Source organism: Strigops habroptila, chromosome 2 (assembly GCF_004027225.2).
Source record: "Strigops habroptila isolate Jane chromosome 2, bStrHab1.2.pri, whole genome shotgun sequence".
NCBI classification, from domain to species: domain Eukaryota; kingdom Metazoa; phylum Chordata; class Aves; order Psittaciformes; family Psittacidae; genus Strigops; species Strigops habroptila.
In genome coordinates this window covers 107,149,475-107,263,627 of record NC_044278.2, presented here as the reverse complement: position 1 = coordinate 107,263,627, position 114,153 = coordinate 107,149,475, and the positions used below count along the sequence as shown (strand labels likewise).

The following is a 114,153-nucleotide window of genomic DNA, read 5'->3' as shown; positions in this document are numbered from 1 at the left end:
GGAAGGTTGCACTTTTGTTTAAGCATTCCAACTCAGATCACATCATCTTCACAACAGCAAGACATGTTGTCTCACACTCAGGTCATGATCTGCTACACTCAGAATTGCTACAGAGGATCCATACCCTTTTCCTTCATACTAAATTGATTTCTGAATTAGTTGCTGTCCATCATGCCCACACAAGAACAGAAAACACATAAAGGATCCACTTGTCATTAAGATCTCATTGTGATTTCCACCTGCATGGGATGGTCAGCAAGTAAATCAAATATCATTAAGAAACCTGTCAAGCTGAAAGAAAGCAGAAACCACTGCCAGTAACAAAGAGATTGTTTTGCTCCTGTCTCATGGTTGTTTACACTCTGTGAATTGAGCCATTCACTTCTTTTCTGTTAAGGGCCAGAATCAGCAGGAGAGGAGGTTCACAAGTCAGGACTAGAGACCAGTAGCTAAAAAAGTAGGAGTACCTGCTCCAGCAGGATTGGACAACGGCAGCCAGGGACGGAGAGAGGTGCTGTCTGGCTGCAGCCTAGGTGTGCTGGAAGGAGGAGATGGAGGGAAGCTGCAAATAGAACAGCTGGGACTTGCAGATAAAGGCAGAGCAGATAGCTCAGTCCATTTCTACTCAGAGTACAGGACAGCTGTCACAGCTGGTCACACCTGTTTTGAACAGCAGTTCAACAGAGACCTTAGCATTGCAGCACGATACTTGAAAGGTGGAAGTTTTCTACTTGCTCAGTAAAAATAACTTAGTTAATTTAGTTACTTACAGCCAGTATTTGCTATTTTACTGTTTATCGGCTGGGGGGCCTGGGCTAAGGTTATTGTTTCACAGTACTTCATGATAATGACTTGTAATACAATAGACTCATTGATCATGAAACTGGTATGGCTTGCGTTCCCAGGGTGGTCATCACCTCTACACTTTGAGAGGTATATAATGAAATTTTTTGGCAATTACATATCTTTTTTTTTCTCTTCGGGGTGTCATCCTACGAAGGAGACATTTTTTTCCATTTGCAGGTGCTGGATAGTGTTGAGCAGGGCTCTGTAGGTGTGGGCCAAGGATGCATGGAGCCCCTGGACCAGTCACAATGGGGTGCTTTTGCCACTTCCTCCCAGCTAGGTAGCAAGGGTGGGATCAGCACCTCTCTTCCTGTATAACTGCTGCCTCACCAGTCACTCTCTCTCAACTCTTTCAAGGTGGCTATTCTGATGTCAGTGTAACACTTTGCTTATTTTGAATTCTATCCCCATCCTCTAGTGTCTTCAGCATCTCCCATGCTGATGCCATCTATAAATTTAATAAGCAAACTCTCTTCTACTGTGAAGTCATTAGTAAAAGCATCGAGTAATTCCAGACCCAGAACAGTCTCCTGTGGAACATGGCTCAATATATGTTTCTACATTTGGGTCCAGCTTTGGAGATTTTTTACCATTGATTCAAATTGCTAATTATAAAAAATAAATAAAGGAAGAGACAGACCCTCCTGTCGTGCAGATTTACTGACAGCCAGAGACTAGATGTCAATTTACACCTACCGCATATCCATGACTATATCTTCAACTAAAGATCACTTCACATATGAAAACTTTAGCAACTTATTCTGAAAATACATTGGGAAAAGCTCTCAGGATTAGCGTTAACCTCAAAGCCTTATCTCAAAGGCAGGTGCCAGGAGGATGGTGCCAGACTTTTTTCAGTGGTGCCCAGTGACAGGAGGAGGAGCAATGGCCATAAACTAAAACACAAGAAGTTTCACCTCAACATGAGGAAGAACTTCTTTACATTGAGGGTGGCAGAGCACTGGAATAGGCTGCCCAGGGGGATTGTGGAGTCTCCCTCTCCGGCGACATTCAAAACCCGCCTGGACACGTTCCTGTGTAACCTGTTTTAGGTGGCCCTGCCTTGGCAGGGGGGTCAGACTAGATGATCTCCAGAGGTCCCTTCCAACCCTAATGATTCTGTGTTTCTGTGATCCTAACATGAAGACTCATGGAAAAGAGTTCATGTTCTTACAGGAAACCCACAGGTGGAATTACAATCCTCTTCCATTCTGGAGTGGGGCAAAAATGCTTCATGGTTATTAGGAATTACCATGGGCAGTTACTGCTGGCCTCTGCACTCTGAACATTTGCACTGATGGGACAACTCAAGCAAAAGTCTTCTCTCTCTCAAGGGCTCTTCACAGGCAGTCATGCTGATCCAGAGTATTTGCTGTGAAACAGACCCTGTCATCTACAGTTAGCCATCCACCTCTGGAATTGATGCTGCAAGGTATATCGATCCAGCAAAGCCTTTAAGCACAAAATTAATCTTCTGGACTTCATTTATATTCTTAAAGTTCAGCAAGTGCTAAAGGGCTTTGCTGTACTTGAGCTTGCAGCACCTTAAAAGCTCATACCTTTAGTTAGCAGCCTTCAAATCAAGGTCCCAAAGCCCTCACTGCACACCAGTGGACCACTGACGTAGGAGGCAGCCCTGACCCTGACACTGCGTCAGTTCTCCTTTGTCATGAAATGGTGTGAACAACAACAGGCTGGACCCAACAGCTTAGCTTGGGATCTGGACTCACACCATGCGGGAGGCTCTGGACTAACCAGAAGATAAATCATGCAGGATTAGCAACTTCCCTGGTGAGTTACTCTGGGGTTTCTGTCAGGAGCAGATAACAGGGGAAATGCTGATCAGGCACAGATTAACCAGATATCTTATACCTGGGTCTAGTTCGGAGTGAAAACATGAAGGTATTGCTTCTGAGTTACGAATAGGCATTTCTTCCATGGTTTTAAACCTATCTGGTTGGCTTCACCTCCTGCAAACACATAGACCCAAATTTCCATCTCTTGCCTCACCTCTGTCATAAATATCAAGAGCAAGAACTGGCCATAACCTGCAAACAATCGTAGCTGTTTGGGGCATGATCTATTTATTATTTAGACTCTATTAAAACCCTAATCTGGCAAGGTCCAGTTATTTGCTTTGGGAGTTTCCATAGTGTTCTTCACTGAGAAGGGCTCCACAAATATTAGTTTCTCTTGTGAAATGACGGAATGACATTTCTCCATGTATTAGTCTAAGCACCAAAGTGCAGGGACTAAAGACAAAAGAACCCATTCACTCTGAGTGCTATATTACCTTGACTAGATTTCAAGGTTTCAGGTATTACGTATATAATATATATACGTAAAATAAATCCAAGGCAGAGCTACAACTGCTTATAGAAAACTCCATTCCACAGTTGAGACCATCATGCCTCAAAACAAACAACTCAGAAAACAACAAATAATTAGGAAGCCATCTATGAGTGACTGAAGTGATCTTCCTTGAACCACCAGAGACAGGACAGAGGTGTCCTAGGCAGAATCTACATTCACCCAGGCTTCAGTCCCCAGGCCCTGTTTTGCTGCCCAGTCATCCCAGACCGATCGTATCCAGATTCTTGCTCCCTGCATGTGCCATGATCCAGCCCCCCTTGTAACATTTTCTGCTTTTTCCCTTGCCCAAATACTTGGAAAGAAAAGGAAAAGAGGAATAATTGCATCATTAAAAGTGTAGCACTAAATGGGGGCATATGTGCCACTTCCCAGAGCATAATTTTCATATCTAGAGTTCTCCCTGAATGTCCAGTTTTTCAGTAATTTTATGCAGCTGAAATATGGATTTTATCCATGGATATTCCCCCAGAAAATCTTTCATAAAAATAGGGTAATCCTATCCATGAAGGCATGAACCCTCTGAACTTCCCGTACAAATGCCCTAGCTGTATGGGCATTTGTATGCCCATACATAGAACTTCCCGGCTTCTCAAATGCTCTGTTCCCCTCATCCTTACCTACTCCTCAAAGTAGGATTGCACTTGGCCTTGGAAGTGCTTTGAATACTACAAATGGTAACTACACACATCACTTGAGTAACACTTGCTTTAGGGAATTTCCTCAGTGTTTTGATCCTTTTGCCCCTTCCTCATCCATTGCCAGGTATAGAAGGACAAAGCCCCTGAGTTTCTTGAAATACAGGTCCAAACATATTGGCCATAATAGGCTGAGGTCTTCATTTCAACTGTGTGCCTACATGAGATACAGTTATACGAGGCAAAAAGATATAGCAAAAAAAATAATTTAAAAAAAAAATTAAAATGAGACCTTTTTTCCGCTCCAAACTGGGACAAGCCACTGTGGTAAAATACTCTATTAACAGCGTGTGTCTCTTCTAAGGCCACATCTGCACAATTTTATCATGTAATTAGACCTTGGCTCCTGCCAATGAGGGACCTATTAGCTAAAAGCTCCTCAGACAAAGGCAAAGCTTAGTGCACAAATTAATGCAAATCAAGCCTGGGCTCTCCCCTTCCATGCTGCATGGAGCTGTTATGATCTCTGTGTTGCTGAAAGAAATGAATGTACTGCTGGCAGCTGGGGAGAACAAGCTGATGAGAGGGGAGACAAGGGCAAGGCAGCCCCCTTGTTTTTTTCCAGATGAGGTTCAAGACCTTAGCTTTGCAGCCTGGATGAAAAGGAAATGCTCTGGAAACCGTTGGCTTTGTGGATCAGTACTAAAACCATGTGGTGTGACAATTTCAGTTTTAATGGATTTTTTAAGAGAAACGTGTAAATCAAAACATACAGAATTTTATTGAATCCCTGAATAACACTGAGGTGACTTTTTCCTTTTCTTCAGTCTCCTTTCCTGTCACTACATCTTTGCTTCCTCCCAGGTGGAGTCTGCCAAAAGTAGAGGAGTGACACAGCCCTGAAGAGCACTCATCTTTACAGTACAGGTATCAAAGTCATTGAGCCATTGCTGTGAGTTGCAATTTGTTTTCTTCCCTCCTGCCATGCAGCTGCTCAAGCACAGTCACAATCGCGTACATCTGAGTGGTGCATCTCCTCTGCAAAGTGGACAACCCTCACCTCTTCAGGGGAGGAACAGGGGCTGACTTCTTCAGGGAAGCGATAGGAGGAAAAGCAAAAGAAGAGTTTGCACCAGCAAAGAAGCAGGCTGGGTTACCAGGAGGACAAGAAAAGCTCTTGGGGAGGGTGCTGTAGGAGTGCAAGAGAGAGGAAAATGGAAAAATGTACATACTGTGGTTCTGTGCCCCTGGGCTAAGTGGTGTTTGCAAGGCAGTGCTGCCTCTCCTCTCTTGTTTTCACCTCCAGCCCAAGAGATATTGCTCATACCACCAGGATTTGTCCATGGAGGAGGTGGTTGTCTCAACACAGCTGCCAATGCAGAGCTATCAATGCACCTGGCATTGGATGGGCCTCAGGGAAAATGATGGCTGCAAAGGCTCCACAGAACAAAGGCTCCACAGATCATCTCTCCTAGGAGGTGAGTAATGGTTGGCTGAGACCCTCTCAGGACGGCTGCAATGCAGGTCCCTATGGGATGGCTGAGGGGGAAAGGGATGGGGACAGGCAGGCGCAGGAGGAAAATCTGAGCCTTCAGCATCAACCAGACTATACCCTGTGCAGGGTATTTCAAGGCATTCAGTTTCACTTGGAGATAACACAGAACTCAAATGTTAGTCCCTGAAAATGCCTTCTTCAGATGTGTCAGGAATAATGAAAAATGGAGAAGGGGGAAAGAAAGAAAGGACAAGCATGGTCACAGACACTTCTGATGTGGTGCTTGGTCTGATCCATCAAAGAACTTGGCTTTAGAAATCTTCCGCCAGATGTTGGAAATATCTTTCCAAGGTGGGTTGTGAGTTTAATAATAATTATGCTTGGGTTTTATCCTTTTTCAGGAAACCAGCATGCATTGATAAAATGCAGAAAATGCAGAAAATGCAACATATCAGAGATGGCTCAAATCTCCATAGCAGCATAGCAAAGTTCAACTCTGAGAGGAAGGAGTTGAGGATATAGGAGGATCCCAAGGAGGAGGATATAGTGTGCTTTGATGTTTACCATAGGAAAAGAAGAATAGCAGGAAGAGGCAGAGCTGGGAGAGAGAGAAATAGATGAAGGCTTGTTGTTCTTGCTGGTGCTAGGGCGGATGGACACTTGGAAGCATTGACCAGGGCCACACTTCTCCCCACAGTAATTGTCACTTCCCCGTACTTTGCTGCTGGCAAAACACGACAGGATGGGACAGGCATGGGGCAGTACAGTTCTCTGTTTGCTGCCAGAGGAGATGGGAAAGATGGAGGCAGTGACTGCAGAAAGACTTTCCCCCAGCAGCAGCCAGCATCCAGCCATCCTATTCTTCCCTCTGCAACAACCGCAGTGCTCCCAGGCTGGGACCACAGCCATCTTGCCCATCATGGCTCTTGATAATGACTTATTCTACTTTTACCTGGCATGTCCAACAACCAGTTCCTGTGCAGGCAGCTGTGGGTGGCAAACTATCCTAGTGTTCAAAGTACTAGCAGACCCCTTGTTCTTCCCTACAAGGTCTGAAGAAGCCTTCCCCCACTAGCTCTCTGGGTTTAGAGCAGCCTCACAAAAAAAGAGGTACAAGTCCTTGCAGTTGGTGGCAGCAGAAGGATTTCCCAGGAGGCTCATTATTACTTGGCACTTACAGTCCTAACTGGAAAATCCGCCACCTCATCAGAGGAGAGCAGCGGAGATGAGCTGCCACAACACTGGCTGCTACTGCTGCATTGCAGATTTGCTGCCTCTGCTCCCGCATTGGTTTTCACTGCTGCTGCACCACTAGGCACACAGATTGAGGAGGCCTTCCAGTCCCACAGAAGCATTGCACAAAAGTGAACATTCTCCAGGACACACAAACAGTGCAAGTCCTGCCCCTTCGTCTAATTACTCCAGGTCTGGCAATGGCAGAGAAAGTCAGCCCAAGTAAACCACTGTTTCTACTCTCTTTCCTTCTCCTGTTTGACCTCTAAATATCATTTCACCTCCTATCCCCACCTTAGAAAAGAGCTGATGCCAGTCATGAGGGTGTTTCCTAATCACAGCCCAGGCCAGACCTGTGCCAGAGCTCAGGCAGGCACACTTGGGCTCACCCAGCTCCACAAGCAATGCAGTAGCTAGAGGGAAGTGCCAAATTTTCCTAGAAAATTTGCTCTGTGGTACTTCCTGCGTGCCAGTACTAGGCCAGATTTATTTCCTTGTTTGTTTTCTTCACTGCTGCTTGGGGGATATTTACCCTTTGCTAGGCTCACATCATTGGTCAGGAAAAGGACTCCCCAGGCAGCAGGAATTTGATGTCCAACAGTTTCTTATCTGCAACTCTTGTCCAGCTTGTATTAATAAAGGTTCAAGATTATTTAGTACTTCCATTCTGCTGGCCAGAGGAGCTGGGAAATATGATTCAGTACAGGCTTACTGTAACAGTAAAACATAAGGCATGTAATAATACATGATCTAATAAATATTTTCATATCCTTAATCTAACAAATGCTGTAGTGTATATATGACCCTAGTTACTTACATTCCCCATCAACAGTTTGTGTAAACAGTTAGATCCCAGCTGTCCAACAGCCTTTGCTCATATTCTCCTTTTTTTCCCCACTTTTTACCCTGCAACTACAAAGAAAATAAACACATTATAATGATGCTTTTGGCAGCAGCCTTCACCCATTTGCTGGTGTGAAGCTCCCATAAACGCCTGTCACTTGCCATTTCACACTCCTCTTTGTGGCACCAGTGGAGGCTGCGCTGCCTGGGAGCACAGCACCACAGGGACTGAGGCAGGCAGCCAGGCAAGGCCCCAGGGAAAGCTGTCCCCAGCAAGCTTACAGACAAATATGACTTGATCATGCATGGCTGAGGGGGAGAACTGGCAGCTCCCTCCCACCTCAGTCCATTCACTCACACCTCCAAAAACCGATGATTCAGCAAAGCGCCTCTCACTGCAGAGTCCCTGCGGTGAGCATGGACACTGGGTCAGGGGGCAGAGCCATGTCCAGGATAGCTGCACTGCTCTCCACAAGGCTCTTCCCTCATGCTGTTCCCTTCTGGGCCCCCATCAGCCTCAGGTGCAGTCTGCAGAGGAGAAAGCAGCTCCTGGGGCTCTGTTACCAGCTGAAGGTCAGGGTGGGCTCCTTGTTCGGATTCACTTGCACAAAGAATCAATTAGAGCAAATGGGTCTGGAAAGATGTTCAGGAGGTCTTGTAGTGCATTCCTACCCTGAAGCAGTCATCACACACTAATCACCCCCGACGCACATTTGCTCAAATATTGCCAAAAATCCTCCAGTGATGGAGATCTCACAACCTCTCTAGGCATAACCATTGTTATCAAGTGCACCCCAGTGTCCAATCTCAGCCTGCTTCAATGTTCACCCATTGATCTTTGTCTCGGCCAGATAGAGACCAGGTCATTTCCTTCCTCTGTGCATCAATATTTTGTACTGTTGCAGGTTCTTGTCCTGTCCTTCCCCCCACAGTGGCCATGAGTTGTTTGTAATGACAGGCACAGGGACTTGCTGCTCTTCTCATGCCCTGCAGACCCCAAGTGACAGCATTCGTACTGTGACATGGTTTCTCAGTTCCTGAAACAATGCCTACCTCCCCAACACACGCCTTACATCTGCCTCTTGACCAGGGGTTCCCATACAGCCACCAGAACCCCCCATCCCCATGCTGACTCTCCTCACAGCCCACCTTGGCTCCTTACAGCTGGCACCCAATCTGGCTCTACATGGCAGGGAGGCAGCCCAGTAAGGAAGAAGACAGGAAAACCTGGGGTATATTTTCTCCGATTGCTCCCTGCACTGCCCTTCACACATCCTCCCATAGCAACACTAGCTGCAGACCCCTAACTGAACTGCTCTTCCCATGACTCCCTTTCCCCAGTCCTCCTGCCTCTCAGTTACATGGTCTCAGCTCTCACGCTCGTTCCTCATGTTTTCCAGACCACTGACCATTTTTGTTGCTTTCTGTTGGACGCTGTCCAACTGGGCCATATTCTTCTGGAAGTTCAGTGCCCTCAGCTGAGCAAAGCACCCCTGCTGGGGGCTCACACATGCTGAGAACAAAAATCACTCCATTTGTCTTGCAGGCTGTAATTCAGTTCATATATTTTGGCATGGAGACGACCTGACGCTGCTGACTCATGCTTTGCCTTTGATCCGTTATGACCCCCAGGCCCTGCTCTGCAGAACGATGTTAATGCAGGCATGTTTTCCTCATGCAGCTGCTAATTTCTGTGTAAGGTGGGAGCTCACACGTGTCCCTGCAGAACTGTATCCTATTTTTCTCAAATTACTTCTCCAATTTGACGAGATCATTTGTCAAGCTCAGGCTATATGTCCTCCAAAGTACTTGCAGCCTATTCCAGCTCGATGTGGCCTGCAAAGTTAATAAGCTTGTTATTTATTTTATAGGCAACCATTAATAATGACCTGGCCTGGCATTTCCCTGCTACTGACTTTCTCTCCAGAAGCTACCTTAGTCATTCTTCATCAAGCTTTTCTGTGGAAATTTGATTTGGTCAGGGCAAGAGAATTCATGATAAGAACAGAACAATAAATGAGACAAAGCAAGAGATACGAGGAAACAAAGCTAAACTCTGATTTTTACTTGTTTCCCATGTGAGGACAAAAAAACAGTAACACGTCGTCTGCTTCATCTTAGTGGTCCTAGCCAGCTGCAAGTCAGAAATTAGTGTCCTTATGCCATAGGCATTTCACATATCCACCAAATCAAGATCACCTTTCATACACCAGTATGTCCCAGAAAGATGATGAAAGATGGAAGAAATTGGTGCATACAGTGGCTGGGGCACAGATTATTAGGGAGCCTGGTGGAGCCCACACAAAAGGGATTACTGCTGACATCGGGGGTCAGGAGGAAAGAGCCATCAGTCCAGAAAATGGGACTGTAAAAAGAGAAAAGCTCTCTGGCCACACCTTTGCTTGGCCAAGTGAGGACCTACTTTACACTCAGCCTAATCTCCCGTTCTCCTACCAGTGAAACTTCAAGAAGGCGCCCAATTGTCCCAGTTCATTATCAGTAAACATGGCCAGTTTTCCTGTCTTGCTGCTGTACTGAGCAGTGGCTCTTGTAACCCTGACAGCTGCTGTCAGATAGCACAGGAGCAGAAAGCAGTGATGGTTATAATGGTTGTATCACCCTATGTTGCTAGAGTATGAATTCTCCCATTTCCAAAGCTGGGAACTACCCAGCAACTGCCCTTTCTGTAGGCTCAAGATGAACAATCATGCAACCCTGCTGCAGCTGCCTCTGCTTGCTGTCCTCCTGCTCTGCTCAGGACAAAGGGGCTCAACAGCATGGCTCTGTCCCTGCTGTGCCCATGGAGGCTCCTGGGGCACAATACCCCTCGTCAAGAGGGATTATGCATTGTTTCTTCTGTGGCTATACCAAGGGATTCGTATTGACAGTAAAAAAGTTCTCCTTTTCCATGATCTTACTTCTGACCTTGTACTTTCAATATCCAGTCTCACAAGAAGAATTCCTTTGTGCTTCATGTATTTTCATTGTTGGTTTTCTTTTCTTTCTCTTGGTTTGCAATCAGCAAACAGGCCCTTGTATATTAGCTTAAAGAATACCTAAAACTCGGATTGAGACTGGAGGAATGTTATCAAAGAATTTAGAGACTGCAGACAATACTTACGGGGCGTTAATTCTTCAAATGTCCAAAGTTCCCAGACAGCACAGAAAATATCAGAAGGAGGTGCAAATGAAGAGCTCAAAAGGATAAATCTGTGTAGTTTAGAGAAGAGAAGGGATGAGATAGCGTCTGGAAACTGATGGAAGTAGAGAAGTCACTGCATAAACTGGAAGGAAGAGCATAAATCAGGAGAGAAATGTGTTCAGAATTAACTCAAAGGACAAGTCTAGAGAAGAGTTTTGCCATCACAGTTAGGTCAGTAACGCTGCAGTATGTCTAGCTTTATACCAGTTCAGTCCCAGACGACATCTCAGCAGACGGCTTTTTCACAGAACTGGAGCACCCTGCTCAAAGCAGAGCCAGCTCCAAAGAAAGATCAAGTTTCTCATGGTCATATCCACGAAAGATTTTAAGGACTTTTTCTGCAGGAAAAATTCTTTTGACAAATTTGTTTGTTTTCACTCTTCAAAGTGAGCAAGAGCTGGCAGCAACACACAGTGCCAGCATAGCTATGGCTTTGCTTGGTATGAAATACCAGCAAAACTCTGCTAGTCATAAAGTCCCCAGGGCTCACCACCTGCAAGGCATTTCTTAGCAGATTTCATACACAAAGAGAAGCACTTAATTCTCAGTTAATTTCAATTCACTTTGGCACCCTCTCCTCTCTTCTGATCTTCAGCTTTTCATGGAGGCTGTGGGACAGCATCAGCCCCTTGCTCCCTGACCAGCTGCAGTCAGGATCTCTGCTCATGGATCGGGTGGGAACAGTTGCGTAAGAGGCAGACAAGTCCCTGGGAAAGCTGTTGACCTGTCTTCCTGCTTCCTCGGGCAGCAGCTGCAACTGTGTTGTGATGTTCCTCAGCAGCATGTTATTTCTTACAGATATTCTGAGTAATCTAATAAAAGGTAGTAGAGACGTTTGTTGGCCTGAGGCAGGCTCACAGCTGCAGGATGCCCATCTCTCTCTGCCACCTCAGGGCTGAGGCGATGCTGCAGGTCTCTGCCACCAAGTCCTCAGGAGCGCTCAGAATAGCTCCTGGCTCTCTCTGCCACTTGCCCACAGACAAACCATGGACACAGACCCTGCAGGGGCTCCTTCTCCATTCTTCCTGCAGAAAGGCAGTCTGCAAAGGAAACGCAAGAGTACAGGACCACACAACTTATGAACAAGAACTTGAGGAAGGGTAAAAGGAAATAGGCAGTGTTAAACCACAAGGTAAGGGAGTCTACAGGAACCAGCGAAAGCTGAAGTTGTGGCCAAATGGGAGAAATAGAAGTAACATATCTGGTGGCAGATTGCATGTAAAAACACAGCAGGAAAAAAGCACTTTGAGGAACAAATGGCAAAGGGAATTAACATTAATAATGTTTCTTCACATCAAAGATTCAGAAGCCTGTCAAAAAATCTGTAAGGCCAGCTGACTGTATAAAAGAATATCATAGCAGATGTGGCCATTTTTAAATTATTTATTTGCATCGATGTTCATAGTGGAAGAAAATTTGTGCTCAGATGGTTCCAACCACTCTTGGGGGTTGGGGATCTTAGAAAAGACTAGGTAAAAATTAAACTACTTTAGAAGATACATGAAAAAAATCAGAGTGTATAGCAACAAATAACTAGAACTGATAATAAGTACTCAAGAGGTCTAAGATGTTTGTAAACTGGAAGTGCAGAGGTCATAGCAGCAATGGATAACATGTCATTTAAAATTACTGGAAGACCAGATTTCTGATTATTTTGAGCACCTGCACTCTTTTCAAAGGCTTTTTTTTTTTCATTGTAACTTGCAGTTCTTTTTTATCATAGTGAGGAGGATTCAGTTGTCAAAAAATTAAGACATAATTCTTTTTGGTTTATATGTTTGCAAAAATACAGAACTGGTCTTTGTTCTACCCTGGCCATCATGTCTTCATTTCTATTGCTGAGTCTAATGCTATCCTACCTTCCAATAAAGGATATGCCACGTAACATGACCACAAAACTAGCTGTCAAAGCCAACCAGCTAAGAAGTTGCCAGACTCACTGAGAAGTTCAAACTCCAACTTTCCAATCTAACATAATGAAAAACCCATTCTGGACTTGCAGGCTGGTACCTTCCCCTGCCATGACTGGAGGACTGCAGGTTAACAGAAGAGAAAAAGAAGCAGGGGGTGAAGAGAAAGAGCTTTCCCAGATGAGAAAATGCTCATTAGCAAGGATGCTGGAGACATCACTGGATACTCAGGGAAGTGCAGTGTATGAGTAGATTTATCCAAAAGTACTCATTGGCCTTGCACCCCAGCAATACAAATTGAACTGCTGGTACTGATCCCAGCATTTTCATTCCAGTCCATGCCTTACTCCTAGAGCTGGGAAGGTTTTCTTTGACTCAAGAAGGAGGTTCATCGCTCTAGAAGGGTTAAAAGTTAATAAGAGACAAGAGAAGGAACCATAAAGCTGAGATTAGTTCCTTGTTTGTTTTCTAGCTCCCTGCTCTGAAGTTACAGAAACACATAAGGTGTCCGCTTCCTCCCCCAGGCAGAGTTAATTACTAGTGTGAATTGTTTCCACTGCTTCCTGCTAGAACATCGCCAAACCACTGACCTGGTGCCACTGCCTCTGCTGTCTCATTCTCAGGCAGCCAAAAGTGAGCAACAAAAAAATCAGCTGAACAGGATCTTTTTGCAGCCAGGATCCACCTTCTCCTGCCTGCAGTGGCAAGACTTTTGGGCCTGGAGCTCAGACTGATCGTCAGAAAGGAAACAGGAGAAGCTGTGAAAGTTCAAGACAGAAAACAGATCCTCTCAGTCAAAGGGACTCAACTGAGCCAGGATTCAGCTCTGAGGATATAACTACACCCTACAAAGCATCAGCCAGTTCAGTGCCTCCTCCCTCACCTACCTCCTCTTCATTTCTATGGTTGCTGCCACTCTTATGAGGAAATCCAGTTGACACCTCCAGCTTAGAAAGTCCTGTCTCACCAGGAGTGGCCAATTATCCATGAGCTATTCACTCTCCAGACCAGGAGATCACACAGCCCTTCATCCCTGTTGTCTTCTTTCTACCAGGTTCCTGCTGCCTATGAGATACAATGACATCTTTATCCTCATTGCCTCCTGTTGGGTGCTGCGAGTGACTGAAGATCTTTACAATTTTACCCAAGAGGTAAAAAAAATCCGAGGATTCCAGTTGACACAATGTTTCCTCCTTCACCTGCACCTGAAGTGCCAACGGAGTCACCTGAAGTCAGAGAAGTGCCAATGGAGTTACACTGCAGTGCAGAAGTGCAACAGGGGATATCCTCAAGCCAAAATCTTTGTCGAGGGAACAGGTAGTAAAGGCAATTCCATGGTGCCAAATACAATGCAGTGAGTGAAGTACAAACCATGAAGGTCTCCACACAGCTTAGGCATGCACCAAGTGGAAACATTTCCTTGAGTGTACTGGCACGTTTTCCATAGACAGCCAGCCATGAGCTCTGCTGTTAACAGGGCATTGAACCTGCAGCCATCACCTCCCAGCAGTGTTACAAGTCCAGCACCACGCTCATCACAGCTATCCACTACCAGTCCAGAGCAGAGGCAGCACTATCTGTTCAGAGCAAGACTGCAAAGACATAGACCTACTTTTGTCCTCAGCCCTCACTCGCCAGTCTCAGCACCCCTTTCCCACTGCTCCCACACTTCTACACTAGATTTTTGTGCAGGACTTTCTACTTGATCCTCTTTCTGTGCTAGATGCAGTATAATGCCTGCTTTCTCTCAAAGCTCTCTCCTCATCCACAAAGTGCAGGGCCACATGGAGAACAAGGGTATTGCTGTGACAGCTGCTTAGAGCAGCATTTACATTTTATTATTTGGGTCTGATAGCACATGTACTATTAGAGGAGCTCTGTCTCCTTTTAACTGTCTATTCTACTGACAGAAACCCACTAATGGACCAGGATCCTTGTGCCCTTGTGGCACTTGACACTGTGCAACCAAGGAGCAGAAGGATGTTCCACGATCTAATCTGTTGCAATTCAAGCACACACATTTGCAGCCATCCTTTTCACATGCTAAGTGAGGTGACAGTGCACTTAGAAGTCATAGGCCTGACCTCCAGCTGGGTATCACAACACCTGGGATACCCTTCCTGGAGTGAGAGAATAAATACAAGTCATAAAATAAAGCAGGATGGAAAACACCTTGGAAATTTTCCTAGTGCTTCTCCAGAGAGTACTGAAGCAAAACACAGATCATTTTAATCTTCCCCATTTTCACTACAAAGTTTGGTTCCACTGCTGCATTAGCAGCCTTGGACATCGCTGCCACATAATATACACGGTACGAGCCACCCTGCAGACTCTGAAATGACTGGCTTTAAATCTGCCTATAGATCATATAACCTGAAATAATTAATACTAATCTGGAAAATAGCAGTCTTCAAAGCTTTGCAAAATGTGCATGTCAGATAGCATGAACTCACCTCTAGGCACTGGGCATTTCAAACTACCTCCCTCCCTCCATGACAGCAGTCAGCCCCAAAACTGCCTCGTAAGGTTTCTTGCTTCCTCCTTAAAAGTAGGAATGGTTGGACTTCAGATTAAACTGGAAAATAAGCTGCACTGGGAGACATTCAGTCTAGAAGCTCTCTCATGCTTATCAGCATTCTCATCCTCTGAGCCCACCACATTCCCTTCAGAAAAACCATAATGCATTGCCAGCGGTGAAAGTTTGAGCTTGGCTCCACATTGAGTAAATGTCCCTGAAGTTCAGAGCTCTTCCAAGCCTGCTTAATTCCTCTGAGACAGCTTTAATGAAGTACTTATTTGTATTTTCCTTGAAGTAGAAATACTGTATCTGATGTTATCTGTTTTTTTTTATTTTGGTAAGAGATTCGTTTTTGCTTCCATCATTGTGTCTTTGACCTGTAATAAAATCCGTACTGAAGTAATGGCTAATCTGAATAACCAAGTAATTATTCTAGTAAATCCAAGGGAGGGTGCAAACAGCTACATCTGTCTGACTTTTCTGTGTCCCTTTGCAAAAACCAACATGTACTTTGAGCAATAGAACAAAATTTCTTGTGTTGTGGTTCTATGGGGTCATAGCAGAGTGCTGCCGATATCCACATAATTAGAAGGGAGGTTAATGAATTGCTAAAGCACATTTCCAGTGGCTAAGCAGATAGAAAGCATATTTAAGTGGGCTGAACAGGCAGCCAAAAGGGAGCAACAAAAAAATCAGCTGAACAGGATCTTTTTGCAGCCAGGATCCACCTTTTTTGCAGCCAGATCCAGTTTATTAAATGAGATTCTAATAGCCACTTTGCCCCTTGTCAAGTGTCATTTCCAAACAAATTGATGTAATTCTTTACCTCAGGAATGTTCATTAGTCAAAACAGGGCTGTAATCTCTACTGATGCAAACCAGTGTTGTCCCTCATTTCTTTTGGCCTAAATATTTTCTCTGTTTTTCTTTTTTATTCCTTAGCCTTTCATACCTTACCTTTGATTTTCTAGCAAAAGTAGAGATCAGCCTCAGCTGTGACTTCAGATCCATGCTTTCTAGCACTCATTGCTGTATTGGAGGTTTCCTTCTGCTTCACCAACCACAGTGTTTGCAGGGATATTTCCATGGAGTGCAGCTGCCTTCCCTGCACAGGATTCAGAAGCTGATTTAGGGATAATCAGTCTCTCACGTAGCTTTCAATTGCTGCTGTCCTTAGGAAAGAAGAGCGGAGGGACATCACACCATCCATGCCAGTCTGCCAACACCTAGAGGAGGTTCCTTTTTATGCCTGCGAAGGAGCTGATCCCACGCCAAGGTCTGGAGGTGGCCTTGCTGAAGGAGATGAGAGGACATGTTTCTAGGGAGGCTACCCACTTGCTGGCCTGTGGAGGGACCATCTTCAGTGCTGCTGCTCTTTACAGCCACTCAGTAACACATTTTAACCAGAACATTTTAGCAAAGGAGTTTTTCTGTCTAAGAGTTTTTCTATCTATCTAAGCTGTGATGTCCATGTATCTGGAGTTGTTGGGGGAGGATGGGGTTTCCTTTTGCCATTTCAGGGGATAAGGATACCTTTAGAAAGCTTCCCAGTACCAAGTTGCAATAGCAATGTTGGAGGAGAGTCTTATGGAAGGACAAAACATCACAAGGCTCATTCTTCTTCTCTCTGACATGATTTTGAAGTACATTAAAAAAAAAAAAGAAATTGATTGTATCAAGAAAGCAGACAGCACCATTTGCTGTTATCACTGTGCTTCCAAGCCCCACGTTTGTGGAAGTAACATCTGGTTTTACAAGAACAAGGCACCAAGAAAGTGCTACAATTTCATCCTCTTACTAAAATCTGTGTCTTGATTGCAGTTGTAGTACATATTCCAAAGTCTCATTATGCAGCTATTTTTTTTCCCAGTTCACTGCAAAGGCCTGTCAAAAAACAACTACTGTCTAAGAACCCGATTCACCGCCTTCTCTAAATATTTCTTGTCTGCTCATACAGATTTGTCTAAATGCACCTCTGTCATTTCTAATAAGGTAATAGGCCTAAAAATTACTTAGTGTCATCTTGCGTCTTCCACTTAGGTATGGAAGATGTTTTAAACCTAAACTGATGCCTTTATTACACCTCTTTCTGCTCCTTGTAGCAGTTTCGGATATCATCTCCCAATAACTGCAACAGGGAGAAAGAACATAAAACCATTCTGATGCTAGTGTTATTGTCTTGGGCTGAAAAATCCCCATGCAAAGTTCAGGTTCAATATCTCCACCTAATTTGTCATTTGTATTTCCTGTACTAATTAAACAGCCCATAGAAATTCCACATGATGCAGTCTGGTAGGAGGTGGTGTCCAGGCTGGATTGCCTGGAGCCGAGATAATGAAGCAGCCCTGCTGGCATGACACGTTCATTAGTAGCTTGTGTGCTGAAGCTAAGAGAAAAAAAAAGCAATAAAAACCATGGCCTGACAGGAAAGAAAAGCAGGACAAATTACCGGAATATGTGTCACTGATGTAATCCATTGCCCTGAGCAAGACAGCAAGCTACCCTGCGCTGCTCTGGTGGGGCCAGCCAGACTCCTCTCACAGCTGCCCAGCGCTGGCATGCCTCTCCAGCGCTCTTCCTCCTCTGCTCATATGCATTTGAATATGATATCCCTGGAGACATGCCCTTTTGCTTATCTACAGCAAATTCCCAGCAAACTGTCAGGTTCTAATTCTAATGCGCTTATCTGGCCCACCTTACGCTGTACTGCCTGGCTGGTTTTTGTGTAAACGGACTTTGACCTAGGTCAGTTTTATATACATCCTAAAAGAACCAGAATGCAGACTGATTTTGCTGTCCAGTAAGCATGAAACCCCCAGTCAGCTTACTGAGCACATTTCTTATGGAGAAACTCAGTTTAAGACAAAAATAAACCCAAACTGTTCACTATTCACTTACCTCAAACTGTGCTAGTACTGCTTATACCTGTTAGGACCACTTATATCAAGCCTTTCTTGTAATAGGGATTAAGGATTATTACTTCACTATTTGTACATCAACAGAATGATGGCAAAAAGATATAAGCACCTGGAATTGCTCCAGGTTATGAAGAACAATTCTGCAGTTGACCAAAGAGGGTTTGGCCTGGTACCCACAAAACTCAAATTTCCCCTACCTCTTTCATCAGTTTATGCCGCTCTTTCTTTGGGCTGTAAACTGTTCAGGCCAGCCATAATCTTACTATGTGTCTAGTGTAGGAAGTTACCTAGACACACAAACTACATCAAACAGCTGTGGGGTTTCTGATCTTGCCTCCTTCCCCAAGGCTTTTCATGTGAATTCCAATAGCTCTGAGAAGAAGAAATGTTATGTCTCAGGAGAGCTTACCTTTGACTAAAGCATCTGCATCTTTTTTGACTCCTGGATAATTTTTCTAACCAACATCCTGAATGTTGACTATCAGAGGTTGATGCAATTTTCAACAAGTTAGTTGGAAATACCTCCAAAATACAAGATTTATAATAGCAGTGAGCCAGCGACCACAAAATGGCCACAGAGCAACCATTACAGAGTCATGGGCATCCAGCGTTAATTTTCATGCAAAGTGAGTAATACATTTTAAGCAGCCACAACAGCTACAAGAACCTGAGTCAATCCTTTGCACAGGAGGAATAAATTATGTTAGGGATCAAAATGTGCTGAGGCTTCTTAATATAAAAACATAATTGATAGATTAGCAGAAGTCCTTGTTAGGTGATGCTGTCCTGAACAGCACAGAAAAAGTAAATTGAGAGCTAGTCTTGTCTATGGACTTGCCAGGAAATCTTTATTGCTGGGCTGCAGCCTCTGTGTTGGGAAACCTACAGCAGCTTGGTTAAAAGGCTGGCAGAAAACAGTCACCTCCAGCTCCTTGGGCTGAATGTGTCAGTTATTTCTTTATGCAGTCTTCAGTTAAGGGTCTAAAGAAACTCCTCTTAGTTCAGTTTCACAAAGAACGGTTGTCCAAATGAAGATTTTCAAAAAGAAAATGAGATTTGATTTGCTTTCAGAAAATCACATTAAAAGAAGCTAAAGTGTATTCCCTGCCAGGGAAAGGCAGCCTTTGTTGTACCTAACCCCACTGTTAAAATCACTAATTGGTGGAGAAAAAGTACTTCAGAGACTATGACCTGTAGGTCCAGATTAATTAGGATAACACTTTAATTATTCAATGCTAATACATGCCACCTTTGAAACCAAAAGCATCAAAAATGGGTGCTTGCAAGCTCAGCAACTACCCCAAACACGTCCTTCTGCTTGTAGTAAGGCAGCAAGTAGACTTAATGCAATAGCAATTTTCTCTGCAAAACCTAAAGCCACCTCAGTTATGCACACTGATTCCCAGAAGCATACCCTGAAGAGGAGAGAGGACTCTGCAGAAGAATATTTCACCTCAAATTAGAAGAGATGACAGGCCTGTTCAAAACTCTTTTGTCTCTCCTAATTTTCATGCAGACCAGGGATGAAACTAAGAGGGAAAGCGTTCACCTTCGGCTTCTTCTCTGAATTGCTCGTCCAGTTTTCCCATTTCCTTCTTATTTCCACACACCATTTTTGTACTTTCTCTGTACAAGCTCACCCAGCATGTTTTCAGAGCCTTCAGAGGTGCTCCTTTGTCCTCTCTGATTAGCTTTCCCAGCACTGTGAGAGCAGTTTCATCTTTTTGCCATGCCTCTCTTTTGGGATTAACTTCCCTTTTGGGTTGGCAGCACCTCCTATCACAGAAGTAATATCACCACCAAAACTATTCATCTTGGCTCTGCCACAGGTAGGAGCACACATTAGGCTGTAACTAGAGGCAGTCAGAAAAACAAGGTTATTTTACTAAGCAGGTTTCAGCTAAAGGCTGGACATTACGTGGCTGGATAATTACAACAATTCTTTATGGCTTTCAAGTTACATGTTGTAAACCAGCATAATTTCCAAGAGTCTGGTCCAGCAGCACTTGGGAAGGGCATGATAATGGAACGTACCTGAAAGTGGTGGTCTTTCGCTTTTTGTGGTTCTGGCTGTATCACCATACATCACTCAGTTCTGCCTTAAACCTTACAGGGTTATTGCTTCTCCTGCTTGGCATATATAGCAGTTTCCCCAGAACTTTCCACTCATTTCTCCTTGACTGTGAGTCAGGAGGTGCTGAAGCTGTGGATACCAGAAGTTTCAATCACTGGAAACCCCATGGTACATTTTGCCCTCAGCCTAATCCCATGCCATGGAGCAGAACCATTATGAAAGTGATGGCAATGAGATCTGTTGTCATAAAATTGAGACCCCCACATAGGAGGTTTGTAATTAAGGAATAAACAGAGGCAATGAGTCATTACATGTGGTGCTGTGGGAGCTTTAGGAAAGCATGTTTTCTGAAACTCAGGGAAATAACACACGACCTTTGACATGACTTTGTTTTTTTTGTTTTATTGTTAGCAGATGTCATTGCAGTCAAGGGAATCAGGATACCATATGGCCACTGTTTTAAGAGAGTCATTTAATTAAGTCCATGCCTTTGATACCCTATACTTGGAGCCTTCAGGAATGCCAGTCAACTACAAAGTAGTCTTCAAATACCTCAGATGCTTGAAGGTTTGGCCAGTAGCAGGGCTGAGAGTGTATCCCAGACACACACAGAGGACACTGACACAGGCTGTCATGCAGACTGCCACAGACAACATGGCCTTTGCCAGCATCCCCACAAACACCAACAGTGTGCACACACAGGCATGGATTGCTCAATCCCATCCCTCCTCTCCCACTCATCAGGATTGAAGCCTGCTAGTGAGAACACACATGCCTTTGCTGTCCGGGTTTACAAGCACAGACACATTCACAGACTCCTCGATGTCAGCAGAGCACCTGAGTCCACCTGATGCCCATGCCTGAGCCTGGCCTCCCTTATCCCATACACAGGACTTCCTACCCACCAGCTCACCTGGACTGATGCTACTAGCAAAACAGACCCACACACTCACTCATCTCACAGGCATCCTACACCCACTGGCCCCTCAAGAATCAGCACAGGCTCTCAGCCCACCTGACACCCAAGCCCAGACCCCAGGACCCTTACCCAGCCCCGAACTCAGACCTTGAGTCTCCTCCAGCTAGTCCAGTTCAAGGTTTGCTGGCAAACATATGCACGTAAGAACGCAGGATTAAATTCACCACAGCAGTATTAACACACTCAGGCTTTTCCAGTTGCTAGCATGTAGGTCTCTCATACACAAGCTGGTCTCTCCAGTTGCTGACAGCTAGACCCCCAGGCCCTGGGATCCACAGTCCCTTCTCCAGCTGCTGACACTTGGAACTTGCAGCTGTCATACATGGCATGATGAGGTGGTTCAGGAACGGATTTAATAAGAAGATAGAATAGATATGGTGGTCAGGCACAGGGCTCAGCCCAGCCTCTGATCGGGGAAAAAAACCCAAAGCCACAAAAGGGTATGTTGCTTTTCCCATGTTCTTTTCATTAAGGGCAGGGGGATGAGAAGAAGGATGTGACTGTTTCTGGCCAATATTTCATTCTTTTCTATCACCTCTGCTATGTCACCATGGTTTTATGTGAAAGGCAGCAGAACTACATTCCAGTAGCATCACATATTGCTACCCACAGTGCCCCATCCCATCTTGAGCAAAATGGTCCTCTGAGGTCCTTCATCTTGACTGGGGATTTGAACACAAGCTCAAAACAATTTCCTTTCTGCCAAAGTTACCTCCTTGCTGTTCTTCACATTTTCAGGCTTGTGCTAAGGCTTTACACATCACGTATCCTAAACCAAACAACCATGTGACATTTAATAGCATTATAGGAATCATCTGTATCCCAGTGCTATATGAGACCAAAGAGTGGAATGAATCAACATTTTCAGGCTTTCATTATCCTCCTAGGTTGCATATGGGAGTATCACACACGAGTTACAGAATCATTCTAATTCCACATGTCTATTGCTTTCTCTGTAGGCCATTAAAAAAAAAAAATAGTCTTGAGAAATTTTCAAAATCCTTCGGGTTTTTCATTCCTTACCCATGTATATCACCCTTAGATGTTTACTTGCTTTCTTCCCAGCCCCAAGGTACAGGTTAAGAGCACAGGTCACTGGGTTCTCTTTAGTCTGTGTTTTGAAACATGTTTTCTTCTTCAAGTCCTCTGGGATGTTGCCCAATGCCTTTGACTTCTGAAATATAACCACTGCTTTATATGAAAACTCACCCCCCAAGTTAGAAGAGGCTGGCCTCAGCTAAGATCCTGTGCCTTCAGAAAGAGGAGCCCCCTGTTCTCCCCGCAGTCCCCATCTCTCATAAGAACATTAAACTATACTAACAAACATTAAACATTCAACACATAAAACATTAAACTTTCCCATCTTTAATAAGACACAATTTGGCCAGTATCTTAGAACAAGAAAATTCAATACTACTCTGATGGCTGTTTCAAGACTCATGGTAAAAAAGGTTAAATTCTACAGGATATAACTCCTATATAGCAGAACAAAATCATGATGATAATTTTCTGCATGGAAATACAGGCTACAATCCAGCCTTCGTGGATTTGAGTTTCTACAGTGCAGGTGTCTACATGTAAGGAAGGTTTCATTACAAGCTCTCATTCCAGACCATGGAGAGCCAGTCAGGACACACCTTAGAGTCCACTGGCTCATCCCAAAAATACCATGTGCACTCAGTGGGCTGAATCACTCTCCTGACTCTGCTCACTGTACTGATTGTAACAGGAGTTCAGACATATTCTCTATACTAGTGCTAAATCACCCCCCTAAATTTAAGGTGACATATATTCTACTCCTTGCACCTCACCACTGAGCAGTGAAAAGCCTACACTTTTTGCTACCTTCCTTAGGGAAACTGCAGAATTCATTTCCAAGAAAATTCTGGAAGTTCTAGAAGAAACAAAGGCTGAAGGTTACTTGCCAGCACAGGTAACATGGTCTTCAGTGGCTTTACAAAGGAGGAAAGGTTAATTGTTTGACACAAGAACTGAGCTCAAGAGGTGTCTTGTCTGAAATGCACCTATCATCCACAATTGCATATCAGGTTCTCTTCCAGAGGATGCTGATGGACATTTGAAAGAAGCTTCTTTCCACGCATGTACAGTGCATGTACAAAGTTTCAAGCAGTTCTGTCATTTAGTTGGGAACAAACATAGACAACTACTGAGTTATTCAGACCTGCACTACCTGTCACTGATTCCTACCTTGGAATACATACATTATTTCAGTACTGAAGCAACTTCTGCTCTCAGAGGGCTTGTCCCAGCAGAAGGAAGATGTTTGAAGATGCAGACACAGAACTGCAGCATACTTAATTCCCAAGGACCATTCTTCTGTGATACTACACAGCATGTCAAAGGTGACAAGGCAGTCCCGTAGGACTCCTGTCTGCCTACGGGAGCTGTTCAGCATAAACTGTCACAGCTGAGATTTATGTGGGAGCATTCTGGAAGGAAAGAGAACAAAAATCATAAAAGCACAAAATTATTTGAATTTATCATTTTGGAAACTGATGTGGATTACTTGATTATAGGGAGAGGACACACAGATGACTTTCAGGATCTGAGCGTTTTGCTTCATGCAAGGATGTGTTTTATCTACTTCAGGGAATTTAGGACTAAAAAAGAAGGCTCATGGCCACAAGAGGGTGCAAAGTTACCCAGCACAAAGAGCACGTTTTGTGCACTTCAGAACAACCTTTCTGCTGCCCAAATCACCAGGGGGACAGTGAAAATTACACTCCTTTTCTTGGCAGTAAAGCTCCATCTGAAAGAACCTTTTCATCGATTAATTTTATTTGGACTGCATAATGACAGCAAACTCAGAAATACTGCAAGCTTTGCTCAGAGGGAAAGGTAACTTTAAGGAAGTGTGAAGATTCCCATGGAGAGAATGTAAAATAATTTATTCTTTTTGAAAGTTTGCTTGATTTTTTTGTTATTGTTGATTTTTTTTTGGTTTTAAAGATCTTTGCTAAAGGAACAAAGCTATGGACCATACGTCTAGGCAACTTTACACATACGGTAACATTATACTATACTTGAAAGTCCCTGTCAATATTTATTGGGCTGTGGTAACAGCATTTTCACATCTCCCCCCGTACTCCAAACCATCCCGACAGTTTCTTGCTCATTTTTCAGACTGGCGTGCATGCAAGTTATCAAAGTTTCTACCTCTTCTTTCCTTATTCCTGACAACTGTTTTCTCCTTTGAAAACTTAATTGTGTTTATCATCTGGACAAATTAATCTTTTTTACAAAGTCAGAAGCCAAAATTACTTCATCTGTCTTTTGCATCATCAATTATTCTCCATTCTTCCTAACTCAGCACTGATGCCACGGTTTTATTGCCTTCCTCTTAGTGTAGATGGTGAAGCTTCTCTCCCTGTCTTTCATGATCCTACAAGTCACTAGATCCACTTCACACCTCAGCCCTTCTGATTTTATCCCTACACATTCCCGTTACATCCTTACAGACATCTCTAGCAATTTTCCTTTCCATAATGTAGAAGTGGATCATCATCCCTCCCATTAAATGTTGCCTTGTACTGACCACACCTGAGCGGGAAGGACTGCACAGTGTCCAGCAGAAAACCCCCACAGGCTCTAATGATTGCAAGATGGGAGTGGAAAGTATGAATTTTCCTCTGCTCTGGGTTGTTTGGGGTTTTTTTGGCTAGAGCTTGAACTCTTCATGACAGGGGTGGCCCAGTTACGTGACTGGGCAATAGCCAGCACAACAGCCAGTTTGGTCTGCAGCGTGCTGATAGCAATACAATACTCATAAATTCTAAATCATAATGTATTTGTTGTATTTGAGAAACAGTTTCAAAATGCCTGTGCTAATACTATTCCTTTCCCATTGTAGAGTAGAAAAACATATCAAACAGAGAGAGACCTTGTGACAGTATTTTTCTGTTAACACTTTTCAGTCTTCACTATAGGCTGCAGATATCAAACTTTTCTAAGCAACCAAATATTCTGAAGTTCAAACACTATGAATATTTGCTAACTTCAAAATTCAAGACCAACTTGATCAAATCTAAAAGGTTCTTTCCCATCTCTAAGCTCTGTCGCACAACTTTGCATTCCCCGTTTTAAATAACAGGCCATCAGGAAGACATCCTTCATAAGAATCAAACCCCTCTTTATGACAACTTCTGTCATTGGCCATTCATGGCTGCTAGAGAGAAATACAGTCAACTTTGGCCAGTACAAGCGATAAGGTGGGAGTAGGTCTTCAAACACAGGGAGACCCGGGATCTGCACCCCAGCATGGCAGTAAGAAGGATTTTGCCCAGAAGCATGACTGCTCATTACCTCACCACAAAAGAGGTATCTCCACCTTCAAAGGGCTGGAGAGAGACTGAATCCCACACCAGTGACTATGAGTGGGGACTATGAGTCAGTGGGAGAGTCAGACCTTGATATCTCCAAACAAAATAAAACTCTGAATTAATTTCTTTAATCAAAGAATTGAAAGGAATCGAAATTTTCTGCCAGGCATGCTGCCAAACTGACAAAGTGACTCAGTGAGCAAAATAATTGGTCTGTAATGTGATTATATTTGGGGATTCAGGTTGGGGTTTAGACATGCTGTTAAAGGCTGAACTGAAATAACAGATTTAACACAAAGTTGTCAGGCCTGAAGTTTTAAAAGGTCCTGCTGTCACTAAACAAGCAGAAACTCAGTACAAAAAATAATTGGCTGCTGTGTCACCACACTAGGCCTTCATTAGTAAATATCCTTAATAAGCTGATCCAGATGTGGAACACGCTCCCTGAGAAGGTGAGTGATCATGTTTAGATTATTCCCAAGACCTGTCCTCTTCCATAATGCTCTTCTTTGAGAAGAGGAAGATGATCAATAACCACAAACCCCATCTCCAATAAGCAGGCCCTGGCCCTAAGACCCCCACCTATTAGGAAAGGGAACAGCACAAGATCCCCAAGGATTCCCCAGGATCAGGCACTGCCGGTCTACTTCACTAAGAGGAATTCACATACAGACGCTAAGCATCGTGCCAGGCAGTAGCGTTCTCAGTGGCACCCTCAAATTAGCAGACATACTGCAGGTGACGTGTTACAGGCAAAAAAGAAACCAACCACGCAACAAAAACTGCACAGCCAGAAGTCTTCTGTGACTCTAAAACACATTAACCAGAAGTTGCACAGAGATGACTGTTATTCAAGTAACACATATAGGACAATTTAAGAAAATGAAACATCATAATTGCCTTAAATAATGCAGCCATGTGTGCAAAACACCACAGGACTGGTAGCAACAGAACTGAGGAATCACCTGATTATAAAACCCAAAGAAACTATATGAGCAGTGGAGAATTGAATATTTAACTAAAGCATTTATTACAAAAAGTCATATTATTATTAGCAGTATTCTTGTTAATGGGATGGTCTTTCATGTGGGAGACCTTAAGGTAGAATTTTCCATTTAAAAGAAATTCAACTGGATGCTTAAGGTTGCCAACAATCTTTTCCCCAAAGTAATCATACTGAATTTGTTCTTTGGTGTAAATCTGATTCCTGGATCATATCTTCACTCTCCTGTGAAACACAACAGCAAGGCTACAGGAAGAGATGGAACATTCTGCACCTGTGACACTGGAAACCTTACAGATGCTTTTTTGCCCCCACATTCATGGCTAGCTGTTGTTTGACTTCTTGACTTTTTGTACCATGAGTCACACTCCACTCCCAAGAAGCATCAGTTCCTGATACTGTAAAAAGTAAAATTAAAAAAAACCTACGCCACTTTTATTTTCTCTTGCTTGCTTCCTTTACAATTGCAATTGTTCAAAGCCTTTCTGGATCTCTGCTAACCACCTGTGGCTTAGACTTACAAATCTGTAGAAGTGGCTTGTAATATTGACAGTCAAGACCAAAGACCAATGCTTGTGGATCAGTCCCCTGGAATCGGTGACAAAAATACCCCTTTTCTAATCCTATGCTCCTGTGACAAAATAACTGTCAAGCAAAAGAGGTGCACAAATTCCCTAAAAACCATAGGGTATGGGCAGTGGGGGACTCAGAGTGACTTAGTGCACTTCACTGCTCCAGAACAGAGTCGCCCCACCCATGCCAGTCCTAGTGTCCTTCAGCCTGTTCTGAAAGCCTCCAGATCCCAGAGCTGTGGAGCCCAGAGCAGGGTATGCTCCTCCAGCTCAGGCTCTGCCACTGCTGGCTGGAGAAGATGTCACACACATTCACATAAGCCAGTAGAACACACACTAAGCAAATGAAGGAAGCTGCTACTATTGTCAGCATTACCTGTCTGGGTTATAACAGGCCATGTTTTTGCAGCATGGATGTGTGCTGTTCATCTTTCAGCATCTTGCTTCCAGCCCTTCTGAGGTTTTTCTGAGAAAAAACAAGAATCTCTTTCTCAGAGTCCCCACTCTCCTTGCATGTGAACGTGTCCCATACTATTTCAAATCTATTTCTGTCGAGCTCTGCAGACTAAGGTTGCAGCTACCAGTAGCAAGGCAATGCTGCCACTGATGTCTGGTTTCTGATGCAAATAAAGCCAGGATTCTGCCAGCAGCCAGCCAAACACCTCGAAAACTAGCCTCTTCCTTCTAGTTTAGAAGAAACCCTTATATTTTAACATCTCTGATGCCTTAAAATAAGTTTTAATGTTTAAGCCACAGCACTTCACAGAAACCAAATATGATAAAAGAGGCTTGAAGACGGGTGGGAGAAGCGAGCATCCTCACTGCACAGCAAACTCACATCCTATGAATGCTGCACAACTCTTCTGTGAATTAAGAGGAAGAAAATGTCCTCACAACCCACTTGCATGTCCTCTTCCCATCACTAAAAGACAGTCCAGGCTTTCTAGCACTGCTGTTTTGTTAGGTAGGCACTCACTGACCTTTTAAAAGTTAATTAATACACCAGAATCACATTACTGTTCTCATCTACCTGTATTCCTGTTTGATTTGTATAAAAATGTACCCAGGAAGACAACCGCACTGTTTAACTACAAGACTGAACTTGTTTTTCGTTAGTGGAGAGGAAGACAACAAAATTATCACAGACTGCAGTTCCCACCAAGATTCAATCTGGAAGCTTTGCACAGAAGCTAAACATAAAAAGACTTTGCAGCCATAAATCATTTAAAACAGTGTTTGTGGACAAGGAGCACTTCAAAGAGGATGTGCTCAGCTAAAGTGAATGGGATCTCAGGGATGCTCATGGAGCTGGGATCCGAGAGGACCTTCTGGGCACTCTCAGCAACCCAAAGCCCAATCAGCGGGTTGGGGCAGGGGATGAGCCCAGGTTTGAGGACAAATTCACTTGGTCCGAAGCGACAGCAGTTTCGCAGCTGTCAGAGGGAGCTGTGTTGGTCAAAGCCTTCAGACATAAGAAGTTAATGTTTGTAAAGAGCTGTGAAGATGAAAGTCCTGGGGATTAAGATTTCCTTGGAGGGCTTCACGCTTTTTCAGCTTTAAACAAAAGCTTTAAAAGGTTTCGCATTCAGTAGGAAATGTAAAATGCTATTTATCCACACAGCCTTCCAGACAGCTACATAGAGAGACAAGAACTATTCACACAGATGTGAGGTGAATTTCATATCATCTGTTTCTGGCTTGCTTTAAAAAGAAAATAACCCAAAAGCTTCCCACAAAAGACTACACATCAGGAAAAGTGGAGAGCTGGTTCACAGAAATCTCTCGAGAAGCATGTGCTGTTTGTAAAAGAGATAACAGCCAAATTCTCTGTCTACTCTCTGCTTTCACAAGTGTAGTAACTTGTTTAGGGCTTTTAAAATACTGAATCTATGTTGTAATCACAGATAACATCCGCCCTCCCCTCCAAGTTCTCAGGAACAGCCACCAGTATATAGTTTTAAATTCAACCAACCTGATTGGAAACCACTGCAAGTACTCACAGCGCATAATTTCAACCAAGTCTCTCAAAACTGTTGCTGGGTGGTGGCCCTCTTGCTGTCTGCCAAGAGCAAGGGGCAGAGAAAGCAGGTAATTTGCCCCAAGACCAGTATGGGCTAGAACCCAACCTCAAGCATTCCAGATCTGCTTTACATGGGCAGTTGTTTACCACTCACTCTAAATGCAATTGGTTAAAATACTAAATATGGGAATACCACATTAATTTTCAACTCATAATAAGCAAAGAGAAAGAACTGCTAAGAATATGAGCCACGAAATTTAATTCAGTAAGTTGTTTCAATAAAGCTGAGCCATTTCACTGAAATACATTGATTTTGACCAAGTTTTCTTTGCTGGCAGACTAAGGTTCAGTGCTCTGATCACTTCTGATTAGAAATGAAAACCCAAGCAAAAGAAACCTCTGATTTCTGACTGTAAAATCACTATTCAACACAAAGGTACCTTGCAACATTTGAAAGATTCCTTGCATCCACATGGAACAAAGACAAATACTGTATAGGGATACCCATCGTTGATGGCTAAACCAGGCTACACCTGGGTCGGGGCAATCCCAGGCACTGCTACAGGCTGGGCAGAGAAGAGATTCAGAGCAGCCCTGTAGAGAAGGACTTGGGGGTGTTGGTTGACGAGAAGCTTAACATGAGCCAGCAGTGTGCGCTTGCAGCCCAGAAAGCCAACCATATCCTGGGCTGCATCAAAAGAAGCGTGACCAGCAGGTCGAAGGAGGTGATCCTGCCCCTCTACTCTGCTCTTGTGAGACCCCACTTGGAGTACTGCATACAGTTCTGGTGTCCTCAACATAAAAAGGACATGGAGCTGTTGGAGCGAGTCCAGAGGAGGGCCACGAGGATGATAAGAGGGCTGGAGCACCTCCCATATGAAGACAGGCTGAGAGAGTTGGGGCTGTTCAGCCTGGAGAAGAGAAGGCTGCGTGGTGACCTCATAGCAGCCTTCCAGTATCTGAAGGGGGTCTACAAGGATGCTGGGGAGGGACTCTTCCTTAGGGACTGTAGTGGCAGGACAAGGGGTAATGGGTTCAAACTTAAACAGGGGAAGTTTAGACTAGATATAAGGAAGAAGTTCTTTACAGTGAGGGTGGTGAAGCACTGGAATGGGTTGCCCAGGGAGGTTGTGGATGCTCCATCCCTGGCGGTGTTCAAGGCCAGGTTGGACAGAGCCTTGAGCCACGTGGTTTAGGGCAAGGTGTCCCTGCCCATGGCAGGGGGGTTGGAACTAGATGATTTTAAGGTCCTTTCCAACCCTTACGATTCTATGATTCTATGATTCTATGATTCTAACTTCCGTCAAGCACTTCCCTCAGCCAAAGTTAGACTGCTTTTACGTACTCAAATCAATAATAGTAGGTATTGGTCTCCAACCAACAGAGTCACTAGACCCTAGTGAATTATTCAGTTAACCCATCAGGTTACGTACTGTTGCATAAAAGGAATCACTATCTAAAGCTCCATTTACTTTCTTGAATAGGCCAACACAGAATATTATGTGAATATTATGCATTGGAGCCATTTCAGGCCACCAGAGCACACGTACAAAGGCACATACAGCCTGGGCACTGGAGAATGAATGTTTTACATCTACCCACACATCAAGAGCTCAGACTGTGCTTTCTCTAACATAACCAACATACTCATTCTGTGCTGTGTGATGTGCCTCTGAGCTCTCTGTGTACAGTGCTTAGGTCACACCTAGGAGGCAGGACACCAAGGAAGGTGAAGATGCTTGTAGTTGAAGATGTCCTGCAATCACGCAGTCCTTTTAAATTATAATTCTAGTACTTTACAGACACTTTATCATAAGTCTCAGAATAAGCAGAGGTAGCAGGGACATTGTGCAAGATTGATCACCAAGCAGAATAGCAGGATACAGTGTTCAAGCTACAAATTCATCAGCTTCTACAATGACAGACAACTCTTTTCCAAAGATTTCTCTTGGACAATCCTGGGATTGTATTATTGGCTTTGCAATCTGGGACACAAGGAAAGCTTAAATGTTCTTTTAGAACCAACTTCCCTGTAAAGGATGTAGCAGCGACTTTCCCGAAGGAAGCATGTTACCCTTCCTTCTCACTTCTAACAACATTAACAAATGCAATGTCTAGAAAAGTAATGTTACCACACAGCTACATCAATATGCACATGAGAATCATGATGTTAGCAAGCTTGGATTTCAAGTATGTTCCTCCATATTGGATTAGACTGTCTCGATTTGTGAGGGTTAAAAATGGCACTTTTAGCTAGGATACTAAGGATCTTGCTTTCAAAACAGCTATACTTAAAGTAAGACTATAGCAGCCTGTGTCTCCACATCTTTTCATCCAGTAATCCAGCTGGAATTAGAAAGAGAAAACATGCCTTAATGATAAAAATACAGATGTAGAAGACAGGAAATGCTGAAGAAATTTCAACCGAAGACAGAAACCTTAAGGGACCCATCAAAATATTTCTTCTTTCATAGATTGCAAGACATGTGTGATCTCTTGCCATGAGAGTTACTGTTTATTTTAACATGTTATTTTCCAATAAAAACTTGTATGAAATTTAAAACAAGTTGCTTTAATCAATATGTAAAATCCCAGTAAATCACATTTGATTATGACTCTGGGAATAATGCATTGTTTAGATTCATGAACAAACTGAAAATAAACAGCCCAAATAGACCTAAGATTGAATGTTGCTATTTTCATTTTCTAGCAAAGCAACAAAAATCCACATTGTTCTCTTCTGGGTATTTTAACAAGTACAAAGCAACAATCCAACATTGTTACACCAAAACTGCACTAAATGCAGCACCTCAGAGTCTTATGTCAAAGGAAAACACAAAAGAAGGGAAAAGCAGGTGGAATATGTACAAAGGGTAAGAGCTTTAAACTAGAAGAGGGTAGATTTATATTAGATATTAGGAAGTTCTTTACTGTGAGTGTGGTGAGACCCTGGCACAGGTTGCCCAGAGAAGCTGTGGCTGCCCCATCCCTGGCAGTGTTCAAGGCCAGGCTGGATGGGCCTTTAAGCAACCTGGTCTAGTGGAAGGTGTCCCTGCCCATGGCAGGAGGGTTGGAACTAGATGATCTTTAAGGTCCCTTCCAACCCAAACCAATCTATGACTACAATAAATGAGAACTACCTGTCTGGACAAACACCGGTAACTAGCAGAAAGCCTTACTTTAAGAATATAAGAATAATGATATGGTGGCAGCTTTCACACTTACTTCATTTTTTAGCTAATGTAGTGGTACAAATTCACGGTGCTTTCCTTCAATTTGAGCAAAAATAACAACCCCAAAATGTGGGTCCTTAATATGAAAACAACTGCCTCATGCTTCAGGCAGCTTTTTACAGCAACCACATGAGCCTGGGGAATATCAGGTTGAACAGTACAGCCTGAGAAAAAGCAAACAAGAAAGTGAACATCTCACAGGAGCCTCTTTAGCTCATTTTCACCAAGACAGACCGAGGCTGGGAATCTTCAAGATATCAGGGCCTGAGGCAGATGATCCACTTGACTATAGCATCCACCCTGGTTCTCTCTAGAGAACCTGGTGGCAAACATAATTGACTAAAATGCTCTGGAGTCTAAGTTCCTCCTCAGACCTCACCCAGGCCTTGATGGAGCAGCAGCACACCCTCCCTGAAACCACTGACAGACTCAGCAGCTACTATTTCATGTCCTATTTGCTCTGTAATTTCCCCAGTAGCCTAAGGAAGATCAAAACTTACTGGAGAACAGTAGAACTGGCCCTTTTATCCATGGCTTGCTGGTGAAAAACAGTATAAATCAGATATTAAATCACTGAAATTATCATGACAGCTTATTTTTAAGTTATTTCTCTTGCAGTGACACAAATTTACAAAGATGCTACAGAAAATAATTCACAACATGGTAGATTTCTATCTCTACCAGACTTATTTGCCAAAAATGGAGAGAAAAAAGAAGAAAAAAGTACTGTCTCTTCAGGAAAGTTGTAAAAAAGCACCAAGGGACTAGAAACACTTATTCAACCCCGTAATATTTAGTGATCCACTTCTTAATCTGAGCAGTTCACAGTAGTTAACAGAGCTGTCCAGGGCAATGGTTCAGCAGGAAAAGAACAGGAAGCATGTTGAGACGCTCACACAATGCCTTAACCTCTCCTATGCTCAGGGCCTTCCACTTGCCTTCTGGAGCCTTCCCTGCACCACTGCAGTGTTTTGTTTGCAAGTCTGCACCCCTTCCCTTGTGCACTGGGAGAACACTGTGGTAATGTTTTCATCTGTGTCCTCCTGTCCTCGTGTTCTCCCAGCTATACACCTGCAAAGCCTGAACCTGCTATGTCAAGGTTTCCCACAGAAGTGAAAGTGATTAACACTGATGCGAGAACCATTCTTTTTTGCCCTCATGCTTCCCTACCCCCATTTCCTAACTTTTACACAGAAGAAAAAGAAAAGCCTAGTGAATAACATGGTAGACAGTAGTTCCATAAACAGTGGACAAGCATTTCCCAGTGACATCCATGCACAAAGCTTAACAATCAATTAACGGGCAACTCTTGCCTCTGATGAGAGAGTGCTCCAATCAGTGCTAAGAGCATCACAAGCAGGAACAATCAGCAGGGAGTTTGACCAGGTCCTGATGAAAACTAGTTAGTTATTATTGGAAAAGTATTATGGTGGACCACCTGCCACACTGGAGGGGATGCCTGGGGGAGAAGAGTCACCTGGGGAAATCCCTGTGATTATTTTCTTTGCAGGATATCAGAGAGTTTTCCGTTAAGGTTCTTCCACTCTCCTCTCTTTTTTTGTTTTTTTATTGTCATCAAAAATAACTGTTACCATTAAAGCTGTCATTTGCAACTAACTGTGGACTGTCTCATCATTCTTTGAGCAACAGATGAGCTTGAAAAATACTACTTCATATTGAAAGTACAAAATATTGCACTCATTCTTGTCCAGGGGGGCAGCAGCAGGTATATCAACCGCATTCTATGTGAATGTATTACTCCAATGACCTCAACTTAAAGAACACAGGACTCAAAATCAGAAAAGTATTTCTGTTCAGCTTCATTCTGCAACAATGTATTTGTATTAATCAAAATGTTTGTAAAATATACACCATTTTCTACAAAAGGACACTGTGATAATTAAGCACCATCTCTATGCTAAATACAATATAGAAAAAATCAGTTGCCTCAAAGATTATAAAACTCCAAAACCAGAAGCTTCCTTCTTAAAACTCCAATGGTCACATGGATTTTATTCTATAAAAAATGAGAAACTAAACCCACTGTATACTTCTGTTTTGTCAGGCTTGCAAGTTCATGTGACCCACAGTGTCCAAACCAGAAACAGGTAATCAGCAATTAAACAATATCCTGAGTTTTAAAATATATTAGCAATACATAACACACTGGTGTTATTCTTAACTTATGAAATATCCTTTAATATCATTTATGGCTTATATATAGTCCTTGACTGCAAGAATGTATTCAATCCTTCTTTTTGGTAAAGTCGTATGGTTTCCACCACTGTGCAAACTGCAACACCTTCTTGCTCTGATCCTCAAAGGTCTGTCTGACTCCTTTTCTCCAGAGCCGTGGTTCCAAGTCCAGCATGCCACCAATAATTTCCTTCACAAGTAGAAGAAAGAGAATGATAAATGCAAAATTGTCACATTACTTAATACTATTTTACCTTTGAATAAGGAAATACAAATTTTCAAATTATGAGATTGTCACTGTTTTCTTCATGTGCTGCTTATTAGAAATTGAAGTTCTGAAAAATATACCTATTAAAATATTAGAACTGTAGTTGGATGGTTGGCTCAGCAAAATTCTTGTAAGTAGAGCAGAGCAATGCACTACATAAATATCCTAACATTGCAAGACTGTTAATGTATTAGTACGCTTCTGAGTAAGAAAAGCTCAGAAAAAAGCTGCCCAATTTGCTCTTAACTCCTGAAGTTATATTTCTCCCCAATCACTCTTAATGTTTTTGCAATATTAACTCTGTCAATAAATTATTGCTGTGAGGTAATAAAGAAAGGAAGAATTTATTGCAGTATATACTATACTCTCTTGTATATACTATACTCTCTATACCACATGGAGTAATTTAACCACACAAGTATTTTACTAGGAGTTGTCCATGAGTCTATGTCTGTAGGCACCCTTATTCAGAGAAGCAGGAGCTAGTTCACCTATATGAGAATACTATGGCCATGAAAACTTTTAAACAGATGCAAGTATTTTCCATTTATTAGATTACTCTTTTACTCATCAATGAGTAAAGTTATAATGACTTAACAAGAAAATCCAGCTAACGAACTAGGATAAGATACATCAAAGCGACTGTTCTGGCAGCATCTCCTTTAATTAAAGTTAACAAAACAGAGTATAATTGGTATATTGATCTTCTACATGACAATACCTTTCCAAAGTAATGAGGGAAACTATGTTGATCTTCAATGACATGAGCAAATCCTCCTTGAAGACCAAAGTCCACAGAGAAGTATGGCAAACCTTTAGGAACCTATACACGCAAAAACACATTTTTAGATGTTTAACAGACTGTAGACATTCAGTTAATCTCCCCACAACTTAATGAATTTGAAAGTGGTATTACAGTATCACATTTTCTTTTAAAACACCTCTCAAACAAAGTATGTGTAGTATAAAATTGCAACAGAGAAACAGAAAACAAGCAGGTAAGGGGGAATAACAAAACAAAGAAACTAGACGAAGACACCGTAAACTGAAAAGATGATTACAAGGTGGCAGAACCTCCAGCAGCCACCACTGCAGCACCAGGTAAGAGACAGGGAAGGACCAGGCAGCAGCATGCACACCAAGCAAATGCCTTCCTGACTCCACACCTCTGTACTGAATGGGTTGAATAGAAATTTTAAGACTACCACCAGCAAGTTGCATTTATTAAAGATCAGGTGGTGTGTGATAACAGGAAATATTTACCCAGGGGAAGCACTGACACTCAGGGAAGGGAAAACACCACTACATGACTCGAAGTTATTACTGGAAGTTATTATTAACTTGCTAAATAGGATAATCTAATAATTCAGTCGGCCTACAGAAGAGATGCTGGTTATCCTGCCACAACAAAAGACCCTTCAGTCTGACAGAGTGAGAAGTGGATTCGTTTATTGCTACATATTGTAAGTAATTCCTGCTGTTTCCCTGCAACAAGTTATTTTCCACTCTTTTAATTGTTAAGGATGCTCCAGTACAGATAAGATTTACAAAGTCTCAAATTCATAACCATTTCCTCTGCTACAGTCCAATTTTCACAAGACATGTTCCATATACTGCTGAAAAATCACTCTAAAAATAATTCAGATTTAATACAGAGAGGCAACATAGCATAGCAAGAAACATAAAACATTTTAAATGAACTAAAAAAGAATCATAAATAAGGAAAAATGGGTCAGCAGTTGACACCTTAAGAAATATGTCAGCTTTATCTGTGTCTAGCAGTGTCAGGTCTGGCTGGGATAGAGTTCATTTTCGTCATAGCAGCCCATATGGTGCTGAGTTTTGGACTGGTGACTAAACCAGTGTTGATAACTTGCCAGTGTTGTGGCTGTCACTGAACGGTGCTTGCTGCCAGGTCAGCTCTCCTGGCTGTGTCCTCTCTCCCAGCCCACTGCCCAGTTCCCTTGCTGCAGGGAGCAGAGGGAGAAGCAGAGAAGGCCTTGATGCTGTGCAAGGGCTAGATGCTTAGGTTCTGCTTCTGGACATCACAGTCTCAATTTCTGCACACAATCCACCCATTAAATGACATCTCAGCCATGTCTGACCCTCCTCCTAGGCACCACCATACCCTAATACAACTACCCAAACCTCAGTTCAGTCTCTTAAGCTATACTCCTATCTTCCTGAAGGCTACAGGGTTTTCTTTTACCCGAAAATATTGTTAAAATCACACAAGTGTATAACAATTTACACTCAGATGCATTTAAAGATGCAATTTAAAGAAGTGTTGTATCTTAATCTTCATGTGGTTTACCTTCAAATGGCAATATAGTAGTCACATTATGTGTAGCTAAGAAGACACTTAAATCAAATGTCCTGATGCCCTGCCATGTGTGAAAAAATTATTTTGTGACAGATGTTGGCTTTCCCTGTTTGGAAACACCAATGAGAAAAAGATGTCCAAAACATGCCTATTTTGTTTTATGTTTACACCCACCTTAAGTTTCAAGTGTTCCCTAAGTCCTTGCCACAAATTAACTGAATTCCTTGTCTGCACCCAATAGCGCTAGTGAACAACTAAGTACTATCTTCTTTAAAACAATCTCCCATATACAGACAGCTACCATCACATCACATTTCAGTCCTTTCCTTCCTAGTCTGCACTAACCCCTAAACTAGTTTCTTTAGTTCAGTTTTCTAACCTCTGCTCTCCTTCTGTAACCATCTTAAAATACTGCGCCCAAAACCACACCTGAATTTTCCAGCTGAAGCCTCACCACTTTGCATAACGTGACCCATAACTGACTCCCATTACATTTATATGACATTTCAGCTTATGTGGCAAAATAAATTGTCTTTTTGCAACATTTGCTACTGCTGTCAGTTTAGTTCAAGACTCATCACAATATGCAAAACCTCTCCTACTATACAGCCACTATGTAGTAATTCTATACAGCCATCCAATCCCTTACTCTTTGGCATTTAGTCTTCCTCTTTGTCCTATCAAGTTACGTGTCTCATAATTAAACTCATCTCCTCTTTCTTCTAAGCTAGGATTTCTTAGTGCAAAGGTGCTGTATTTACTAAAAGACTCTTTCAGAAATTAAATATTATCGCTACATAGTAGTAAACTACTTGTGGTAAAGTCTATATACCACACATCTTTCACTTTAGTGTTAAAAATATGGAACAATCAGTTTCAGCATTAGACCTTTAACATTTGTATACACACAGACATTTCAGTTTAGTATCCAGGAGACAGACAGAGTTCTGTTCTCTTGTTTTAGAAAAAAAAAGACTTATAATGCTATTTGTATTTTTGCTTCATAGACTTAGCAACATGAAAGGCTGTTTTAGGTCAATGAAGAAGACGTATCATGTTTTTTTCCAGGAAAGTAATTTGCAGATCTTTGATCTACCTTAATTCTTAAAGTTAATCAAGAAAATTATGCTGGTAGAAGTCCTCAAAATGCCAGCTTTGTTCTTAACCGATGCTTGCAGCTCAGTCCATCAACTGTTGAAATGAATGCGATTATTTCCCTAATGTCAGTTAGGAGTTCAGCCAGACTCCTAATTCTCATCATACCTATGCTACCTCCTGATGCACTAATCTAATTGTGTTCCCTTTCTTCTCTCTTTGAAACAGTTAACAATGAAAAAAGATGAAAAGAATTTGCTGAGAAATTCAGTGTTCAATACATTTCTTTACTTACAGATTTCCGAATGTCTTTTGAAGAAAGATCAATTAACTTCTTGTTCATGGACCACTCTTCATCAGATTCCATTATAGCTTTCTGTAAAATCATTTTATCTAAATGTGAAAATAGTCCTTCACACAGCAAGCAAAGAACTAACTTTTTGATGTAGTCAAGTACTTTGCACTGCAAGTACCAATTATTTCTTAACAAAGTAACTTTATTTTTGGAAACCTTTCTGATTTCCATAGCTTACTTACTTAAAAAGGCATCATATAATATCTTCAAACTCACTTAATTCTGTTCCTCTTTTTTTTTCCTGAAAATTAACTTTTGCCTGACATAAATTATTTCCAACAAGTTCCAACTGAAAGGTCACATTCTCTTTTTTCTAAGCTCATACAAATCCTCCTGTGAATTCATTACACAATATTAGCCTTTTTTCTTTATTTTCCTTTTAAATACCAAAAGGAGAATCCAGCTTAGAAGGCTGCACTGAAAAACCTTCAAAGTCTGCCTCTGTATTCTCCATAGTATGGGAAGTGGGTATAGTGTAGGTATCTTTTACATTTCATTTCCTGTGTATTTTAATGGTGGAAACTTCTGAAACCAAGTTTTATGCAAATGGCATTGCATTAAGTCTTGTACTTTGTCCTTCCTTTAGGAAAACAAAAGTTTTACCAGCACTTGAAGCATAGCAATGACATCTACCAGGTGGAGAGTTTCAAATATGGTAAAAGTTACTGCATTGCTGTTCATACTGACTGCTCCACTTCATCAAAAACCAATCACATCATTTACAGAAAACAAAGATAATATTTCAAGGAACCAGTAAAATAATTTACTTATAAAAGGCAAAACATGATCCAGTTGCTGAAAGCCAAAAGGCCTCAGGTTCACGCAAAAGCTTCCCTGCAGCTTTTCCCTACAGAGTCAGGGCAAAAAGACCAGAAAAGCTTTAGAAAAGATATCTACCATGCTGTCTAATAGTCACTGGAGACCTAAGACACATGTAACATTTGGGCTTACTGAAATAAAATGAGGATGGAACATTATATATTGGTATTTCTTAAAACACTTGACATTATTTTCTCATTTTATGCTTGCCAAGGCACACACATGGTGCTTTTAGTTTATTCTACAGGACTCAAGTGAGAAGTATTGCAATGTTTACAGCACCTCAAGAAACTACAATCCTCTCATCTTCTTCAAGTATTTGTCTTGAGTGCAGTCAGACTTGAGACAACCGCACAATGACACACAGCTCTTCCACGGACTACGTGAAAAACTTGGGAAACAGAATTACCTCACAGGGCTTGTTTGAAGATCAAGGAATATCATCATAGAATGGATCAAGAAATAGGATCAAAGAATCCATCATTTCAAAAATAGTATTTGAATTTCAAAAAGTTTTCCAGAAATAGATGCATTATGATACATACATTCAAATGACCTAAGAAAAAAACATTTTCATGTACCTTGAAATAGATTGGAGCCATATCTCCTACTTCTTTTGGAAGAGGAATGCATTCATATACCATGTGATACCGTTTCTTCAGACTCAGGTTTGTTTCTAGGAACACACAGTCCAAGTCTTTAGCTTCAAACATCTTCACCAATGCATCTCGGAACATCTGTTTAAAGAAAAAAAGAAACGTATAATTTGAATTAATTTTTCAAAGCTTTCAGATATAATATTTTATATTAATTCATAGACTCATAGACTGGTTTGGGATGGGAGTGACCTTAAAGATCATCTAGCTCTAACCTTCCTGCCACGGGCAGGGACACCTTCCACTAGAGCAGGTTGCTCCAAGCCCCTGTGTCCAACCTGGCCTTGAACACTGCCAGGGATGGGGCAGCCACAGCTTCTCTGGGAAACTAGGAAACTTTCTCTGCAAAATTCTTAAGTAAAGAACTTCTTAATATCTAAATATACCCTCTCCCAGTTTAAAGCCATTCCCCCTTGTCCTATCACTACATGCCTTTGTAGAAGCTCCCCTTAGGTACTGGAAGGCTGCTCTAAGATCTCCCTGAAGCCTTCTCTACTCCAGGCTGAATAACCTCAGCTCTCTCAGCCTGTCTCCATAGCAGAGAGGTCATTTAAGCTCTCCAAAGCTCCTGTGCCCTGAATTCTTCCTCACAAATAAGGTGCTCCACGCTGTGACAAGAAAACACTACCATTACCCCCCTAACACAACTGATGAAACATAGCTAGAAGATACTGCCCAGTGAATAGATCACTGTACCACAACTGATGTAGGACTTGACTGTGCAGAGTGACAGGCAATTCTGAATTAATAGCTTGCGGTCTTCTCCCCCTCACACCTAGCCCCCAGACCTCTACTTCTGAAATACACCAAAGCAAACAACTGTGGTGAGGTAAGAGAAACATTAAACCAAAGGTTGGGAAAGAAAGTTGCTACCTTGCAATATCAACTGAAATTCAAAGTCACTGAAAAGCCTAGAATATCTGCAGATGTTAGCTAACGTTTCCCAGACTGCATTTTCTTGTTTCTAAATCAATGGCACTTTTCCTCCAAATTCTAAGTGGGCCAAAATATCACGGATAATTAGCACTGGAAAGGACAAAACCATTCATAGGAACAAATAAGAGGGTTTGGATTACGCTCAGATGCACACATTGATACATGTAACAGTTCAGTCAATACAGAACATGTAAAGATTTATCTTTTCATATTAAAAAAATTACATGCATATTTACTTTGGCAAGTGAGCACATCAGTCTAAACCACACAAATGTTAAATTCAAGTGCTTGAAGGCACACAGTATAAAGGAACCCTTCTTGCTTTATTCCAACATATCTTCAAAAAAATCCCAGCAAAAATAGTTAGCTAAAACATCTGCGCAATACAACATTTTATATTTGAAGTGTGATAATTTTTTCCCCTCAACAGCAATATCAAATAGGGCTCTGGCATCAGAACGTTAGTTTAGTCACGGAATAACTGTATGCTTATAGTCCTTCTGTATGCTAAAGCCTTCCAGACTCCTCCTACTGAATTACATACAAGCTGAAAAGAAAATAAAATGTGTCCATCAGCTTCCAAATTATTTTGTTGCAAAGAAATGTTTAAACTCTCTATGAATATATTCACAGCGTCAATGGATACTGGTTTTACCAACTAGCTGAATTTTCTAGCAAGGAAAAGTCTAGCGTTGAATACAAGAACTGCATTTGCTTATCTTTTCTTTATGCTATTTTCCTTCTCATACAGATTTAGAAAAATTATAATTTATTTACTTAAAAGACGTTGGGATAAATAGAAGATCTAGAATAAACATATTTATCACTTTTTCCCGTGCTCTGTTCTTCCTCCCGATCCCACTTGTTGAACTTACTTGCTTCTTATCCAACTTTCTCAGGCATTTCTATCATATACAAAAGAACTCCTTTCACCTCCTGCTTGGGAGAAGCATAATTTACTAGGAAACACTGTATAAAAATTACATCTGCCATGAGAATCAATATGGGGAACAAATCTGGAAAGTCAGAGAATCCATCTGCCAGGCTTGAGGCAAGACCAACGTCACTTATACCATTTCAAACTCATGAATTAACCTCTTTTTTAATCTAAGCAACTGCAACCAACAACATCTTTCTGTAGTCTGAAATAGTCTCCAATATTTTGATATAAGAGGTTGCAAGTTGTTTTCCCGTTGAATAATTCTGACTGGGGGCAAAGACGATTGACAATCACAGTCAATCTCCTAGCAGAATTTTGCTACATTCCTCCCCTGATTTTCCTTTTCCGAAGAAAACAGAACTCAATAACTCCAAACTGCCTTCATAAGAGAGTTGGAAAGCATGACCCAACATTCTTGGCACTTTATTCTAACAATTCTTTTCAAAAAAGTTAAGACATTGGATCTCACTGATTTAAAGAAGAATGAGAGAGTTTTTTCTCAATTGACATCCAGCCAAACCCAAGATTAGCTTAAAAAACCTGAAGCTACATAAACAACAGACCTCCAGCTTGTGTTTCATTATAAGCCATCTTTCTGCCCTGACAATCCTTTTCTTTTCCCAAAGAAATCTTAACTGTGAAGCCAGTTATTCCACTTTCTGTATGGAAACAGCTCTATCTACATAATCTCTGACAGATATTCCTCTAACCTGGTTTCAAAGGCCTCCAACGACAGAGGTTCTGCGGCATTCCAGGCAAATTTTTATAGTGTTTATAAATGGGAACTTCTGTGTTTACCCTGTATCTTCCCTTTTCAGTATTTGACCACTAATTTCCATCCATAATGCAAGAACGTTCTGCCTCTCAGTGGAATTCAAGAAGAGCTGCCAGGCTGGAAATTATGAAAATAGACACTTATGACAAGTGTATTATTATTTAAAATAACATTATTTTACAAAACTGTTAGAACATGAGATAGTTTCTGAGCTGACCTGGATTTCTTCCCAGATGTCTTCATCCAAAAGAGTGGCTGCAGTATGGTGCTGTAGAGGAGCTATCAGGCAGTGACCTTCAGTAAGGGACTGGTTGCTTGGTAGAGACAAGTATACCTATGAAAAGTGAGCAAAAACTGAAGTGCCCATTTCTCTAGTGTAAAAACCTTCCCATTGCTGAGGTACACCATTTGCTAAATTCAAACAAGTAGAAGTTATTACCTTCTAATTATAACAAGGTATTAGTAATTTCAGTGTTTTTAAAAAGATCCCATTATCCATCAGTAGCTCCAGTGAACTAGTAGCATCCAGAGGCAACACCAACAAGGCAGTAATATCAGCCTTACAGACCAACTGGTATCCTAACTATTATGAAATCAGACTGTTTAATCCACTACAATAATTGCTGAATTTAGATATACATCCGATGCATTTTTAATGAAAGATATACACACAGATATAGCTCTGTGTCGTGGTTTAACCTGGCAGCCACCTGAACACCACATAGCTACCATTTACTCACTCTCGCCACAACCAGAGGGATAGGGGATAGAGCCTAGAAAAAAGTAAAATTTATGGGATGAAATAAAGGCAGTTTGATGGGACAGAAAAGGAAGGGAATATAAATTAAGGACGATGATAATAATAGTATTAGAATATACAAAACAAGTGATGCACAATGCAGCTGCTCACCACCTGCTGACCGATGCCCAGCCAGCTCCTGAGCAGTGGCCTTTGGCCAGTTCTCCCCCCAGATTTTATACTGAGCATGAAGTCATGAGATATGGGATATCCCTTTGGGCACTTGAGGTCAGCTGTCCTGGCTGTGCTCCCTCCCAACTTCTTCTGCCCCTCCAGCCTGCTCATTGGCAGGGCAGTGTGAGAAGCTGAAGTGTCCCTGATCACACTGCTTAGCAACAACGAACACATTGGTGTGTTATCAACATAATTCTCACCCTAAATCCAAACCACAGCACTGAACCAGCTACTAAGAAGAAAATGAACTCTATCCCAGCTGAAACAAGGACACTCTGTGTATATATATATATCTGTATATTTATATTAGATAAACACACATATATACAAAGATTAGTGGTAGAATTGGCAGTCCTGAGGTAAAGGTTGGACTCAATGATCTTAAAGGTCTTTCCCAACCTAGTTGATTCTATGATTATACATATACACATATATAGACAGACATACACTTATATGCATTATACATATAATCTATCTATATAAAAATAAAAATGCAGTGCATTATAATACGTATCTACGCATTTAATCTCCTGGCCTATATAAAGTCAACTGAAAAACATCAATGATAAAGGAAAACTTTGGAGAAACAAAGATAAAAAAACCTACACTGAAGCATTCCAGATGTTATAAATCCAAATATTTATGCAACTTTTAAAAGCATTCACAGAAACAGGAAGGTTCCCCAAAGCAAACTTCTATTTCAATGGATTTTAGGCTTAAAAATTGAATTCTCCACTTAATTTTATTTTATATCACTAAGATACACTTCTTCGCCAGTTCAAATTTCCTCCAGTGCAGTGTGATTTAGTCTTCCACAAATCCACCTACAGTTTAATCTCTGCACTCAGATCTTTCATTATTGCTTCTGTCTTCCACAAATCCACAAGTGTGAAGTTCTGATACCAAAGATTACCTTTAAAATTCATGACAGATTTAAATCTTTTTCTCCCTCACCCTTGAGGAATTTGTGAAATCAACTGGAAGGGCAAGGAAAATAAGATGAAGAAAAATAAATCATTTCATTCTTAATCTTAGGCACTCTCGCACCAACACTGCCTCCCTTTATTTCTTTTTTATTTTTACATTTGTGCTAAATTGCTATTTTCTTACCTTTGTGCCAATTGCAATAATAAGATGTTTAGAAAGTTCACTGCTATCATAGCAGTATGGGCACTTTTCCATGCGTGCAGCAAGCTGCTGGTGCTCATGTATTGCTTTTCTTCTTTGTATTTCTTCCTCTTCCCCACTGCGCACTCTTTTGGCTGCTTTGGAAACAAACATGTCATCCAGAGTGTAGTAATCCCTGTCAGTTTTTTCCATGAGCTGAAAAGAGACACAGAAAAATTATGTGTATATGTAAATAAGCAAGAAAAAGTACTTAGCTCTTTGCAGTATCCTTTCCTGAGAAAAGCATAACGTACGTAAGCAGTAGGATTGCTTCCTTCCATGACATCTGTAGCACATGCAGTCATCAGGTACCTCTCCTGAGAGCAGTCATACACAATCTCAGACAGCATATGTATTAAAATATAGATGTCTGACAGCACTGAGAAGAGTAATTACTATGTTCCATATCAAGTTAAGGGCTAGGCATTTCAATATTATCTTGACATAACTTCAGCTTTAAATAGATGCACCATTTTTTAAATCATAGATTATTGTATATTTTATTCCAGTCTTTCCCCTCCTCCTCCTCTCCTATTACGACTATCACTATCCATTAAATCATCTTTTGTGAAATAACTAGACCCTGACTCTGCACCTCATTCATATTCTGTGAAAACATGCCAACAGCTATTCTTGCCAAGTAAACAATGCTAAGCCATTTTGTGAAGAAAACACCCTTTGTCTTCAGTATTTAGTCCTTCTTGAACGCACCTGTTGCAACATATGGGTAACGAACACAACTAGCACATTACCAGACACAAGGCTGAATGATCCAAAGGTTTTTTGTTAATTGCTACATTTTAATTAAATGTGCCACATTTAAACTATAAAAAACCCAAATTTGTTATGAAGACACGCTTGAGGGTCAGTGGTATCTTACAGGATCTTAATAGTGGAAACCCACACAAACTGGGTATGTCTCACCTGGACAATATTTTGGAGGGATGAAGTCTATAGATAGAAACTGGAGGAACTGAAGGTGACGCAAGATGACAGAAGACATGGTAAGAAGGCTGACAGCAATAGCAGCAAGAGATATTGAATAGAAAGCAAGAAAAGTATGGGGGTCACAGGACTCCAATGCAAATGACAGATTTCACTAAGCTTCATTAACTCACAGAAAACATGTATATGTATCTCGCATTAGGCTTTATCAATCTTTTCTTTTAGTTTTATGAGAAACAAACCCCATGACATCTTGTCTAAATCAAGACTTAGCAAGTCATGGTTGTAAAGATCAACTTTTTAAAGGACTTAAGAAAGGATTTCTCCATTTTCTGCTTTGGTTGCTCTACATGACTTTAAAATTATGTGTCACTAATACCCTAAACATTCAATACATATAGCTAAAGCAAATGCAAAAAGCATTCAAAAGAATTTTTTCAGGTTTTTATCTTGAAATGAAATCCCAGTGCTGCAATACTTTTGTAATATATTTGATTGTAATTTACCTTAAATAGTTTCAGGAATCTCCCTACCAAAATGATGGGGATGGGGGGGGAACTAGCACACTACACAGATTTCTTTTAGAGGTACTGGTCCTTTAGAGTCTTGGCAGATTTATGTACGAGTAGTTTTGCTCCAAGAACTCTTAGAGAAATGGCAGAGGTGCCTTCACAACAAATCCTAATATATTTTAGAATACTGACTAGGGTAGCCCTAGCAAAGGACTGACGTTAGCCGAAGGCATTTGGAAGGCATACTAGCATAATCGAAGCACAGTCTCTAAGTAAAACAAAATCTTCCAAATATCCCAGGCATCATTTGTGTAGATAACCTTATATTTTTTTTTTATTAAAAAAAAAAAAAAAAGACTTTATTTTGTTGGACAGATAAGTAACTTCCCCTCCTAAAACCCACAAACAGCTCTTGCTTTTCCTGAATACAGCAATTCTCTAACACAGACGAACAGCTTATTTTGAATATCCTTGGTACTCTCATTAACAAACAACTGAGGAGCAGCCTCCTTAATATTACTTTATGTAGCTATAATACATTTAACTGCTTATGCATTTCCTACTGAAAGCCACTGCAGACTAAAATCCACAGTTCAACAGTTCAACTCCATTCTTGTTCTGTTTTACTGTAATACTGTAATTCTATATTTAAAATAAACAGGATTCCTGAACTTTAGAAAAAAAATATTTAGTGGTTTGGGTGCCAAAAATTGAGTCTCTGTTCTCTTGTCATATAAGATTAAGAAAGGTAAAATTAGAGTTTCAGTAGAGAAACACCTATAAGCACTACCTAGAGAATGGCACCACTTTGTTATTAACGAAAGTAAAGGTTTACTATTTGCTTTGGGTTTGCTTTTGGGTTTTGTTTTTTTCTTTTCGTAAAAAGTCTGCCACGAGAATGCAAATACACATGAAATAATATAGCTGGCAGACTACAAACAAAAGGAGGAGTGGAAATCAAAACACCTTGGCTAACAGGAGTATCAAGTGCAGCACAGAATACCATCACGATTTTGCTCCGCTTACTCTAAGATCTAGTCACGGAAATTCCTGGATGTTACCCATGACCTCTTTTAAATAATAACATTTTTCAAAGCACTCTGAAGATCCTCTCATTGTGATGAAATGAATATTCAGCTTATTAACAGGCTGGATGACGCCTTTCTTCAACATTGGATAAAATGCTGTATACTATGAGACATCTGGGACAAAAATCAGAATGATCACCACAAAAGCAGTAAACCTTAATAAAGTAAGTGCTGTCTAAAGACCAGATTTGGTTTCTCATGGTACAGCCATGACCAACAGAAAATCACTACATTTCAAATGGTAATTCAGTAAGACCAAAAAGAAACGATGTTGCTGTTCTTCAGGAATCGTACTTTTCTGCATCGTGTTTGACGCAAGACGAGAAGATACTCATAATTCAATGACTCAAACCTAAGAATAGGTCAGAAGGTCCAATACATGACCTTGAGTGCAGTCAATTAAAGCCAGCACAACCTAAGAGAGAGGCTTAAAAAAACAAGATACAAACGCAACCAAAAAAAAAAAAAAAAAAAAAAAAAAAGAAAAAAGGGGGGGGGGGGGGGCAACCACCAGCTATTGGCAAAAGTTGGAGTCACCCAAAAGAATGGTGAGAAAGATTCCCCAGTTGCACCAGTATTCTCTTAGTGCTTCTTGGAAACCCAATGGTAGTATTTCAGGATTCAAATAAAAGTCCTCAAAAGCGAAGGAAAACAGTGGAAAAAATTAAATAATACCTTTACTTCTAATATCACTAAACAGGCTATATACATAAGTGAAATCATGTGCATACATCACCCTTTCAGTTTAAATTCCTAGTGCAGCCTGGATCCCACCAAAGGTACGTGCATCAGGCTACAGAAAGAAGTCAGTAGAAATTCTTAACATTTTTTATTTTTCCTGGAAATCAGAAGATGTGTACACGAGTTCTTCACACAGCTAGAAGCCATGGCAGCCAGGCAATACCGGACTTCTGGTTTAAGATGTAATATATGTTGGTCAACAGAATTAGACGAAGCACAGTGGGGAAGGAAGTAAAATAAACATAAGATTACTTGGCAGAAGTAAAGAAACAAGAAAAGGTAGTAGCAATGCAGCATTTGGGAGAGAGAAGCCATAGTAAAGGGATATTTAGATAAGGAATATTCACAGATCACGTTTAGATTACCTCTACCATAAAGTCTCTAGCACCAACAAAATTATAGATCCTATTGCAATACCAACAAAACCGAGAAGTTGATATGGAATGCAAGGCAGTTCAAGAAACCAACACCCCAGCTTCAAAGACATTAAATAAGTGCTTGAAATAAGCAGGGTCTAAGAAAAAAAGTTATTTAAGCATTTCAACCTGCTTGTGCAATAAAAAAGCCTAGTCATTAATAATTAATGCCCAGCTGGATGCTCCTCAAGCTCTATACCCTTCCCCTGCCGAAGAAAAACAGACAAAGCAGAAGAATGAGGGGTTATTTTTTTCCCCCCTTTTCATACCTTTAAGGAGAACTTTACGAGACCTTTATTCAAGTCAGTGCACAGGGCCATTATATTGCAGTTCTGAGACAAAGAGACCAAGTTACAGATGGTCACCCCGTCCCTGAATCTTCATTACTTGCCATGTTTCATAACATCTTTTAGATGACTTTAAAAAGGTGTTAAAAGAGGAGTGTTAAATTCAGCTCTATTAACAACAGCCATGAAAGGAATAAGAATTTCATTGCAACTCTCCTATTACCACAGTGTCCTTCCAACATACCTCAAAAGACAGTTCAGGAATACAGAAACCTAAGAGCAGGCAAAAATATCATCCAGTAAGAACTGAGTATTCCAACTGAAATAAAATATTATATGAATGTAAGTGGAAAAATCCACTTAGCAATGTTTTCTGCCCTAAAAAACAACAACAACAACAACAACAAAAAAAAAACCCACAAAAAAAAAAACCAACCCCACTAATGACATTTAGCCTGCAATATTGGAATAGTAGCAATGAACATCACTAACACATTCCTTGCCAGTAGCAATGCAAAAAAGTTAGAGATTTTTTTAAGGCCATAATTCCTTAAATATGATTATCCCTTGAATCCTACAAATGCCAAACATCAGTGGGTCAGAACTGAAATTAAACAAAATGCAGCTGCTACAGTGGCAGACTAGAGAGTACTCTTCAAGTGCCACTCTAAATATTGACCTTTTTGAAAAGTTATTCAGGAAGAAAATGGACATTCTCTTCCAAAAAAATTATGCTCTTATTTTTACAGTAAGGTGCCCAGTGTGTTCTGCCAATTGTATTATTTGGCTATAACGAAATTTCTCCAAAAAAGTTAAAGGGGAATTGAAAGAACAAAAAGAAAGCATTAGGCAAAATGCCAGAAGGAAAGCAAGTAATCATTTCAAACCTGATTTCTTTCATATACATCATCCTCCATACAAAAGACAGAGCTAATACAAATCCAAACAAGGAACTATGCTGATCTACTAGAATAGCTGGAAAACTGCTGTTCTGCATCAGCTGAAGCCTCACACCTGTTAAACGTGGAAGCCAATGCATTCTGGAAGTTGTGTATTTGCTTCCCTTATCATGCTTGATATTGCCCAGTATTGCCCTCGCTGTATTTCAGTTGCTGCAGAGATTAGAAAGAAGCAGGAAGTCACTTTGATATATCAGTTTCAAGTTGGTATATCCTACAAAACATCACTGAATTTTCCTAACATGGGAAATTCAGATATCTATAAAGCCAATGGACCTGGAGTCCTTGTTTCTACCAGACACTGGCCAAAACCAAGAGCTGACCTAGGCTGACATACTCCTAAGACAGATCATCTCCATAGTCCCTTGTCTTCTCTTTCCCATTTAGCTTTTTTGTTCGGGGCTCATCTGCCTCATTCTTTCTTCGCATGCACCCTCTATTTTCCAACTTTCCCTTCTCTTCTGGCAAGCACCAATTAACCAGAGAACACACAGGTGGCTCCAGGACTCTAAGCACCAGGCAAAATTACATAGCCTCCTACACCTCAGAGTGTAATTGTGCAACCGTGAAATTTCCACCATCCATCTGACAGGGGACACATTTTCTACAATCAGAATGCAGTTTTGGTTTAACCAATGGAGACAGCATCACAATTTTGCTTGCCCTGGCCAAGACAGGCCTGAAATATACCAAGCATTTAAACAGCAGTCAGGGAAGACATCCAAGCTTCTCTCAGGAGCAGATAAAAATCAGCCTTTGGGCTCTCATGTGGACAGCTCAAATACAGTGCAAATGTGGCAAAACCCCAGGAAAGAAGAGAGATCTCTAACCATTCAGCACAGGAATTCAGAGAGAGATCAGCATCTGACTATGCATAAATGAGAATGATTTGAGAGAGAGAAAAATTACAATGTTGTATTTGCTGATTAAATCCTTAACATGATAATTACCATGAATAATATGAATATATTACATGAATAATTTAATTATATAACATTTTGTTCAAAAAATAATTGATGGGTTTTTTGAATTTTTTCCATTACTGAAGCCATGAGGCACCTTGGCACAGGGCTACCTCCTAAGTGACTCTTGTAGATCTGTGCAAGGTACACTCCAGGGTCAGTCTCATTTTTCTGTCAACACATGTGCAGATCACTGGAACTGTGTCTCATGGATGAATTTTAAACCAATTCTGTTTTTTCTTATTCCAAAGTAAAACCCCTGGAGTCTTATACATCACTGGCTGCCTACACACTCCATCTGAAGTGTGCTGCGTGTTGTATCTCTTATCTCTCTCTCTGCTGCTCTTTGGGTGCATCCTTTGGAAAGAAAGCCCTACTAAAGAATTTAATATCATTGTAATACTTAAAGGAAACCTAAAGAAACAGAACTCCTAATCATCAGGGATTAGTCCAATATAATACCCTGAGTATACCTTTTCCCCTCTCTTCCCCTCTTCAAATTTTCTCTGAAATTTGGGGATGAAACAGGAAATTCCATTATACACAATTAGCACAGTAACAAAACATACCTGCATCTTTCTACTGTGAGTTATTTTCAGCTTTTTTGTACATTTACTTTTCTGTTTATTTTCTTGTTCCATTTTGTATGCAACTATTGAACTTCTGCTTTTCCTGTTTTCTCGCTAACGCAATCATAGCTAAAGTTACTTCCATATAAGCTAATAAAAGTGCATCTGCTTGGAAAATTTGTGAAAACAAAAAGTCTATAGATTTTATAAAATGTATCAGTTTGGGTTTAAATTGTCATGGCAACACTGACGTCTTCAACTTGAAATGACACTGTTAATATTCGTGGAATGTTGTACTCATAATATATTTTGGGAAGCTGCAATAAAGAAGAATAAACTATTATTTTAGAATATAAACCTGGGTGACATGAATACATCTCATGACATTTAAATTTATTTAGCATTTAGCACCTATAGTTTACAACAAAATTCACCTCAGAAAAGTCTTTCTGATCTCAAATAGCATTTGCTTAAGCCAAAACAAGGCAGAATTTTATCATGCTAGCTTTCCTGTAACTTCAATCTCCTTATGAGCACAGACATCTGAATTTGTAGGTTTAATTCCACATACAATTCAGCATATAGGCATTTCCCAAACCCATCATCACAGTGAAATAAATAATATTTTGAACACATAGTATCAATGCACACAATGCTTTAAGGCGTATGGCACTGAGGTAAATATTATGAATCATGTTGATGAGCAAGGTAGTTCAGGACTACCTTTGAGCAGCAGAAGACAAGCAACAAATGGACCGCAGAGTACTGCTCAATGGTTAGGGACCAATCTCCTTTTTGTTTCAGTTATTTGAAATGAAAGCTATAGATTTTGCTATATTTAGTTATTAGGACAGACAAAACTTTATCTGCAGGTCAATGAAACGTAAGCTAAAAAAAAACACCTTCAGTCACTGAGTTCTGCTATTAAAACTGTCATTAGCATTTAACTTTAAAGTTATTCCTGGCCATAACTTTAATGCTTAGAAAAGCCTGTCCAGCACTGTCCAAATCTTCATTTGTAACTTCTCTTGTAATTTTAACGCAATTCAGGAAGAATGCCAAATGCTTATGCAGTCATTTGTTATGGGCTGCATCTACACAGTTCTTCCTGTTCCAAGGTTTTCTTTCCTAATCCAGCTGTCACTGCTGTTGATTTGTTTCTACATGCAGGAACAGCTTTAACGTTGTGTCCACACAATATACACAGAAAGTTGTTTTGTGCATTCAACTGAAATGTAATGGAAGGCAGAACAAGGACTTTAGAATTATTTTTATCTTGGGTTTTCATATTTTTTCACAGCAACAGTGTACTAGAGCTTTGTTAGAGTTTTATCATGTCTATTAAACACTATGCTAGAACAGCTTCATCATGTGAAAGAAGAAAAAAGTTTATTACGTAATAGGAGCAGCAGCAACATGCTGCATTTTTCATTTTAGTTTTTAAAATGTTTCTAGACTATTATTTTGGTTTATGGTGATGGAAATGCAAAGATAGAGACGGACTCTGCATCAGGGATTGTAGCGATAGGAGAAGGGGTAATGGGTCTAAACTTAAACAGGGGAGGTTCATGCTGGATATAAGGAAGAAGTTCTTTACTGTGAGGGTGGTGAGGCACTGGAACAGGTTATCCAAAGAGGTGGTAAATGTTCCATCCCTGGCAGTGTTCAAGGCCAGGTTGGACAGAGCCTTGGGTGACATCGTCTAGGGTGAGGCATCCTTGCCCATGGCAGGGGGATTGGAACTAGATGATCTTGAGGTCCTTTTCAACCCTAACTGTTCTATGATGCAACAGGTAGGTTTGCACAGCAAGTAAAAATGATTAAGGCTGAAAACAATTCTCTATTTTACAGCCTTCGGAAGTAAAGAAAGGAAACATGCAAATTTGGTTTTTGCAAACCTGTAATACCAGCATAACTCTTCACTAAATCCATAAATGAAGGTCAGCATTACTAATACAGGTCTGTATTTTTTCACTGCTTAAATTCATGTTACGGATGACTTCAGAGATTCTTAAATAAAATCAGTTTATGGACAAAATTTAAATGGCCTGATGAACAACTCCAATTAGTCTTTCTCGCTTTCTTTTAGTGAAATGTACTCAACAAGAAGAAAAAAAGCCTTGGTAGAATTTATCCGTACAAATAGAAGGTAATTTCTATTGAGGTAATGTTCTAGAAATCAGTCTCTGTACACCCACAAGCATCTATTGACATAAGTAAAAGGATTACATAAGTCTTAACAGCATGAATTTGAGAAAATTGAACTACTTACAACAGTCAAGGGCAGAAGGAACTACAGACAGGGTACTTAGAGCTATTAGTAGTGAAAACCTAAGACTTCACACCTATTTTGTACTCTAAAACTGGCAGGAAAAAAAAAATCAGTTTTCAAATATTTTGTTGACTTTTTTTGTATCCTATAGTCATGCTTCTCCGGCAGTGAGAACCCAATCTGCTTTTCAAGCTGAAGAAAGTAAAAAGTAGAATACAGTAACTTCAAATAGGTGTTTTTTTTCTTTAAGTGTAACAGTGAAATATGAAAGAATTAGATTTAAGGCCTGAGTTTTTTCCTCATATATTAAAAAGATCAGTGTTGGGCTTTTAATTTTTTGTTTAAACAAGGAAAAAATACAGCTTTTTCACCAGTGATAATGAAAGATTTGGTGCTTTTTCTTGACATTCATAAATTTGACATAATAGCATGCATAAGATGGCTGTTGCAGAAGCTGTATTTTAGCCTGTCCAAGATAACTGACATCCACATCAACGTGCTTTGAACAGAAGCCAAAAGTAACAGGAGTCAAGAGCGTCAAGTACAACAGGGTTGTATTAGAACCACAACTAGAAAAAGAAGAAAAATGAGCAAGAGGGGAATGGTAAATCTGAAATTGTATTTTATATAAATTTAAACCATTGGCTCAAGAGGTAAACAAACAGCAAGGAGGTGGCATATTGCCTCCATCTGATCTCGTGGAGCTCTTGAGAAAAGGAAATTTTACAGGTGGGAAAAAGACTTCTAAGGATGAGAATGGCTTGACCACAACAATAGTTTAGTCTGTGAAACAGAGTGGAAGTCAGGCATGAGGTAACACTATACAGACCCTCATACGCCAACAGGATTAGACAGAGGTTTCATGGAGAGAGATTTTGGGTCTATGTACTGATGTTTCTTCCAAGTCCCATTTAAGTAAGTAAACTCTTATGAATTATACCTTCCTATTTTAACATCCCCACCTCGACACTGTCCTGCACAACATCCTTGTCTCTAAATTGGAGAGACATGGATGTGATCAATGGAATACATGCTGAATAAAGAATTGGCTGGAGGGCCACACACAGAGAGTTGCAGTCAAAGGCTCAATGTCCACATGGAGACCAGTAACGAGTGGTGTCCCTCAGGGGCCGGTGTTGGGGCCAACCCTGTTCAACGTCTTTGTTGGTGACATGGACAGTGGGATTGAGTGCGCCTTCAGAAAGTCTGCCAACACCACCCAGCTGTGTGGTGTAGTCAACACACTGGAGGGAAGGTATGCCATCTAGAGGGACCTTGACATGGTTGTGAGGTGGGCCAATGCCAACCTCATGAAGTTCAATCAAGCCAAGTGCAAGGTCCTACACCTGGGCTGGGGCAATCCCAAGCACAAACACAGGCTGAGCAGAGAATGGATGGAGAGCAGCCCTGAGGAGGACTTGGAGGTGTTGACTGACAAGAAGCTCAACATGAGCTGGCAGTGTGTACTTGCAGCCCAGAAAGCCAACCACATACCAGGCTGCATCAAAAACAGTGTGGTCAGCAGGTCCAGGGAGCTGATTCTCGCCCTCTACTCCATCCTCATGAGACCCCACCTGCAGTACTGAATTCAGCTCTGGGGCCCCCAGCATAAGAAGGATGTGGATCCAATGGAGCAAGCCCAGAGGAGGCCACAAAGATGCTCAGAGGGCTGGAGCACCTCTCCTAAGAGATGTTGACAGAGTTGGGACTGTTGAGCCTGGAGAAACGCAGGCTTAGGGGAGACCTCAGCACCCTTCCAGTACCTACCCATCCTACAAGGATGCCAGAGAGACACTATTCATCAGGGACTGTAGTGATAGGATATGAGGCAATGGGTTCAAACTAAACAGGGGAGATTTAGGTTAGATATAAGGAAGAAATTCGTTACTGTGAGGGTGCTGAGGCGCTGGCACAGGTTGCCCAGAGAAGCTGTGGCTGCCCCATCTCTGGCAGTGTTCCAGGCCAGGTTGGGCAGGGCTTGGACCAACCTGGTCTAGTGGAAGGTGTCCCTGCCCATGGCAGGGGGTTGAAACTGGATGAGCTTTAAGTTCCCTTCCAACCCAAACCATTCTATGATCTCCCTTTACAAAACTGCAATTTTGTCAAATTCTTCAGAGATTCATAACAACTAGCCTGTATACCATTTAAAATAGCATTAAAACACTAAATATTGGGAAAGTATCATTCACATGGAGCACAGCATTCAGCTGTGTAAAAGCCAGAAAATATGTTGGTCCGTCTTTCTCCTTCCATTCCCATTTGTGAGAGCAGTGCCCATTTCCTCCATCCTCAACAACTGTGTTTCTGGAATTTTCTTTCTGGCATAGCTGGGAAAGTGATAAAGCCCTGGGAAAATCCATGAAGGAAATAATAGTGCTGTAGTCTATATGCTTATTCTTAACCACAGCCACAACTGCATGAGGGATTACACTGCCGGCTGGCACAGGAGAAGGAGCAAACATGTCACACAAGATGAGGGTGATGAAGGCAGGGAGGGTTTAGGTCCTCTGCTCACATTGATAAATTCATATTTGATTAAAGGTGGCAATTAAGGGTGATGACACTGCATAACCCAAGAGTTGTAAGGACTGGAGAGCCACCTTGCTGCCAAACACTGAACATTCACTGGACTGAAGAAGATGCAGCCAGTATGGAAAAATATCATCTGACCATAAGATAGAAGCTCTAAGGCAAAACCACAGACATATTTGGCTATATTATGACAGCAGAAGCTCCTTAAGGTTTTAGTCTAACTCTTCTTTTTCTTGACTGAGCAGTCAGCAATTTTAAGAAAACGAACAAATGCAACAGATTTTAAAAAAAATACTGTTTTCAATAATTCAAACAAATTTTGTTTTGGTTTCCATTCAGCTGAAAAGAGGCATTCAACTGAACCTAAGGATGAGCCACCCATTGAATATCTGTTTTCCCACAAATTATGTTGCCATCAGATTTTACATTAGAATTTAGGGAAGCAAAACCACCAACGCAATGAAAAGTATTAGTGCAGTAGAGATCCTTATAGGAAGATTGTGGTAAAAATATACTCTAAATTCTATTCATTGAAAGCAACTTCCTCACTTGCAGTAGATAACTTCTAATCCAGTAGCCACTCCCAGGAAATCACAACAACCACTCAACAAAAGCAGTTCAGACTGATAAGATGAATGAAATTATTCAACAGAATTTAAGGGATAGGATCTCCCTTCTCCCACCCTAGGTAGGATATCATTTACAGACTTTCAGCAGTTTTCTCCCAAAGCTCTTCTGAAAGATGGCAGATTCATTTTTTTGTGGATATTTTTTCCACTTCTCAAATGAATATACAAAAAGAAAGTAATTCATCTGTGCCAGATTTGTGTACTGTTATCCAACTAAAACTGACAAAAGAGGTTTGGTTCTAATAAAATAATGTGATGTAACACAAAAAAAAGAACACAAAAAAGAAAAACAGTACATACAGTACATAGCATCTGACCCAAAGCTTACTGAAGTCAGTAGGAACCTTCAGAGCCTTCGCCTTCCCAAACTAAAATACAAAGCAGTTGCGTAAGCCAGGAAACACAATACATTCTTGTGACGTTATTAAGAAATTTTATCCTTCAATAAAATAAAACCAAAACCAAACAAATGCAAAGGAAAGCCTCTAGAATAAAACATACTAAATCCAGCTGCTCACTCCAACCAACTGTGATCATTTTATGCTACAAATCAACCTCCAGCAATGGCTAAAACATATGGGGGAAAGCATAAACAAAGCACGTAGGACTGACACTTCTGCTACACACTTGCAGCTCTCAGCACTTCACTGTGGAAAGCCTGCACCAAAAGTCTGTCTTGATCTCCCTATTTAATATTCACCAATGAAACTGTACTTCACTGTACAGCCAGTGTATCTTTTTTTCTCCCCCTCACAATTCAGGCCTCCTCAGCACCTCATACTCAGTGCAAGTTCTACGATTTCCTCCTTCACTGAAAAAATCCTCAAACCCTCCACGTTAAACTCTGCCCTAGGAACACTTCACATATGAGAAACAAAAATAGTTGTTTTCTATTAAACTTTTTATGATAATTGTATTCTAGTGTACCAGCTGTCTTTCCCCCCCACCAGGCTGAAGAAATGTTGCTTACTTAAGTTTACTTCAAATGGCCACCATTCTATGCCTCTGACCACAGGATATGCTTTACAAGCTTGGGTAGAACTGAAGCTATGGGTACCGTACATTTTCAGATTGGTCCTAAATTCCCTTTTTCCACAATCTCCAAAATTCCGTTTCTCTTTTTAATCACATCAGCACTGAGATGATGTTTGCATACTCGCAGTGGCTCTCAAGACAAGCGGTAACAGCCTCCTGTGGCAGATGCACAATTATGGCTTCATTTGGCTTCACGATTACCATCATTCTGCATTCATTGACCCTGGCTTTCCTCTGAATTTATTGCCTCAATACCTATGGTGGGATCTCTTTCTCCTTATTTGAGAGGTCTATAGCATAATCTCCTGTGCCTGAGCTAGACATCTTAATAACTTTTATACCCATAATGTCTTTCAGATGGCATTTGAAATAGGACAGATGACTCATACCACTAAAATACGTACGTGTCTCCAGCAACTCTCTAAAGTAAGTCTTAAGAATCATTTCAGATACAAGTTTCACAGTGTTAGAAAAATCCCAGCGTTCTATTCTGACATTCTACAATTTAGAATGACCTCTATTTCTGACAGCCCTGAATAATTATGTTATTAATCCACTGGCAACCCCCTTTTTACAATAAAAAATAACTATTTACTCCTGCCCTCTGTTTTCTTATTAAAGATTGCCATTATACATGCCATCTTCTGTTCCTCAGGATGAATAAAGATTACATTCAGCAGTTCATGTCACATCTGACTTCTTTCAGACAACTTAAGGAGGAAGACCATTCAGTTTTAGTCATCTGCAACTATTCATCCCAAATTCAAGTTTCTTTTTAAAATAAAGGATTTCTATAAATCTGAGCTAAAATTCATTTTACTGTCACTGTTAACTTGAGAGAATTTTTTACTTATTCCCTGTAAATAATGACTCATGCAAAAGAATCTCTCTGGCCTCATTTACAGAAGATATTAACACAAATAGTTCATTAGTTCTTGTATGCACTTATTTTTCCTAAATGCTCTAATTACACCTTGATCAGGTTTTTCCAACACCACATTCCTGCAGGCTTCTTGCTTCCAAAGAGTTTAACTCCTAATTCTATGCTTTTAGCCAACTCAAAATAATTACTTTAAGCAATTCCTTCAAGATCATTTTTCTATCTTTCTTATAAAAGCTTACTTCTAAGCCTGCAAGGCTCACACACTTTTCCATTCTCCTTACTTGGACATGACAAGTACTTTTTAAATAATGTTTGGGTTCTGAATTTGATTTTTCTTTTAACCTCCAGAAACTCTTTATTTTTCTGTTCATTCACCCTTCAATTTATTTTTAAACAATTAAATAAAGTTTTAGCCTGTTTTGGGAGGGTGTCCACCCCCTTAGAATGTTTTCACCACTGTCATACACGTGCAATTAGCACTGAGCACTGAACATGCTCCAAAAGTCAAACATCATTTCCAGTTTGAAGAAGCTTGGAATCAGCAAACACATGATTACACAAATAATACTTTTTCACAAAGTTTAGAAATTTCAAGGGCAAGCCAAGTACATAAATGCACACATATTTCTCAGAAAAGCCTGAATGGCCTTTCATTTCAGTCTGAAAAATCCAAGCAAAAAAATATTTCTCTTTTTGAGAACACTCCACTGTGTATTCACAGAGGCACAGCAAACATTTGCCATTGCCAAATCCATGAACCTCAAATAAGCCTGGTTTTATTTTCACGTCTCTGAAAAGAATCGGAGCACAAAAAGCAATCGTAAACTGCTCAGTGGAAGCAGTCACATGAAAACATCAGACCAAACACAGGACAAATTGAGCACATTAATACTAATTTCAGAAAGACATGTTAATATTGATTTACAAACTCACCTTCAATACCCAGATTTCAGTTAAATATTTTTTAATTCCATTCTACTTATGTTTTAATCTTGACATTCATACATAAACACACACCATTTTTCATGGAAATTACCTCTTCTAATGAAAATAATTAAAGAAGACAAGACAATATGAGATGAGTAAGGTCCTTGAGAAAATGGCAACTATTTCTCTTTGTTATGCTTATTATCCTACGATGTGGACAGTACAAAATTTTATTGTGCCCTTATATTTTCATTTATTTGTAAATGTTTGCATGACAGATATGCTAGCTAATTCTAGTTAATAGTTTGCACTATTACACATGTCTTGAAGCAAAGTTTTATGTGTTCGGACATTTTTTTTTGGAAGGGAAGGTAAAGCAGGAAATCAAATACTGCCAAGAAGATATGTTTATTTAATTGGACCCTATGGGCATCATTTTTTTGAGTATGCCAATGAATGAGAACATCTCCCAGAAGCAGCTGAATGAGAAGATGCACAAACCACACTAAATTCTGATAATCTCTACAGAAGAATTTTCTGCCACATGGTTTATAGCATCAGATTAAATACTTTTTACTGGGTACTATGATGGTTTTCCTGATTCTTTTAAGTATTGCCTAAGGTAGGAGAATTTTAAAAAGAAAAACAAATAAACAAACCAAAACCTATTTTCCAGGACCCTGTCTGCCTTCTAAATAAATGGAAGTAACTAATTCTGTCTGTGATGATACTAATTCCATGCTAACAAGCTTTTTCAAAACCTGCTCAGCAGTGCACAAAATGCTAGAGCAGTAAACCTAGTCAAATTTGAAGCATGCTAGAGAAACTGTGTGTTGTAGCTATTGGAAATCATCTCTGTCAAACACTTCCATATCAAGCACAGAAAGTATCTTTTTATTACCCAGTTTGGATGACAGAAATTAGCAATTCCATTTGCACTGCAGTATCTGTCTGTGAGTTGGACCCTCTTTTAAGTGGAATCACTCATGGAACCATAATGTATAAATCTGGATGGCTTGCGAGTATAAATTATCTCATTAACCAGGAAATCCTGACGGAATTTCAGGTAGTTTGCTTCAAATCTCATTGATTCTTGTAACTTCTAGATGGAAGAGACATTCTACACACTAAGAAAATGTTTCTTGTATTTGTAACTAATTTGGGGAAAACTTGCTTTGTTGAGCATTAGTAATCTATCAATGTACAACACAGTCTAGGAGCGGTCACCTCATAAGCATAGAATTCTATAGGCAGAAAAACTGCACAATCACCTCTATGAAGGTGCACGCAGATTGCCATCACTGATAACATCTACCAGGACCATCTTACAATACACTTGATTATTACTCAAGCCAATCAGAATTCTCAACCAAAAGCAATATACCTAGAGCACTGAGGCCTCATGTCCTCCCTGACATTTCTAATAATAAAATGCTTAATTAAAAAGACACATACAAGACACCTTACCTTTGATGCCATGCGCATGAACAGTGAGTTTTGATCCTCTGCTGTCCTCATCTTCTCATTTTTGACCAAATCCTTCAGGTTCATACTATCATCATCCTGAAAATACCTTACTCTTTCTTTATCTACATGAGTAGGGATCTGGAAACAAAGATATTGAAAATAAACATTAAACCTAGTGAGAATGACCAACTATAAAATTCAGATCCTAATAATTTCAAGAAGTTTAAAGAATCATGAATCAAGCTAAGCACATCTGAAACAATTGGGCTTGCTGCTTCATTTCACCTAAGGAAAAGAACATTTCTCCCTTTCTTCAGTTGCATCAGTACATTGAAATAAAAGTATAGTCTCTTCCTACAACTGCTATATCTACCGCTATATCTACCATATCCTTAAGCTATCAGACCTAAATTACCATTCAGGAAAGATGAAAACGAACAAAGAAAAGTGAAACAGTTGATCAGCTCACAAAAAACAGACTATTCCAAAAAGTAATCTTCATTATTTACAGAAGCTTTTGAACTGTCAAGCCACAGACACTACTGAAACACAGCAATCACAGTACTGAAAACTTGATAAATGGGGTACCTCTGCTGGGAAATGTTGTCATCTTAGACAGAGTGCACAAGAGAACAGAGTTTGTCCTTTAGAGCAAGACTAAATTAAATCCTGAACGAGCATAGGGAATGGTCATTAACATAAAACAAGATGGCATTTTCCAAAATGGAAAACAATAGGAGGATGGCAAGCTATTCCTCACCCTCTTGTGCCTTTCACTCCTCCATAGCAGTGTTATAAACTGATCTGTCCTCCTGATCAACAACATGCTTGCTAGAAATACGAGGTATCGTTATCTCCTCTTACCCCAAGAAGATTGAAATATTAGATTATTTACTGTTGCAAGCAAACACTGTTGCAGTCTCCAAGCTTCTCACTGTTCCCCAAAACACTGTTACAAAGATTAGGTAATAATTTTTATTATCAGCAGTAGCAGTATTTTTGATCAGAATTAAATAAAAGCAAAAGAAAACTAGCCCCTGAGACTTGAGTATGTCAATAAAATCATATTTTGGAAATATTTACCTTTGCTGATCTTTATTATTTACATAACTTTATGTAATAGAAACTCCTTGGCTAAGAGACTGCGATAACTTGAAAAACTTACCTTTTCATGAATGTGCATTTAAATAAGTCCTAAAGTGATCCCTAGGGAAACGCAGTCTGAAAATAAACTTAATATATGCTTAATAAATATGTACTCTAACACTTCATTACAATCATCTTCTGAAAGGAACTTTTTAACTACCTACTGACATTCTGATAAGACACTCATATTACTCATCATAAAAGTAAAACTACAAAATCATTTCAGAATTACGCTTTAATACATTCGTAAAACTTACCATCTGCCGCTTTCTCCGGCCTCCTTTGGGCTCCTGTGGTTCAGCTGGTGCGGTCACAGGCCATGCCCTTCCACTTTGATCTGTTCTGACAAGGACCACTTGTTCTTCTTGACGGCTTGAAGGCTGTGCCAGGTTTTAAAACATATTTTAAAACAGTTGACACAGACAAAAGCAAAAGAAACACCTAATCCACAATAAATATTTAAAATTCTAAAGATTAAATAACAGATTCTTCAAATTTCATGTGTTCATTATAATTCAAAGCAGACACTATTACCTCACACAAGGTACCTTCTCCACATTCAAAAAGAACAGAATATTAAACATACATTCAGCTAGTTAAGTGCAGAGTTAACCAATCCTTTCCTAAAAGAACCAAGTTTGTATTCTTGGTACTTTCTCATAAAGCTTCATCCGCAGAAGAAATACAATGCTTCTGAAGACTCAAACAGATAATATTGAATTAATATACACTGCCACCATTGTAACAGGATATTCCTGAAAACCACTGGAAATCTGCAGCAAGTTACCACTTCTGGGCTTTTTGTGGTTTGGGGGTGTTGTGTTGGGTTTTGTGCGGTTCTGGTGTATTTTTTTCCTTTCAAAACTTGGCTAACAAACAAAACATTAGCTATAGATTTTCAACACATTCCATTAGATCTGACTTTTATTTCCTACACTGCACCTACCATTGATACAGATTGCTCTCATCACAATGTAATAATGAAAATATTTTAATCTTGATTATAGAGTATGCAGAATAGGAAATACAAACAGGTCAACAAGTATCTCTATGGTGAAGAAGAAAGAGATGAGTAGATGTACATTGGTTATTTAGGTCAAATTAAATTACAGATTGAGGCAGAAGTACCAACATTTAAATCATCTGTTCATACGCTGAAATATATGGAAACAAAACCAAGCATTTACCTGATATATGCCAAATAAGTAATTTGCCTTTGGATGGCAAACACATTCAATCTCACATAAACTACACTTGTACTTAGTTACTGCTTCTACATACCAAAAGAAATTTGAGAATCATTAGGAGGGCATCTTCGAAACCTGACTAAACCAATCTCTTGAGGTGCTGGAGATGTAAGAGGCATACTCAGGACACGGCAACAAGGAAGGCTTTCACACACCTACCCTTGGTCCTCACAGTAGAATAGAACCACCAGTTCATCTGCCAGAAGAGCAGCACAGTAGGTCACAAGCAATCCAGATTTTGAATGCATTGAGGAGAAGTACTGACACAAATGCTGAACAAACTTGGCTTGGAGTGTTGCTCCACTGAATTTTCCACTCATAAATTTTAAAAAACAGCCTAATCAAGATCATGGAAGTCAGCAGCTGCCTTGGCTGCAGCAACCAAGAGATAGTGAAGCTTAAGATTCTAAGGGAAGTGAGGAAGACAAGTAACAGAGCAAAGAAAAACCCTTGGATTATAAGAAAATGGTCTTCAGCTTATTCAGCGATCTGCTTGGCTTGATCTCATGAGGGATGGTAGTGGATGACAAAGGTGCCCTAGAGAGTTGGTTGATCTTCAAGGACAAATTCTAATGAAGCTCAAAAACAAAATGGAAGCTTCCAGAAGGTGGAACCTGAGAGGAGTTACCCAGGAGGACCACACAAGCACTTTAATGAGACAAACAGCACTAAATGTACATTTTACCATCTTATAACTGGTGTAAGAGTTCAAAAAATCTAAACAGCAGCCACCTGATCCAGAATTAGTGCAATCAGCCAACTGAATCCTTTGTCTGACATATATCTTTTATTTAAACTGAATAAAGCCCAACAGGAAACTAATAATAAATGGTGTCATCTTCCTTATTTTCCTTTCATTATCCCTGTCAGCATTCTGAATTATTATTTTTTTTTCTCGCAATACTGGAGTTCACAAAGCACCATGTCCCAGCACCCAAACTCATAGAAGACAGAACTCAGAACTAGCCCTCTTTCTTTGAGTTTTTTAAACTTTCACTTCAAACTTGAAGGCAGATCACTACTGAAGAGGTATCATAAGATCCATATCACAACTTACATAGGGATGCTATCATAAAAAACTGCATGTCCATTCTGCATTATGCTCCCAATCTCTACTTCAGTTGAAGGGTGGGGAAGAAAAACACACCCACAAAAACCCCTGACGGCTATGACTGACAGTTACTCTGAGATGATATTACAAAGACGAAAAACAGAACAGCTGTGAACATATTAAAAGCTGGGTATCAGAAAGAAAGAAGTTCACAGCATGGTCCTTACCAGTAGACACAGATACAGAAGGCCAATATGAAAACTCCTGGTAATGTTGATTTTTCTTTATCAGAACCTGAGAAGCAAGCTGCCAATTGCCTGGCTTCAGTTCAATCTGTCAGCCAGTGACAGGAGAATAGATAGTAAAATCACCATCACTCATCTGAGCACACAGAAGATTGCTCAATTTCCTTGTATAATAGGGTGCTGGGCTAAGCATCCTTATCCCTTTGTTTTATCCGTGGTTGACTTCATTCAGATCCAGTGCTCATTAACACTCTCGAGTTTGTTAAAAAGGACTGCAGCCACAGATTCATTCCAGAAAAATATACCCTTTTGTAAAAATATTCTGTAGGAACATCATCCACTCATTTAACTCCAATGCAGCTCAGGAAGATTACAAGTCTATCTCCCGTGACTTCTCTACCCACCAAGCAGAGGAAGCAGGAGGAGGCCTGGAACGGCTGTACAGCAGGAGTGAAGAATAGACATGGAGGACTCATTAAGCCAGACAGAATTTATCAGCATGTATGAAAACAGAGCATTATCGTATAGCTCAGTGATGAAGGCACTCCCATGGATTCCAATCCTTCAGACAAAACACGAGGGAGTAGAACTAATATATCCATTTCCCAAATGACTGCTTAAATACTTCATTAAATCTTACATCTCAACTATTGCAAACTCCATTTCTAAGTACTTACACTTGCAGCTTACAATATTGTTACCAGTGAAGTACTCAAGTGCCATGTGCTGTTCCATATCACTCCCTTTGTGTGCCCAGCCCACATTCATCAGCAGATGAAAGTATGCCCTGAAAGCATACCTTCATCTGCTCCCACCAACTACTTTCTCATTTGGAATGGAATTTATTACCTTTTAGCTTTCAAGCTGACAGACATCCATTCAGATGATGGATGTCCTGTCAAGAGCCAGGTCACCTCAGCTCCCTCCAAAACAGGGACAACAGTACATTCCCACATATTCTGACTTAAATAAAGATATATACATACACCCCACCCCCCCAAAAAAAAAATACTTTGAAAAGGCAGAAATTCTTTACCAGAAAAAATAAGTATTTCACTTTCTAAAAGAATATATATATATATTTAAAAAAAAAAAAAAAGAAACATTTAAAAAGCCTGAGAGCTTCTTGATTGCACTATAAAGATGTTCAGGTAAATCAGATGACTAAATCAGAGCAAATAATGGGGACATCACTAAATCTTGTGATATTAGAACAGCCTTTGTCAAATCTTATAAACAACTTTATTAATCTCAATTTGAAGCTATTTTCCACCAAACAACTGATGTCTGCTTTACATCTGGTACCCTTGCCTAATGAAAGCTTGTCTCTGAAACCCCAATGAAGCCTGGGAATTCTGTAGATACTGAAATAGGCTAGCTTCAACAGCTTAATTATATTTTTCCATGAAAAGTCACATGAAGGTAGAAGTTATGGACCAAAAAGCTGCCTAGGTAAGCCAAACTTCTCTCTTCTGTATCACCAAAGGCAAATCTCATTTTGTAAAGCAAACCAAGATGTTCAACACTGGCCTGGCTCCAATAACGGTATTTTCAGAGAATTCACATACAACACTACTTATTTTTTCTGCAGCCACCAGATACATGCCTCAGATGCTAGTTTTGCACAAGATAAGGTGTTTTCTCTCTACTGAGAGGGTGTGCAGAGGTGATTCATTGCAACATGAGAAAAAAGCTGTGTGGTTCTACCCCACTCTTGCCATGTGCTAAAGGTCAAACCTGGCTAGAGATGCAGACAGACAGAGCAGGGGACAACTGTGTTTTCATGTTATCACTCTGCTGCTCAGACAGATGTGAGACCTAGTTATCACCACAGCATTAAAAGCACTATTAATCTGAAAACATCACAACAACAAAAAACCCAACAGCATTAGATGAGCACAGAGGAAAACAGGTTGTAGAAAAGAATACTATATGCGCAAAAAGATTGCACAGAACATTTTTAAATGGGATATAAATGCAAATGGAGTATTCTGGATGTAACAACAAAGAGGTAACCAATGCAAGTTGCTAAGGAACTGATTATTTCTTTTGGCATGTGAAAAAAACCAACCAAACAGAATAGGTAGACTTCTGTGAAAACTGTAACGCTTAAATAACCTGTGACTTAGCAAGGCTCAGTGCTGTGACAGACAGTAGAAACAACTTTAAAGGTTGAAGGAGCTGGGGAAGAGGAAAGTCAAAGAAGCAGCAAAGTGTTGAAAACCAGAAGGCGGGGAGGTGGAGGAGGACAGGACAGGTGGGAATGTTTCCCAAGGAGTACTTCACTTGACAACAAGAAACTTGCCCATATGCAACGCTGGGTTGAAATAAGCGCAAAATTTTGTTTGAAATGGTCGGAAAGTGTGAGGTATATGTGAAGTATGGGTAAGTGGGAATGGTGAGGCACTGGCACAGGTTGCCCAGGGAAGTTGCGGCTGCCCCATCCCTGGCAGTGTTTAAGGCCAGGTTAGATGGGGCTTGGAGCAACGTGGTCGAGTGTGAGGTGTCCCTGCCCATGGCATGGGCACTGTAACTTTAAGGTCCCTTCCAACTCAAACCATTCCAGGATTCTAGGATTCTATGAAAAGACAAATACAGTCACAGGCTAAATATTTTAGACTTAACACAAGATAATCATGTCAGGAAAATCATAAACAGAGCAGTACAAAAAGGAAGAAATAGGGAATAATTTTTTAAATTTATACCCAGCAGGTAGGGAAAGCAAAAATGAGGTTAACACCAACAGAATATATCACAGGAAACATGGCAAATGCCCTACTTCTTTGAAAACTTGGATAACTCCACAAGTTTGGATGCTGAAAATATAACCACAGCTATTGCAGTGGAAATTCAAAAAACCCAGAGCACTGATGATTAGGCTGAAATGAAACAGACCTTTGCAAAGGAAAAAAACCCAACTTGTCTCAAACCTGCCAAACCCACGTGGCCAAGCAGGAATACAGCAGCTCTCCCCAGAGGACTAGTCAAATCCACACACAGAGGGGCAGCATGTAACAGGAACTGAGTGAGTGGAAAACGTGCCCAACTGAGGATCTCATATAAACAGGACCCTTCAGAAAAGGTTACTTGTTAGATTATTCACTGGAAACTGTGAAGCGGCCTGTTGCCCCCACCAAGTCTCCAAAAAGATGACGACTTCAGGTGACAGGTCTCTCCTTCCCGCAACTTAGTGTTGCAGGGACAAGGAAAGGGATAGAAACTTTTCACAAAGAATAGCTGCAACTTTTCCATTCCCAGGAAATTCCATTCAGAATTTCCAAAAAATTCCCTAAATTTTCACCTCATTGTATACGTGACTTTTTAAAAGGTAAATCACTAAACCAACAGACACTACATCAGCAATGCTGCAGCAACTGTACACAATAGCACACATCAGATTCTTATGTCAACTTACAAGCATCTAATTCCTTTTTAAAACATCCATTTCAAGATTTAAGTGTCTTCACTAAAATTTTCAAACTAGAGACATTTCAAAAAGGATGCCATTGTTGAGCAGTCTGTTATTTTCCTAAAATGAATGAAATTCACAATGTGTTCTACATGTCAGAAAAAACAGACTTTACGTGCCTTTTAAGACAGGCTCCAAAATGTTACATCCTATCAACAGTTGCACTTTCTTTTTTCTTCTCATTTCTGCATACCAATACACTAACATACAGGCAGTAGAAGAGTATCTTCTGGATCTGAACCATGGTATGTGGCTGGGGGGACAGGAAAACTCAATAAAATAGAGCCAAATCTGTGCCCACTCAAATGTTTATCCTTACTCTTAATGCATCTGATAATCAAATTCTTCACTACCACCCAAGTCTTCCATCCTCGGGACAGGCAATGGTTTCACTTCACTCCCCAAAGGCTGCTGCTAAACTTAAAACATCTGGCTGAAGATCAAGCAAAAACACAATACAAACACCTAACCCCCATTTATTTATCTTGCAAAAAAAAAAGCCTTTTATCGACTAAGAAAAATTACCAAATCAGCCCACAAACAATGACTAACTTCTCTTTTAGAAGTATGATTTTTGGACATGCTTTTGGAATGTTTCTAAGTAAAAGTCTTGTGTTGATACTTTTCTCTTGTTTGATACAGATATCAGTGGTTTATTTCTATGTTTTATGATCATCCACATATACAGGCATTTGTTTCCTTCCCACCTTTTTACTGTTTAAGGCTGCTCTAGTTCCACCTCAAGAATCCCTTTTTCAGCTTCCTGATAAATGTCGTCCATTGAGGTCCTTCAAAGTTGTCTATTTACTCTAGCAATAAACAATTCACAACATAACACTAGAACATTTTGTTATTTTAGCGTGATCTAATAACTTAGAAGCTGCCACCAAATGCTAAGCTGCTGTTAAGCTTCTTGTTTTAGAAGTAGTCCTGACTAGATACGATTTTTTCTCCAGGTGAATGCTCTGATCTTGGAGATGCAGAATGGTTCACAAAGCAAGTTGACTTATGTTTTGTGGAAAAAATAAACCTCCAGGCATTATACTGGATCACATATACAAGATATATACCAGTATAAGCTGACTTATGTGGGAATACTTCCATTTCTCCACATGCAAGACTTCCGATGGCCTTACACCCTACTGGGGCATTAGACTTCAAGAAAGATGCCAACTTAACAGGAGAGAAACTGGAAAAAACCAAGAATTACTAGAGGACAAAAAAAAGTCCTTAAAAAAAAAACAAAAAACTTGGAAGAGAATGAAGACAAAACTAGGGAACACATGCTGGTAGGCTGCAAAAACTCAACAGGTTTCGTCACATAGAATATGTGATAAATAAGAGGAAAACAAAAAAGTTTAAATTGCAAAAGAAATGCAAGTTAGAATTTAGGTTCTTGAACATTAAGGACTGTAGAACAACAGCACAGTTGCCTAAGAAGAATATTGAGTCATCATCATGGGACGTTTGGTTTTTGGGTTTGTTTTTGTTGGGTTTTGGTTTTGGGTTGTTTTTTTTTTAACCAAGAAGGGCTAGAAGACTACTGAGAATCACAGATGTGTACAATGGAACTAGAGACGAAGACAGTAACGCATTAGAAAGTTCTAATGAGAGATTTCAGCAGGCTCTCATTTACTCAACATGAAATGATACAGAAGATAAACATTTAGGTATAATACATACTAAATTCTTTGAGTCAGAACCCTACAGGGGTTTTATGAGTTTTGTGAGGGTATGGGGTTTTTACCTAATTTCTAAGAGTCCAAAGTCCTGACACAAGGCATATGAGAGTGACCATAACATATTTAGATTTAATATTCCAGAGAAAAGGAAAGAGCAAAAAATTCTAGTAATATTTAGCTTTAGAAGACAAAGTACAAAAAAGGAAATGGTCTATCAAAGAGAAAGTAAAAGGGGCAGATAAAAGGATAAAATAATGGATTATGGACAGCATGAAGACTAACGTTGAAGGCATACTAGAGACTAGAAGTAAATGAATACTACGAACCAAGATGAATCCAATGGATGAAACGTGTCAGGCATGAGTATTCAGATTAAACATGTTATTAGAGGTAATGACATCCTTCAGAAGTCAAAATCCTGATTAAATACAACTGAATTAAAAACACAGCATAAATACAGAAAGTTAAATGTATTAACATAAAAGGGCAAGAACAAAAGTTGATTTTGAGGAGGACCTTACTAACAATAATTACTAAAGCTATTTCTAAACACATCAGAAGCAGAGATCTTTCTAGTAGAAAAAAAGAAGATGCTCAAATGGTTACAGCAGTATCAGAAGATGACATTCGAATAATAAATTCATTATTTGCATGCTAAATATAAGATTTTCCTGTTCAACTTTTTTTTCTTTCTTAAAAAAAAAAAAAAAAAGAATAAACTTCAGGAATCTTCTTTATATTGAAATATCAGTAAAAAGAGTTTTCAAGCAAGCTGCCATGAAGAGATGATTTTCACTAGAGCTCCCAAAAAGAATTCCAATACACCATGTCCACATCCTTCAGCATGCAATGTATCACTTAAATAGGTCTCATTACAAAAATAATGGAGGGTGGCAATTACAATAGAAACCTTTAAAATGTGCCAAAGGCAAATTCTGGGAATTACAGTTCAATGGAGCATTTACAATTTGTAATGGACAAGCTCAAGCAAGTGTAATAGAAAACAGTATTCCTCCACAACTGAACAAATGTGGCATACTGGGAAAGAGCCTTTGCAAGGAAAAGCCATGAATGACAGAAATGTTAGACTTTTCTGAAGGATCTAAAGGAGCATGGGTACGAACCTAACTGAAAGAGCGTACTTAAAAGTCTTATTTTATCTGTTGATATTTTCTTTACACATGTGTAGTCTTGTATTCCTACAACTATATGACATGGAATACAGTAGCAGCCATGTGCATTCAGCATAGCACAAGAATGGAGTAACTACTTTCTTTCCTACTAACAAACTGAAATTGTCCAGGAGACCTTACAAATATTCCCAGGAACTGTTACTATCTTTCACAAAAGAGGCAATAATTATCTTTTTGTGTTTTATGTAGAGATTCACTTGAGTCTGGCTTTTTGCTTTTGTTTCAACTTGGTTTTAATAACCGTAGAATGTAGTCTTTCTTCATGCAGTAGCATGGTGTTACATAGCTTTAAACCTCTCAAGTTTCTGAGTTAATGACTTATTGTATAAATATTATTAAATATTAAACACAGTAAGCTATCTTATGAACAGAAATGTTGGTGATAGTAATATAATTATTCATGAATAAATACCATCAGATAAATATTATCTCTGTTTCTGTAAGTATAACATAGGTATCAAAAAGTACTTTAAATATGATATATATTATTAAATGTTGAAAAGTTCAAACTGGAGAAAAGGCTCAGTCACTATCCCTGAATCTTGTGATGACTGCTACACAAACAATATGATTTACAGTCTGAAACGAACAAAGATGGTGTGTATTTATAGAATGAGAGGAGAATTGTTTGTTGCCATTACTAAAGGAACATGAATTTTTACTTCAGGCTAATTAAATATGCAAAGTACACAGTTGTTCTCACCAAACATACAAACCACTATACAGCAATTAACACCCAACTGAACAAAACAAAGCAGACAAGTCTGGTTTTGAAAGATAAATGCTTTAAATTAAATACATAAATAAATAACATGCAGTTCTGAAAAAGATTTTTGAACTCTCCAGAGATGATGCCTGTTCCATAATCCAGCAGGAGGAAATGGAAAAGCACTGCCACCAGGTGCACAGCTTAATTTGAGGAACAGACACTGGAGTAGCTGAACACAGGGAGTAAGCAGCCCAAATATTTGAGACAGGATCTACTCAATTGGAACTGGGTTTTAATGTTAATAGCTGAAGAGAATAAAATATTTTGAAGAGTCAGTATATTGTGGGACAGGGAGCAACTAGAGCTAGTAAAAACAAACATGTCTTTTTTAATTACTGAGCCAACAGAAAGCTGCATGCTGTGTGAGTTGAGAGCTGTCTGCAAATGTTTAATGACAGCTACACTGAAGTGGTACAAGCTAATGAAGGAGTAACAAAGCTCAGCAACTGTCTTCAGCAAGGAACAAATTTCTACAACCAAATACCAAGCTATGGACAAATTAGATGCTGGACCAAGCATAACACCTGTTTCCTTTCAGTCTATTGCAAATGGAAATGCTTGGAATACTGTCTTATCCTCTACTAGAAAAGTCCATCCTTGTAATATCAAGTAAGTGCCTAGAAGACATCTAGCACTTCTCAGAGTGTCAGATATGGCTATTTCCTCCATCCACTGTCTCCTGTTCTCTTCCATTATTCTTTCTTCCATTTCAGTTACCCTTCTGGTAGGTTCTCAGGTTGCATTTACACATGATCACCACAGTTATCAGAAGGATGAGCAAATCCCATCCTGAAGGAGCAGTCTGCCTCCTTCAGTGCTGATCTAAGGGCATGTCTCATCGAGGAGTTAGTGTAGTCACTACCTGGAGCCCCCATGTAACATCATCTTCAAAGCATCTAAGCTACACTTCAGGTTCTGCCATTTGTTGTGAATAATGGAACTGTCAACCTCGAGGTAATGCTTGTAAAATCAGTAGGTAGACCATTCTCCATAGCAAGACCAAGGTTTAGATCTCACAGCAAGATGAAGTTAAAATGGTCACAAGTCTGTAGCAGCAGTCCATTGTATAAAACATGTATCTTTGATTTGCAATAAAAATAAGATTAAGAGAAATAGCAACATGAGGAACGGAAGCTAGAGCAAACTTCTGCCTAGGCTAAAAATTGAGTATTTCCAGACCCAGTAAATATAGTAATAAACATCACTATTACAATTTCAAAAGGTATTACGCTAACATAGAAATAGGATTAAAAAAAGGTTTTACAAGATCAGAAGGTTGGTCTGCCATAATCAGGACCTTGTGCTTAACAGTGAGGAGAAGCATTAGAAAATCTAATGCATGCTGTAACACAGAAATGAACTAGTCTACATAAGAGTATCTTCATCACGTAGTGCTAAGTTTATGTATAAAGCGTAAGACTAATGAAAAAAAAAAGACACCAAAAAACCCCCCACATTAGTTACTTAGTTAACCACTAGCTGTTTAGGCTCTCTCCTTTCTTTCCCCAGGTCAGTGAGCGACACAGGTTAGTAACATGTTATGTAAAAAACTTAATTTTGTCTTACTGATATAAAATAAGGTTGCCTTTTAAATTCAACAATTCTTTTTGTTGTATTATGAAAAAGGGTATTTAGCTAAACTGTTTATTATTCAGAATAAGTAACCTGGCTTTCTTATTCATCTCCTCTTTATATTGAATGCCTTCAATCATCTCTGCATTCGAAAATCTTTCTTAGAGTATCTCTGAGACAGGGCGATCAGAATAGTATCTTTTGAGCAGAATGGCCACACACAAAAGCCTCAGATCGAATTCAGTAAGAGTTGTACTGCCAGCATGTGGAATTAAGGCTGGAACTGGTAATGTGTAACTTATAGCAGCTTGTAATGTGTTGAGTGATGTGCCTAGTAATGGGAAAAGTCTAACAACAATAATATTGGATGTCAGGAAGCCACGTAACTTTGCAAATACAACTTTAAAAAAAGGTCTAAACATGCAGTTTGACATTTTAAGTTGTCAGCTACACTTCAAAATGGTTAGTCATTTAACCACACCATCAACGAGCCACGTAGGTATAGGATGTAAGAAAATCTTTAAAATGTATGACTAGATAGCTTGTTTATCTAGCAAGAACATCTGATACAAAACATATATACTCAGACCATAAAAAAGAAAAAAGATTGCAGCATGTTGGTTCTTAAGCCCACAAATTCCTATTTCATCTTACCCAAGACAGAAATGTAATATACAACTGAGATGGTGATAAGAAGCAGGTCTGGTATATAAGGTGTTTTCAGACTGTAGAATCGGAAAAAGTAATTTTACAAACTGAAAGCAACAGATTAGCCCAAACAAAAAACATAATTCAGGCACATGAGGGAGCTTAATAATGTATTTTTATCAGAAAGAGAAGTAGTTCAGTCTGAAAAAATATTATTAAAGAAGCATATGTAAAAAAGGGTTAAAAAAAAAGCCAAGGAAGAATGTGTACAATTAGATGTTGTAGAACAAAGATTCACTCTGCATCCTTTTAAGCTTCTACTCATGTATATCCACACCCTCAAGCCATTATCACTACTATTTATTTTGGGAGACATCAGAAGAAAGTAAAGGACTTGAAAATGCAAGGAACCTATAACATCTTCCTACCTAGACAGGCAGAACAGAATGGCAAATTTAATACTGATGTTAGCAGTGGCACTTCCATTCCACACACCAGCGGAGAGCCCCCACTCTGCACAGATGTCAGTGCAGAACCCATGAAGAACCTCGGTAAAAATCTCACACACGCAACCTCACAAACCATATCTCATTATCCAGACGTGCTGGCCCAAAACCAAATACTTTATTCCTTTTGAAGAATGGGTGCATAATTTAATTGCTCCTCCTAAACAGCCTATTTCTGTAAAATACTTCTGCTTTACATTGGTAGCAACAGCTAATGAGACCTAACATGTAATTACACTAAAGACCAGGAGGTTCCAACAGTTATTGGTTGATCAAGTTCTCCTTTCAAAACCTAATTTTGAACACAGTAATTGTGTTTCATTGCTTAAACATACAAAACAAATTGTTAATTTAGGGTTCACACTTTTATAAATGGCTTTACACGTAAACTATTTTAAGTCCATAAAAGTTTAGTACTGTTTATTTACCAAGGCTGTGCCAAGACCAAGAGAAGGATCAGTAAGGTTTTAACCTTCCATTTCAGACTGGAAGTATCTACTGCACCAGAACAGCTTTCCAGGAAGGTTTTTACTTTTGTTTTTAATTGGGCTTGGGGAGGTGTCAGATTTGTTAGGAAAACCAAAATTTACTCTGAGGAAACACAGTGAAAGAGTAGATATAGCAGTAAAAATACACAGAAATTCAACATAGTATTAGGAGAAAACCAGAGCTAGTAAATATGGCACCAACAGCTACAAGTGCTGCATGGCACTTGGATACAGCTTTTGCTTCTAGTGTCAAAGCATACTCCAAAGCCTTTACCAGTTTGAACTCTAAGAAATTTTATCCACTCTGCCCTTTTTATACTGTTACATGTACTGAAACCAACAGGGTATTTTGCAGCATTTAGTTACTGCTACCATATCTCCAGTACTTTTAATTGTGAAAACCAATTTCTTATAAATTACATTCAGGAAGTTAAGCCAGTTTGTCTTAATATGTTTTTGTCTTATAAATAATTGTGTAATCTTCTCTTACTGACAGCAACAAACGTATGCACTGACGATATTAAAGCTGTTCTGCAAAAGTATACCCCACTTTATTATTCCCTGTTCCTGTTACAGCTAGTCAACTCTTTGTATGGAAAACATGCTTTGCTGAAGAAAGAATGGTGCAACCATCCCTCAGACAAGACTCAAGTGTGATGGAACAGCAGGAATTAGAAATTATGATGAGCTGAAAACATCTGAGAGTGAACAGGCCATCTGTTGCTGTATCTTCCCACCATCTGAAGTTCCAAATGAAATCACAGATTTTTATTGTGCATTTAGCGAGGATCATTAATCCCTAGCATTCTATTTTTCATACAAGTGTCTCAGCTGTATTTTCCTTAGAAGCAGTTTTAAATAATTTTTAAATGATTCTTTATATATAGGAGGTCTAAAAGTATTACTTCGACTGTATTGAAGTTCTGCAGTGGGTATGTCACAATGAAACGCCACTCAACCATGTGCTATTAAAACATATTACAGGTAAATTTTGAAAGCCAAACATTTTTATTGCAGAAAAATATCTGTGTTTATAATCTCAATTCTCAAACCTAAAATTAAACATGCTGGCACACCTGCAATTTTGAGTGTTAATTTTCAGGGTGATTTGGTTTTCTGTGGTGTTGGGTTTGGGTTTTTTAAACAAAAAAAAAAAAAAAAAAAGAAAAAAAAAACCCACATCGGAAGCATTGATTATTTTTCTTCTTTCACTTCCTATTCCAAAATACTAATCACTATCTAAATTTTACATGCATACACACATATACACCACCACACATGCACACACATACACACCACTTTACTTTCAGATAACTGGCTCTTTCTCCAAGGAAGCATTGTCATTTTTAAGCTGTTTTTGAAAAGGCAAATCGTGAAAAAATGTGAACAGTAAATATTCTCATTTTCCCCTATTATCATTATTGGAACCAACAGAACGTCATTTCACGTTTGTTCCACAACAGATTCCTCTCAGCTACTCCTAATGTCATACGGTTTACTTGTCTCGGGTAATAACTGTGCTGCAAATACTTTCTCTGGATAAAGATGCAGCAAGTTCCATCTTGTGTCTCTTAATGTAGAACTATATGCAATGGAATTCAATGGATGATATTTTATCATAAATAGGATTTGAGGTATAAACCAAGCTGTTGGATTCAGTTTCCTTTTTGAAAAATGGTTAGCATTAATTCTTCAAAACGAAGAAGAAAAACCAATTTACACTGAGCTATATTCTCCAGAATTCTCTCAGCCTGGACTGTAATGCATCTCAGGGATCCAACTTCAACATTAGACCTTCAATACACCAAAATTTGTAGATGTAGTTTGTAAGAGGAGGTGTTGGAAACCTAAGCATCCTTGTTACTTATACCCAGGAAGAATAATTAAATAAAACAGAAGCATTTGAAGTACATGAAACATCTGATATGAAGGTTTTCACAAAAAGATGAGCCCTACTTATGCCATAAAAGTAGCTAAATTATATTTTCCTTGCACTATAAATCTTCTCCACCCACGATGCACAAGCGATGGATTGAAGAGTGTTACTCTTACAGATCTAACAAGTAACCTAGAAAAAGTTTTCTCCTTTGAAGCAGCATCACATCAGTCAGATGCCTACTATAAAGTGAAATACAGTGCCTGCCAAAATTGAATACTATTGCACTACAAGTATCTTTCATGACCAAGAGGCTTCACAGAAGCACTACATACCCTTTAGGAGATTTTGTTCTGAGTTTTTTGCTCTATCTTAAGGAATGTATAGATCTTGTAGAATATATATTTTTGTGTGTGTGTGTGTGTGTGTGTGTGTATATCTCTCAATCACTGTTTTATTCCTTATGCTTCAAATATATTTATTCAATGAATCATACTAGACTGAATGCTGATGGACTTTCATACAGAATTCAGTTATTCATATGAAGATTTGCTAGCTGAAATCATTCTTGTCTGCCTTACAATTTCTCAAATGCAGGACAGAAAAGCCTGTATTCATTTCTTTCTACTTTTTCAGAACTTCACTCTCTTCTTTTAAATACCCTATGATAATATATCCTCTACTGTGTTATTTTGCTTAAAGTACTACCTTCTACCTTTCATTCAATTTTGTATTGATTTTTTTATTTTAAACACAATTCATCATTATTAAGAACTGTCTCTATCAATTTCTCAGCAGAGACTACTTTCTGTTTCCTGCAGACAAATTAATTGCTATGGAAAACAGTAACAGGCTTAGTGTTGAGAAGTTTTTTCTTATAGGCCATACTTCATTTGAAATTGAAAACAGTTTTAAAAGATGCATACACTTATACTTCATTCATCCACCACTGTTGACTGAGCACAGATTTACCTAATTTTGCATCATGTCAATATACTTCCTGATTAAAAAAATAAACACAATTAAGTCAGTTTGTAGCAACACAAAAGCAAACTCTTCTTCATTTAGCAGATTTGACTCTTATGCAAGGATTTGATTTAGCAGATTTGATTCTTACGCAAGGACCGTACTGAAGGAAGCACAAGATGCACAAAATTCTGGAGAAAAAAAAAGGAAAAGGCAAAGCATACAAATAATGCACATCACAAATTATTTAGAATTGACATAAAGAACACTTTCTACATGCAGATTAAAACATAAAAGCAGTTATACTGGATCAAACCAAAACCCAATATGCCTTCTCCAGCAGCAGCCAAAAGTGAATGCCTAATGAAGAGTACAAAAAGAAAGGATGCCTCCAAGCATTTGTGATTCAGCAACTAAAAGCCAGGCACCATTTCTGTGCAATTCTCAGGAGATTTGTTTTTCATTAACTTGTCCAATCTCTCTTTGAACCTACTTAAGCTCTCAGCATCCACAACCTCCTGGAGCAACCATTCTGCGAAGAATCACCTTTTTTTCCACTTGTTTTCAATCTGCCTTTTCAATTTGGACTAGATGGTTATTGGACTAGATGATCATTATAGGTCCTTTCCAACTTAAATATTTTATATTCTGCCTCTTACTCATTTAAATTTTACCTCCCATCTTTTGTACCCCTAAAAACCACTGCAATTGATGGGCTTCGAAGGAGTACTAATGTTCCAGATATATGTTGTTAAGTATAATAGTACAGAACAAAAATGTAAATTACATCAGTTATGACTGGTACTGACAATGGTAGAGGTGACATCCTCATAACCAATGCACTCATATCAAGAGTTGTGTAACACTTTCAGATAAGAGAAATACAAACTGTACTTAGAGGTAAACCATGAACATATGAAAGTTATTTTTAAATGCTGAAATCTCCACAATTTTCTGCCTCCTTACATTCAATAAGTACTCATTTTCATCACCTATCCTAAATCAGAAACCCTATGGTACAGCAGCCAACTCTTACACAGCTTCACTAGGGCTCAAAGCGCAACTTCACTTTTCTCAAAATGCCCATGACAAATTGGACGTAAGCATCTGAAGATAACCATCACATACTCCTATCTATTCAAATATTTAATTCCGGGTTGGGCCTTTCATACAGCCCAGATGCCTCTTTTGCATATTCACCCATTTTTTTTAGTTCACTAGACTCTGAAGGTTGCCTCCTGCCCAAATGCAAAGGCAAAACGAGCATGATCTAGATTTTAATTCATCCTCGTGACAGCATACAACTCAAGTGTGTAGGTACAGTAGCCATTAAGGTCCCAAATTTCACTTAACAGATAGTATAACCATAATCATACTAAAATTCATAGGACTACACACTTAAGGTATCCTGCAGTGAGCAACAAGGAGCTCTACCCAAGCTGAGACATCCAGACAGCATGCAACAGACACACCACGCAGGTAACATCTGTCTATGGACTTTGTCAGGATGGTACATTCTGACAAGCTGAAGTGTCTCTCACTAGAGCTGAGCACACAAAACCATCTGAGGCACCTATGCATTTTGCATTAGTGCCTTTAGTCACAGACCTTCCATTTACAACACACAGAGCCTCTACCCCATGTGAGCAATCTAATCCAATGTGCCATAAGTCAGGCTTGTTCAGTGTCTAGAGGGCTTAAACTGTTGTTCCAACCTAATCTCATGTTTTCATCTAGAGATATTAGAATCAAAATGTTTATTTAATGTTAATAATACAGAAAATAACCTATGAGGCACTTAAAGACATCAGATACTGACATATTTAGAGGTGTGAAGAAATATTAATAACTCTACTTCGTGGCCCCAATTATCTTCTTGTTTAGTCTCATGTTCTGTTTTGCAAAGCCTTGTTATTGAGGGCCTTTTCCTCAATAGGGAAAAACTTAGGGTAGCCTGATACACACTGGTGGCCTCCCACAGTTCTTCTGCTTACTGTAGAGCAGAAAATTTGTATCTTTACAGGCATTAAGCCTCATAGCAGCAATGCTTCTTAGCTCTCCTAGCACAATTAACTAAGAAAATACTTATGATAGCACACCAGTTCAGAAGCTATTAGAAACCACTTATCTTCTATTTAGGTTTCATGTATATGTGTGTGTAGATGTATATAGATATAGATATATCTAGATACACACCTGTATTTATTTATAGATATTTTATTTAAAAGCTACAGGAAATAAGTAGGAAAAAGTACAATTGAGAAATTAAATATTTAAGATGATCTGGAAATTGGGGGGGAGGGTGGAGAAATAATGTGGAAAAACTTCAGTGAGCTGTTCTCCCCAAAAAACATTCCATAGTACTTTTTGTGAAATAAGAAAAAACCAAGATGACAGCTACTTATATACCTTCAAGAGCAACATACAGAAAATCTAACCACTTCAAACAGATTTAGAACTAACCTCTTCAGGAAAACCCACACAAATTTTATTGAAAAATTCATCTCTCAATTCATGCAAAAGAATTCCATTTATGAAGCTACTCAAAAGCCACAAACAAGTTAAGCACAGCTAATAAATTTTCATCTTTTCTGCACTTTGGACACATGGAAGGCCAGCAAATCAAGTGTCAGACAGGTAAAATGGCTCATAATGCATAAAAGAAACACTTCAATACCACTGAAAATGGTTTAAGGCTAAAAAGTTACTGTTTTCTTTCAGTATCAAGAGAATCCAAACATCTTTTAGCCTGTAGGGAATTTTAATCTGGGATACTTTCATATACAGAAATCCTGTAACATTATTATTTCTGGGTGTTCATTTAATAGAAATATGAGCCTAACTACTAAGAACAAAGAAGGAAAAAAAAATCAAACTAAAAAAGAAAACAACAACTCTTCCTCGAGGAAAGTTTTTGCTACAAAATTACTCAGTGGGGCTTACTCACGATGCAGCCATGGACTTCTGCTTCAGTATCTTTTACAATTTTCTTGCTATTCTAGGTTCAGAAAGATGCATATATCATGCTTTTTGGCTTCTTTCATCTGGAAATACCTACTTGCAACATCTAAATGCATCACAAACCGCAGGTCTTCGAACTACAGATAACTTTAGCCAAACTAGTAACAAAGTGGTCTTACCGGGATCTGTAACTGGTGAAATACATCATCTGATAAATGTAAGGTTTTTAAAAATCAAACATCAGTATTTGCAAAACTGTACTTCAAAACAATATTTTTGGGCTTGCTTGCAGTAGAATTCTTATCTAAATCAAGCTAACCATAAAAGGTAGATTTGCCTCTATTCTCTCTTACAAACAAATAAAATGAGGATTTAAGCTACCAACTGACAGTCCCTTCAACTGTAGTTTCTTCATCACTTTAAGGCAAAATAAACCAGCACTGCTGCCAAAAGAATTGATCCTGTCTCCTCTGTACAAGCCCCAGCCACCCGTAAGCACACTCCCTTATACTAGCATGAGTCTTCAATCAGTCACAATGTTAACTGAATTGGGAAATTGATCCATGCTCAATTAGTCAAGAAGGAAAAAACCTTCCTAGGGAGATGCATTTAAAATTGCCTTCATGCTTCCTGATTTATCTCCGCAGTTTTCCCAACAGAAGTGAAAATAAGGCAAAGCCACATTTCAGGACCTTTCAACACAACACTGGCCATGCTGCTCCAAGGAACCAGAGACAGACCTGCCTGAAACAAAATGCTTCATATTTGTTACTGTTAGCAGAGGCAAAGCTCTCAAACTTTGGGATAAATGAGACATCCGTTTGGAAAACCACTTCTGTGGAAACTGCTTCAAGTATCTTACTTGCAATATATCTGGCTGAACTGACTGAGGCTATCACGAGGTGGTCAATGTTATAGAAGGACTCATTCATACAGTATCAAATACATCTGCACAAATCAGCCTCTGGTGTTACAAGATAGTTCCAGAACATCTGGGTTGTTTAGATACACAGTGTGATATAATTGGCCCTTGATATACATTCTGCTTGTGTCTCAGTAGTCCAAACTCAATTTGATGCTGTAAAACCAGTAGGACTGCCCTGGCAACCATCACAGGATAGGATATCACGTAATACAGGCTAAAAGTAGCCATGAAACAGGCACAGACAAGGCATATTCATAAACACAGCAAGTCTCTAAAATGTACAGGAAGACCCTCACCCTCTGGAAAGCAAGTCCTAGCAGTAATTAAAACCCAAATGACTTCGAATAGACTTCAAGGATTTCACCATGGTTTGGGGAGTCTGCCAATTTACCACAAGCCTAGGAAGTTAAGCAACTTTACAGCAAGTTGTGAAGAGGCTGATACTGTTCTGCGTGATGCAGTTCAAAAGCCAACCTTTGTAGAATTACAAACATAAACCATGCTGCTGTATTTGTAAGGGAATCATAGAGTCACAGAATAGTTCGGGTTGGAAGGGATATTAAAGGTTCCAACCCCTCTGCCACATGCAGGGACACCTTCCACTGGACTATTTGAACTGGCAAACCATGGGAAGTCCAAAACAGCAGGACCGGCAACAGTCCTGGTTCCCAAAAACTAAAGATTGTTAGAACATTAGTTTTTCCCTAAAAGTCTCCTCTCCGTCATGAGGACAGAACTCATAAATGAAGATATTAACACTGTTTCCTTGTAGCTATATCAAAGTTGGTATGGAAGAAGATTACCACCCATTTCTTGAATACCACCCTTTAAGAAGAACAATATTTGAAGCACCAGCTTTTTCAGAAACATCAGAGTTATGTAACAGTCAGCACAGTCAACATGACACATGCCAGGTTTATTTTTAATGGAAGATATATTATTACTTAGAAAATATTACCAGTAAAAAAATCCTATGGAAGTTGCTAAAGAGCAATGTAGAAAGTTTTGTTTACCACCAAAAAGTACAATTCAATTTGAAAAGTAACTCAACTAAAATCACACCTTCTAATTTTCCTAAGTACATTTTGTGTTCTCTATAATTCGGCTGCTACCTGTATTATACCATTGTGTAGCACAAAGAAAAGAAGAATATTTTCCCCTTACCTCTCTGCCAGAATTTGCTGGAATCTGCCCTTGAGTCTCTCTCAATTTGCGAGCGTTCCGAAGTTCTGCTTGAAGTTCTGAAGCTAACTCCTTCAAAGAAGTGGTAGTACTCCATTAGTTCAACCACTTAAAACTTACAGAAACCTTATATCTGATTAAATACTCATTCCATTTCTTCATGTTTTATTTTTTTTAACTCTAATGACATAAAAGACTAAAGAAAGCATGATAATATATTTCACACAATTTTTTACTGGAGATAAAAGAAAAAATAATGTTCAGAATAGAGGCATCTAAAGTACAGAAACATATATTGTCATAAAAAAACAGAAAAATTATGCTTAAACACTATTCAGTTATACTAACAAATGCTTTGTATAGCTAAGCTTAGGTACTGCTTTATGTATAGGAAGCTAAACAAAGAAGCCTGAACACATCAAGTGTATAACCTTTCCCAGTTATGCTACATATTCCTTTGCAATGGGTCTAAGGAAATACCCTCAGACATTTTTGCTATGCAGTTTTTCATATCTCTTGATACCACATGCCCAACTTTGGCACTTAAAACCTTACTTTGGATACTAAAACGGCTGAGAAGTGGAAAACGAGAACTCATTACAGTCTTGTGTAAATTGTTTTCATCCATCTGTTTATCAAGTAAATAAAATCATTTTAGAATACCTCGGTTTGCTAAGAATTGCTAGGTTACAATTTATCAGCCTATAAGAAATACAATCATTTATAGTCTGAACACTTTGCCAGTTTCATTGATTGGACTCCAACAATCAAGCCAATACTTGCTGCCCCAAAATTAAGTCATTTGATCAACAGCAAGCAGCAAGTCAGTAACAAAAATAGATTCAGAATGCATTTGTCCCACATGGTCAACCTTAATCTCTGGCCACCAGGACATGCTGTTACACCACCATCTGTTCTGGGCATGTTTAAACAAGCTGCATTTTCAATCTGGTCAAAGAAAGCCCATGAAAAAATATTTACAGAGCAACAAGGCAAAGATTAGTTAATTTATTATGTATGCTATGATTGCCTGGTGTTTGTGAAGTTTTGTTTGGGGTTTTGTTTGCTTTTATTTATTTTTATTTTTTTCTTTACTTAGGCTAATTCAGAGTGCATATGTTGAAAAACTGTATATATAAAATTAACAGTATTATCAGTAGTTGTTCTCATTGCAGAGCTGGATGCAATGGCCTTTGTGGTTCCTTTCAGTTTTTGTATTTCCATATCATAATTAGTAACTATACTTATACAGCAGATCTACGGACCACAAACATCTACTTGTGATAAAGTTGATGCAATAACAAAAGCTCCAGACACTCGCTATGTTGTGACACAGACTGGTAGCTTTGTAGTTTTCACCTGCTACCTGCTTGATAAAGACATTAAATACTATAACAATGGCACAGAACAACTGGGTTTGGATATGCTGCCTAGCCTACAAAACCTGGGGACCCGAACCTCTATTCTAGTCCAAGAACCACTGCATTTAAAACAGAAGTTACAGTAAAAGCAGTATCTTCAAGTCCTAACTGATCAAATTTTGCAGGACGTTACTTGCTTGAATACTTTTTTTTTTTTAAACTATATCATTGTGATCTTTCAAGAAAAATTGCAGTAAATCATGGCAATTTTTCATAGGCATTACCATGTCTCCCATGAGTTCTGCTTTCACAATCCTCGCTCCCAGTTTGTTCATCTCCTCTTCAGTAAGGATCCGAAGTGGCTCATCATCTGATGTGTTTCTGTAAAACACCAACAGCACTAAACCCATAGAAAAACAATGTTATATTTACCCGTGTAATTAAATATTATATGCCTATTGTACTGATACATATGCCCCAACCACGCAAGTGTTCAAGGCCAGGCTGGAAGGGGCTTTGAGCAACCTGGTCTACTGGAAGGTGTCCCAGCCCACAGCTGGCAGGTTGGAACTAGATGATCTTTAAGGTTCATTCCAACCCAAATCATTCTATGATTCGATGATACGCTCCTATTGTCAAAATAATTGATAAACAATGTATTTGATATATATAGATTTACAGTCAGAAGTTGCTAAGGACTCTGAAATCAAAATGCTTGAACAACATTTGTTATGGCTCCTTTTACTTTGAGATCACTTCAAAAGAAAAGCACTATCTAAAAGCATTTTATCAGCATGAAAAAATAGTCAAGATCTACTAGCAGCTATAAGCAGAGACAAAAAAATAAGGAAAATAGGAGAAGAAAGAGTAATTTAAACTCATTCTGTAATTCTCCTTTCTGGCTCTGGTCATGCTTTTACTTCTCAGCTCCAGCAATATCACCCATTTCCCAGTTCTCCTCCTGAATGCCAAATAGCCTTCCACTTCTTGAAAACTGCTTGTATGCCCATCCTCATCTACTCACAGTACAATCTTTGCTCCTGAAGACATTATGGCTGATATGCTAGAGTCTCCTCAGAAAAATAACTGGTACCATTTTTGTAATGTGAAGGCTCCCTAGATAAGCTACAACTAGTAATAAATAATATTGTACCCTAAATTTAATATTAAAAGGTCAACATATGAGTTTGATAATAAATAAGGTCTCTTAGAATTATTGCAAAGAGGTATCAAACAAGTTAGGCTTTTTTTCCTCTAACCCCAGGAAAAACTAAAACCTACTAACTCCAAGTAAAATATCTAACACAAGAGATGCGTAAGAATACAGTTATGATGTTAACTCCTGCTGCTAAATAGAGAATTCACTCACTACTCAATCTGGTTAAACCCTGCAGGAACTGAAGAATGGAAGAACTCTGAAGATGGTGTCATCTTTAACTGCCAGATCTCCTCAGCCCTGAAGAAATTACTAAAGTTACTTTAATCTGTTTTGAAGATGGCTAATCCAAAAGCCCAAAAACTCAGCAGAAACTTTTACATTAACTTCTCCAGGAACAGAATGCTCAAAGATGAAGCTCTCACTTCTTCTTAACCTGTATTTTTCAAGACAAGGCAGACTATTTCAGTAAAAGGCAGCAAGAGGTGTTTATTACTTCATTTGTGCTTTTTTAAGCAGTGCTAGAGCTTGAATCATCATCTGAACTTTCTGAGACTAGAGACATTGGTTTGATTTGCTTTTTATCTTGTCTCAAATTCAACTCTGAGGAAGCCACATTATTAAGTGTGATTTTCAGCAAACACTAGCTGGGTGGACTTCTCCTCTGGGGAGATCCCTTGGACATCCAATCAGCACTTTTAATTAACCTGTGACATAACTGTCCAAAACACTTTGATTTATAGGCTGAAAAAACTCTTTCTGTGCTTTAAAAGGAATAAAACTTAAAAGGTACATTGTCAGCGTGAGAGATGAGGAACTGAACCAGCAACACCTACTTATCCAAGCCTTCACGTCAGTGAAGATTTAGTTTTTGTGACCGACTGAAACCACTGCTGAAAGAGTGTATGTATTGCAAGACTTGAAACTTTAGGAAGAAAAAGAAAGCAGCAGCTTATAAATTATTCCCAGCAGATAACTACCCCCCCACACACACAAACACACACATATCCAAACATGAAATGTTCCAGAAGCCAGAATTTTCTACAAAATTCTACAAAAAAAAAAAAAAAAAGACAATTCTCACTGAAGGAAACAGGAAGAAAGGTCTCAAACAGACAGAAGCTTAGGAGTTAAGAGTCACTTAAAAAAAAAAACCTTGGAAATAAGTAAGTCAATAAGGAGAGGCTATATAGTTTTCCAGGCCTAAGTAATCTCCACTCATCTGGGAGCAGGGGGAGGAAGAAGGCGGGGAGTGAGCGAGCAGCTGCATGGTTCTGAGTTACCAGCTGGGCTTAAACCACTTTACCAATAAGACAGCTCAGTAATTGTATTGGCTAAGAAATATGATTAAAATATCAAAGATGCACAGTAGGGTTTAACAGTACTAAAACACAAAACACATGCAAAAGAAAATAACAGCTAAATGTAGTTTCTATGCTTAGTTCTTTTTTGTGAGGAAAAGAATTATCTTTCCTATCACAATAATCGAATTTGTTGAACAAGCAAACCACTTCCATACACAGTCTATTTTCCCAAAATTTACAGATCTGTCCAATTAGAATTGCACTTACTACATGTAGTAACCAAAAGCTAAAATGTACAGGTTTTGTACTTGCAACTAAAAAAAAGAAAGCGAACCACCTTTAACAAAACAAAAACCAAGCAACCAAACAAAAAAAGATTGTAAAGGACTAGTTGCTTCTGTTCACAGACTCATGGAATGGTTTGGGTTGGAACAGACTGTAAGGATCATCTAGTTCCACCCCCCCCACCATGGGCAGGGACACCTCCCTCTAAACAAGGTGGAACATTTTTAAGCTATTCTAAGATAACAATAATGAAGCAATGGATAATGAAGCAATGGTATCACTAATTTCTACTCAGTAATTACATGCTCTACTAGGTCTTGCTAGGATGGATTTTATGTTCTTCATAACAGCCCATATGGTGCTGTCCTTTGGACTTCACTGATGACAGTATTGGTAACACACCAATGTTCTGGTTGTTGCTGAACAGTGCTTACACATCCTTGAGCCTTTCTCTGGTTCTCACCGCGCATCCCCAGCAAGTAGCCTCAGGTGGGCAAGAAGCTAGGAGAGGACACAGCCAGGACAGCTGACCCGAAGTGGCCAAAGGGCTATTCCATGCCAAGTAACATCACGCTCAGCAACAAATATTGGTGCGTGCAGTTTTTCCAAAGTAGCTGCTGCTCAGAGACTGGCTGAGCATCACTCTGCTCATGCGAGGTGGTGACTGCCTGCCTGCTTTTGCATCACTTGTTTTTGTCTCTTTCCTTCACTTGTTAAATTGTCTTTATCCGAGACTGCCTGCCTGCCTTTGCATCACTTGTTTTTGTCTCTTTCCTTCACTTGTTAAATTGTCTTTATCCGATACATTAATTTTTCTCCCTTTTGCTCTTCTGATTCCCTCCGCAGGAGAGAGAGGGAGCAAGCAGATGGGTATGCACGTAGTTGCTTGCTGTGGTCAACACACAACACACACAAAGCAACAGCCAGCACACCACCTCCTCCCCCTGCCTCGAAAAAAGGAACTAAAATAAAAAGCACAAGGTGCAGGGTCTTCACACAGTTTGTCTCACTCAGTCTCTGCATTTTGGACAATCAGCAGTCCAAACCAGTAGTTCACCACAGTTAAACAAAGCATACTGGATGTCAGGATTCCTATTTGCCATCAGCTGTATAACACAGACACTAGATCTTGCTTTCTCCTTCTGGAGGTCATAGAGGAAACAATGCTGAGAACGAAGGTAGACTTGCTAAAGGAGTATATGTCATTTACACAGATTATTTGCTGCTAATCAGTGAGTATTGGGGTGTTTTTTTAAAAGTGCATCATATTTAAGATGAAGGATAAGGCTCTAACCATGCATAATCGTGACTTTTTATGTGCGCAAAAAAGCAGCTTCTTAACAGGGTGGGGGTTTTCCAGACATCCAGTTCTGAGTGTATATTTTCATGGAGTCTGTGCCTGAACTGCCCAGCTCACCACAGCATCCCTCCTTACACAAACACCTACATTTCCTTGTGGAAAGCAATGCACTATCCAAAGCAGGCAGAAAACAACTGTGGATAGTGCCGACCCTGTACGTGAACAAAGCCAGGAACAAACTAGGACTCAAAAGCTGCTGAAGTCTCATAGGCGCCAGCTCAGACACATCGTGTGCCACCCTAATCAGAAGTTTACAAAGTACATTTAAGTGGTAAACCCCAGGCACTTCAGAGCCATATCTATTTGGGCAATATCTAGAAAACAGAGAGGATCGCTGAATTCGAACATCTACTGTCTCATCAGGCTTAATGCTACAAGATCTTTTTTTCAGAGTAACTAAAGCAAATATAAACACATATTTCTCATTTTCCAGCAAAGTAACACTTAGGCAACTACTAAACAATAAAACAAGACATGACAAACATGAGTGGGACTTGCTATAGTCCCATACAAACTATTCACCAGAATCAGGTACTACCCCTGCCCTGATGTATATTCAAACTCATGCCTTTTTAAACAAATAAATAAATCAATTAGATTAAGCAAACATCATGCAAATAAATTATTTTCCTGCTATTGAAGAAAATGTAAATTTCATTGGCTCCTGTCAAAGTAGAAAACATAGCAAGTAAAATCTAGAAAAAATACCCAACTTGTTCAATACACAGAATTGTGCAGACTAAGCTGCCTGTGTCTGGTTAGTCACATAGGACTCATTAAATGTACAATTTTGCAATGAGATATCTGCAAGTACTACATGTAGGAACTGTTATAAATAAAATAAGTACCTTTAAAGTATTGTCCTGTTACTAGAGTCCAACAATTCAATATTAAAAGTAAATTCATAATGCTGCTGCAAAATTTTCTCTGCAAATAACTGACATAAACACATACGAAAAAGGAGTTACACTTGATAATATTTAATCAAATGCTGTTTCCAAATATATATTACAGACTGGTTTGGGTTGGAAGGGACCTTAAAGATCATCTAGCTATAACCCCCCTGCCATGGGCAGGGACACCTTCCACTAGACCAGGTTGCTCAAAGCCCTGTCCAACCTGGCCTTGAACACTTCCAGATATCATCCTTCGTACTTACTCCAACCAAGAATATTCATATATCCAGCTTTCCCAAACAACTAAATAACACCATCCTGACTCTAAAATACTTTTGCACCTGCCTACCTACTATTGGAAAGATCTGAAGGAAAACATTCACAGTAATAACCCCACTGAAAGAACCAGCAAGCTGGTAATACTGGAGAACACATGGCCTCGAGTAGACAAAAGCTCAGTTCTCTACCACTTACTTTCCTGACGACCCCTCCTTACTGCTCTTGGTCGTATTTCCTACCACATACTAGTTTGCATTTCCTTTCCCACTCCTAGTCATCTTCCCTCTTTTCCATAGAAATGTGCTTTTGTAGTCAATACCTTCTACTATTTTTCATATGCTACTACTTTAGCATATGAGTTCATCTCACAGGTGGCAAAGCTATCCCTGCTGTATTAATTATGTCAGGTTATAGTCAGCATTTTCTAACGTTTCAAGTTTGATTTTATAAATTCAACAACAGCTAAGATACCGGTTTGCAAGTTTTTTGCCTAAGAGGTTAATTTACTGCAGCGTGAACTGAAAGAAGCAGAAAATAATCAATCATTAGCAATTCTCAAATATGCTGAGACAAGTCAAGTAGGGGTCCATCGCTTCTACAGTGGTCCGTTTTAGCTGCCCCAGCTGGGAGGCTAGCCTTTTCCTAACTAAAAAGATCTCATATAATCAGATCTAATACTGTCACAAGGAAGATAGAGTACACTTTGCCATGAAAAACACAGCAAAGACAAGTAAAGATGTTTGTCAAATACCTAGAACTTGATGCTTTACTGTCAGATAATGTTTGTTTCTTCCCAGAGATATCACTTGGGTACTCCTGATGCAATTTCTCTTTTACATCACCTGGAGTTCTTTCCCAACTGTCGTCATGAACTTGTTCCTTAGTACCTGATGGTTTTTGATCAGACATTAATTTCTCATTGTTATCTTCTCTGTGTGTTTTGGTCCACAGTGCAATATCCTCACACGGTTTTTGGAAACGGCTACTCAAAGAGCTATGAACAGTCAGTCTGGAAGAGGACTGCTGTGACTCATAGATTCTAGGTGAAGATGATAAATCATCTTCAGAGGGTTTCAGAAATCTGTGTTTCGTGTTGCTTAGAGATGAACTCTTTCCCTGACTTCGTTTTTCATTGGAATATTGTTCTGCTTTGGAGCCTCTCAATACTGAGTCTGCGCTACTGCGTCCACGTTCTTGGTCTTCTCTTGGCCTATCTCTTTTGTAATCTTTGTCTTCTTGTGCCCACTCCTTGCCATACTTCTCCCTCGTATAGCCTCCAAATGTGTTCCTGTCCCTAGCATCTTCACCTCGTGTCTCCTTTTTCATATATCGTTCTTTCTTCTCTTTCTCACTTTCTGAATAGTCAAGTTTCTTCCATCTTCCACTTCCATAATAATTTTCCTTTCTGGATGCAACTTTTTCAGCTTCATCTAATCGTGACTGAAATATCTCCATTGACTGAAAGAAAGAATAAAAAAAGTCATACTGCTTTTAAGATCATGGGGTATTGTGAAGCTTCCTGCAGCATTACAAGTAAGGCACCATTCTGTGAAAATGAATCACAGTGCAGTGGGCAAGGCATGGAGTGGAAAGGAAGACCAGTATGAAAAAGGCACTTTAGAGCCTCATGTCTAAGATACTCTGCTAGGAAGGCTTTCTGATACCTTCTCTTGGACTATTTCTAACTTTCATCCCATGGCTCTAAAGTAAAGCGCTAAAGCCCTCCTGAGAACAGGGAGCAGAGCCTCAGAACTGTCTCTTCCTAGCAAGCCGGAAATTCGGGGCTTGAGCAAGGAAGAAAAGCTTCCTCTTTCTTACTCATGAACTTTGCATTTATGCTCACGAGATGCTCAGCTTCTATAGAAGCAATGGATATTCCCACTAAACCACTTTGCAATCTAGTTTAACTGTTAAAAACACAGGAGAGTGGGTGCAAAATGTTTAGCTTTGAACAGTCTTTGAACAACTGTCTCTGGCTTTCTGGATAAATATTCTATCCATTAGGCAATTATGCAAAATATAGACTGTTCCTCTCCCCTCTTTTGAGCTGCAAATCCACCAATTAATTTTTTTCCCCTCAAAACATTACAAACTGAAGCAAGTCAGACAAGGACCTCTTTTGATCACTGTCCCGCGCTTCAGCAGCCAGAGTAGTTCATGCTGTTTGAACTCCAGCTTTTTGAGAAAGATTCTTAAAATTAATATTCTTTACAATCACTTGTATTGAATAATTTCTACCAGCACTGACTATGTTAGGTTCATCACTACGATTCAGTTCAAAGACAACAGTATGGAGTCGTAGTGTCTTACCCAAGATTTCCACAACCAAACTAGCCTTATCAAAAAGCCCACAGAAAACCCACATGTAACACTATGGCCAAAATACAACACTTCACACCTTCAACGAATGCTTTAAAAAACAAGAATATAATATGTAGGGGGGGCAAATTTGAAGACTTAATATTGTTATTGCAGACTGCTTTATAAAAAATTAATTTTGACAACTTTTAAACCCTTCAGAAGCAAGAAGCTTTTTCTGTATATCTGGACTGAGCAGAACACAAGTGGCCAGAAGATTCATATTCAGTAAAATTTGACACAGCTCTCCAAATTATAGTGGCATTATTGTTAACCTCAATGTGTATTATTATCTGGTATGTGCAGGAGTACAAAATATGTTTTCTAGTATATATCATAATTTTAGAAGCACTCAGGTACTTTGTATCTGGGATCATTTGAACCTCCTGATGTAGAAGGTATGTGTTTTAAATTTGCTAAAGGATCCCACAAATTAAAAAATATTTAACAAAAAAGGTATAAAAGGCTGGGCAGCTGTAAACTCTTCATCACTTGAGAGAAGCTTCAGAGGTCCTTTTTTCCTGCTTCTTTCTGTATGTCTTACAGTACATGTTCAGTATTTTTGCCTTCAGATGAAAGTAACCTTTTCCAAGCATCTATTAGTATGAAAAAATTTAGTTGAAGATCCTTACCCCATATCTCTCAGCTACAATTTCCTCAAAATTTCGTTTCTCTCTCTCAGCCTGCTCCTTCATCCTTTGGTATGATTTTCGTAACCAACTTAATCCAGCGTCTTCTACAACTGTAACTAAAGTAGAAAACAATGAGAGGTCATAGTTTTGTATCTCCATAGTTACTCTTATTTAACCTTTCTCTGTACAAGACATTAAACCTTAACTTAATGTAAAAATTGAAGGGGTGCAAAAGAAAAATAGAAAGAATATAATAATACAATTACATGTTTTTATAAGTTAATGCTGGATATACTTCAGCAATACACTGATTTAATTTAAGCTTATGCTGGATAGACCTCAGTAGTACACTGAATTAATTTAAGCTTCTCCATTTTATCATAGAATATAACAAGCAGTTTCCAAGACAGGAGTGGCAAATGAGAAGTTCTGGGTTGTTTTTTTTTTTCATGAAATTAAATAACCTTCTTACTGTTTCCACTTCCTCTACCCATTCTTTGGCATATCCCTTACTTACAAACAAGTGCTTTCCTCTTCTCAGAAAATTTATGAGTAACCCATTGCTTTCCATTTGAGATGCTAGCAGAGGTCTCAACATTCAGAACACATACTCACTTATGCCTGTCACCTCTTACAGATCACTGACCTGTGACTCCTAAAAGTGGGCATGAGGCTAATAGTTTGCAGGACAGCCTATCCACAAGTAAAGGCTCCCAAAGAGAGAAAATCCAGGGACCTTACTGTTCCCTGTTGACAGAACACAAGGACCCTTCTTATCACATACTAAACACTTCATGACATTATGGAAAACATTTTTCTAACTGCTCTTGCTGGAAATAGGCAGAATAGCCCTAGGGTAAGGAAAAAAGTGAAAAGGTTACAGAAATTACATTTTTCACAAACTGAATCTGTAATGTACTTCATTTTAATGTGACTCAGACTTCTGTGACTGAATATTTTAAAATTATAATTTGTGTAATGGAATGAAAGGAACCAAATGAGATGACAACAATTTATCTTGTCTTGGTTAAATCATACTTTCCTTTAATTAGCTCAAAATGGAGAATTTCTGTAAAGATGTTGAAGGTCAAACCACTCAAGATTAAAAAACAGTGTAGAAATTCTGCAAAACAACATCCTATGGTATTAACCCAATATTCAATATTGAATTTTCATCTGGATTTTATCTTATTACACATTATTCATAATCCCTTTACATCAAGATTAGTAGTAACTTGTTAGCAACACAGAGACTGGAGACAGAAATTTAAGATTCATACTAAAAGTTGTTGTTTACCTTTCTTAACTGAAGCTGCTTCATCCTTCTCTGGTGGCAAACCTGTACCACCATCTTTCCAATAGGGATTAAGTTCTCTCTCAGACAGCATGGCCTAAACCAGAAATAATTTTAATAGCATGTAGTTTGTATTTTCTAGAATATTTGATAAACATTTGTGAGAGACAGTGTGGGAATAGAACAGCTTACTCATAACTTGTGCTATCTGAAGTCAGGTAGAAATAAACATAACTCTCCACCCTGCATCAAAGCTCTCAAACATGTGCTTAGTTGGCACCCTTAAAACACAGAAGCAGTTTTACTTTTTGACTGCATTGCCAGCGTAGCCCTTGTATCTGAAGCACTGCTGTTATGGGGGCTCTTAGTTTTACCTCAGTTACTGCTTTTCACCCTCAAACTAGATTGCTTATTGTGATTCTGTCAACTGACTTCTCTGGAACCAGGCAAGGAAGTCTACTGAAGAAAAGGCACTGGATTACGATTAGACATTCCAGCACTGACTAAATTCTGAATTTGCCTATGTTATATCTTCAGCTCATCACCACCACTGGCATGCTGTATGCATTTGTTCTACACATTGGTTTGTGTATAAAAAAAAAAAAAGGACAGACATTCTGGTGTAGAAAACACAAAAGTATAAACCTGAATGGAGAACAAGTAGTTGGGTGGGAGAGTCTATAAAAATCATATTCTTCCATGATGAAGAACACATATAAATTGTCATTAACCATATAATACATGCTGACATTTTTGGGATTTAAGATCTCCACATTAAATCATCCTTCAACAATCCAGAAAAAGTATTCAGCAAAAAATTATGTGAGGAAAAAACCCCAAATAGATTAATCCCTTTTCAAAAGACAATAACCAAAGTGCCGCATACTATACAAAAACAGCACACCAAGTCAATCTCGTTCCTAGCCACAACACAACTAACTGGAAAACCTAAGAGTAACAAATGGCCTACTATAAGATGTGAGGACAAGTAACTATTAGATAGTGATCAGCAACTATGTTTTCAGATTAGACTGCATTGCATTTAAGGAGCTGAATGAACAAATGCAGCAGCCAGCAACTGTATGTAAACAGAACTAATTTAGTGACAGCAACCACTTCCCCATCCAGACCCCAATCCCCCAACGTGTTCATGCGCAACTGCAGCATGAAAGGCAAAGCAACTGCTCTGAATTCTTTCTTCAGGAAAAAACAAGCCTCAGCACCCTACGCTTTAACACAGTAAGTTAGGTAAGCTTTATCAAACAAAAGAATGGTGCTCCTTCCACACACAACACCGGGATAAGGCTGGACCAACAGTCTGTCACCAAGCAAAACATCCTAGAAGCCCTTCAAATATTACAGAACTTCGTTCTAACAAAACTATCTTTCTCCTGACCCAGAAGATAGTTCAAAGGCTTTTCTCCACAAGATAAGCCTGCTATATGAACCCCTCCCATCCCAAACAGAACAAATAACTGACCAATTCAATTAAAAATCACTATTACACACTGCATCAGGCATTAGTTTCAAAATTGTGCAGACTTACATATTTGAACCAATTCATTGGTTCATTCACCACACAAAATTCAGTAAGATGCAGAAAAGACTTGCTCTATTAATTCCTCCTACCTGCTCAAGCTCTTGAGCTTTCTGCCCTTCCAAGATTTGTTCTTTGTGTCGTTCACCTCTGACAGCTGCTGCTGATGTGGTTTTCAACAACATGAAGTCTAAATTCATCCATTCTTCTCTCTTTAAAATAAACACAAAGAACTAGTGTTCATACTTCTAACAAAAACATAGCTTCAGTACAAATCAAACTAGTGCAACTACTGACAAATGTTACTTACAATAAACAGCACAGATTTTACACATATATGAAATGCTTCAATGAAAAGCAAACATAATTTTAAGAAGCCAAATCTTTCAATTTTTTAATATTCACTTACGCAAATTTCATAAATTTCTTTCTGTAATTTGAAATACATCTTCACAATGAATTTAAGACACTAGTAAACAAGTAAACCATATAAAAGCTTATTATTTGCTTAAACAAACACTACATCTAGATCAATTCTTTTTCATCTTGCTAATTCTGAGTTCATGACCTCTTCCATCTCTTCTAACATGTACAATATCTACAATCAGTAACTGAGCATAGTTCATACCTTGGATATGTAGGCATTAACTGCCCCCTCAAATTAAACAATTACACATCTAAATTCTGTGAACTGTACTCACATTAACAGCTAGAAAACTGCATTTACAAAACCAAGGATATTTTAAAAATGAGGACCCCTCTCTAAATAAAAGCAACATATAAAAAGCGTAGATCTTCCTGTTACCTGTATACACACAAAATTTGAAGCCTCAAAAGAAAGCAGTGACATACACATTATACACAACTACTCTACAAAAATAAGTATTTGGAACAATTCAGTGGATAGTAAAGCAACCAAAATGGCAAGATTGCACCTATTTTGAAATATGTCCTTGCAGAAGAGTCTTCATACCTTCAGTAGCGTTCAAGTCTGAGTTGTCAATCCAAACAGATGCTCTATGTCACACTTTCTCTGTTATTTGAAAATTTTATTAGGCAACATATCAGAGAGTTTCAGATGTGAAACACAACATTCTACTTCTCAGATATCCCCTAAGAAAGGCAAGGAACTGAAAAATAATCTATTTTGAAGTGATTCAATAGTACCTATGCCCACATTAGCAAGCAACGTGTATCAACAGAAGTGGATGTGCATGGGACCTCTTGAGGTCATCGGGCCAAATTCCCCTGCTCAAGCAGGGCCACCTAGAGACAGTTGCCCAGCACCATGACCAGACAGCTTATAAGAATACCCAAGGATGGAGGTTCTACATCCACCTCGCCTGGTAATCTGTGCCAGTGCCTGGTCACCCTCACAGTAAAAAACTGTTTCCTGATGTTCACAAAGAAATTCCTGAGTTTCTGCCCATTGCCTCTGGTCCTGTCACTGGGCACCAGTGAAAAGAGCCTGGCTGTGACTTCTATGTAGGCCTCAGATCTGCAATTTTTGGTGGGGGATGGGGAGGTAGGGGTGGTTGTGTCTCTCTCTTTTACTTTTTTAAGTAATCATTCTGGACTAGTCTGAGACTGGTCCTGTGGAGCACCTTAGGTGCACTTTGAGAACGTATCTTCTAATTTAGTTTAATCCAGCAGAAAATGGATTTACGTGCACCAAGACTTCTTCATGTGAGCCAAAATACAAAAAGTAGGAATGACCAGGATATTCCTTTCAAAAGCAAACTCTTTATCCAAAAATAGAAAAGCCCAAGGCATACTTCATACAAGAAATGCTTGGATAAAATTGTTTTTGCAGTATAAATTATCATTACATACAGAAGGATCTGTATTTCACTACTTTACACTTTTCCAAGAAGACAGATATGATTCAGAGATCCTTTTTATTTCTCTTGACAAGTTGCACAAATTCAGAATCAGAAACAAGGACTTTTTTCAGGAGTGGAATTAGACACTAAATTAAAAATCATAATTTCCGCACAACTGAGAATGTTGTGATATGTGACTACATTTATGTTACTAAAATCACAGCACTTCATTTCAGAATTACTCCATTTTCCAGAATAAACACTGCTTACTGGGCACAGAAATCACCTAGGAAGATCAAAAGCAGCATTGATTCCACCAATATTGTTGCTGAAAAGTTCTACACCTCTCTTCTTTGTATCTGTTTAAGCATCACAGAAGCAAAAATTCATTCAACTGTAGAACAGCCACTGAAATTTTGCAGAAAAAACAAAGTGCTAGTCAAGGTCTTTAAGTGGACCTCTTCAAGAAAATCAAGCTAAGTTGCTAGAGCCTCAAAACATGACAAAAGGCATTGGTGCAAGGCAACTTTAAGTGTAGTTAAATACTAAGCAATTACGAGGTAGAGAAGTCATCCAATAAATGAAATGTAACATTACCTAGCTAAACAAAGACATTTGTCTGTAAAATAGGTTTTGTTCAACAGATTGCAGAAGAGCTGTCAAGAAACCTAAGCACGTTTCACGTTCGGTCATGCTGAATTGCTTTCTGGAGTACTTATCAGACTGCTCACCTGCAGGGAGGGTTCATTCACAGCATCTGATTGCTTGTTGACCTTCCAAGCCTTTTCCGTGTTACATGGCTGTGACACATTTGACTCAACCCATTCAATTGAAGAATCCTAAAAACAGAGTTAAATGGAACGAATAATAATAATATCTTAACATACTATTACATGTTGATAAAATGCAATACGTACCAAGTATATTGATAATCAATATTGATCCTGATTAGCATTACTAATATAATACTGTTTATTATTTAGAAATACTGATAAGCTCTGGGGCTCCCAAAGTGAGAAGGACGTGGACCTGTTGGAGCGAGTCCAGAGGAGGGCCACAAAGATGATCTCAGGGCTGGAACACCTCTGCTATGGAGACAGGCTGAGACAGTTGGACTTCTTCAGCCTGGAGAAGAGAAGGCTCCAGGGAGGCCTTAGAGCAGCTTCCAGTGACTAAAGGGGCCTGGAGAAAGTACCTAAAGAAAGTTGGAGAGGGGCTTTTTATAAGGACAAGGAGAAATGGCTTTAAACTGAAAGAGGATAGATTCAAATTAGATATAAGGAAGAAATTCTTCACTATGAGGGTGGTGAGACACTGGAACAGGTTGCCCCGAGAAGCTGTGGCTGCCCCATCCCTTGAAACATTCAAGACCCGTTTGGACAGGGCTTGGTGCAACCTGGTCTAGCGGAAGGTCCCTTGTCCGTGGCAGGTGGGGATCAAACCACATGATTTCTAATGTTCCTTCCAACCAAAGCCGTTCTATGATTCTATTATAATAAAAATAGAATATTGATATTCTCATAGCAGATTGTTTCTTCATGATCAAAACACTCCACCGTGTATCACAGTATGTAACACTAGTTTATACTGACAGTTTATTAGCATAACACTGCTAAAGTTAAAGCAGTCAGAATAAAAATAAACCTCAAACTAATTTTTTTTACGGCATTACAAAAACCCCAAAATTTTAAAAATCTAAATTCATTACAAAGTATATTTTACATTAAAATGTAAAACTCATAACAGTACAATATAAAGCACTGTACATGCTATCTCCTCCTATTTTCATATCCAACTTCCTACACTTGCAAACTGCACTGAGATTTTAGCCTTGAAGCAAATAGGACTCCATTGAACAGAGTTTCTTTGCTATTCACATGAACCTGTCATGGGAATAACAGACTTTGGATTGAAGGTAGCAGCCAGTGACAGCCTAGAACTCACTGATGTGATCTGAGGGATTTTGATGACTCCGATGGGAAATGTGGGACATTTGTGCCTTAGGTTACTTCCCACACTGAAAAGCACAGTTAATCTCTGACACCAGCCCCTAGAAAATAAATCTCATCATACTGCATGTTCCTTCACTCAATAAAAGAGACTGTCTGAAAAGAGAAAATAAATAAAATACAATAAAATTACAAAATAAAAAATAAAATAAAAATCACAGTGCTGCCTGACTTGCACAGAAATACTGGAAGGGTGTTTTACACAATGCTGCCAGAAAGCAGCATCCAGATTTCTACCACAGTGTCTGTCCTGTTTTGCCAGAATGCCTCTCCATGTGAAGGCATCTGTTTACAGATTCAAATGCACAAGTTTGAGCTTTCCTTCAGACCCACATACAACTCCCATGTTGTTGGGCGCTTCCATGGAAAAAGGGAGCAGTAACTCATGCTTAAAACTGAAGTCAAATGTTTGCAGTTTTAGACACCTCATTCTGCCATATACCACTTGTAATAACCATGAATTTTTCCACTCTACCCTAGAATGAGGATTTTTTTCAATTTCTTGCTGCTGAAAAACTATAAATTCCTTAGATCCTAATGAAAGAATTCAGTATTATCAAATTCACAAGTACTTACATAACAGCAACTTTTAAATCGATTAAATAGTACATTAAAAAGACAAACTTTACCACAATTTTTCCCACAAGAAAATTGTAAGAATGAGGCGTACTTTTACTAACCATGTGTACCCACAGCGACTAAAATGCTACAAGTCTTAAAAATGTTTGAAGCATTTTGAAGTGTCTTACTTACCGAAGAACTATCGAGTAAGTCATCCTTCTTTTCAGATTTTTGTTTCTTATTTTTCTTCTTTTCTTTCTTAGCTTTTTTTGAATGCTTATCCTTTTTCTTCTTTTTCTGCACAGAATGTTCCTACAAGTAAATATTTGCAAATGAGTAAACCACCCGCATGGAAGAAAACCAGATTGCCCAGAGAAGCTGTGGCTGCCCCATCCCTGGCAGTGTTCAAGGCCAGGCTGGACACAGGGGCTTGGAGCAACCTGCTCTAGTGGAAGGTGTCCCTGCCCATGGCGGCGGGTTGGAACTGGATGATCTTTAAGGTCCCTTCCAGCCCAAACCATTCATCCTAAACAAGACTGACATGAAGACATTGAACTTCTGTTCTTCATTCTGAGAAGTCTTCTGTTCTTACAACCTTTGTGAACCACGTATGATACAATACAGTGGACTTCTGATTTTCTGTTTGAAAAAATTCTCCAGGCAACTACTCCATTGAAAAGCACAGTTTACTATCTGTTAATTTGAGAAGTCAGCAAACCTACCTTAGTGCACATTCAACTTTGAAAGTATCTCAGCCAGGGCAAAACTTGGAACTTCCATACAAATACTCTCAAGGAGCATGCAAGTATAAAAGAATTAGCTTTTGGGGCTGAAAAATGTTCTTTTCTTTCTGGTTATTGAGCTAATGACTAGAAATACTTTTGCTACTACTTCTGAAAAAAATAATGTTCACTGCAGAGAGTTTCAATTCCTGAAAAGGATTTTTACAAACCATGTAACAAACTTTTCAGCCTCTGAAGCTCCCTCAATTACTTTCAGCAGAAACATGACTTTCCCGAGCAACTTTAATGCTTAAATATAATTTGCCATTAGAAAACTCTTTATCCCAAAGTGCAATAACCACCACATCTGATTAAGCAGGAGAAAAGTTACTTTTTATTACTACAACCCTAATTTTGCGTGAGATAAGTCTTGCAAGTCTGAGCTTGCTTTTCGTTTTTGTTTGTGGTGCTGTTTGTTTGGGTTTTTCTAATAATTAAAGTCAGAGCAAAAACTAAAGGCACAGTTTGGTTTTCACTCTCAAAGTCCAAGTTTTACCAGAAAGTGTGTTCAATCATAAGCCAAGAGATCACATACAAGTTTAAAAGGACCAATATTTAAAACAAAGAAAAAAATCTGAGGAGATTAGAAAACCAGTTGAAGTCTTTCCTCCTGGTCAGCTATTAGCTCTCTGTAACAAACTCTAGATACAAGCCTGTGCACTGCACAAGACAGTTGCCTCCCTGCCACAGGGCAGTTTTCCCTTTTTGATACAGCCAAGAAGGAAATCTGCAGCTTTTGCATCAGTAGAAAACAAGGCAATACATGCTAAAAAATAAGATTAAAAGTTAAAAAAACCAGCCAAAACTATGCCCAAACAAAGCACCCTTTTAAGCCTTCATCATCTACTTTCTTAGAAGCCCCAGGTGATAAACTAATGCACTGAAATGCAAGCAAGGCTGTTACCCACATGTCTTCATTTTAAAAGAAGGGACTTTGGAGGAGGGGGGGAAAAATACTCACACACCAAAAAAACACCCAAAAGTTTCAGCTCAAAAAAGAGGCCAAGACAGGGACTTCCATCTCTAGAATTAAGCTGAGAGTCTACAAGGGTGAATACTAAATCTTAACATTCAAAAGGCAGGTATTAAGAAAGAATGAGTTAAGAGCACACTGGGACATTTATTCCAATAACAATTCTCCAGTTTATAAATAAACAGAACAACAAAAGAATAAGCAGGACCTTAATTCAGTGAGTGAAATAGTAGTTGAGCATAACACAGGGTCACCAAAACCATCCACCACTCCAAAAAATGCAGGTGTTTCCTGCTACCTCCCCATGATCCAGAGAGCTCACTGGCTAACCCTGGCCACCCTAACACATCTATCCATCCGGGACAACATCCTTGAAAGCTCATGTGGAAATCACTGACTGATATTCTCTGTTCTAGTCCACATAGTTGATGATGGCTCTTCTGTCTTAAAAAATACATTCATGTGACTAAAATAGGGCAACTAAGCACGCCACATTCATGTTCAAGTGAAGGGTCATAACCTCAGCTATGCAACTCACAAAATGCCAACAAGACACACATACACAAAACCTAAGCTTATAAATGGACAGAGATGAAACAGTGGAGATAAAGGGAACTTGAATATAGTTCCAGACGGGAAAACACAACAAAAACAGACTCCAAACTTATTTGCTCCACAAGTAAACACAAAGCACATTGCCAGAAGTTACACTGGGTAAAGGATAGGCTTTCTGCATACTCCATTTCACTTCTGGTTGAGAAAGACTTGCAGCTGGAGCAAACAGTTCCCTTCCACCCCTTCAGTAGTTCTTGGGTATACACATCTATTAACACTTCAAATAAAGGCCAATCAAGCTCAGCTTGTCAACATGTCTACAATTGATCTGTTCTTTGCCTGTCTAGGAAGATCTAGGCTCTTATCCTTCTCTATAATAACAGGTATATTTTTTAAAAATTACTATTTCCTTCCTGTTACCAAAGTTACAAATATATGTTGCACAAAATGAAATTAACATTATCAATAAGGTAGAAAAGGAGATTTTATACCTTTTATTAGATCTAAGAATATAAGAAAATAGGCAAGTATTGAGGTAATTGAGATACACGATCCTAATAAAAGAGGTGGATCATCATTTTGGCTGAAATATACAAATACATATTCAGAACACAGAATGACTAGAAATCATCATCAAACTGCAGCCTATTGTCTCCTGAATATTAAATGAAACAGGACTGGGCAAGATGAATCTGTAGTGGCAATACTACCAGACTGCTAAAGACAGACACAAAAGCATTAGGTGAAAGTTTGTTTCTTCTTAGACAAAGATACATAGGCTATAGAAGGCTCTTAACAATATCTGTATGTAAATTTTCCTTTTTAAAAAAAGCTGCCTAGAGATTTTAAAAGGTGAAAGAAGTTGTATTTTCATCTAAATTATCACTTTGACACGAGACTAGAAAGTTATCAGTGATACTGATCCTTTCTATCTCTAAAACCTTTCTAGCTCCCTGCACCATCAAATTACAATGTTTATTTTTTATTGTTGGTGAATGCTTTCCCCTCACACACCTACACAATTATTTCAAGGGCGGGGAGGAGGAAAATCTGTCTACACTACTAGCTTCAAACCTTACCTTTCTATTCTACTTATCTTTTATGATGCAGGGCTTGCTAGCATCTTATGTTGAAAACAAAGAAAAGCTAGTTAAGTCCCCTGTCAGATTTACTGTTCTGTGCTACGAAAGCCAACTCTCATAGTTTCACATCTCTCAACCCACAGGAGTTTAAGCATTTAATTCACATTAAAGTTCATTCACACTTTATGATACCACAAATATATCCAATAAGCTGCTCAACGGCTACCTGCCACTGAAGGGCAGGGCTCTGTTCCCATAGCTCTCCTCTCCACACTCCCCCTCCTGTGTTCCCACCACCTTCCCTGCACAGGACTATCCCTGCATTCCAGCCTCACGGGAAGCCACTTCAAGGGCCATCCTGACACAGTGAATCCACCAACAGCAGGGTGCAGCTTCCTGCAGATCAAGCTTTCAAGCTGCCCCTCTGGCAAGGTCGTCAAGGCTGCCAGTTTAAACACAAGGATCAAGGGAGAAAATGTGCACTTTCGGGAGGAAGAAGCGTGGGGAAAAAACTCATTCTGGCAACAGCTTTCTGCTAGACAAGTTCAAAAGATCTAACACCTGATGTCATTCAGACATCGAAAGAAGGCACCCAAAATTTAAACAATGAACTTTTCTTTCTAATTTCAGGACCACTTCCCATCCTATCATATAATCCATTCTATTCATTTACCAGTTCAGCCACCAGCAAGGCTGCTGTGGCCTGTATTACCCTCCCAGCTTCCATCACCCCAAAGCTCAGGGCCAGGAGCCCTGGTTACATGAGTGCTTACCTTCAAGGAACCTCAGCATACTCTTCCTTGCAGTTCTGATGCTCTTATACCAATTCTTCGAGTAACACACTTATTTTTGTGAATGCTTAGCCTATTTTTCTACCCTCAATATTCCCATTATTGTTACACTCATGAAGGACAGCAGTGGAAACACAAGTAAGGGCTTAGCTTCCACCCTAATTACAACAGAGTTCTGCCTGTACCTCCACCTCCTTCAGACACAGCTGTGCTATCGCTCTTTGTCATTTTCACCTGCCAAAAGGCACAGAATACAGGCCACTGAAATGATCACTGCTTAAATTACTTAAGCTTTTTGTGATGAATAATCATTACAGAACAGTCAGACGAGCAGACTGCAGGCGATGTCAACCTTCAGTCAGAAACATCTGGGAGGGAGTAACTGTTTCTGCTGGTACACCTGCAGACACAACAGATAAATAGATACACTACGGTAGCTACTACTGCTAGGAAACTGTAGGCAGATACTTCACATTAATGTAGGATCTCTCCACTCCTGTGGCAGAGGAAATTCTAGTGGACAGACTCACAGAAGATAACAGTGAAGACGTCTGTCTTCATCACTCACCTTCTAAAATGATCTGTCTGTTAAATCAAAGATGTTGCTTACAAAAATGCATACAGAAGTGCTTTATCAGAAGTCTGAAAACCTGCAGTATTCACTTCTCAGGGCTGTTACTCTCCTAATATCACTCAAAGATATGAGTATAGTAATGCTGACACGCTTATTCCCCTCGACAGAGAGAGTCAAGGATGTAACACTTCATAAAGGATTTAAAAGGGAAGGAAAACAAAAGAAGATGCTTAGTATTGCAGCAGAGAAGCAATTTCCACAAATAACATCTCTATAACCCTTACCAGTGATATATTTTGCTATTACTTTCTGTATTTTCCACTGAAAACTGAAGTGTAAAATACTGACAAAGCATTCCATCACCTTGGCAAAACTGATCACTGCATCAACCCAAAGGTTAGGCTTTTATGAGGAAATACCTGATTGTACCTCACCAGGAAAACCTGCTGACTTCACAGCTTGTTTAGAGCTCAAATACAGTGAACTCAGTGATACTGATACACTTTGTTGATTGGGGTTTTTTTTATTTTAAGTTGTATTTTCAAAGAAAATATATCATGTAAACCAACAATAAAGGTAAAGGTCTAAGTCAAAAGCATGTAACAGGATGTTTCAAAATATAATGGCTTGCACATCTCAAATCAATCTTTTCAGGAACCTAAATAAGCAAAACTAAACACAGTTTCTTGTCTGTGGAATGATCCTGTTTCAAAGTATTATTTTATTTATATTGTTTCAAGAATATATTTTATTTGTTTGAAATACTGAGTGAGATCTTATTTACCTACACCCAGCTTCTTCTTTTTTAAATCAATAAGACTGCTATCAAAGAGAAACTTATAATCTATCAGTAATCCCTAACAAATAAAGACAGGATTTGTTGCACAAGGAATGGTCACATCACATTACCCTCAGAGGCCAAAGAGTGAAAAACCTCAAAGTCCATGAAAAACAACAAGTAACAGAAGAGCAACGCCGAAGCACAGAAATACCACGTCATAGCACAGATGCAAGAATAATTCAAAATTGAATTATTAGGGGTTATTTTTAATAGAAAGCGTTCATGTCTACAAAAAGACACACATCTGTGCACTTACCAAAACACCCAGGAAATTATTTTCTCATTCTAAACTTGCAAACTAAAACAGTAGTGTCATGAACTACCGCACTCATCAAAACAAGACGCTATTTCTGGAGCTTAATAGCAATTTGCATATCAACACTTCATTATTTGATTACTGATCATTATCATAAACATTACCAGCTGCTGGGTTCTACCAGTGCAGTTGGGAGGACAGACAACACAAATAAAAGAATACGTTCCCAAAATTTAAAGGAGAAATCTCAATCAACAAGTTGGGACGTATTTTGGTTCCTCAGAAGAAGTGTAAGATCATAACTGGCAAAAACCATGAAATAGTAAATAAAACAAAAAGAAGCAACTTCTGTTCAGCTTATTTTAAAAGTAAAAGGTACTAAAGAAACCTATTCTATTTCTATAACTGTTTCGAAAATCTACAATGTATTTAATCTCTTGATTATTGTGGGTATGGAATCTGCAAGAGTGATCTAATCCCAGATTCTTCTACCAAGCTCGGAGATTTGGGAAGAATTACTTCTGAAGAGTTAGCGAAGGTTCTCTCAGACTTCTCACTGTCCTAACTATCAAGGACACAGTTACAGAGCTCCCTTTTATCTTATGCCACAAATATACACTCTGTAGAACAGAAAACAGACTAATGATTTCCAATATTTTGTAACAAAAAGATCCTTAAGGTGAGTTGGTTGAACATCTCATCTTTCCAGAAATACAACTGCAGAAGTCAGTTTTCTGCAAACTTCTCATATTATCAAAGCAAAGACCTATGCAGCTTCCCAAGTGTCTCTCCCAAAGCAAAAAGCAGGAGCTTTCAAGACTGCATGTACCAAGTAACTGCCTTGGCTACACTAGCACATATGAAAAGTCCCTGCACATCTCTTTTATTGCCTTTGTGAGCACGATGATCGAAAGGCACAGAGATAAAGCCTTGCCGTAGTTTTCTCCCAGTTCCACCACTACAGCAGCAGGCAGTCTAACCATAATCAAAGTAACCTAAGGAAAGCAGAAAAAGTCAATACACTTAAGACATTAACCCATTCTCACTTACTGATATTAGCGATAATATACATATTTTAATGAACAAATTAACATCTTTAGGAGTTCATAAACTTCAGAAATAGTCAATTTTCTTCAAATGAGTACTGGTTTTCCTTCCCCAGGAAGAAGCAGGGAAGAAAACCCCCCTACCAACTCATTTGCAACTTTTTTCCTGCATAAAACTTCAGGCAGAGTACCCTCAAGGAGAGGTTGGTTTTGTTTGTCTGTTTACTGCTTTCTCCTTTTTCTGAACGGACAGAGGAAAAGACAGATTTTCATGCCTGCTTGTGACAAAACCTGGTTTTAATTTAATTCAAAAGAGAGTTTATTAAGAAAAGTTCAAAACATATAAAAGAAAAATGGAGTTCAAACTTAGCTAAGTACTAACTATTGCTAAATGTGTGATACTTAACGGGGACATCAATTACTTAAGCTGAATACAGAAGATTTAACCACTTTATCAAATGCTGTTTTAAATGGTACTATGTCTGAGCTATTAGTACATATTACATATATATCTATACCCTATATATTTATACATACTAAAAATATATATATTCATCTCTAGGCCTTGCAAGTTACAGTGTCTTTCAACTTCAAGGAAGACAGAAATGTTATTCCATCACCAAAAAGGTGGCAGCAAGCCAGCTCCATTTCTGAAAGGCTGACAGCAGAGTACTGTAGTACAGAGATGTGGCAACTACAACATCCTCATGCTTCCAGGCTACAAAATGCTAAACTGGTTTTGACAGAAATAACAGAGTAACTACACAAGTATCTGTAGTCATTAAAAAGAAAAAAAAAAATAATTTTGTTCCTAAATTCTCTATCAGCCAAAATAGGGATAAAGGAAACCCTGTCGCCTCCTTTATCCCCCATGGACTTAAATAGTCCATGTAGTGCTTAACACACACTTTTGCTAACACATTCTAAAACTCTGGTACAGAAATGGGGGCAGGAGGGAAACTACCAACCTTCAACATGTTCTCTCCTTACTTCAACTTTCAGTTCCTGCTGCAAGGAAAAGAAACAGCTGAAGGACATACATATGATGATAAAGGCAACAATTCCACGAGCAATAGCAACAAAAAACATCTGATCATTACTGCGTGTTTCAGTGCTACCCAATGCGCCCAAGAGAATCCCTGGAAGTCATGGAGTCTGACTTAGCTTTAGGTTGCTTGGAAGTGGAAAGATAACACCATGGAAAAGTAACACAGACTCTAGAATGTGCACTTTCAGTAAGACATTGAAAAGTAATATTGCAGAACTTTCTCACTGACAGGCTGAGAGAGCTGGGGTTGTTCAGCCCGGAGAACGCTCCAAAGAGGCCTCAGAGCAGCCTTCTAACTAACTAAAGCAGACTAAAGCTGGAGAGGAACATTTTATAAGAGCAGGTAGGGACAGGACAAGGAGAAATGGCTTTAAATGAGAAGAGGGGAGATTCACATTAGATATTAGGATTAATTTCTTCCATGTGAGGGTGCTGAGGCGCTGGCACAGGTTGCCCAGAGAAGCTGTGGCTGCCCCATCCCTGGCAGTGTTCCAGGCCAGGCTGGACGGGGCTTGGAGCAACCTGCTCTAGTGGAAGGTGTCCCTGCCCACGGCAGGGGGCTGGAACTGGATGAACTTTAAGGTCCCTTCCAACCCAAACCATTCCGTGATTCTATGATACAGGGACAAAGCACCTCTAATGGTTAAATCCTGTAGAAAACCATGTCACTGTCTCAAGATCCCTTCCAACACTCCATAAAAAAAATGGACTTGTAAAACCATAGTACCTAATATTTCACAAATTATACTCCATCACGCTTCCTTGTATTGAATTTCTCAGTGCTCTGTCATTCTCAGAACTGAGAATCTATGCTAGTATCCCAACTGAAAAACGTTTGGTAATACCCAGAGAAGCTGATGAAAGTGGATACAGGGTTAAACCCTGTAAAGTGAGACATCTCCAAAATATGCCTGTATCCTCCAGCAATTTGATGCTTGGCAGCTTTTCAAACAGTAAGTTTTAACATATTTTTTCCTTTTAGCCTATTCTTGTCTGGATAAACGTGAAGTGTCAGTATTTGCAACATGCTCTACAAGTTCTCTGTGCATCATCTGAAAGTGCATTTCTTTTATCCGCTCTAAGCTGGCTACCTGCAAATTCCTTAATATGATCTAGGTCTTGTGTTGAAAGAGACAGCAGACAGCAATTCTCTATTCCCTTCTCCATAATATTTACGACTTTACACAACTCTCTCATATTAACTTTTTTCAGCTTATTTTTCCCTATTTTAAAACCTTTAGTCTCCTTGGACAGTCTGTACCAAGATCATCTCTGACACCTTTCTTCCCACCTTCTCAAGGCTGTTCTGTTCTCCTTGAGATGCTGGGACATGGACTGCATATGCTATTCGATATTATACAGAAATCAGTAATATGTCTGTGTAACCATTTTCTTTGTTCTTTGTTCCTTTCCCAGTAACTTCTAACACTTGATTAGCTTTTGTCTGAGCAATGATGTGGCATTTTTATGATGCTATTTACTCCCCAGGTCTTTGCCTTGAGGGGTAAAATTCAACTCAGCCTACTGCTGTATACAGAAAATTAGGGCTGCCTTCCTTCAGAAAATTAGGCTTGTGCATTTGGTTTTATTTAGTATCACACAAAAGTTGCAGATATGGTTTTAAGATTTCCATCTAGGAGTAATCTGTATTCACGGCATTTTAAAAATATGCTGAACAATACAATGATGGCCTGATTCTTGTTCAAAGAAAAAAAAAAATCACAAAATGCAACACAGATCCTGTATACACTGTAATCAAGCACATCCTATTGATTAAAAAAAACAAACAAACCAACCACACCATACCAGATTTGGTTTCATCCTAACACCTCCAAACCAGTTTTGCTAATATTCTTCAACAAGGCTGATGAGCAGCATCTACACCTGCAAGAACATATTAACACTGAAAGTTAGGGCCTAAGAAGCTACATTACCATCAAAGACCTCTTGAGACATAATTTAACAGGAAGAAGTGTAGCCCCCACACTCAAGACACCATGCTTTCTAATAGCAACTCAACTCTGCCAACACCAACCTCCACCCCTTTTCCCTGCACACCCTCTGTACAAGTTAAGTGCTCTCATCCCCAACTTCAACCTTTTCTCTATGAGAATAGTTTTGGCTCATTGTTGCAGTGTTTTTCCAACACTACTGCCACCAAACCTCCTTTCTCAGCTTTATTGTCTCCCCACATTGAGACTTATCTAAACACGATGAGAGGCTAAATGCAAACTTATTGCCTTTTCCACAGATTGCAGCACATTTTGTACCACAATCCAGTTACTATTAAACCATCACAAAAGTGTTTAACGCTACATCTCTTATTGTAAATTAACAGTATTTTAGAGACAGTAAGAAAAAAAAAATCCACAGATATTTGGAAAGAGGAAGTTATATCAAAATTTTTAAACAACATCCTCAAAGAACACTTTTATTTCATGTTAAGCTGTTCATGCAAATAGAACCAAACAAGAAGAGAGGAAAATGGTTATTGAATGAACTACTCGAATAACTCCTGACACTGTAACAAGCTTTTATGAAAAGCAACCATTTATCAAAGTTTTTCACTCAGGCTGTTGCAAGTTGGGTCCCCCAGGATCAATACTGGGCCCCACACTGCTCAACATCTTCATAAGTGATCTGGATGATGGGACTGAAAGCAGCCTCACCAAGTTTGCTGATGACACTAAACTGGGTGGTAAGGTAGACACGTCAGAAGGGCGAGACATCTTACAGAGGCACTGACAGAGGCTGAAGAGTGGGCTAGCAAGAACCATACAAAGTTTAACAAAGACAAGTGCAAGGTCCTGCCTCTTGGACAACACTACCCAAGAGCCCAGTACAGGTTCAGATCTGTATGGTGGGAAGCAGCCTTGCTGAAAGGGACCTGGAGATCCTGGAGCACAACAAGCTGCGCAGGGGTCAGCAGCACACCACTGCAGTAATAAAGGCAAATCCAATTCTGAGTTGCATCTGCATGGGCATCACTAGCAGAGATAAGAGACGTGAACACCCCACTCTGGTCCAGTGCTTGTCAGGCCACGCCTGGACTACTGTGTCCAGTGCTGGCCCCCACTATTGAAGAAAGACTCAGGCAGGCTAGTTTAAGTCCAAAGGAGAGCCATGAAGATCATCAAGGGGCTGGAGAACCTGCCCTATGAGGAAAGGCTGAAAGAGCTAGGTCTTCTCTCCCTGGAGAAGAGGCATCTAAGGGGGCTGATCTCATCACAGTATTCCAGTACTTAAAGGGCACCTATAAATAGGAAGGAGGCTCTCTCTTCACGAGGAGGAAGCCACATGGAGACGACAAGGATTGGAATCCCCATCACTGGAGATTTTCAAGACACAACTGAACAGAGCACTAGATAATCTCATCTAGGCTCCCTTTCCCACAGTGTTGCACCGGGGATCCTCAAAGGTCTTTCCAAACAGGGCTGCTCTGTGATTCTAAGAGAGTGGAAATGCCCCAGATAGTTTGCTGTACAAATGGCACCAACTGAGAAGAAAAGGTAAAGTAGGATAATGGTGCCCTACGTAAGTTTTGCGTCCAGTTAAGAGTATTTTCTGAACATCCAAGAAGCTGAACTGAGCAAAGGAGTGCTCTTAAATGTACCACACAGCAGTTCAAATAGAGCAAAAGACATCTTAACAAAAACAACAACAAACTTTTGCAGGGTAGTATGATTCACTAAGTTAAAGGAATTTCCCTTCATCTGCTTGTCAAAAACAGGGAAGCACACAGTACGGCAGGATCACCCCACACTTCTGAAGTCACTGAAGGGAACTTCTATTGCAGGCAAATGGTTCTAAAATTGTGCAATCCTCTGTCTTCCTACGTTGCCTTGAGAAAAGCCATCAATACCATGTAAACTTCAGACTATTCAGGCCATTTTGCCATTACTTTTTTTCTGAAAATATCTTTGCCCAGTGAGATTTGGTTGCTGCTTACTTTGACCTTCTTCTCTCAAAACACCATCAGCACAACCTCATACTTCTTCCATAGCCTGTCCTTCTCTTACACTTTCTTTCCACACGGTTCCACTCCATAAACTTCAAAACAAGTCACATCATCTAACTGATGTGCCATTTCCTATTTTATCATTCATTCTACTTATGAGTTACAACAAGAATCAGCAGCTCACTGCACAAGTAGCAAACATGGCATCTAAGCAGATTTTAAACACAATGCACTGGGCTTAGCACAGGTCTCCAAGTCACCACAGCTCTACCATCAAAGCACCTCTCAGTGAGGGCCTCCCAGTTCTCATCTAGCTCTACGGCAACATATAACCAAGCGAGTAACATTCTGCTCCACAAAACTAGGCTGTCACACTTCTGCTCAAGTTATTACTGCTCCATGACCAAAGTGCTGTAACGGAGGGATACTGACTCTTTAGAAAAGGCCTGGACGACAAGGAGGATGACTTGTCTTATGCCTCGTTTAAGGAAAGGCTGAGGGCTGCTCAGCCTAGAGCAGAGAACGCTGGTCAGCGGGGATGGTGCCATCAGTGCACACAAACATCTGAAGAGAAGGTGTAAGGAAGATCGACCCTGGCTCTTTCCAAAGGTGCAAGCACAGAAACATACCGCAAGTGAAACACCACGCGGATCAGCACCACTGCAAGTGGCAAAACGCATGAACCCGGGTGGGTGTCACTCAGAACTAAGCTCCCGTTGCTCTCTGCGGTACCGCCGCCCAGCTCCGCTGCGGCAGAAGGGGCTCTGCCCAGGGCGTCCCCCTCCGTCGGCTGCCGGGGCGGGCGGGAGGCCGCGGCCAGGGCCGCCCCGCGCAAGCCGAGACCGCCCTGCACCCGGCCCGGGCGAGGTGGCACCCGGGCCGGGTCGGTCGGGCCGTGCCATGCCCTCACCTTGTCCCGCAGCGCCTGCCGCTGCTCCCTGCGCGCGGCCGGGCTCCGCTCGCCCTCACACCCGGACGCCATCGCCGCTCCGCACCGGAAGCCAACCGCCGTGCAGCAGCCCCGCCGGCCGGAGAGGCCGCAAAACTGTCGTAAGCGGCGTCCCGGGCAACGGCGGGCGGGGCTGGGCGGTGAGGCGGCGGCGGCGGAGCTGGGCCCCGCGGCCCCGGTCCCGCGGCGGAGGCTCCTCCCGCAGCTCCGGAACCGAGGGCAGCTCGGGGCCGGTATCACGGCCCCGCGGGTGGAGGTCACAGCAGGTACCGTGGGGTGGCCTAGGCAGCTCCAGGGGTGGGCCCGGGCGGGGAAGATCGCAATTAGAAGTCACCTTCGAGCACTTGTCAGTTGCAGTTGGGCAACAGTGACAGGGCTGCTGTACCTGGGGTGAAGCAAACGTTTACCTGAGACACGGTTTCTTTGCGATGAGAGCAGAGCATTATTAATGTGTCTGGCACCTAATGTGTTCACAGTTGGCAAGTAATTATTCAGGTAAAGGTCTAGCAAGTGCTTGGGTAATTCGTTAGCTGTTTGCACGGACAGTATGTTTGCAAAGTGATAATGGCAATTCGATCATCATCTCCATGGTGGTATTAAGTATGTAAATTGCATTTGCATTTTTGATCAATTTGTGCTATGGCAGTTAACATCACCTCAAGAAGAACCTGCTGTAGATCACCACTAGGTAGAGCGTGATAACGGATGGAGCTTCGTAGGCACCGTTTGGAGAAGCAGCACGTGAACCCCCTTTGGGGAGCCATTTACAAAGCAAACAGATGGATATAAAAGACATTCCAGCAGGACTGACTAATGCTATGCTCAGTCCTTAGCTATAGGCAGTAGTTGGTGTTATTCTTGGTATCTGTAACCTTCCACATCTTAATAAGACAGTACTGTAAATTTTCATTTAAAAACACATTTCCAGTCCTCCTGGTTTTAGGAGATAAACCATAATGCAAGTACACTCTAGAATCTCAAAAACTGAAGAACAATAAAAACCAAAAAGCTATTTTATAATCATGATCATCTGCTGTTGGGGTTTTTGAGAGCTGACTTTAATTTTGGAAGTCAGCAATTAGGGAAAGGGAGACATAATTTAATCCTATTTCCTCTCCTTCACCAAGAGGAGGATTTTCTCAGAGGAAGCAGGCAAAAATGAAAGTTTAGTTTTATTTCTTTCAAGCTCTTAGTATGTCTGAGAGCTCCTCTCACATGCTCAGAAATCTCCAGTGAGCCTAGAGAACAAGTCTTTGGTATACCACTTTCAATGGGCAGCTGGGCGCCTCTGTTCAGTTGTCTCATGTCAGTGCCAAAATTAAACACACTAATAAAACAGCCTTGCTTCAGAGGTACTGACCTTTGCTGAACTCCGGCAGGGAGGCACTGACCTTGCGGAGTCAATTATGGGTTCCCATTTAATGGCACATTTTACACTTCCTCTGAAAGAAGCTGGTGACTCTCCAGCTGACCTGTGTTATAAACCTGCTGCTAACCTTCACTGTTGGCCTTCTGCGCTCTGTAACTAAGTACTTTTTGACCTGCCTCTACCAATGTCTCTGTAAGATGTCTCGCCCTTCTCATGTGTCCACCTTAC

The 114,153-nt window shown here is 39.7% G+C and overlaps 1 protein-coding gene and 2 long non-coding RNA genes across 6 annotated transcripts; all 3 read right to left on the bottom strand.

Moving 5' to 3' along the window:
- Positions 1-25,131: 25,131 nt before the first annotated feature.
- On the bottom strand, positions 25,132-26,096 carry LOC115604070. Its single transcript, XR_003990119.1, has 2 exons — positions 25,406-26,096; positions 25,132-25,373 (listed from the first exon to the last, which is right to left on the bottom strand). It is a non-coding gene; the product is annotated as an uncharacterized LOC115604070 (long non-coding RNA).
- A 5,358-nt stretch (positions 26,097-31,454) lies between these two features.
- On the bottom strand, positions 31,455-112,639 carry CWF19L2 (CWF19 like cell cycle control factor 2). Of its 4 annotated transcripts, XM_030477822.2 has the most exons (17): positions 112,518-112,639; positions 99,894-100,013; positions 97,863-97,970; positions 95,401-95,520; positions 93,775-93,868; positions 92,478-92,593; positions 90,239-90,945; positions 84,492-84,588; positions 82,829-82,918; positions 62,324-62,446; positions 60,921-61,058; positions 44,640-44,852; positions 42,774-42,890; positions 39,831-39,986; positions 38,371-38,451; positions 35,379-35,480; positions 31,455-34,579 (listed from the first exon to the last, which is right to left on the bottom strand). In XM_030477822.2, the coding sequence occupies exons 1-17, from the start codon at positions 112,587-112,589 to the stop codon at positions 34,439-34,441; spliced, it is 2,595 nt and encodes an 864-aa protein (XP_030333682.1). In that variant the 5' UTR covers positions 112,590-112,639; the 3' UTR covers positions 31,455-34,438. The 4 variants fall into 4 exon arrangements, with proteins under 4 accessions (XP_030333682.1, XP_030333683.1, XP_030333684.1 ...); XM_030477823.1 differs by lacking the exons at positions 99,894-100,013; positions 112,518-112,639 and adding an exon at positions 99,076-99,287; XM_030477824.1 differs by lacking the exons at positions 97,863-97,970; positions 99,894-100,013; positions 112,518-112,639 and adding an exon at positions 97,418-97,453.
- LOC115604569 lies at positions 70,465-71,097 on the bottom strand. The gene is made up of 2 exons (XR_003990323.1): positions 71,014-71,097; positions 70,465-70,950 (listed from the first exon to the last, which is right to left on the bottom strand). It is a non-coding gene; the product is annotated as an uncharacterized LOC115604569 (long non-coding RNA).
- Positions 112,640-114,153: the final 1,514 nt, after the last annotated feature.

Coding starts and splice junctions, on each gene's coding strand:
- CWF19L2 (XM_030477822.2), bottom strand. CDS start 112,589: ATGGCGTCCGGGTGTGAGGGCGAGCGGAGCCCGGCCGCGCGCAGGGAG. Junction 82,919..84,491: donor CAGAACTCATGGGAGACATG/GTAATGCCTATG, acceptor ACTTCTTTGAAG/GAGTTAGCTTCAGAACTTCA. Junction 39,987..42,773: donor ACATCTGGGAAGAAATCCAG/GTCAGCTCAGAA, acceptor TTCTTTAAACAG/ATGTTCCGAGATGCATTGGT.